The sequence below is a fragment of the Eschrichtius robustus genome, chromosome 3, assembly GCF_028021215.1.
Source record: "Eschrichtius robustus isolate mEscRob2 chromosome 3, mEscRob2.pri, whole genome shotgun sequence".
Taxonomy (NCBI): Eukaryota; Metazoa; Chordata; class Mammalia; order Artiodactyla; family Eschrichtiidae; genus Eschrichtius; species Eschrichtius robustus.
The window spans coordinates 140,841,676-140,985,854 of NC_090826.1; the positions used below are offsets into that span (position 1 = coordinate 140,841,676).

The 144,179-nt window shown below is 43.3% G+C and overlaps 1 protein-coding gene and 1 non-coding gene across 2 annotated transcripts; both read right to left on the bottom strand.

The window, feature by feature from the left end:
- Window positions 1–29,310: 29,310 nt before the first annotated feature.
- On the bottom strand, window positions 29,311–30,981 carry ZNF648 (zinc finger protein 648). Its single transcript, XM_068538406.1, has one exon. It carries the CDS (start codon window positions 30,979–30,981, stop codon window positions 29,311–29,313), a length of 1,671 nt encoding a protein of 556 aa, XP_068394507.1.
- A 38,581-nt stretch (window positions 30,982–69,562) lies between these two features.
- On the bottom strand, window positions 69,563–69,682 carry LOC137763249 (U5 spliceosomal RNA). The gene has a single exon (XR_011073792.1). It is a non-coding gene; the product is annotated as a U5 spliceosomal RNA (small nuclear RNA).
- Window positions 69,683–144,179: the final 74,497 nt, after the last annotated feature.

Genomic DNA, 144,179 nt, shown 5'->3' on the forward strand with positions numbered 1-144,179 from the left:
GCTGCCTCCCTGGAATACTCTCTCTCTACTTTGTGAGTCTGACAGAAAATTTCTACTTTTTCTTCAAAACTCATCTTAAGAGAAAAGTAAGTCCTTTGAAAATACTGAAGAGGAGGTCATATGAGAACAGGCTCAACTATATAGTTCTGGTGCATAGTTCTGCATAAAAGCATTGGTTGAAGTTATCAGAGTGGAAGAATTCTCAGGACAGCATGAAATGAGAGACAAGCAGTGGGTCACATTAGAAGGCAGAAGAAGGGGGAAAAAAGGAGCGTGATGAATGCAATCTTCCAGAAACCAAAGGAGGGGAGAGTTTTAAGCAGAATGGTATGAAAAAAACTGTCAAATGCAGCAGAGAAATGGAGTTGGATGATGACCTCAGAGCATGCATTGGTTTTGATATTGAAGTAGCTTTTGTAATCTAAGACCAGTTTCAGTGGAAGGTGGGGGCAACGTCTGACTTCAGTGGTTTGGTTGAACAAGAAATGGAGTTGACAAATATGAATTACATCTTCCTCTCCAAGGCTGGGAATAAAGAGGTGGGAAGATGGCCATTGGGTAGTGACTTGAGGGGTAGATAGGAGGATAAAGGAAGGACGTTTTTGAGAGAGAATATTAGTGAGCAGAGAGGATGCAGCAGGAGAGGAGGGAATGATGAAAGATACAGATCTGAGACAGAGGAAGATCCCTGAAGAGACTAAAAGGGATGTGATCAAGGGCTCAGATGGAGAACTAGGTTTTATATAGGAGAAGGGACACCACAATCTCTAAGAATGTAGGAAAAGAGAAAAGGCTGTATGTGATTGTCAGTCTCCAAAATATTGCACAAGGCCTTGTTAAAGTTTGCCAAATGATCAAAAGATTAAAGGATGCTTGAGAGGATTTCTACATACTTCACAATATTACTTCTGGCCAATTTTGAAAGTGAGAGGCAAGGATTTAGTGGTATATATATGAATATGGAAAATGACAACTCAAAGTATCTCCTTGGGAAGGAAATGGGGAAAGGTAATGTTAGTTTGGAAATAATGCCACAAAGAGAGTGAGGGAAAGAGGGGAGAATGTGATGAAGGTAAAGCATGGTCTTTGGAGCCCGACAGACCTGGGGGAAATATTGGCTCTACCATATACTAGCTTTGACCTTAAATAAGTTTCTTAACTTTCTCTGAACTTGAGTTTCTTCTACAAAAAATAGGGGGAATAATTCTTGCCTCATAGGATTGGAATGAGAATCGGAGATAGTATATTTTGAAAGGTGCAAAGCATGTACAATTTTTTTCTCACTTTCCACTCCCTCATTTCCAGGAAATATCACTTGGATATATTTATTGACTATATTTAAGAGATCTTCCTTAATATGTGTGCTGGAGAAGTTTTTAAAAGAAATATGCCATGTATAGATAGATTAAGATGGTTTACTTAAAAAAGAAAACAGTAAAAAATGGATAGCATGAGGCCAGAATAGGGTGAAAGACAAAACTTGTATAGCTTTATAGCTTGTGACTATAAAGGATAGTATAAGAAACATTACTTTTAAAGGTAATATTGGTAGAGAAGTCTTGAAAGAAGGAAAAAAGGAAGGAAGGAAGGAAGGAAGGAAGGAAAGAAAGAAAGAAAGAAAGAAAGAAAGAAAGAAAGAAAGAAAGAAGGAAAGAAAGAAAGAAAGAAGGAAAGAAAGGGGGCTTCCCTGGTGGCACAGTGGTTAAGAATCTGCCTGCCAATGGAGGGGCCATGGGTTCGAGCCCTGGTCCAGGAAGATACCACATGTCGCGGAGCAACTAAGCCTGTACGTCACAACTACTGAGCCTGCACTCTAGAGCCCAAGAGCCACAACTACTGAAGCCTGTGCACTTAGAGCCCGTGCTCTGCAACAAGAGAAGCCACCGCAATGAGAAGCCCCCGCACCGCAACAAAGAGTAGCCCCTGTTCACTGCAACTAGAGAAAGCCCTTGCGCAGCAATGAAGACCCAACGCAGCCAAAAATAAAGAAAGAAAGAAAGGAAGGAAGGAAGAAAGGAAGGAAGCAGTACTGCTCGTAGGGAATATTGTAGAGTGAGAATAGAAGAGAGGGACTCACTTTTCTAGTATGAGTCAGTATTTGATTTTACATCATTTTATCACAGTAAAGTAGAATAAAGACGGATTCAGCTCAGTGTAATCAGAAGAGCATGGATTTGGGAGTCAGACAGCCATGGGTTTGACTATTGACTTTGTCTCACACTAGCTGGGTGATCTTGGACAAGTGACAAATTCCTTGAGTCTCAGCGTCTTAGTTTCCTAGGCCTGCCATAACAAAGTAACAAAAACTAGGTGGCTTAAAACAGTATAAATTTATTGTTCCATAATTCTGGAGGCTATAACTCCAAAATCAAGGTGTCAGCAGGGTGATGCTCTCTCAAAGACTAGGGGAGGATCTGTTCCATGCCTTCTTCTAACTTCTGGTAGCCCCAGGTGTTTCTTGGCTTATAGATACATCACTCCAATCCTCTGTCTTCGTAAGGCATTCTCCCTGTGTTTCTGTGTCTTCACATGGCTGTCTTCTTTCAAGGACCAGAGTCATATTGGATTAGGAACCCACCCTACTCCAGTATAACCTCATCTTAAATAATTATAGCTGCAATGACCATTGAGTAATTATAGCTGCGATGACCCTATTTCCAGGAATAAGACCACATTCTGAGGTACTGAGGGTTAAGACTTCAATGTAACATTTTTGGGTGGACATAATTCAACCAATAAGACTCAAGATCTTCATTCCTTATATGAAAATAAAAGTATATTCCTTGTGGAGCCCTCCTACATTGTTGGTGGGAATGTAAATTGGTGCAGCCACTGTGGAAAACAGTATGGAGGTTTCTCAAAAAACTAAAAATATAATTATCATATGATCCAGCAATCCCACTCCTGGGTATATATCTGAAAGAAATAAACACTAATTCAAAAAGATACTTGCACCCCAATATTCATAGCAGCATTATTTACAACTGCCAAAGTATGGAAGCAACCTAAGTGTCCATCAACAGATGAACAGATAAAGAAGATATGGTATATATATATACAATAGAATACTACTCAGCCACAAAAAAGAGTGAAATTTTGCCATTTGTAGCAACATGAATGGACTTGGAGGGCATTATCTAAGTGAAATAAGTCACACAGAGAAAGACAAATACTGTCTGATAGCACTTACATGTAGAATCTAAAAAATGCAACAAACTAGTGAATAAAACAAAAAAGAAGCAGACTCACAGATATAAAGAACAAACTAATGGTTACCAGTGTGGAAAGGGAAGGGGGGAGGGGCAATATTAGGGTAGGAGGAAAAAAGGGTTATTATGGGATTATATGAAATCATGTGTGTGAAAATTTGAAAATTGTAAAGCACTGTAGAATTTAAAGAATCCTTCATTCAATAAAGACATAAATAAATAAAAGTCTAACTCAATGTGAAAAAAGTACATTCCTTGCAAAGTTGTTATGAGAATCCTGTGTGAACTTATGAAAAAATAACTAGCATAATATCTAACACATCGTAAATGAGAAAAGTTAAGAGGAATCAAAGCCAGTCATCAAAACTGTATTTTGGTTGTCACTATCTGATGCCCTCTGAGTTATTTGCCAAGAAATCTTGGTGGAGAGGTCTTACCAAGTTCTGTGACTCTTTAATATTGTATTCACTGGTGACCCTGATTCAACATGTACTGAGCACTTTCTGTATGTTTGGCATTATACCAGGTACAGAGGTACAGGAGAGGAGACCTGAGGCCACCTCTGTGATGTTCTGAGGTGGTTTGTACTCCAGGATCAACCCATCATCCCAGGTAGTACTCAAATCTAGAAGCCATGGTCTGGAAAAGGGGTCAGCACACTATGACCCAGGAGCCAAATCCGGGTTACTGACTGTGTTTGTAAACAAAGTTTTATTGAAAGATAGCCATGTCCATTTGTTTATGTATTGTCTATGGCGACTTTTGTGTTACCATGGCAGATTTGAGGGATTGTGACAGAGGTAGGCCCACAAAGCCTAAAATATTTACTATCTGGTTTTTCACAGAAATGTTACCTTTTGCATAGTCCAGACCTTGACTTATACTCTTCTTTTCTTTTTTTTTTCCACCGAAGGAGACTTATAGTCTTCTTAGTCTATAAGCCTACCTTGAAATTTAAATTTCTTTTCTTTCTTGAACTTAAATTTCTTTCTCTTCAGCTACTGCCCTGACTTCTCTGACAACTTTGATTTGTCTAGTTTTGAGGCTTAAAACCTTGGGGTTATTCATTCATCATAATGTATCAATATTGGTTCACCACTTGTAACAGATGTACCACACCAAAGCAAGAAGGTAATAACAGGGCATGCATTCCCCACAGTGCACTCCAGGCCTCGCTTTGTTTTTTTTTTTTTTTTTTTTTTTAAGACCCCCTCTTTTGTTTTTTGGCCACACAACTCATCATGTGAGATCTTAGATCCCTGACCAAGGATCGAACCTGTGCCCCCTGCAGTGGAAGTGCAGAGTGTTAACCACTGGACCACCAAGGAAGTCCCAAGGCCTCTCTGTCTTAAACCTGGTATTTTGCTTATTGCATTCCTTTCCTGGATCCTATTGAATAATTTGTGATTCCTTTTTAAATTTGAAAAGCTATAACACAGAAAAACTCATTCTTCAGCAAATATTTGTTGAATACCTATTATATACTAATTATATAAGTATTAATATAATAATACTAAAGGACTGGAACATAGTAGTTCAAAATATTTCTGATGAAATTTGAAAGTTACATTAGTTTGTAATAGATGGTATTTTTCCTCAAAATATTCATTGCCTCTTCCATAGGGCCCCTGCCTATGGGAGGATGACCTATCTTTGCTCGTGGCAGGCATGGTTGTGTGACTTGCTTTGGTCATTGGACTATGACTGGAACTGACAGTCCTACCTCTGAACAGAGCTTTAAGAGCCATTTTGTGGGCTTCCCTGGTGGCGCAGTGGTTGAGAATCTGCCTGCCAATGCAGGGGACATGGGTTCGAGCCCTGGTCTGGGAAGATCTCACATGCCGCGGAGCAACTGGGCCCGTGAGCCACAACTACTGAGCCTGCGCGTCTGGAGCCTGTGCTTCGCAACAAGAGAGGCCGCCATAGTGAGAGACCTGCGGCCTGCGCACCGCGATGAAGAGTGGCCCCCGCTCGCCGCAACTAGAGAAAGCCCTCGCACAGAAATGAAGGCCCAACACAGCCATAAAAATAAATAAATTAATTAATTAATTAGAAAAAAAGAAACACCTGCTTTTGACATTTAAAAAAAAAAGAGCCAGTTTGTGGTTCTTCACCACCAGCTCTTTTTCATTGAGACATGAACCTCTTACATTTTAGATAGGGGTTGCTTTTTTTAGATAGGAGCTGCTTTTATCTGGAATGGAAAAGACATGGAACTGAGTCAAACTTGACCCCAGTATGGACACGAGAAATAAACCTCTGTTGTGAGCCACTAGGATTCTGAGATCTTTATTGCCACGTAGCCCAGATTCTGAGATCTTTATTGCCATGTAGCACAGACTGATGGAAAAATCACTGATTGTATTTTCTTCACATTTTTTTAAGCTCAAATAACATTTAAGAGTTATTTTTCTAACTTTAATATTATGGGTGATAATTTACAACTTAGAGATAATCAAAATAAGGCCTAGAAATAATGTCACTTGTGCATTAAATGGAAGTATCCAAAATTCTAGTTGGCAACTCAGAGTACTGTGCACATGGTGCCTAGTTATGTAAATCCTATTTGACTTAAACTGATGTGTACTATCTAACATTTTACACTACTTGCTTTATTCATGTATCTGTGTATCCATCCAATGATCCATCTTATTTTCTGAAGTATTTTAAGTAAGTTTCAGGGATCAGTACACTTCACCCCTAAACACTTCAGCATGTACATCATTAACTAGATTTCAATATTTGCTTATGATTTTTTCCTTTTGAGGTAAAATTTATATATAATGTACAAATCTTGCGTATATCATTCAATAGGTTTTGTTAAACAGATACTCCTATGCAACGCAAATCTCTGTCAAGATACTGAACATGACGATCACCCCACAAAATTTTCCCTGTTTATTTTAGCTCATATATTTGCTGTGTGTATGTGCTTCTGAATGTTGCATATATTTTTATTCTGAGCTTTATATATTTAAGGAGAGATTTAAATATATTCATCGAATTCACACTAATATGTCATGTCTCTAGACCTCACGAATGATACACTTTAACAGGAATTTGTTTCTCAAAAAGAACTTTTAGCATCTGATAATCTATATATATTTTTTTTCCAGGCCATTATTTTTCTTTCTCTGCCTTTGCTTTTTGAATAATAATTTTGTTTCTGTGATAACCGTCCAACAGGAATGTCCCTACCACATTAAGCAATATAATCATTTCCACATAATTGAAGCTTTGGCAATCTCATGTTCTACAAGAGACATTAGAGGGGCTGGGATGTGTTTTTCTGATACTAATCACAACACAATTATATTGGCTTAGACTGGCTAGGGCTGAGGCTGGTTAGTAAAAGTAGGATAACTGCAAATAAGAGAGAAAAAAAAGGTTTATCCTATATGTTTGTGGCTGTACACATGTGACAGACTGGAGGAATAAATAGTAACAGCATCAGTAGAGAAACTGGGCCAGCATGGAAAAGGCAAGGGCAGGTATAGGGATAAACATGGGCTGGTTTTTATACCACTTAGAATGTGGCCTTAATTTTCTTCTACTGCTTCCCTGCTCCCATGCCTTTTTGGCCTCTAAGATAACAGGTACCCATATCACACACACAAAAAATAAACATTGTAGAATAGCAGTCTGTTTATATATTATTATACAATATGGATGTAAAATGCCCATACCTAAAATCTATAGATATGAGGGATTGATTCATATTGTATTCACACAGGGAGAGGTAGCTATTACTGGAAATTAGAACAGGGAAAGATGGTTTCTATTTATTAAATTCACTCTTAAGTACCATTCCAGTTATCTTTCTCAAGACATTTGTCTTTCAGAATTTAGGCACCAAGATTTAAAGGATTGAAATCAGATTTTTCAGAAATTACAAATTAATGGAAACTAATATGCATCCTTTTTTTCCAGGGAGTCTTCAATGGAACCAAGTTTGGGAAGAACAGAATTGCTGGACAGTGTATAAATCCTGCTTATCATAAGGTGAAGGAATTCATGACTGAATTGAGGTATCTCACCACATTTTAGTCTTAATAATCTTTTCATAATGATCTTTCTTACCTGTAATTTAAAAGGCCAGAAATAGAAGAATGAGCAAAGAGACGACAGACAACATGAACAATCTATAAAATCACCTAATATCCTTATCTCTATATGTCCTCTGAAGGTTCCTTTTATCCCAGCTCACTGTTTCCTCCTCTCCAGGTACCTTCCTGGCTTCCTGTTGAGATATTCCCTGGACTCCCTGAATGTGAAACTTAGCTCAGATACAAATTAGTAGGGAGGTTATTACAATCTTGAAGGCAGGGTCAAAAATCCCTTTAAAGAAGTAATTCTATTATTAAATCATTCTCCCCAGCCCCTACTTATCGCAAACCCCATCACTGAAAATTAAATGTATCCCCTGCATTTATTGAAATACAGAAATGTATTTATTTTGTAATTAGAAATAGACTTAGTGGAGACATGATTGTTCTCTTTAGATATCTGAAGAGCTGTCATTTCTAGGATGAACCTCTTTTTATATCTCCCTGAGGCACAATTAAGCCTTATAAGTAGACTTAACTATAGGCCAATTGAGGGCTACTCTAGGGAAAGCATTTCTAATAACTAGAGCAGTCAGATGGTAGGATGGAATACCTAATGAATATGAGAGATTTCTATCATTTGAACCACTAGAACTCTCAAGGAAGAGCTTAGGTGACCAACTGTATGAGTTTCCTGCATACAGTGGCCCTTTATAAAAATTTTGACTTGAAAATACTTAAACCCAAGGACTTTAAATCAGACTTTCATCGATCCAGGCAAAATTGTCTACATATTTATCATATCAGATTGGATGTCATAGTCAAGGGTTTGCAACTGATACATATATTTCTTACTGACAGTAAGCTTGCTCTGGGGACTTCCCTGGTGGTGCAGTGGTTAAGAATCTGCCTGCCAATGGAGGGGACAGGGGTTGGAGCCCTGGTCTGGGAAGATTCCACATGCCGCGGAGCAACTAAGCCCGTGTGCCACAACTACTGAGCCTGTGCTCTAGAGCCCACAAGCCACAACTACTGAGCCCGTGTGCTGCAACTACTGAAGCCTGCATGCCTAGAGCCTGTGCTCCGCAATGAGAAGCCACTGCAATGAGAAGCCTGCGCACTGCAATGAAGAGTAGCCCCAGCTCCCCGCAACTAGAGAAAGCCCACACGCAGCAACGAAGACCCAATGCAGCCAAAAATAAATAAATACAATAATAATTTTTTTAAAAATAAGCTTGCTCTGGGTTTATGAGATCCAGTAAAGATGGAGTCACATCAAACTTTGTCTCATATTATTCACCAGTTGACCATCTGTCAAACGTATATTGTAGGCACTGGTCTGAACATGTGAGATAAGAGCCTCAAAATACTCAAAATATCAGAGCAGGGTATACTTTTGGGAATTAGACAGCATACTGCTAATAAGACAACCTGTGTATGTGATTGCAAAATTCTACAGATAGTCTTAAAGAAGTTATCACTTGGTCCATATTCATATCCTACACTTATTGCAGCTTCATATTTTCTCTTTAGCAAGGTTTGTAGGAGGACATTGTTATTCTTGCTGACATTATCTTAGAACAGGTAAGGCTATACATTGTCATACCCCTCTTTTTTCCAATAAGAAATAACCTCAAAAATGGCATGGCCCAAGATCTATGGTAAGAAAATTAAGCTTCTTTAAAATTTGACTTCCAGCAAAGTTTAATATATGTGTACTATATGTGTAACTCATGCTGCTTTGAAGTTGAATTTGTGGTTATTCCACTGAGTCTATATTAAAATAATTCCCTGGTTGTATTCATTATGCTCATTGGATTTGGTGATTTATTATTAAACTTCTTAGAGTTAATTATGTTTATTGCTCCAGTCCTCTCTGAAGGAAACTGGGGAATTGTCTTTCTCATCCTTAATTAGGAAATCATAAAATGCAATTCTGAGAACATGGGAACTGTTTTCCTTCACTCAGTAAGACTGACCCACCAAGTTTATTAAATAAAAATGTCTCACGATACCAGATAAAATGTTTTATCTTTACTATTAACATGTAAAAGGATATTCTGTTAAATAGCAAATCAGCTTTTCTCAACTCCTGGTTCCTCATTTTACATTTTTAAGGGCAGAAAGGTTATTGTTGTTGTTTTTTTTCCCTCTGCTAAAAACATACTTTTCTTTTTAAATGACAAAATTGTATTGTAAGGTTATAAATGTCCTATTAGTGTGCTAGGACTTCTATAAGAAAATACCACAAATTGGGTGGCTTAAACAACAGAAATTTATTGTCTCACAGTTCTGGAGGCTGGAAGCCTGAGATCAAGGTGAGCGCAGGGTTGGTCTTTCTGAGGGTTGTGAAGGGAAATCTGTTACAGGCCTCTCTCCTTAGCTTGTAGATGGCCATCTTCTCCCTATATATGTCTGACTCTGTGTCCAATTTCCCCCTTTTTATAGGGACATCAGTCTAAGAACTTCATTTGAACTGTAAGTCTTTACAGAGTAAAGCCAAGTCAAGTCACATTCTGAGGTACTGGGGGTTAGGACTCCAACATTATTTCTTTTGGGGGGGACACAATACAACCCAGAACAAATGTCATCATGGAAAATATCCTACAATGTGAGTTACTTGTCCAGCAACATTTTTGATTTATTAAAAGGAGCTGGAAATATCTTTGCAACCAATTTTTCTTCTTTATATCCCTACATTTTAAGCAGAGAAGATAACATGGTCTCAAAATATATAAAGTAAAAATGGTCAAAACCAGAGAGAAATAGACAAGTCCATAATCGCAATGGGAGCTTTTTATACACACCTCTTTTAGCAATTTATAGAACAAGCAGTCAAAAACTTAAGGATATACTACCAGGAAAGAATAATCAAGAAAATTGACTTAATGGACAAATATAGAACATTCTACCCAAGACTTCAGAATATACTTTCTTTTCAAGCACACATAAAACATCTACAGAAATTGGCCATAAACTGGCCCATGAAGAAAGTCTCATCAACGTTCAAGTGAAAGAAATCATATAGACTAGATAAAATATATTATTGACCCTAATGCAGGTAAGCTAGAAATGAATAATGAAAGGTAACCAGAAAATTCTCATATATTTGGAAATTTAGCACATATTCTAATAACCCATGGTCAAAGAAGAAATGACAACAAATTAGGAAATATTTTGAATTGAACAATATGAAAATGTACAATTCAATTTTGTACAATTTAGCTAAAGAAATCCTTAGAAGGAAATTTATAGCCTTAAAGCCATATAGTAGAAACAAAGAAAGACTGAAAATTAATGAGCAAGAATTCTACCCTTCTAGAGAGGTTATAAAAGGACTAAAAAATAAGTACAAGAAAAGTAGAAGATGAGTGAAGTCAGACAGAGAAAGACAAATATATGATATCACTTATATGTGGAATCTCAAAAAAAAGGGCACAAATGAACATATCTACAAAAAAGAGTTACAGATGTAGAAAATAAACTTGTGGTTACCAGGGGGTAAGGGGGGAGGGATAAACTGGAAGATTGGGATTGACATATACACATTACTATATATAAAATAGACAACTAATGGGGACCTATGGTATAGCACAGGGAACACTACTTGATACTCTGTAATGGCCTGTGTGGGAGAAGAATCTGGAAAAGAGTGGATATATGTATATGTATCACAGATTCACTTTGCTGTACACCTGAAACTAACATAACATTGTAAATCAACTATACGCCAATAAAAAAAAAAAAAAGCGATTTGTCAATGGGCCGGGGTGGGGGGAAGAAAAGTAGAAGCTATGAAATAGTAAAGGTAAGAGAGAAATTAATCAGATAGAAAACACATATATAGTAGAGAATCAACAAAACAAAACAAAAAATTTAGGACTAATAAAATTAACAGGCCTCTGGTGAGACTTTTCAAAAAAAAGACAAAATAAATGTCCAATATAAGGAATGAAAAAAGAGACCACACTACAGATCCTGCACACATTAAACATATGGTAAGAGGAAAACCTAAGAAACTCCTTCAGACAGAAATTCTTAATGTCTTATTCTCTCCACTCACTAGCTCAGAGGAACTGCCCAAATTACTGCTTAAAATAGGTGGATTATTGGATAGACATTTATCCTATAGATTTCTTGGCAGCAATAATATGTGAGCCATCTCCTAATAATTAGTGCAAATGAGGGCCACAGGAAGTTCCTACAATTAAATTTTGGGGGTAATCCTCAAGTCTCCTTTAAATCAATAGTGTCTGTTCTTTTTTCTCACTAAAATGTAATTAATTCTCCCAATGCATAGTAAAAGAGACCAATTTTTAGTTTCACTCTCCTTCTCTCTCATGGAGGTGGAGACAGTACAGGTGCAAACAAAAATGCCATTAAGAAGCCAAATGTTAGAAAAATCTAAATTAATTTGTCCCTGAATAATTAAAGTTCTTTTATTATACAAGCATAACTTGAAATATTGAACTAAGGGAGTCATTAGCAAGAGGCTGGTAATTTTATATAGAAGTGGTAATGAACTTTAACATATGTAACTCAGCAATATGCAACTTTTGTATTCTTAAATTACTTTTTAACCTTTGAGAGAATTTCCAGTTTTATCCTTGCATAAATCAAGATAACAGCCAATGACTTAGCACTACAGAATATTTGGGTTCAACATGGCATCACTGGTGGCTCTACATGTTCCTTACTAGACTGACATTTCCATAAAATTAGGAATACATTTATGAAAATAAGAGGCATTAGTTTTCTGTTGATAAGTATTTTTTCAGAAGCTCTGATTTAAAGTTGCTTTGGTGTGTCCAGAAGCTGAGATATACGCAGAGTTGTAGGAACAGGTTTGGCTGGTCAGGTGCTTTCTGTACGGGGCTTGTAATTCATCAGGGAAATGAAAAACTTTGGGTTTTGCTTTTTGGACAAAGCAAAAGGTACAAAAGAGTTCAAAGAATAATAGAGCAAACACCCACATATCTGCTACCCAGAACTAACCAAAATTAACATTTAGTAATATTTTCTTCAGATCTCTTAATCTCTGTTTGGAGGGGAAGGGGCAAAGAAATAAAACTTTGCAAATTAAGTTAAGCTCCGTATAATCTCTTTTCTGGTACTTGTCTCCTCCATCCCTCCCAGAGGCAAGCACCAGGATCTTGTTGTCTAGGCAGTGCTTTTGTTTTTAGGACAGATTTAAATATCCATAAATAATAGTACTGTGTCTTTATTGTTTTCCAACCTCCATTTTTCACTCAACATTTTCTAAACCTACCTGTGTAGATACTTATAGCTCTGTTTCATTCAATTTAACTGCTATTTAGTACCCCATCATATGAATAAAAGACAGTTGATCTTTTCTCTTACTGATGGACATTCAGGAGGTTTGCAGATTTTTGCCACTACAAATCAATTTGCGGTTAACATACATATCTATACATATATCCTCGTGCATATTTGAATTTCTTAAGAGCAGTGGTCTCCTACTTTCTTCATCAGGCTGCTCTATCAAGAAAATATTTAACTGCCTATCCCCAACATTTCTATATTTATCTATAAATTATATAAATGCTCTATCATACTAATATACAATATCCACTGTAAAATGTAAATTTTTTTCTTAAAAGATAAAATAAATAAATACAAAGTTCTATTATTTTCTTCCCACATCCCATTTGAACTGCTGGGATACAGGATATGAACACGTTCACCTTTACTTATATTACTATCATTATTATTATATTATTATTATGTATCTACAATATAATACAATATAATACATTATTATTATGTTACTCTCCAAAGAACTGTACTAACTTGCACCCTTTCTAGCAGAGTATGAAAATTTCCATGTTCCTACAACCTTAATAATACTTGATATGAACAGATGCTTTAAACATTTTATTTTGAAAAAATTTTCAAACCAGCAGAAAAGTTGCTAGAATGTTACAATGACCTCCTGTATAAGCTTCATCTAGATTCACCAATTATTAATACTTTGCTACTTTTACTTTCTTTCTCTACCTCTCTCTCTTCTTTCCTCCCTCCCCTCCTTCCCTTCATATGCATTTATGTTTTATTTCCATAATTTTTTCCTGAGCCATTTAAAAATAAGTTGCAGAAAGTATGACCTGTTAGCCCCAAGTACTCCCACATGTAGCTCCCGAGAACAAAGACATTCTCTTATGTAACCATGGTACAATGATCAAATTCAGGAAACTTAACATTGCTAAAGAACTATAACATTTCACCAATTCTCCCACTTAAGTCCTTTTTAGCAGTTTTTTTTCTGACCCAGCACACATGTTGCCTTTGTCATTTCTCTTTAGTCTCCTTTAATCCTCCCCAAATTATTTTGGCTGTTTGTGGGCCTTTAACTCTTCCGTATAAGTTTTCAAATCAGTTTTTCAAGGTCCTTAAAACATTCATATTGAGGTTTTTATTGGAAGTGCAATGACTTTATGGAGTGTTACAGATAACTTAATCTTTATGATATTGAGTCCTTCCACCCATAAGCATGAATCTGATCTATCTTGTATTAAATCAGGTCCTATGTTATACTCTTAAATAATATTTTATAATTGTCTCCATGAGTCCTGCTCATATTTTACTGGATTTTATTCCTAGAGATCACTGCTAATGTGAATGTTATTTGTTTTTGTTACATTTTAAAATTGATTATTGCTGGTGTATAGAAATCTATTGGTTTTTACAGGCTCATCTTGTGTTTAGTTCCAATGGCTTGTCTGTCCTTTTTTTTTTTTTTTTTTTTTACTTTTTTTAGACAGATATATCATCTATAGACAAAGACAGTTTTGTCTTTCTTTCAAACTTTCATACTTTTTTCTTAACTTATAGCATCACATGGGTCCTCAAATAGTGTTGAGTAGTAATAGTTATAATGAGAGGCATCCTTGTCTTGTTCCTGACCTTACAGAGTTTCACCATTATGATGTTGGTTGTAGCTTCTTATTAGGTAACTGTAGCAGCCATTTTTGGTACCCAGCAAAGTTCACTATAGTTCAGCTGTACCTATAGTGCACTTTGTTGACTCATGCTAACAATATCTTACCTCAAGCATATGCCATATATCTCTGGGGTTCTGTTTTCATTTTTTCGTTTTTAGTTTTCCCCAATGGGCTTCTCTGCAATAGTAGGGCTTTTCAAAAACCATAGGAGTCCACTCAGTCCTTGTCTGGGGATACTACATAGAAGTGCTGGGCTAGAGGTCACCCCTGAATCAATGGTGAATGGGAGCTCAAGGATGGATGTCCTGGCCTCTAGTCGTTCCTTCCTCTGATGGACAATTTTTTCTATGCTTCTAAGGGTCTCAGTGGTATTGAGATGTTGTGGCTTATAACAGTGATATTGATAACACATTTATATTGGCTTACCCTCCTTGCTTGTTTCATTCTCTCTGTGACCTCACTGCTGCCGCCTGGAATCACCTCCCAAATAAAGAACTCAATACTATGTTACCTGTCTGAAGCTCTGTTTTCAAGGAACTCTAAAAAAGTGTCTATTTTGTAGTTTTTTCATGAATTTCTAGTGAATTTTATTGAATATGTTTTCTATCACACCTGTTGAGATGATCCTATGTTTCTTTTTCTTTAATTAATGTGGTCAATAACTTTAATAAAATTTCTTGATGTGGAAACACTTTTTCATTTTGGGGGATAAAAACCCTTCTAGTCAAACTGTGTTAGTTTTGTTTCATTGTTGGTTTCTTGGCTTTTGGATTTTCTTTTTTCCTGCTGGATTTGATTTCCTAATATTTATTTAGGATTTTTGAATTTGTATTTATAAGTGAGATTTGGCCATACTTTTCTTTCTTTATATTATTCTAATCCAGTCTTGATATAAATTTGCCTTTTCTCTTTCATTTTCTAGGATGACTTGCATTAGAAAAGGATTATGTATTCTTTGAAGATTTAGTGTAAAGTCACATTAGCCTAAAGTCTTTTTTTTTAGGTTGAAGGAAAGAGAGTAAGACTTCAAATAACAGATTAAATTTTAGTGGTTATTATTTTATTTTTTATCTTCTTGAGGCCATTTTGATGATTTATAGTCTTCTAGAAATTTTTCCATTTCATTTAAGTTTTTAAATATATGGGCATCAGTTTAATTTTTCAAAATATTTATTCTAGTCTAGTTTTTAAATTTCCTACTGAAAGGTAATTTTGATTTTTTTCATTTCTAATGTTTTCGTGCTCTCCTTCCTTTTCCCTTTGTCCATCTTGCTAGTGCTTTCTCTTTTCATTTAGTTTTTTCAAAGAAGCAGCTTCTCATGGTGATTTTTTTTTCTGTTTTCTAGATTATTAATTTTCCCCTATCTTGATCATATTCTGGGTTAGTGGCTTTATCTGCTTCTACCTACTATTCCAGGTATACAGCTTTACATCAGCCATCTCACAGGCTGTGGTCACATATTCTTCCAGCCCAGCTGCATTTTTATTTCATTTATGCTTTGAGAATTATACTCCCAGCCACTTTTGCCAATTCTCTGACCCAGAATCCAACAACTATACACCTTTAGCCCTAATCATTGCATTTTGTTTCTATTCAGATATGGTCCATGAGGATTTGTATCTTGCTTTGGAATATAGCTATATTTTAATTGTTTTCTTTTATTATATTTTATCTATCATGCACTGCCATGTATTTTGGGAGTGTTAGCTAAAGTATAAACTCACGGTACCATCTTGACTAAAAAAACAGGCAACTATAGTTCTAATTCTTTTTAGAATTTAAAACTGTTTAACTGTTTAGAAAAACAAATAACTTGGTAGTTCCTAGAGTAAATTTTAACTAATTCTATGAACAAAACTGATCTCTTTTTTCCCCTTGGAATGTTTAAAAAACTAAAATGAAGCTATATCTATTTAGAGTATCTACTTAGGAAGTATGTAAGAATGAAGGACCAGAACCTCAATAAAAATCCAAAAACAAATGCTTAGCCCATTGCCCCAAGGATGGGTATAGAGGTAGCATGGCAGTCAGAACATGTCCAGGTCACAGAGAAATCATCTTCAGATGAAACCAGCCTGAGCCTGGGGAAGATACATCAGAAATTCAGCCTCCAGGAACTCTCCTACACTGTTGATGGGAATGTAACTTAGTGCAGCCACTATGGAGGTTTCTTAATAAACTAAAAATAGGGACTTCCCTGGCAGTCCCGTGGTTAAGACTTTGTGATTCCACTGCAGGGGGGCATGGGTTCGATCCCTGATCAGGGAACTAAAATCCCACGTGCCACACAGCGTGGCCAAAATAAAATAAACAAATAAATAAAATATATTAAAAAAACTAAAAATAGAGTTACTATATGATTTGGCAATCCCACTCTTGGCATACATCTGGAGAAAACTCCAATTCAAAAAGATACACGCACCCCGATGTTCACTGCAGCACTATTTACAGTAGTCAAGACATGGAAGCAACCTAAATGCCCACTGGCAGATGAATGGATAAAGAAGATGTGGTATATATACACAATAGAATACTACTCAGCCACAAAAAAGAATGAAATAATGCCATTTGCAGCAACATAGATGGACGTAGAGATTATCATACGAAGTGAAGTGAGACAGAGAAAGACAAATATCATATGATATCACTCATATGTGGAATCTAAAAAAATGAACTTATTTGCAAAACAGAAGCAGACTCACAGACATAGAAAACAAACTTATGGTTACCAAAGAGGAAAGCGGGGAGGGATAAATTAGGAGCTTGGGATTAACAGAAACACACTACTATGTAATAAAATAGATAAACAACAAGGTCCTACTATATAGCACAGGGAAATATATTCAACATCTTATAATAACCTATAATGGAAAAAATTTGAAAAATTACATAGATAGATAGTATATCTGAATCACTTTGCTGTACACCTGAAACCAACACAACATTGTAAACCAACTATACTTCAATTAAAAAAAGAAAAATCCAGCCTCCATCCGGAATTTCAAGAAGAGTACTTGCTACCCTCCAGAGCTGGCTATATCTTGGGTGGGGCTCTCTCAGGTAAGCAAGAGCTCCTAGTATAACTTTAGTGAGAAGATGAGGACACCTATGAAACTTACTACCACTCACGGAGTGAAACCACCACAGGACTCTGTCACTTCTAGTACCCATCTTGACATAGAGTGTGAGGAGGAAGACCTGGAAACATATTCCTCTGAGCACTCAGAAGAGCTTCAGGGAGAGCCTATTGGGGATGACGGACATATCCTTATTGCCTTACTTGATGATGAAGACCTAGAGCCATTCTCTGGAGAAGATTGCTCCGATCAACCTAAGAACTGTGAGACAGCTTTTCAGGAGCTTACAGGACTTCAGCAGTATAAGCAGAACCATTTAGCGGAATGTTTCCACTGCTGCCCCATTTGTAGTAGGGAGTTCTTCCAGGCTGCCAACCTACACGTGCACAAATTGTTTCACTCTAGGGATGGGACACAGAAGTGCCCTGAACGTCATAAAGGTTTCATCTACACAGCAGATGTGTGGAGGCACCTGTGTAACAGGTACTGGATGGAGCACTCAAAAATGGTTGTAGAAATGGTACCCTGAGAGTCCCTGGTCCTCTGCGCACCTGAACCGTCACAGTTCAGATGGTGGAAACAAAGAAAAGAAAGGCTCCAAACCATACACCTATCTGTCCTGTTTGTTGTAAGGGGTTCTGCAAACCAAATCTTCTATGGAAACATAAGGTGATCTATTGGCAGGACAAGACATACAAGTGCCAAGAATGTGGCATGGCCTTTGTACCGCTGGTCAGGTTAAAAAGACACCGACAAACACACTACGGAGGGCGCCCCTTCTACTGTGTTGAATGTGGAGGGACCTCCCCTGGCTGAAACCCCTGCAAGGCCATCAGCGGATTCATACAGGAGAGAAGCCACACTCCTGTGCTTCCTGCAATCATGCTTTCACTGAGTCAGGTGCTCTGAGAAGGCACGATGGACTCTAAGAGCAGAGGAATCCTAGTGGCTGGGACTGTTAAGTTTATTATCACCTTTTGGTTTCGTCTCCATTAAGATTTCATGTTGCCAGCTTTCTAATATAGTCATTAACTTAGTCCAGGTTTTTTCCCCAGACCCTGCTTCCTCATGGATGGCTTAAAATAAATCTAAGAATGTGGGGGGTTCTTTCCCCTTAGAAATGCCATAGTCATTTCTAGCAGGAGTAAAGAAGTAGGTATTTATAAGTACAGATAACAGTTTTTAATGACAGAACTAAATGAAGTTTTTGGTTGGCAGACTCCTTATCAAGAAGCCTCTGGCTCTTTTCATAATTTGGTGCTCTGCTTGGTCCTTTAAGGACTAGTCCTTACTGGAGTTTTCCATAGTTGTAACCCCTCTGCAGGTTTGCATGCAGTTCAGGATGCAAAGGTAGACTCTTTCCTAGAGTACACTAGTAATTTGGTTCGCCTTGTCACTGTTGCAATTTTTTCAAAAAAGTATTTGTTTTTCTTAAAAGCTATGACAATACTTTAGTGAGATGAACTTGTACTTTTTTCAAACTACATATACCATTTTATAATTACAAGAATAATTGTTACCTTTATAAGAGAGAACATGACTAATTTAACATGTTAATTTAACATGTCTAATTATAAATTAATTTACTAATTTATACTCGTAATAAATTCATTTCAGCATTTGAAGAAATATGTTTATCCCTCTGGAGTATGAATTGCCTTAGTCATCTTCTGTGTGATTTTCCTTTTTTAAAATCCCCTAAAAGATAGTCTTTGATGAGGATTACTTTGTAAGTCTGTTGTAGCCCTTTCCTATTGTAACTGACTTAAGTTCCTGGGTTTTGGTGCTGGACACATATTTGGAAGAGGAATCTAACAGAGATTCTTAACTCCAGTCCAGTTGATGGGCTTTATAAGGTCTGTGACTCTCTGAAATCATAACACATCAGTAATGTGGGTTTTTTGGATAGAATCCATAGCTTTCATTGAATTCTCCAAAAGCCTGTGATTCAAGGAAAGGTTCAGAACTGCTTTAAAAGATTTTGGGAGTGACTTCCAGACTCATCACTCTAGTTTCATCTTTAGTTCTTTACCGCTTCTCTTCAGGACTGCTGTATCATGACAAAAGCATAATCTTTAATATGCCTCTAATAAATGCTTTCTTTTACATCTGTGATAATATTGGCAGTAATCTCTTTTGCATGGTATAAGGGTGTTTTAAGATCTTTTGAAATATGATGGAAGGAGAAGAATTTGGAAAATTGCATGCTAAGATTGAACACTTTGTTTTCTTTTATATTTGCCCGGATAATAAGTGGCGATGGTAGAAAACAAGTTATAATAAGGAGTAATGGTGCTGGAAAGACTTGAAAGCTTAAGTAGATCGTTTCATTGAGATGGAAATGGGAATTATGAATGGCTCTTAGAAGACAGAAACAGCTATAGATCGAGAATTGAAGCCATTCTAAAATTAGTAATGTTATTAGTATAAAAAGAAAATATAAAAATTTTCATTTCTGATATCTAAGTATTTTATTTAAATCTACCATAACTTCTGAAATTAATAGAGCTAATTAAAGTTATGACTGTTAGTGACTTTAAAGATTAGAAATCAAACTTCATACAAAAATGAAAAAGAGGATCTGGTAGAATGAAAAGAACTCTGGACTGCCATTAAAAGCTGTGTAATTTGCAGCTTTCTCCCTTGCAAAATAAGTGATCTCTAAGGCCCGCTGTAGTTCCAAAATTTCTTTAAGTGACAGGAAAATTATACTTTCACTGACCTTTCAGCTACCTTAAGTGAAAAAAGTGTTTATCACTTAATATTCATAGTTGTAAGAAGACCCCTGATACTATTTGTTGCGCATTAGGGTAGTAAGCTGAATAATGGCCATCTAAAGATATCACATGGATAGATGTTACCTTCTCAGGAAAAAGGGTCTTTGCAGATGTGATTAAGGATTTTGAGATGCGGAGATTTCCTGGATTATCCAGGTGGGCCCTAAATGCCATCATAGTGTCCTTATAAAGAGAAGCAGACAAAGATTTGACAGAAAAGGAGGAGACATTGTGACTATGGAGACAGAGATTGGAAGGTTGCAGCCACAAGCCAAGGAAGCCAGCAGCTGCCAGAAGCCAGAAAAGAGAAGGAATGGATTCTCCCCTAAAGCCTTAAGAGGGAACTCAGCCCTAAAGACACTTTGATTTTAGCTCTAATTTCAGACTTCTGGCTTCCAGAATACTGAGAAAGTAAATTCTGTTGTTTTAAGCCACTGAGGTTGTGGTACTTTGTTACAGCAGCCACAGGACTAATACAAGCGGTTTAAACACACACCCACACAGATATCCAGGCATCATGATTGTGGACATCATTATATTGGGGAAAACAAGACGCACACTAACTACGCTTCTGCGTTGTCTGTTTCGAGTTATAGATGTTCCAGGCTGACATAAATAATTACATATCAATTTCCAGATGGATGTCTTATGATTCGAGGAGCACCAGGAGGGTGCCTCTCCCAAATATCTCCTTCCATTGATGCCTACAATCCCTTTTTTTTTTTCTTTTTCATTTTATTTCTTTTTCATTTTTAAAAATTTTTTGATTTTTTATACAACTTTTAAAGGTTACTTTCCATTTACAGGTATTACAAAATATTGGCTATATTCCCAGTGTTGTACAATACATCCTTGAGCCTATCTTACGCACAACAGTTTGTACCTCCTCCTAAAATCCCTTTTTTAAGACATACCTCCACAGTCTCCAAATGGAAAAGCTTTAGGTATCTATATATTTCATGTCACTTTCCTCCCGGAAGCATGAGCTGAGGATGACCCAACAGGAGCTTCAGTTGCCTCACAAATGTGTCCACATCACCATCTTCTTAAAGTCCCCATTAACCCCCTCATTCCTTGGAGACAGGGGTTGGAAAGTGAGAGTGGAAAAGAGAAATGGGAAAATGCTAGCTGTGGTATTTACAGAAGGCCTCGGGCAGGGAAGTGGGAACAAAAAGAAATTAGGAATAAGAGCCAGTGGTTAGAGTGGAAAGAGCACTGACTCTGCCCAGGGAGAAACCTGGGGCCAAGACTTGGTTCCCACGCCCTCCCCCACTCCAAGGCTGAGCCAGCACAGCCCCACAGATCTGACTTGGTATTCTGGTTCTGTGCTTACGAGCTCTGTGACCTTGGACGTGTTGCTTAATCTTTGCACTCCTTTGTTTCCTTACCTGTAAAATGGAGATAATAATACTTCCTTCACAGGATTGTGTTCTACGCTCTAGAGAACTAGAGATTTCCCCCCTTTCTGGGAAGACCATGCATTGATTCACTTATCTCCATGGAGCAGGAATTGCAGTATTCAAAAAAAAAGGGCAAGCAAAAGGGTTTGAATTCTCAGCATTCTCTATGCTGAGAACGTGCTAGTGTCCAGATATTATGCACAATGCTTCTGCCCCCTTCCCAGAGGGTCTGTCTTGCTGGGCCCTAGAGTTAGGACAGCTAACTTGGCAATGGGGCCTATGACAGAGATGTACACCAGCTGAGCTTCTGCCAACCTTAACAGTGACCTGAGGGGGGGAGGGATGACAGGAAGTGGAGATGCTTTCCAACCCCTCTGTCAATTTCCTTAGGGCAGAAATCAGTGCTCATGGTGACATCGAGTGACTGCTCTCTAATTCATTAGGGGCAAGTTGTTCTCTATGGTTTGTGACCTATTCCTGCATCACAAATTGCCAACCAAAACTTATCATCTTAAAACAACAAGTAGTGATTATTTTACACAGTTTCCAAGAGCCAGGAATTTGGGAGCCACTTTGCTGGACGCTTGTGGCTGTGGGTCTCTCATGAGGTTTCAGTCAAGCAGTGGGCAGGTCTGCAGTCATCTGAACTCTCGACTGGGGCTAGAGGATCCCCTACTAGCTCATAGATGTGGCAGTTAGCAGCAGATTTCAGTTCCTCGCCACACGGGTTCTTCTGCAAGGCTACTCACAGCATGGTAGCTGGTTCCGCCCAGAGTGAGCGATAAGAGGGAGAGAGAGAGAGGGAGACAGACAGAGGAGAGCTGTAGAAGCCAGAGTGCCTTTTATGATCTAGCCTTAGAAGTTGTGCACCAACATTTCTGCTTTATTCTATTCATTAGAACCGAGTCACTAAGTCTAGCCCACACAAAAGAGGAAATACACGGGTTCTTCTGCAAGGCTACTCACAGCATGGTAGCTGGTTTCCCCCAGAGTGAGCGATGAGAGGGAGAGAGAGAGAGGGAGACAGACAGAGGAGAGCTGTAGAAGCCAGAGTGCCTTTTATGATCTAGCCTTAGAAGTTGTGCACCAACATTTCCGCTTTATTCTATTCATTAGAACCGAGTCACTAAGTCTAGCCCACACAAAAGAGGAAATATTAGGCTCTACTTCTTGAAGGGAGGAGTGTTAAAGAATTGTGGGCATATTTTTATTAAAACTTTTTAAAATTCTTTTTTAAAATTTCAGTTTATGGAAGTATAATTGACATATAAAATTGTAAGATACTTAAAGTCTACAATGTGGTGATTTAATATATGCATACATTGTGAAAGGATTCCCCTCATCTAATTAATTAACATATCCGTCACCTTGCATATTTATCTTATTTTTTTCTTTTGGTGAAAACATTTAAGTTCTACTCTCTTAGCATATTCCAATTATACAATACAGTGTTATCAACTATAGTCGCCATGTTTTACATAAATCCTCAGATCGTATTCATCTTATAGCTGAAAGTTTGTACCCTTTGACCAACATCTCCCCTATTCTCCCACCCCCAAGTCCCTTGTCATCACCATTCTACTCTGTTTCTATGAGCTCAACTTTTTTAGTTTCCACATATAAGGATATCATACAGTGTTTGGCTCTCTCTGTCTGACTTATCTCACTTAGCATAATGTTCTCAACATGTCCACCCATGTTGTTACAAATAGTAGGATTTCCTTGTCATTGTTGAAATAATATTCCACTGCATACACATACCACATATTCTTTACCCATTTACCTGTTGATGGAAACTTATGTGGATATATTTTTTAAATCACCACAAGGATGGAAAATAAAAATGTAAGCAAGCATGATTTCTAAACCAAAAGGCAGGGGATTTGCTGCACGTTCTCCTTGTTGCAGGTATGCAACCTACTTCTTGGAAGGGGTACACAGACTCTAGTGATTTAGTGACCCTTGCTTAACAATAATAGACAAAGCTAAGATCTATTAATCTCACCTGCTTTCCTGGAAAGGAAAATTGTTGCAGACCCCACATGGGAATATTTCTCAAGGGTCTCCCATAACAGACCGTTGTAAGGATTAATTGGGATAATGAATGTAGTGTCTGACCCCTAAAAATTGTTCATTAAATAGTAGCTGTTATTATCCTGTCATCAAGCCTAATTGACTCCACCTTTGAAATCTCAGGCATCTTCTCATTTAATGTATTATCCCCACTTGTCCTTGATTTCATCTGAACTATCAGACAGAATCCTTGCTTCCCTCCTGTTTTTCTTTAAATCTTAATCATAGGTTATGTCTTATAGACACTCCATTCACTCATTGAGCCAATCTACTAAGAGCCTGACATTCCTGAGATGAGTCAGTGAAACTCTGAGCCAATTTGACTGAGGAGAAAACATGGAAAAGGAAGATTTTAAAATATTATCCAGCCATAGTGGAAAAATTTTAATTATACTGGCATGGTTTTATACAGAATGGAAAGAGGGCAGTTGATATAAAAAATGAGCTTCCCTCTCAACTTGAAAAAGATGCCTTTTTCTCTTTTGATAAAACATTGAGTCATTCTATCTCTGGCAATATTTTCATGGGTAATTGAGTCTGTAGTTCATAGTCTAGTTCTGAGCCTAGCAATGACGTCTGCTTGAGTATTTTAGCAATTAAATTGATGCTTTACACAAAATTTCCTTCCAAGTAAGATTTTTTAAGGCCTACTTGGAACTCCTGGGTGATCTATTGTGTTCATATTGGGGGTACTATAGCTGTTCAGTGTGTGTGCATTTGGTTTATAAAACGTTGTGTAAATGCTGAGTGCCAAGATTCATTGCTGCTGTATTTTTCTGTGTCCAGCATAGGCACAGAATGTTTCTTTCCTCAGTGAGATGAAGTAATGGTAGGTCTTCAGGGAACCATCATTCCTTTAGATTCAATTCCTTCCCTCTGACCAGGTTACTGACAGCTTTTCAAAGGAATTAATGATTAACAGCTGCCAACCCAGGGTCTCCCAGACCCATTCTTTTTTTTTTTTTTTTTTTAACATCTTTATTGGAGTATAATTGCTTTACAATGGTGTGTTAGTTTCTGCTTTATAACAAAGTGAATCAGCTATACATATACATATATCCCCATATCTACTCCCTCTTGCTTCTCCCTCCCACCCTCCCTATCCCACCCCTCTAGGTGGTCACAAAGCACCGAGCTGATCTCCCTGTGCTATGCGGCTGCTTCCCACTAGCTATGTATTTTACATTTGGTAGTATTTATTTATTTATTTATTTTTAAACATCTTTATTGGAGTATAATTGCTTTACAATGGTGTGTTAGTTTCTGCTTCATAACAAAGTGAATCAGTTATACATATACATATGTTCCCATATCCCTTCCCTCTTGCATCTCCCTCCCTCCCACCCTCCTTATCCCACCCCTCTAGGTGGTCACAAAGCACCGAGCTGATCTCCCTGTGCTATGTGGCTGCTTCCCACTAGCTATCGGTTTTACATTTGGTAGAGTATATATGTCCATGCCACTCTCTCACCCTGTCACATCTTACCCCTCCCCCTCCCCATATCCTCAAGTCCATTCTCTAGTAGGTCCCAGACCCATTCTTAAGTAATTCACAGGTCTCCTTCCTAGAGTCACACCATGGTTTCTGCTGTGTTGTGTTTCAACCTTTATCTTCCCTTGAATTTATGATCATCCACTTTGAAAATGCATGTTATCAAGAATTTCAGGGTATTCCTCTGTACCAAACAGAAGCAGTTAGCTCTGTGGTTAAGAACACAGTCTCTGGAGTCAGGATATCAAATCATTATTATGCTACTTTCTAGCTACAGTATCTTGGGCAATATAACTTTTTTGTCTCTTGATTTCTGCATCTTAAAAATAGAATGTCTCTTGTACCACAATGTTCATTGCAGCACTATTTACAATAGCCAGGACATGGAAGCAACCTAAATGTCCATCGACAGATGAATGGATAAAGAAGATGTGGCACATATATACAATGGAATATTACTCAGCCATAAAAAGAAAGGAAACTGAGTTATTTGTAGTGAGGTGGATGGACCTAGAGTGTGTCATACAAAGTGAAGTAAGTCAGAAAGAGAAAAACAAACACCGTATGCTAACACATATATATGGAATCTAAAAACAAATGGTTCTAATGAACCTAGGGGCAGGACAGGAATAAAGATGCAGACATAGAGAATGGACCTGAGGTCACGGTGGGGGAGAAGAGTAAGCTGGGACGAAGTGAGAGAGTAGCATTGACATATACACACTACCAAATGTAAAATAGATAGCTAGTGGGAAGCAGCTGCATAGCACAGGGGAATCAGCTCGGTGCTTTGTGACCATCTAGAGGGGTGGGATAGGGAGGATGGGAGGCAGACACAAGAGGGAGGGGATATGGGGATATATGTATACATACAGCTGATTCACTTTGTTATAAGGCAGAAACTAACACACCACTGTAAAGCAATTATACTCCAATAAAGATGTTAAAAAAAACAAATACATAGAAAAAAAATAGAATGTCTCTTGATTTCTTCATCTTAAAAATAGAATAGAAAGGCTTACTTTAAAAATGAAACAGTTAATGCATGAGAAACACTTAAAACAGTTCCTGGCACTGTAAGTTCCAACTCTTATCATTATTAGCCAAAGGATGTGGATCATGGTGACTGTAGACTCTGGTGAATACAGTAGGAGAATTTTTATTAAGTGAAAACTTACAAATGAACGTTTTTACTGGGTATATCCAAATTAACTCTGGCAAACTAAACCGTGAAAACAGCACTAGTCCAGAGAGAAACGTTAAATTTCTTCTATCACAAAGAGGGCCCTGCTCTGATTTTAAATTACATACTAGGGAAATAAGATTTGAGGTACAGTGGGTGTATAGAAAACCAGAAAAGTAGCTCAGCATCACTTGGGGGCAACAATCTGAGCCAGAATAACCAGTATTCTAGCATTGATTCTTCTTCAAATAGAGGATTCAACTGCCTCTAATTTGGAAGGACAGACTATTGGGCAGAATGTGTGCCAAGCCAGCCTGCAGCTGGTTGATTTCTCTGCTGGCCACTCCATGTGTTGCTGCCTTCTACGTGCACCATGGAATGGCCCTGTGACTATGGCAACACGATTGCTTTCCCCCGCAATACCTACTCAGCATGACCCTTGCAGCTGATGTAGTGAGAAAAGACTGTTTGGGACAATTTTCCTTTAAAAAAATGTGACTTCTTTATGTAATAAGCACTGAAGGATTAATGAAGTTCTCTTCAGCATATTATATAATATTCAGTACATTATACACCCTTATATTCCAGAAACACAGTATACAGCTCCAAATGTACCCAGCACAAGCTAATCTAGTTGGCCTATTAACTCACTCTCTCCCCAAAAGTATAACCACCTGGAAGCCATACCTAGATGCTGCATCTCATCTGCAGAAATGAACTTATGGGACACTTTAAAACCTGCTTGCTAGTTTGAGTCTACCATATCCAACTCAGGAGATGTCCCAGTAGTTTGTGCCTATATTAAGTCTAGTTCTATTGTGATCTCATCCATATTGCCCACTTCTTATTCCTCTATTATTTGTTTATTAAATAATAAAATTTAAGCATCACCAGTATATTAATTATACTAGTGGTCCCAACTTAGCTGTGCACCAGAACACATGGGAAGCTTTAAAAATTAGATTGCAAGGGGGCCTCCCCAGTGGCACAGTGGTTAAGAATCCTCCTGCCAATGCAGGGGACACGGGTTCGAGCCCTGGTCCGCGAAGAGCCCACATGCCGCAGAGCAACTAAGCCCGTGCGCCACAACTACTGAGCCTGCGCTCCAGAGCCTGCGAGCCACAACTCCTAAAGCCCAGGCTCCTGGAGCCTGTGCTCTACAACAAGAGAAGCCACTGCAATGAGAAGCGCACGCGCCGCAACGAAGAGTAGTACCCGCTCACCACAACTAGAGAAAGCCCGCACGCAGCAACAAAGACCCAACACAGCCAAAAATAAATAAATAAAATAAATAATAATAAAATTAAAAAAAATTAGATTGCAATATGCACTACAGACCTGTATCAATATTCAAGGCTAGGATTCAGCAAGTTTGTATGGTTAACAAACATCCCAGGTGATTTCTATACAGCCATTCTATGAACTGGTTTGGGGAACAACCACCTTAAGAAATTATAGGCCAAACCAAAAACTTTAATTAGGAAAACTCTACTAACAATCATCTTAAGAAAAACGGAACACAAAGAAAAGGAAGAGTAACTTCAGTTTTCAAATATTTCATTGACTACCCAGAACAAAATATACTATCCTTTGCTCTCTTCATAGTCATAAGGTTATGGCTGATTCTTATGACTTTTCTACCAATCTAATGCTTTTGAATTCAAAGTTCTTCTCCTGGGAGACTGATGCTCACTTTTATTACCCCGTTATTATCATTCCTATTTTGCCAATTCAGATGCAGAAGCTGAATTCAAGGTCATGTCACTGGTGAATATGGAGATGGACTAGGAACCCAACCACTGGGTCTCCAGCCAGCCGGACCCAGAACTGGCTAACTCTGTCGTTTGGACATGCAGATGTATCTAAGTGAGTCAACACACAAAACCTCCAGGCATGCAGTCAGAGTTCTAAGGTTACCTTTGTCAAACAAGGCATGACATGTATAGCAGTTCTCTCTGGCCTCCATGTGTCAAGCATAAGAACACTATTTAGCAGTCACTCCCTGGGTCCAAATCAGCTGAAGTTCAAGTGAAATTCAGATTTGGCAGGCTTTGGTGGCGATTTTAGGAATATAGTAAAGATATCCTCAAAAGGAGAGTACAATACCTTTTTGTGGAGTATCTTCTTTAACTTTGGTAAGATTAGAAGTGCTGTTTACCTCTGTGCATCAATGGAACTCTGTGAAGTCATGGATTCCTCCCGGTTGAGGTCCAGAGCTAAGAACTACCGACTTTTAAACTATACAAAATCAATGTATGTAGCAGTACATCTCTAAGAATGGCTGTTAGTAATGCAAATTTCAGTTAACCTTGTTAGAGAATAACTGTGAGTCATGTAGGTTTTCAAACCTGTTTTTAATGATGGTGAAACAAGCTGATTGCACTTGGGCAAGGGGCACTTTATTTTATTTACTTCACATTGGAGCTCTTGATCCTGGCAAGTTTAAATGAACCTAAAAGGCTTCCTGAGCCATGGTCAAGCCCATAGGGAGAAATTTTGTATATGTCTCTGTAAATGGGCAGATTCCTCTGTAAATATAGCATGTGATTGAAGCTCCCAGGGCGGAAACAGGAGAAGAGGCAGCCAGAGAGGAGGCACCTGTGAATTTTTGCGGGTGAGACTCAGATTAGTTCCAGCTACTAAGCTCCACTGTGAAGAGAAGTGGGCTTCTTTTTCAGATGCTAAGGCTGTTCTGGATTTCTAGGATAACTGGGTCCCAAACATAGGACATAAACGCCCCTCTCTTTAAGATAAAGGCCTTCTCTAATTCAAAGGCATGACTCATAAAGACAGTCCCCAGGGTAAAGTCATTTCCTTAGGAAAGTGAAATGCTGAGCCATCTGGATGGGTTTGAGTTACCCCCAGGTATAATTTGCTGCTTTGGAAGATTCCTCCATAGAGAGCACATCTGGGGATTCCTTTATTCACATAAAAACAGAAAAGTACCTTTCTCTAGATAGGACCAGCCCGGACGCCTTCTCGGTGTTTGCATATGGCTTTGAGGGCAGAACGGGCTAGTGCTTTTCCTCACTGCATCCGAGGTCGGCCGGCCGTGTCTTCACCTTCCCTGAGAGTCAGCTGATGGAGCCCTCACTCATCCGAGGAGGAGGGGATGGGCTCCTTCTTGCAGCTGCGGTGCTTGGCTCGGTGTCGTTGGAGGTGGTTGGACCGGGTGAAGGCCTGGCCGCAGTCCTCACACTGGTAGGGCCTCTCCCCGTTGTGCACCCGAATGTGCTGGGCCAGCTCCGAGGCAATGCGGAAAGCCCTGCCGCACTCGGCGCAGAGGAAGCCCTTCTTCCCGGAGTGGATCTGTTGGTGCCGCTTCAGGGTGGAGGAGCGCGCAAAGGCCTGGCCACACTGCGCGCAAGGAAAGGGCCTCTCGCCCGTGTGGATGCGCTGGTGGCGCGCGAGGCGCGAGGGCTGCGCGAAGGCCACGCCGCAGTCGGCGCACTTGAAGGGCCTCTGGCCCGTGTGCAGCGTCTGGTGCTCGATCAGGTTGGAGGATTTGGTGAAGCACTTGCCGCAGGTGGGGCAGGGGAAGGGCCGCTCGCCCGAGTGCACGCGTTGGTGCTCCATCATCCGACTGGCCACGGCAAACTCCCGGTCGCAGGTGGGGCAGCGGAAGGGCTTCTCGCCCAGGTGCGTGCGCTGGTGGCGCAGCAGCGACAGTGGCTTGTTGAAGGTCAGGCCGCACTCGGCACACGGGAAGGGCTTGTCGTTGCTGTGCATGTTGCGCTGGTGTTTGCGCAGGTCGGAGGAGCGCACGAAGGCCTTGCCGCAGTCCGGGCACGGGTAGGGTTTCTCGCCCGTGTGCGTGCGGATGTGCTTGCGGTGGTCCGAGGACCAGGTGTAGGCTTTGTCGCAGAAGGGGCACCGGTAGGGCCGTTCGCCCGAGTGCACGCGTTGGTGCTGCTGGAGAGTGCCCCGGTGGGAGTACACCTTCCCGCACAGCTCGCACGCGTAAGGCTTGGCGCCCGGCGGCTTCTGGAAGGCCCGCCCGCCCCGCCGGCGCTTGTGGGGACACGCCTCCCTCTGCCCGCCCTCCCCGGCGCCCGCCGGGTTCTGGTCCTTAAAGCCCTTCCGCACTTTGGCCAGCGCCTCCGCTGCCAGGTTGGCCGGGGTGGCCGACCCCTGGGCTGGTATATGTGTCTCCTGCGTGGAGGGGTCCCAACTGCCCGCCGCCTTGGGGACACACGCTGGAGAGGAGCTGTCTGGGGACTCGTCTACCCCTTTCTGTGCACAGAAACACCTTCCAGAACCAGGGAAGTTGGATGGGACACCTAGAGCAGCGTCCAGATTTGCCCTCCAGTCTCCATCATTGCCAGCAGGTAATGGGTCCCTAGGAGGTTGCATCTGACCGAACCCCTTGTGTGAGAGGCTCCTGGGGAGGGCACTGGGAGTTGTGCTTGCTCTGGGGGAGTCCTGAGTCAGGGTGATCTTTGACTCATCTCTTTCCCAGTTGGCCTTCTTCCTAGGCATTGCCATGGGTTTCTTCCCCAGGACTCCTGCACTAAAGGAGTCAGAGAATTTCTCTTCCTTTTTGCGGAACGGATGCTGCCGTGGCAAGTCAGTTTTGTCCTGAGTCCCTTGGGAGCTGAGCCTTGAATGGGCCTGCTGACCAGTGTCACCAGTGCCCCCTTTGTCTCCTGCCTGTCCATGGTCCTCATCCTCCCTCTCCAAGTTCATGCTCAGCATCCGGGGGTCATAGCTGCAGAGAGGAGACGCCTCACCCTGTCCATCCTGGGGGTCCACCTGTGCCATATGTGCAGGCCCTTCTATCCCTGCTTCTCCGACACAGACCTTTACTTGGCTCAGGATACCTGCAAAAAAGAAAATCACAAAGAATGGACTTAATCACCTTCACGGCCACGGGGACTGAGTTCTCACTACAGATCTGTGTCCAGCTGGTAGCCGTGCCAGCCACATTGCTGCCCCTCACAGGCGAAGGAGGAGCTGGGCCCTGCTGAGAACTCCACAGTCACCCTTAATCCTTTAGAGGTCCCACTTGCCCGAAGCCGCAGGAGACAATGCTGTCAGGATGGCAAGCGTGGGGCATTTGTTGAGTGCCAGCTGTGCCCTGCCCTGCCCAGGGGCTCAAACACCAACTGCTAGCCAGGTGGGTTCTCTGCGAGCCTGGGGAAGAGAGAGGGCAGGAAGCAAGGTCTGGTCCTCCTCGGACCTCTTAAACTGCCGTCCTGGTCGGGAAGCTGAAAACCAGGCCGGCTCTTGCCATTTCTGGCAGGAGTGCAAGCCTGCCATCTCTTGATGGTGGCAGCTGGGACTGCCTCCCAGACACTGGACTGTGTGGGCCACTCCTTCCAAAGACAAGGACCAGCTCCTGGGAGAATGGGCGTGAGTCAGGAAGACACCAGCATGTTCCCAAGAAGAAACCCAGCTGCCTCTCACTGCTTAAGGGGAGCTTCTCAGGCCTTTGCAGTGAAGAATCCCCTGCTGCTGGGCAGGGTAAACACATGCACCCAGGGAGAAAGGGATGCCCACCAACAGCTTGAACTATCTCTGAAGTATTGCTTCATCTTAAGTGTTCATGAGAATGTAGATTCTATGTCATGTCTGTTTTAACATGAAAATAGTGTTTTAAGTTACCTTCAGTTTAAATGTTTAAATTTTCCCCAGGTGTGCTGTATTTATGCCATGGCCTCATGTATTCCTGGCACACCCCCATATGCTCCCACGGGTGTACATACCCCAACTTGAAAAGTATGGACTTAGGGTTTTGACAGCAAGGCATGAGACAAGGGAGGCTTTGAGTTGCATTTTCTGATTGATTTTATTTTAGCTCAAAGGTACAAAGAAAGCCTGCTGGGGTTGGTCAATAAGGATTGTTTGTGTGAGTTTTACAGGAGTTGCTGGAGTGAGAGACAGGCTACTGAGGGTCTCTGTGGAGGCCGGGGGGTGGGGAGTGGGACAGGATGGGGTGTAGGTGGGGGGAGGAGCAATTTCTGACCCGAGGGCTGAGTTTGCTTTGTTCTGGAGGGAACCTTCTGAGAATCCCAGAGAGCAGTATCACTAGCAGTTCCATTTTCTGGACAAATGTTATGAGCCAGGCAATGCGCTGAGCATTTCACAAGCATGACTTCCTTTAATCCTCCCAGCAACCTTTAAGATAGATGCTATTACTATTATAGTATCCTTTCCATTTTACAGACCAGAAAACTGAGGTTTCAAGAGATTACTCACCTGCCCAAGGTCACACAGCTCATAGACAGCAGCCGTGGGGTTTCTGACTTCAAGGAGCTGCCCCAGCTCCCCGATGTGGCCTCCACACTGCGGCCCTGCCCCGGGGCTGGGCCCTGCCCAAGAGCAGCTGCAGCATCGGGGGCGGGGGAGAGCCGCTGCTTTCGGAGGCATCAAAGCCCCTTGTGTTTTCTGGGCCAAGACACCTTGGCTACGGGGCCTCACAGCTGGGCTCCTCCCTGCCCCTATTGACCCAAACTGCCCTGCACAGGAGGGAGAGGCCAGGCCATTGCCTGAGGTGGTTAGGCGTATGAGTCAGTGAGTGTTTACTTTCCGAAAGCCGCTGCGCTCCTCCGCCCACCGTCCACCGCCTCTCAGAGGGATACAGGAGCCGTCTCGGTGCTTGGTGTGGCTCCAGCGTGCTCCTCTTCAGGGCAGGAGGCGCTCCACCATCCCTCAGCAAGACGGATTCATTCATTCGACAGATGTTGACCAAACAGTCAAAACATATGCCTGTGTGTCGACAGACATCTCTGAGTCTGGTTCTCTCCATGTGCAGGACGGAGATACTGCCCCTACTGTAGTGTGTGGGACGCTCCTGCACACGTGGCTGGCGCTCAGTGACTGGGGCATTGTTACCCGTGCTGCTAGCTCCTCTGCACCGCAGCGGGACTCCTGGGAGGTGTCTAGGTGGATGATCTTCGCAGTTTGGTGGTCAGGGTTCACACAGTAAGGTCATGTCCTGTTACATTAGCCCCTGTCTCACCAAACTGCCCTTCCCCCAGCTCCCGCCTGATCACAGTAAGCCCAGTTACTCTGTGTGTGGGGTGGAGGGAGGGGAGGAGCAGCGATGGGGAGGAATCCTCACTCTCTCCTTGGATACAGAAGCCGTAGATAAATGGAGGACACAGTGCAGTAACGACTGGAGTTCAGCATCTCGTGTCCCTTTGTACCCGAAGCCCAGGGATCACTCCCTCCCTCTGACCCGTCTGTTCTATCCCCATAACACGTCAGAATTTAGCTGGCGTACCTCTTGGCAGGAAACCAAGTTTGACGTATTTTCAGCATAGTGGTTCTTAGAGAGCGGCTCTGTGTGTGTGTGTGTGTGTGTGTGTGTGTGTGTGTGTGTGGAGAGGGGACACAGTGCTAACCAGCTTCCTATGGCTTACTGAGGCCAAGGTGCCTGCTCAGGGACTGTGGTCTGCCAGCAGGATGGCAAGGGGACGCTGGATTTGATTGAAGCAGGTTCCAAGGCTTCTTTCTTTCTCTGGGACAACACGCCATGCATGCTCACAGAGAGCTGTTCACAGACCACTTATCTCACCCACTCCCCACCCCGCCTTCTACACCACATGTGTCTCATCCCTTTCCTCTGGGCCACAGGGGAGCCTCCTCAGGGTGGCACACAGCCCTCTGCTAGCTCACAGCTGACGGGGATTGCCTTTCCAGATGGGAAATCCCTCTGCCTGCAGCCACATCCCCAGTGAATATGTCCCGCTGTCTTCCTCCCGTAGCTGCCAAAGGTGCTCTCTTGACCACCAAGAAGACCGAGAGGAAGGCAAGGGCTCAGGCTGGGGTTTTCTGGCCAAGTCGACACAGATATTCCCGGTCTGGAAGAGGAACGCTGACACCCTGGTGCGGGCAGAGCACAGCCCTTTCCTGGACCTTCCTCCGTGCTTGCCAGCCAGGGGCAGCCCCAGCTCACCCGCCTCACCTGTGGACGTGGAAGCTTTGCAGAAGCCTGGCCACAGGGCTTGTTCCAGCTCCCAGCCCCTGCCCCTCTTTCCTTCCATAGACGGCACCCCGTCCACCCCAGGGAAGCCACCTCCCGCCTTCTCCCCTGCCCACCACCTTCAGGCCTTGCTCTTCACTTCTGGCTCCAACACAGATAGTCACTTACCTGGGAAATGCAGACAGCCACGTGGGCGCCCCCCGCCGGCTTCTCTGTCATATGTAGCTTCTCAGCTACTGGAACTAGAGCTGGGTACAAGTCAGCAGAGATGGTGTCTCTGTCCCTCACGCTTTTGTGTCCAGTCCAGCAGCTGTGGAGAGAGCTTCAGGAGGTGGGGCCAATATAATACACTCAACCTTCCTTCCTGCTTCCCAGAGGGCAGCCTGGGAAGTCTACTGGGGCTGCCCTGTCTCACTGCCTGAACTATCCTTCAGCTCCCTCTGCGCCCGCCTCCCCTCCTGCCAAGGCCAGCCTCCCTCGCTCCCTTCCTCCCTCTCTCCCTTCCTCCCGCCCTCAGGAAGGTTACTCAGTCCTCCTGCAGGTGGCCCTCTCCCTCCTGCTCACTTTCATCCCTTCTTCCAGCAGAGCAGGCACTCAGTCCTTCCATCCTGCCCCAATATGTCCATAAGCCTCTGGTCACATTGTGAGCTTCCTGGGGAAGCATGCTTTCCCTTCCTGGGAAGCAGGGCAGGGTATTAGGCCTGTACCCCTACCTCCCCATGCTAGTACCCACCTTTTGCAGCACTGTGGTTTGAGCAGGGGTGTTCCCAGAATGTTTTTCAGTCATCATCGGCTCAAAGATGCCCATGACTATTTAGCTGGGGGTGGAGTACAGGGAGATAATTTTCTCTCCTGACTCATATACAAACCAAGCCTCTCTCTCCATCTTTCAGCATTGCTTCCCATGCAGGTTCATTTTGAAGAGAAAATTTTTAAAGAATTTTTATTGGAGCATAGTTGATTTACAACGTTGTGTTGGTTTCTGCTGCACAGCAAAGTGAATCATATACATATACATATATCCACTCTTTTTTTAGATTCTTTTCCCATATAGGCCATTACAGAGTATTGAGTAGAGTTCCCTGTGCTAGACAGTAGGTCCTTATTAGTTAGTTATCTTATTTATAGTAGTGTGTATATGTCAATCCCAATCTCCCAATTTTATCCCTACCCCCCTCAACCCCTGGTAACCATAAGTTTGTTTTCTGCATCTGTGACTCTACTTCTGTTTTCTTTCAGCATTGCTTCCCATGCAGGTTCATTTTGAAGAGAAAATTGGCCCAGGATCAAGTCTCGGTATGTCTAGAATTAGCATCCACTCGAGTATAAGGTGCTTTTATTAGGGTGAATGCTCAGGACATTAAAATAGGGGATGGGAGTATGGTACCTGTGATGTCCCTTGGTGGCCAAAAATATACTGGTTGACAGTAGGGTTCTGGGACTGGGTTTAAATCTTAACTCACGACTTGTGTGACCTTGGACAAGTTATTTAACCTCTCTGTGCCTTAGCTTCTTATCTATGAAATGGGAATCATGGCAGTATCCCCATCATGGGGGTCTTGGGAAGGTTAAATAAGATCATGCACGTAAAGAGCTTAGCATAGTGTCTGGAACATAGTAAGTGCCCAGAAAAGTTAGCTGCCCTCCTTGTTATTATGGATGTTCTTGTTTCTAGGGAAGATATGGCTCATGGGGCTCCTTTCATATCGCCACAGCCTTGTTAGGGCTGCAACTCTGACAGCAATAGTGACACCTGACACATTTTTCTGAACAGTAAACTTCAGAATGTGATTGAGAGAAGTAGGTCTCTCTGCCCCTTGGCGTTTTGTAGGGGTGGCTTCAGAGGTAGGAGTCAGGCAGCAGACAGATGCCTCTAGGTCTTTGAGTCTGCAAGTCTAGAACAGGGTTCAAAACCTGATGTCCCTGAAATAAAGTGCAGAATGCTACAGATATGTGGATATGCACGGTCTAGGCAAGAGGATCCTTAGCTATTACGCATTTCTCAAAGGGGTTGTGATCCAAAAAAGGATGAGAACCATTGGTGTTGTGCAGGGGGAGCGATAGGATAGGGAGAGTTGGTACTTAAAATATCTCCCATAGCAACGTATCAGATGGTGTTTGCCACCAACCCACACCCCAACACTGCTGTTCAAAATTTCCCAAGTGGCCGTGTCATACGGGATGACCTTCAGATACCTTTGGCAAGAAAGTGACTAAATTCCTCTAAGGGGCCAGAGGAGGTGAAAGCTGCAGCTGGGGTGGAAGTGTATGGGTCCCTCCCCTCTCCCAGCCTCGCAGCACCGGTGCACATGCGCTGAGCTCTTCCTTGTGCCAACACTACGCTGACACCACATGCGGTGTCTCCCTTAATCCTCACTGCGTTCCAGTGGAGTGGCTGCTGTCAACGTTACTCCTGTCCACAGACTGAGGATGCAGAGACGCAGACGGCTTAGTGCCTTTTCGAGGCTCACAGCACATGGTCACTACCGAGTGGAGCTGTGGTTCCAAGGTATCAGGGTCTGCACTTTAACCACCGAGCACAAACTGCCCAAACACTGTCACCTCAGAGCCTGTGTGTTTGGCCTGGCTCTGCCCTCCTGTCCTCCTGGAAACCCTCAGTCCTTCCACCCGAGGCTGTGTGACGTGTGTGTGTGTGTGTGTGTGTGTGGTCCCTGCAGTCCCTCCCCCAGAAGACCTTCTTTTCCCTCAGCACAGCTGCCCAAAGAGACGATGGGTCCCATAAATGCCAACTTATTATTGTCCAGCCAACACAGCTGGTCTCTCGTCGTGCTTTATCTCTAGAAACCCTAAGGATCAACTGTATAACAAAAGCCCACACACCATGGAACTTCCGTGTTAACTTGCCCACTTTGTCTTCCCCTTGGTTTTCAAGACACCCTGCCATGACCACCTCGCTGGTGTGGGCCAGGCGACCTCACCGAGTGAGAAATGGGATAAGGAGCAGTCTGGGTACTCACGACAGCAAGACGTAACAGGAGCCCCTTATCCCGAGTCACCTACCCTGAGAGATCCCCTGAACCCTCTCTGACATCCCATTTTGAAGTGTCATGCACCTTTTCTGTGTATGGAACTTCTGTGCCCTAAGGAGCCGCAAGCAGGGGGCTGAACAGGCCTCAGAACTGAATCCTGGGTCTTGCTCAGGCCCCTGGTCAACCTGCTCAGACCCAAGGGGACAGGGACCTTTTTCACTTCGACAGCACAAGCACATTCACTATTTAATCTCCCCAGCAGTCACTCTGGGGACCACCGGGCATGAGAGTTGAAGGGAAGGCCACATCTTTTTCCTTCTTTTAAGAGCTCTTGGAATCTATATCATTCGGCCCAATCCCTTCGGTATGGAAACAAGGGAGGCATTGTTTTTGTTTGTTATTATTTGCAAGTCTACCTTCAAAATCTGGCATTTTCCTTGAGCTGTTCTGACTGGCAATGGTGAAAACTGGGGTCCCCTTGCCTGTCTGGGAAGGGGAGAAAAGAGAGATTGAGAGAGGCTTGCAGGGCACTGGGGAGAGAGAAGGGCACCTGGCCCCTGCCAGGCATGGTGCCAGAGCAGCGGTGCCTATGAACCGCACAAACTGGACCGGCAGGGCTGAGTGATACGGGTGGAGAACAGGCCAGACTGGCCCTCCGTCCTGGAGGACGCGTGGACACCTCGCTGAGTTCATGAACCGTGGCTAAGCCTGGACATTGGGTCCGATTATGATTCTGAGAGGACCTGAGAAACTTCCCGGTTCCTTTGCTGAGGCTCCAGGATCCCCTCCCCTGCAGGTTTTCCCCATGCTCTGCCGCCAGCTGTCATCACAGTGATCCAGTTGAGCTGCTTTCAAACAGTGGGAGCCATTGCTGAGAAACCAGTCATCCAGTCTGCTTTCTTGCCCCAGGCCTGTGTCATCCTTGAGGAAGATTAATGGAGCCACTTAAGTGGCCCATATGTGGGAGAGACTTTCAATATTTGTTGTTTTCCTCTTAGGCATCAAAATTTGTTGAGTAAGTACGAGTAATGCGTGCGGCGAGCAGAATTGTGGGTGGAACAGGAACTTGGTACATGATCTCGGGTTAGACAGACCTGGCTTTGAATCCCAGGTGTGTTTGACGACCTTGACCAATTTCCTTAACTTCTCTGAGCCTTAGGCTCTCTGTCTGTAGAATGGGAATAAGAATTCATTACAACCTTCATTACAGGGTTGTTGTGAAAATACCCTGAAACAATATTTGTAAAATTTTAGCCCAGTGTCAGCCATGTAGTGGTTTTTCAATAAATTATTATTTTTATCCTAGAGCTGGTGGGAGCTTGCTGATGTCTTTACCCCATCCCTGTCCTTCCAGAATGCTTGTCCTTAATTACTCTGCCACCTGAAGGGCACCATCTTTCTGGCTCCTACTCTGGTCTCCTTGCCCCAAAGCATTCCCACTCAGAGGCCAGCCAAGCAGACTTTTTCAAGGCCAATGATGTTCTCAGAGCAGTGATGTCAGGGCTTTTCATTGTGTGTTGCACTTGACACACATGGCAGTCAATGCCATGGCTGGGAGGTTCGTGCTCTAGACAGGATGACAGAACGTGGCAGTGACTCCAAATGTCAGTACTTCCTAGAACTTTCTGCAGGATGGCACCAGGTAGAAGTGAGGCAGGAGATAGATGGGCCCCAGGCTGAACAGTTTCTCCCCTGTGGACAGAAACTCCATAATAGCAGAAACTCCATAAAAGCAGGATGATGGAGGAGGCTGGGCCCTGCCCAGATAAGAGATAAAAGACCACATATTCCTCATTCTCGAAGTCAAGGAGACCTCCCTGACTACACGTGCACAGAAAGGCTCCTTGGAGGTCAAAAATGGAGGGGGCGCCACCTCATAGTAAGTGATGTCAACTACCCACAGTCCTCTTTGCTAGAATCCATCTTGGCTAAGAGATGCGCACGCACACAGGGGAGGATCCTGAGAAAGACCAAATACGGACTCAGAACCAGGCAAAACAAGATGACTGGTCAAAGGAAACCCAGAAGAAATGCCCCATAAAAGTGATTCAAACTACCACGAGGGCGCAACTCTCTCTCTGAGCCCGCCCGTGTGTCTATCCACACGTACTGTACTCTTTTTCCTCCTAATAAACACTTTACTTACTTCACTATGTTCCGTGTCTATGTGGAAATTCATTTCTACATAGCTGACAGGCCAGGGCCTTGTTACTGGCCACTGGTCCCTGGTGGTCTGGTATCTAGGATTCAGTGCTCTCACGGCTGCTGCCCGACCTCAATCTCTGGCTGGGAGCCGAAATCCTGCTTCAAGACAGTGCCGGCTGAGGCCACCTGAGATCAGAAGACCTTCGCTTGACTGATAGCACCACCTGGCCCGGGGGAAGCCTGCACAGTGTACGGACCGAGAATGCAGGCTCTGGAGTCAGGCTACTTGGGTTAGTTAATCCTGTTTCTACCACTTGCTGCATGACTGTGGGCAAGTTACTTAAGCTTCCTGTGCCTCAGTTTCTTGATCTGTACATTATGGTTAATAATAGTGTCTACCTTGCAGAGTTCTTATGGGGTTTAAGGGAGATGATGCTGTACTTGGTATCATTCTTGCTCTGCATAAAAAAAAAAAATAGGGATCTGTTTAAATATGATGATGGTAGGACCACACTCCCAGAGATTCTTGAGGTCACGGCAGACCCTAGAATCTGCATTTTGACAAGCCCCTGCATGACTCTGAGGCATGCTGCAGGGAGCATGAAGGAGGAGAAATTGGCTCTGCCTGGGCTTCGGAGAAGTCTTTCCAAAAGAGATGCTTTTTGACATGGGCCCTGAAAGATGAACTTGAGTTTACCAAGCACAGACGGGGAGGGACAGGGCCACACTACCATCAGGGATTTCACATCACATTCGTCGGCCTTGCTCTGCCCTTCTCTGTGCAGGGACGGGCCTCTCAGCTCTCTGGCTCCCCCTCTGGCTCACTTGAACATTGCCACCGGGATTCTGAATTCTGCCTGCAGCAACCGAGCTGCTGCCACGGGGCCCTCCTGGGCCACACCACCTACAGCGCTGGCCAGGGGTAAAAGGGGCCTTTTCTTTCCAAGGCCCCCACTGAACACACACGCATTTCCTCGCAGGTGTCTAGCTCAACTGCCTGAACACAGAGGTAATTCACAGGAGATGAGAGGCGTTTGAGGTTTCCAGGAAAACACACCTCCCTTTCCCTTTGTCAGCTGCTGCACTGAACATAACTGGAGAGGACCTGTCTTCAGAAAGGTCTGGCGGAGGGTGTGAAGCCAAGATTCTTGAAAGAAATTTCGTTTAGGGCTCCTGGGATGCGATATTACTCGGTACGTGCGGATTCTCGGGGCCAGGGTGAGCTGAGGACTGGCCCTGCCCCCTAGCCCAGCAGTGCGCATGTCTGTGCTTTGGAAAGACTGTGAAATCCTTGGACAAGTCTAGTTGGAGGGTGTGGGTGGAGGATGGATGTAAAAACACAAACGAAATTGAAAGTGGTTATGAACACATACAGGAATGCTTTGCAGTTTTATGCCGTACATTTGAAAACAACAATGAGATAAGTTATGTCCTCGTACATAAAATGAATAAAAATAAAATTTAAATTAAAATCTTGCATTCAGAATAAAAAGTATCCACAATCTACTAGTGGCTGGGCCTCACCGGGTGAAAGTGCCTTAGCTGAATCCAGTCCTCAGCCTCACAGAAACAGACACGTGATTTTGACGGGGTGATGGGGCTGCTGAGGTGACGACTCCAGGCAGGGCTGCTCTGGAAATGAGAACTCTCAGTGTCCCGGTTCAGCTTTTCAGCCAGGTTTCTTCATCGGGGAGGAACCAGAGAGGGGGAAGAGAATGAGAGATGGCAGACGCTCTCTGCACAGAGATTTGAAGTCATTCTTTACCAGGACAAATGGGGTAGGTGAGTATTCCAGGCAGAAGAACAGTAAATGCCAAGGCCATGAGTTCAGATTCTGCCCAGCTTGTTTGAGGGGCAACAAAGGAACCAGTGTAGCTAAGGGAAGGGACAGCAGGAAAGGAGGTCAGAGAAGCAGCGAGGGGCCGGCTGTGTAAGGCCTTATAGATTATGTAAGGAATTGGTTTTATTTGGAGTAAAATGGGAACTCTTCAGAGGGCTTTGGGTAGATAGGAGGTATCAATTCATTAATTTGACAAATATTTAGTAACCACCATGTTCCAATTACTGTTATAGACTTTAGGGTTTTATCAGCGAACAAAGCAGACACGAATTCCAGCCACAAGAACCTTGTAACGCTGAAGGTCTATGTAATAAAAGAAGAAAGGTCTCAAGTAATGACCTCAATTTCCCCTTTAAGAAACTAAAAAAAGAAGATCAAAGTAAAACCAAAGTTGGTAGAATACAGGAAATGATAAAGATCAGAACAGAAATAAATAAAATGGAAAAGAAATATAATACCGGGAAAAAACCCAGTGAAACCTAAAGCTGGTTCTTTGAGGAGATCAATAAAATTGATAATCCTCTAGTCAGACTGATCAGGTAAAAAAAAAAAAGAGAGAAAACACCAATTAGTAATATCAGGAATGGGAGATATGACATCTCTACAGATGCTACAGATATTACAAGGATAAAAAGGGGATATTATGGACAATGTTATCCCAATAGATTTGACAAGTTAGAACAGAAAAATCCCTTGAAAGAAACACACTACTAAAGCTTACTCAAGAACAAATAGGTAATGATGGTAACCCTGTATCTATTAAAGTAATTGAATTTGTAATTAAAAACAAGCACACAAAAACTCCAGGTCCTGAGGCCAGGTCTTTCTACCTCCTCCTCACTTGGTCCCCAGATGCAGGAAGCTGATGGCAGCAGCAATGGCAGACTCAGGAAGATCAGTTAGGAGGCTTTTCAGTCATCTGGATGAGAGATGATGGTGGTTTGGACCAGAATGGCCACAAATGGTGAGAAATGGTCAACTTCTGGGTATATTTTGAAGTTAGAGCTAACATGATTTGGTTACAGACTGGATGTGGAAGTGAAAGACACAGAAGAGTCAGGGACAACCCTAGGATTTTGGGTCCAAGCAACTGGAAGGATGGAGTTGCCCTTAACTGAGTTAAGGAAGACTGTGAGAAATAGAGTTTCAGGGAGAAGATCAAGGAGTTTAGGCTTGGACAATATTTCCAAGTGGAAACATTGAAGAGAAAATTGAATATTGGTGGTGGATTGGGTATAGGCATCTGGATTTCAAGATGGAGGACTTGGTAGAATGTAAAATTTAAGAGTTATCAATGCATGAGTTGCATTTAAAGCCACGTCATTTTAATGAGTCACCAAGGGAGTGTACAAAGGGAAGAGAAGAGGAGCCTTAGACAGATTCAATGTTAATAAGTGTGGGAGATGAGAGGGAAATGAAGATATCTTCGGCAAAAGAGATGAAAAGAAGAGAACAAAAAGATTTGAAGGGAAATCAGAAGGATGTGATATTCTGGAGATCAAGGCAAGAAATGATGCCAGGAGAAGGAAGTAATCCATTATATCAAATGGTGCTGAGAGCTCATGTTAAAATGACCACTAAGAAATGACCATTTGACTTAGACACATGGGCATCAAAAGCTGATTGGAGTAGATTTAGGAGAGGAGAGGAATTGTCAGTGAGTATAGATAGCTCCTTCAAGGAGTTTTCATGTAAGAGAGAGCTGGGACACGGGAAGAGAATGTCTGTATGCTGAAGGAAATGACCCAGTAGAGAAAGGGAAGCAGAAGGCAGGAGCAGGAGGAATTGCTGGGGAGATGTCCTTGCGAAAGTGAGAGACGATGGGATCCAGGACACAAGCAGATGTTGGCCTCCACACAGTTCATCCACAGGAACAGGAGAAAAGCTAAAGGACATGGACACAGATGCAGGTGTGTGGGGAGATGTGCAGAGGGAACACTCGAGGAAGTGTTCTTTCTAGGGCTGCTGCTTCTCCCTGCAATAGGCAGCAGGTCATTGGCTGAGATGGAGGGTGGGGGAGGAGGTGTGGGAGGCCTGAAGAGAGAGAGGTAGGAGATATTCAACTAGGAGAGTAGGAGAGTGAATGGGTCCATGATTGCCAGGCAGCATTTAAGGCCCACTTGAGGTTAGCAGTCATAAACTAATGTTAGATCGGTCGGGAAGGTTGTGTACTTTCCTCCAGCCATGCTCAGCTGTGTGGGCACCAGAGTGGAGTAGGCTCAGAACTGGAGTTAACCAGGGTTAGAGTTTTGCCAAACCAATACAGTGAAGCAAAGGAAGGGTGCTGAAGATGAAGAAGTATGGAAAAAAAGAAGATATGATTAAAGTGATAAACCATGGAATTTAAGCCTAGTAAATTAGGGAGAGAGAACATGAGGGGCGCAGAACAAGTTAAAAGGCAGAAGATCCAGCAGTCCCACTATGATGAAGGATTGTTGGTGATGGCATTTCAGGAATAGTGAGCTAGGAAGTCGGGAGGCACCGGTCAGAGAGGAACATGCACCGAAACTGAGAATATGGAGGGGGTGCAGTTTTTATCAGTGCCAGGCATGTGACTTAGGCCATTTGGAGTTTCTGTGATAGGGTGGAGGATGAGACCATTGGAGGAGAGGAGGTCAGGGAACTGAGAAGCCAGATACATGGGGTGTAGACCCAAGAATGATGACATGATGGTGTTGGCGAGAGTGACAGTGAGCCACATGCTAAGATCCACATAAAGAATGAAGGAAAGTGATCTGGGGTTTGTGGGAGACTGTAACAAGGAGGGGCGGTGGGTGCTGCAGGCTGATGATTTGATCTTAAAAGCCCAGAAGTTCTTAAAAGAATGGCCTGACACAGCAGGAAGGAATGAAGAAGACACCTGCCCCACCAAATGGTAGGAGGGTTGTAGAAGAGAAAGATAAGTCACCCCTTGAACAGGCTGCAGGGAATTGCTCCAGAAGAGAGCCTGTGCTCAATGAGAGCAAAAAGGGAAAGAGAAGACAGTGAAGATACAGGATAATGTTTCTATTGGTGACATCCCACCACGCTTAGAACCTCTCAGACCAAGTCTCATGCTACCTGCTCACTCCCTTCCTGCACTCCAGCCACAGTGTCTTTAGCATGTTTCTTAGACATGCCAAGTTCTTTGCAACCCCAGGGCCTTTGCATATGCTTGAAATCACACCACTGCCCCCACCCCAATCCTTTAGATCTTGAGTATTAGATCTTGAGATCTTTAGATGTTGAGTATTATTTCCTCTCAGAAATCTTGCTGAACATCCTCCTTAAAACAGGGTGCTGTGCTGGTGCCACAGAAGTGATCTACACACACATTTTCTGCTGTCAAGTAGTCCAGTCTTGTGAAGCAGATGAGGAAGTGAGCAGGTGATTTGGAGTTTGCTAAGAGCCATGATGGGGCAAACCCAGAGAGAGCACACAAGAGAAAGCCTTAACTCAGCCACGGTAGTGGTGGGGGGATTCAGAAAATGACTAAACAGAGGCCTAAAGGATGAACAGGAGTTAGTTGAGAGAGGGTGGGAGACTATTGAGAGAACATAGGGAGCTGGGAGCCCTTCTGATGGCTGAGTTAGAGGAGGTGAGAGGGGCTGATGCTGTAGAGATGAGGATGTGGGGCCTGTGGGACATGCTAAGGAGGTTGGGCTCCACTGAAGGATGATTATTTTGTCTTTAGAAGGTATATACTTCTTTTGCTGAACAATTATGAGCAGAAACAGAACATGATCAAACTGGGCCCCCATTGTGTTTGGCCCCAGAACAAGTGCAGAGCTGGCACTCAGGAGCCAGATGACCCCAGCCTTCTGGGGGCACAAAACAATGCCTAGAGCTGTCTGGAGAAAAACATTTGGCTGGAATCCTGCAATCACCAGAGCTACAGAATGTCCTGGACTATTGGCCTCCCACCCACCACCCAGACTATTTTATTAACTAGCTTTACAATAGTTACACCTTCTCCATTTGATTCCAGTGCCACATCTTGACCTGCCTTGTACCTATTATCAGTAGGATCTGCTACAGGCCCTGGTGCGCAGGAACACTGAGTTCCTTTGTTTTCTCATTGTGGTTTGAATGCGTATCTCTCTACTTCTGGATCTATGTCAAGGTCCTCAAGTCCTTCACAGGACCAAGGGGTCTGGTTCTTGGGCATTTGTCTCCATGGGTTACCATGGAGACAACTGGGGCTCTTACAGCAGGGGGCTCATAGGTCTGCAGGCTCAGGGATGCTTCTCTGCCATTCTCGGGACCTGGAAGTTCTTTGCAGGCTGGAAGGGCACCACATCCTGGCACTGCAGCCACTTCCCTCTGGGGCCTTGATACGTCCCTGGGGCACTGCAAGGCCAGGTTGGGAGTGGTGGTTTGGAGCCCTCACCCCACCGGGCCAGGAGAACTCTGCAGAGGGGAGAAATCCCCTCTGTCTTTTGCTTCCCCTGGATACACGGCTTCTTCCCTCAAACCCAGGCATCCCTCTTGTACTTTCACAATAGTCCTGAAGGCCCTTAAAACCCAGAATCTGATTTTAACAACTGAAAAACTTGTTTCCCTTTCTCGTAATCTTTAAATCTGCCCAGAAATTGAGGGGAAATGTTTGCATTCCATCCTTTAGGGGCAGCCAAGAAGTGGATTAAGAATAAAACAATTCAGTTTCTATATTCAAATATCCTATCTTGCTAGTCCTGTTGCCTGGAATCTCCTTTCCCATTTTTCACCTGCCAGCCTCCCACTTACCCTCAGCTCAGACATCGCCTCGGATAGAAATTATCCGTATTCATGAGTCGCCCTTATTTCTCAATCCCTCTGCATTACTTTCCTCCGTGTGGCCAGCCCACACCTGGCTCATATCAAGTGTGTGCTAAACTGAACCGAATTCAGGGCAAGATGGTGGAGCCTCAGGATCTGCCTGTTGACTGGTGGTTGCCCAGGGAAGATGGGCTTAGATGAGAGGCACCAGAAGAGGTACAAGACTGGGGGACACCTACAGTTCTCAGAATAGGACAGTCAAAGGCAGAACAGGAAATGGAGGGCAGGGCCACGCCCCCTGGCTTCCCACCTCTATTTGCATCAGCTCTCCGAGAACGGGAGACGTTTCTAGCATCGACCAGCAGGTGGTAGCCTTGCTCCTTAGATGAGGGACTCCTTTCCCCAGGATAAGCTAGGATGGCTTCTTGCTGTGGGTGATGGTCCCCAGGAGGCCTTCTCAAGGCCAGTCTCAGAGTGATTTGGGGCACAGACAAGGCCAGGATGCCAGGTGCTCTACACGCAGTTGGATCTGTAACTCTTTGTGGATCCAATTTTTTCTAATTCCAAGACTTCTTAGATCTAGAGGTCTTGCATACTTGTTTAAAAAAAAAAAAAAATGATGCACAGGTCTCACCCAGAACCACTGAATCAGAATCTCCTGGATGGTCCCTGGGAAGCTGCAGGTGATTTTGATGTAAGCAGGCCAAATTCTTATTTGCCCGATTTGATTCCATAGGCCAGCCTTTCAGACACAAAGTTGACTTTATCGATTAAGAAAGCCTAGCACAGCTCAGCCTACAGCCCGCCGCTCTGCCAGAGGCACGAACTTCATTGGCAAAGGCTGAGCAGGTGTCTCCAGGAGATGGCTTTTGGGTGCCAGGCACAGCCTCGTGCTCCCACGGCATCCTCCTCTCTCCTTGTTCTTACACCAGCCCTGGCTCGGGCTGCAGCCAGAACACAGCCCACGCCCACCGCCAGCTGAGCTTTAACCCCAACCGCAGGGCTTGCTGATGAGTCCGCAGAAGCAAACGGTTTAGTAAGCAGCTCCATCACCTCTCAGGCAGGCACTATTTCCAGCAGCACCCCATGAAACTGAGGCCCGTGGAGGGCATCCTGGTGTTGATCGGGGGCCCAGGTTGGCAGGGCTGCCCATGCATGGAAGATCTGGGCTGGGTGGTTGACTGTGGGTCTTCACAGCAGGGGGCTACATTATCGCTGCTCTCTCTTCCTGCAGCCTCCCCCAGTCACTGCCCCCAGGTGGCCCTGGGCACAAAGCTGCCAACGTGGGGAAAGCCTGGAGGTGGGGAGCCCAGGTGCTGAGCAGCCAACCTGAAGGAGCTGGCCTGGTGGGGGTCCGCCCTGATGGCTCCCCACATAGCCATCCTCCACTTCTGGTCTCCATGCCGTGTCTACTCTCTCCCTCTGCCTCTTCCTGGACTGGCCCCTGCCATCCAAATCCTATGTGTTTCAGAAAGTCACTTTCAGATGCCACTTGTGAGGCCCCTGCACTGTCTCCCCTGCGGTCGGTGCGGCATCTTCCTCCTCCACCTGCTGTAGCACATTCTCTGACGCTCCCTCATGGCGCCATGTGAGAGCGTCACTTCTGTATGTGCATCTTCCCGACTGCATCGGAAACAGGAGGTGGTGGTACCGTGTGACGTCTGCCCCCGGCCCCTAGTGCAGGGTCTGGGAAGGACCTGACAAGAGGAGGTGCACAGGAAGAGATAAAGAAATCCAGAAAAGAGGTGTGGTTGTTAACTCTTGCAAATGCGTAAGGATGCTGGAGAAGATGGTGGCAATCTGGAGTCGACAAGGAAGGTTTCATCGTGGAGGTGGGAATGGATCTGGGCCCTGAAGGAGGGGTTAGGTGATTAGGTGAAAAGGTCATCAGCATGTTATCAGATCTTTCTTCTTAAGTCAATGCTGAAATGTTCAGGGTGGGAGGAAAGTGGCCCATGGTGGGCCAACAATCAACAGGCCATCTTGTTGATTTTCCCGGTCAATCCCCAATACAACTTTCTGGAGTGTGTGGAACTACCCAGGAGTGAGGAGTGCATGGAGAGCCGCGCCCTGGCTTCCTCCCTGGACCCAGCTCACACTTAGAAAGGAACATCAAACACAAAACCAGAGAGAGGGCTGGAGGCAGATATGCTGTCAGGGTGGACACAGCACCCCCAAACCCAGTCCTTGGGCTTATGGTGTGGCCATGCTTGACACCAACCCAGCAAAGCCACATCCTAAAATCAAAGAGGGAACAGCTTGAGAGGTGGAATGCACGTCTTTGGGGACTTCTGTGCTCTCAGGAACCTCCCCCACCTTCTTCCCTGACCCGGAGGTATGCGTTGTGAGACTTTGCGTGCTTCCCCTCTTCAGTGAAAAGTTTGGGGTCTTTGCTTGATGAGGGTCAGGGTGTTTGGAGGGGACAGCAGGCAGGATGGAGGAAGGGGGCCCACAGGATGGGTAAAACCTTGTTCTCCAGCTTTTTGGCTCCTCCTAGAATGTATCACCCATGCTCACCATCCTCCCTTCTGAGTTTGTCTAAGACAAAGAAAGGTTCCACCAGGGAGTCCCCCTGATGGCCATCCCACGGACTCCTGAGAGTGGGTGTGGATGCTGTGGTCCAGGTGGGGAGCTGCAGGCCCATGACATGGTCAGCACCCCCCCCTCCCCCTCCATGGCTCGCCCAGCCTCACCCCTGTTGTCTGGGACAGCACCCAAGGACAGAGCGTGCCTTGCGTTCCCCTAGGAGAACGCGCTCTTTCTCTACTATCTGATGGAGCTCTGGCCAAAAAGTGTACATCTCCCTGCCTTCCTTTCTTCCTCCTTGAGGGCCTCACTGTATCCTTTATCAGGCCACATTGCTGAGCTCAGAAAAACAGACAAGTTATGTCCATGCGGGAGCAGGCTTCTCCCTTGTGGCATCCTGTAGATCTGGCCATCTGTGGCCGCCCCAGCTTTGAGCCCCAGGCTGGCCCTGGGCCACACCCCTCCTCCTCTGCTTCAGGCTGGCCTGCTGCCTCGCATGAGTCACTCAGGTAAAAAGGAGGGCAACCACAAGAGGAAAACAATCACCATTGTTGCCCTAGGGGGAGGTCCCCCGCCCAGGGCAGAGTAAAGCTGGAGCATTACTTGCTGTCCACAGAAGTCAGGGCTGTCCCTGGGGCAGCAGGAAGAGGCTGCACGGAGATGCTGGGACAGGGAAGCCAGCCTGGGGCATCCTGACTTGCCATTTCTGATGTCAGCATCTTCCTATGCCCTTTCATGGGGTCAGAACCAGGAAGGGCAGAGGTAATGAGATCAAAATGAAGCTGGGTGAATTTTATGGAAGATGAGTGTTGAGCCCATTTTGCTGACCAGCGCTTATCGGTAAACAAGCTGCAGCTCTTCCCTCCTGGCTCATCCCAAACACACTCTCCCTTCTCTGCATCCATAGCTCTGATTTGGTTCTTCATTTTAAGACATGTGATTTCTCTATGGGTCTGTCCTCCCCACTGGGAAGCCCTGGGTTCCCTGTCTCTGACAGCGAGTGCAATGCTTGCCCCTCGTGGGCACTCAGTGGACATCTTTCGAGGTAATGAATGAACACTTAGGTTCCATATAGCCCCAGTGGCTCTGAGGACAGAGCAGCTGCTGAACTTGGGGTGCTGATTTGGGTGCTCCTCTGAAAGCGAGGGGAGGGATGCTGCGGCAGGAGGTTGCATCCTCTGAGTCGCTAACCTTGTAAGAACAGGGCCACCCTCAGGTGCGTAAACCAGCCTGGTTCTGTCTGCACATCTGTGCTGCCTCCTTCCCTTGACCATTCCTCCTGGGCAGCACATCCGGGTCTCATTTAGTTTTGAACTCTGGCACAGAGCCTGGTCATCCCAGGTACCTAGAAAATGCCCATTAGATGAAGCGTGTTCTCCCCTGCATCTGTGCCCGGGCGCCATAGACGCCCATCGTGGCTGTAAGGCGGCTGTTTGAGCAGCGTATTGACCCACCCCTTCCCTGCACATCCTGGGACAGGAGCCCCAGTGATGGGTCCTCTTCCTCCTCCCTCCCCCAACATCTGCCCCAGAGCCTGCTGTGGCTCCCTGGGCCCCTGCAGGCCTGGCAAACCCCTAGCATAAAGAGACAGTATTTGTAAGATGCTCTGATGGGTAGAGGAAAGAGAACACGTTCTATTTGATAGAGGCTTGAGAAATTCTCAGAAGAAAAATGAGCTGGCTTCTCATATTTGACCCAAACTGCCCAGAATGTTGTATCCTCCCCTCCTCTCCCTCACTTTCCTTCACAAAGCCGCAGAGGACGGAGTATCAAGCCCATCACGCTAATCAAGGCCTTTTGGTCATTGAAGGACCTGGAGCACATGCCAGAAAAATACATCTCCTCCCCTCCTGCCAGGAGCCCAGATCCTCTCAGAGAAGCCTGCTGGCTCTGCAGATGCTGGATTCTGAACTTGCTTCTTACACTTGGTATCCTGAAACCCGCTGAAGAAGCAGGGACCACATCTGACTCAGGAATGGACTCGTGTAAGTAAAAGGAAATCTCCCAGGCCAGCCATAGCAGACGCTCATGGTTTCCTGCTCTAACTAGTCCTGAGTATTTGCTTAAATGAGCTCTGGGTGACATGCCTGAAACCTCAGACAACTGTCACACACACTCACACCTGCTCTAAGCCCTGTGCTCTCGGCTACACACACAGCACCTGTGGTGCAGACACACCTAATGAATGGGCCTTGTAGGCTCGGGGAGCAGAACATGGGCCTGCTGAGCATGAATCGTATCAAGAGAGTGGGGGGGCTTCCCTGGTGGCGCAGTGGTTGAGAATCTGCCTGCTAATGCAGGGAACACGGGTTCGAGCCCTGGTCTGGGAAGATCTCACATGCCGCGGAGCAACTAGGCCCGTGAGCCACAGCTACTGAGCCTGCGCGTCTGGAGCCTGTGCTCCGCAACAAGAGAGGCCGCGATAGTGAGAGGCCCGCGCACCGCGATGAAGAGTGGCCCCCGCTTGCCGCAACTGGAGAAAGCCCTCGCACAGAAACGAAGACCCAACACAGCCAAAACTAAATAAATAAATAAATAAATAAATAAATAAATAAATAAATAAATAAATAAAATTAAAAAAAAAAAAAAGAGTGGGGACCCTGAGAACTGTAACAGCCCACGAGACAGATGGTGGCCTGAGTAGGGACAAAATCACCCATAGGGTCAGATCCCAAATGACGTGGGAACATGGAATGCATGAAAACCCCAAGTGGAGGCCGAAAGCCCAGCTGGATCCCCATCTTGTCTGTCTAGGCAAGAAGCCCAATGTCCAGTCCATTATCCCAGTAGCAAGCAGCAGAAGTAACAATAATTACCAAAACCAAAACCAAACCAAACCAGGGACTTCCCTGGCGGTCCAGTGGCTAAGACTTTGTGCTACCATTGCAGGGGGCACGGGTTTGATCCCTGGTTGGAGAACTAAGATCCTGTATGCGGCACGGTGCAACCAGAAAAAAAGAAAAAAGAAAAAAAAAAGCTTGGGGCTTCCCTGGTGGCGCAGTGGTTAAGAATCTGCCTGCCAATGCAGGGGACATGGGTTCGAACCATGGTCTGGGAAGATCCCACATGCCTTGGAGCAACTAAGCCCGCGAGCCACAACTACTGAGCCTGTGCTCTAGAGCCTGCGAGCCACAACTACTGAACCCCGCGTGCCTAGAGCCCGTGCTCCGCAACAAGAGAAGCCACCACAATGAGAAGCCTGTGCACCGCAACGAAGAGTAGCCCCGGTTCGCAGCAACTAGAGAAAGCCTGCGCCCAGCAACGAAGACCCAACGCAGCCAAAAATAAATAAATAAATAAATAATTTTTTAAAAAAGCTTCATTCCTGACAGACGGTCCAAGAGAGAAAGGAAAGGAAGCAGAAGGCATGTTGAATGCTAAAAAAGGCTTTCTATCATTTGAACATAAGCAAAACCAAACCAAACCTTGTCAGTTTCCATGTTGGTTTGACGGGGGAGTGCTCAGAGTTAGTGGGCGGAAGAGCAGCTTTCCGGGCAGTCGAGTAGGCAAGAGCCTGCTCTGCCCGGGGCGATGTATCCCCCTGGCCATCTGCTATGCCCCTGTGCTCCAGTCTGCTCAGGGATAATAAGGTTTTTGTTCTCGAGGACTGGAACATGTAGTAGCCCAAATGCGATGACTTCTGTGGACATCAGCCCTCCAAGTGACATTAGTGCAGTAGAGTGTTCCCTGCTCAAAGCCCCCTGCCTGTCCCACAGTATCCCATCTCCCTGGAATTCAATCCTGGATTCACACTCAGCTAACTCATTTAAGTGCCACTAAATGATGGGAATGGTAATAGGCCTTTTCATGTTAGACCTCATAACAACCATACAAGGGGCATATTTTCCTTTTATAAATCCAGAAATTGAAACTGATTGCTTCCACCACTTGCCTAAGATCACAAAGCTAAGTGGTCTTCCGATTCCTAACTCAGTGTTTTGCTACAACACAAAAGCTGCCGCCTTCTTGTTTGAACCTGGAATGGTGTCATTTGCCCTCTCTAAGTCCCTCAGCAGGGAGACAAGGCAGGAAGAGGCGGGGCAAGGTATAGTCAGAGCCTTGGCATGGACCCTTTCCTCCATGTGCCCTCCTCCTCCTCCCGTGGAAACTGACTGCCGTGTTCCCTGGAGGTCTCCCATGGTGGTCAAGAACATGAACTCAGGAGCCGGACTGCCTGGGTTTAAATCCCATGCACTGCCACGACTACCCGTGTGACATCAGAAAAGATATGTCCCCTCTCTGGACCTCAGTCCCCTCATCTACAAAGTGGGATTATAGTAGCACCACCTCATAGTGTTTGTTTTAAGATGAACTGAGTTGATTTGTGTAAAGTATGTAGAACAGTGGTTAGCACTTAGTAAATGTTCCGTGTCTATTATTGTTGTTAATAACAGTTACTTTCGATACTTCATATTACTTCCAAACAGGGCAAATTGGTTGCCTTATTCCCCTTTTATGTAGAAAACAAAATACAAACAACTGAAGCTAAACAACCAATAGGTGCTCTAAACTCAGGGTCCCAGGCTGCACCTCTTGCTGAGCTGAGCTCTCTGAAGCTCCGCCTGGGAGCCTTCTTATGCCCAAGAGGTACCAGAGCACCTGGACTGGACCTTCTAGGAATTCATGTGTTTCTCTGGCTAAGGAGTGAAGCCTGGTTTCACGTTCTCCCTACCGCCAGCTCTGGGCTCACTCACCTGCCTGTCCTGGGGATGCGCCGGCTGTTGCTGCAGCATAAAGCCTGCACAAAGAGCACATTAAGCCCCTTAGGGGTCGGGGCCGCCAGCAGCTTCTTGCTGCCTTGCACGGAGGATGGATAAGTGCCTGCTTCTTGGCCTTGGCCTGGCCCTGAGGGCCCAGTGCAAAGTTCCTTACACGGCCTGGAGCTTATTCCAGGCTTCCTAACAGGAAGAACCAAATGCTGGCGCCTCTCTGAGTCCTCACGTTCTTCTTATTCTCCTCTTTCTTTTAATGGGATCCAGGTGGGCCCTTACTCAAACCAGCTGCTTAGAGAGCTGCCTCCACCTTTCATTTCTTTTGACAGTTTTCTTTCCCAGAAGGTAGGATGGGGAACATGACGAGGGAAACTGTGACGTGGACCTCACTGAGATGGAGAAGAATTGCTTGTGAAACGGCAGCAATGGGGTTATGGGGGGAATGTACCCATTTCCCCGTGAAGCTTGTGAAGGCTGAGGAGAGAAACCCATGCTACAGGCTCAATGCACTTTTCCAGACTGTAGGGAGAAGATTTCAATAGACTCATGGAGAAACACAGATATGATTTGTTTTAGTTAAGATGATCCTAGCTATTGTAATATACAAATTCTCAAATCTCAGTGACTTAACATGATACAAGTTTATTTTGTACTCCCACAAAATCTGATGGGGAAAGGGCTCACTCAGGCACCCAGGCTGGCAGAGACACTGCCCATTTAACATGTGGCTTCTGAAGTGAGCTGGATTGGAGATATCCAGCTGCAGATGGGGAAGAGGGCCGTGGAGAGCCAGGGAGGAGGCCTTTTTGGATCAGCCCTGCAAGCGGTATTTATCATGTCTGCCTTCATGACATTGGCCGGAACTCAACCACTGGGCTCCCTGTCTGAAGCGGGGCTGAGAAATGTAGTCCATGCTGGAGAGCCCCTCCCAGCACCAACTCCACACTGTGGACCAAGAACATGACTCTGGTGGGATCAGAATGGGAATTCTAGAATGAGAGTCTACCATTGAGATCTCAGCTACCCCTGAGATGGAAGGAGAGAGGGAGGGATCTAAAAGGGCCATCTTAATAAACATGGGGCAGTAAATAAAAAGGCAGAATTGCCTACCCAGGAAACTCTCAGATGAGCTCAGTGTTAAGAAAGAACATGTATAAAAGTGGCTGTTGACCAATAACAACATAAACTATAAAAGACTGGTATGGCGATGTAAGAGTCATGTCAGGAATGCAAGCTATCTGAAAAATGTTAACACAGATTTTTAAAGCTTTTTAAAGCATTGTTTGAGCAGACAAACACAGGAGACTTAGCTCTGTCCCTAGTGGTGGGTGATCCGGGTGTTACTGAGGGTCAGAAAAACATTCCTACCCATCTATTTTGCTTCCAACTTCTTTGTCAAAGTGAATGATTTCAAAACCAAAAAGAGCAGAAGACACTGACATCCTCAAAGAATGAAGAGTGTGCAAGAGTGAAACTTACTCCTCAAGTTAACTGACATATCCTGGCCTGAGTATATTACATTCCAAAATTCTGAAAAACGTTCAAGAAGGGATTGCTGTAGCTTCAGAAGAATAGTTAAGAGCACACACCCTGGAACTAGACTGCCTGGGTTTGAATTTTGGCTCTGTCACTTGCTAGCTGTATGACCTTGGGGAAGTTACCTAATCAATCTGTCTTAGTTTTTCCACCTGTTAAATGGGTAAAACAATAATACCTACTTCATAGGATTGTTGAAGGATGAAAGGATAAGATTCTACTTATTCTTAGCACTCAGCCTGGCACCTATTCAGTGCTCAAAAACTGTTAGCTGCTGCTGCTATTACTACAGTATATGGCTGATCTGATATGAAACATCGGCTAGGAAACACCGTGGCAATCAGAGAAAAGTTTAGGAGACAAAGATAAACAAATACATTCCAATTTTGAAAAAAGAAGAAACGAATTTTCTCAATGCTATCAGTGCCAGGCAAAATTTCTGACTGTACTGTTATTCAATAATTATTATTACATACCTACTATGTGTTGGGCCCTGGAAATATAGCAGTGAACAAAATAAACAGAAATCCATGCCCTCTTCAGTGTAGTAGGTCTAGTAGGAGAGACATATAATTTTTAAAAATAAGTAAATATACAACATGTTGGTTGCTGATATGTGGTGTGGAGAGAAACAAAGTGGGGCAAGAAGATACAGGGTGTTAGAGGGAGAGGGTTTCAATATTAAAGAGGAGAGTCAGGCAAGGTCTTGGACACAAGAAGACCTTTTAGTAAAACCTGAAGATGTGTCACCCTCTGGAGATGGAACGGCAAGTGCAGAGGGCCCAGGAGGGTGTCCTGTGTGGCTGCAGTGGAGGGACTTGTGGGGAGAATGGTAGAGGATGGGGACAGAGAGATAACAGGAGGCCAGAGCGGGCAGGGCTTTGCAGCCCCTTGTGAGGACCACGGATGGTCCTTAGAGAGAGGACAGTCATTGACCTGGGGAGTGATATGCTCTGATTTACATTTTAAAAGTTCACCCTATGGTGTAACAGACTGAATGGAGGCTTCGGTGGAAGCAGGGAGGCCTGTTATGAGGTTCTTGTAATAAACTGTGCAGTGATGATGGCTTGAATCAGACTGGTAGCCAAAGGAGGTGCTGAGATGTGGTCTAAGAAGTAGTCAAATTCTAGACAGAAACAACTGGATTTTGTTAATAGACTGAATGAGGATGAGAGAAAAAGTGAGGTTAATGTCAAGGATCTGGACCTGATCAGCTGGAATGATGGAGGGGCATTAACTGAAATGGGATGACTACAGGAGGACCTGGCTTAGGGGACGGGAGGAGACGAGGAGCTTCTTCTTGGATAGGTTACAGTTGAGATGCTTACTTGACATCCCAGAAGAGACATGTGGCAGCTAGTTGGATTCCTGAGTCTGGAGATGCGGGAGGAGGCCTAGGTTGGAGAGGTACATCCATTCTCATGGATGTACCTCTCCCTGGTGGCACAGTGGTTAAGAATCCGCCTGTCAATGCAGGGGAGATGGGTTTAAACCCTGGTCCAGGAAGATCCCACATGCTGCAGAGCAACTAAGCCTGTGCGCCACAACAACTGAGCCTGTGCTCTAGAGCCCACAAACCACAACTACTGAGCCCGCATGCCACAACTACTGAAGCCCGCACGCCTACAGCCTGTGCTCTGCAGCAAGAGAAGCCACCGCAATGAGAAGCTCATACACCACCACAAAGAGTAGACCCCGCTCACCGCAACCAGAGAAAAACCCACGCGTAGCAACGAAGGCCCAACGCAGCCAAAAATAAATAAATAAAATAAATAAATTTATTTTTTAAAAAACCCCAAAAAACAAGAGACTAAAACCTAGAAAAGAGAGGAAGTGCTAAGGACTGAGCTGGAGCACATCTCAGTGTTGAATGTTGAGAAGAGGAGGGGGCAGCAGCACAGGGAGACCCAAAAGGAGCAGCCAGGGAGGTTGGAGCACAACCAGGAGAGGGTAGTATCTTGAAGGCCAGTGAAGACAAGGTTTTCAGGAGGGAGGGATTGACCGTGTCAACAACTGCCAAGCAGTCAAGTAAGATGAGGACTGAAAAATCACCATTGGAACAGCTGGCTAAAAGGATTGTCAGTGGACCCTTGGAAGGAAAGTGGTGATAAACAGAACTCAAGATCGGTCCACCGAGAACAGGTTTTGCCAGATGACGCACATTCTTTTATTTAGAAAGTGTCTCTGGACAGCGCAATAGTTTGCCCAGATTTCAACATGGTGTTTGAAAAAAAGACTCTTCTGGTATTTTTGAACATGATGGCAAAACATGGGCTTGTGAAACAGCTTTATTACTTGAATCTATAAATGGCATGTTCTACCCTCTCTCTCCTTGGCCTGTTCAAAAATTCTATCACAGACTCCAACGAAAACATCATTGAAATGACAGTCCAGTGTGCAGATGTTGCAAAGCTAGGAAAGATAGAAATATATTGGGCTTCCCTGGTGGCGCAGTGGTGGAGAATCTGCCTGCCAATGCAGGGGACACGGGTTCGAGCCCTGGTCTGGGAAGATCCCACATGCCACGGAGCAACTGGGCCCGTGAGCCACAATTACTGAGCCTGCGCGTCTGGAGCCTGTGCTCCACAACAAGAGAGGCCGCGATGGAGAGAGGCCCGCGCACCGCGATGAAGAGTGGTCCCCACTTGCCGCAACTAGAGAAAGCCCTCGCACAGAAACGAAGACTCAACACAGTCATAAATAAATAAATAAATAAATAAAAGAACGTGAATTTCTTTAAAAAAAAAAAAAAAAGATAGAAATATATTGACAGAACACATAGGATCCCAAATAATTCTGTTGCACTAGATGAGTGGGCAGAGTTAACAAAGTAACGTATAACAAGAATGAATGGGGATAACCTCAACCACCAGAGGGCAGACAACAGAAGCAAGAAAAACTACAATCCTGCAGCCTGTGGACCAAAAACCACAGTTACAGAAAGATAGACAAGATGAAAAGGCAGAGGGCTATGTACCAGATGAAGGAACAAGAAAAAACCCCAGAAAAACAACTAAATGAAGAGGAGATAGGCAACCTTCCAGAAAAAGAATTCAGAATAATGATAGTGAAGATGATCCAGGACCTCGGAATAAGAATGGAGGCAAAGATTGAGAAGATGCAAGAAATGATTAACAAAGACCTAGAAGAATTAAAGAACAAACAAACAGAGATGACCAATACAATAACTGAAATGAAAACTACACTAGAAGGAATCAATAGCAGAATAACTGAGGCAGAAGAACGGATAAGTGACCTGGAAGACAGAATGGTGGAATTCACTGCTGCGGAACAGACTAAAGAAAAAAGAATGAAAAGAAATGAAGACAGCCTAAGAGACCTCTGGGACAACATTAAACGCAACAACATTCGCATTATAGGGGTCCCAGAAGGAGAAGAGAGAGAGAAAGGACCCGAGAAAATATTTGAAGAGATTAGAGTCGAAAACTTCCCTAACATGGGAAAGGAAATAGCCACCCAAGTCCAGGAAGCGCAGAGAGTCCCATACAGAATAAACCCAAGGAGAAACACGCCGAGACACATAGTAATCAAAGTGGCAAAAATTAAAGACAAAGAAAAATTATTGAAAGCAGCAAGGGAAAAACGACAAATAACATACAAGGGAACTCCCATAAGGTTAACAGCTGATTTCTCAGCAGAAACTCTGCAAGCCAGAAGGGAGTGGCATGATATACTTAAAGTGATGAAAGGGAAGAACCTACAACCAAGATTACTCTACCCGGCAAGGATCTCATTTAGATTTGATGGAGAAATCAAAAGCTTTACAGACAAGCAAAAGCTAAGAGAATTCAGCACCACCAAACCAGCTCTACAACAAATGCTAAAGGAACTTCTCTAAGTGGGAAACACAAGAGAAGAAAAGGACTTACAAAAACAAACCCAAAACAATTAATAAAATGGTCATAGGAACATACATATCGATAATTACCTTAAACGTGAATGGATTAAATGCCCCAACCAAAAGACATAGACTGGCTGAATGGATACAAAAACAAGACCCATATATATGCTGTCTACAAGAGACCCACTTTAGACCTAGGGACACATACAGACTGAAAGTGAGGGGATGGAAAAAGATATTCCATGCAAATGGAAATCAAAAGAAAGCTGGAGTAGCTATACTCATATCGGATAAAATAGACTTTAAAATAAAGAATGTTACAAGAGACAAGGAAGGACACTACATAATGATCCAGGGATCAATCCAAGAAGAAGATATAACAATTATAAATATATATGCACCCAACATAGGAGCACCGCAATACATAAGGCAACTGCTAACAGCTATAAAAGAGGAAATCGACAGTAACACAGTAATAGTGGGGGACTTTAACACCTCACTTACACCAATGGACAGATCATCCTAAATGAAAATAAATAAGGAAACAGAAGCTTTAAATGACACAATAGACCAGATAGATTTAATTAATATATATAGGACATTCCATCCAAAAACAGCAGATTACACGTTCTTCTCAAGTGCGCACGGAACATTCTCCAGGATAGATCACATCTTGGGTCACAAATCAAGCCTCGGTAAATTTAAGAAAATTGAAATCATATCAAGCATCTTTTCTGACCACAACGCTATGAGATTAGAAATGAATTACAGGGAAAAAAACGTAAAAAAGACAAACACATGGAGGCTAAACAATACGTTACTAAATAACCAAGAGATCACTGAAGAAATCAAAAAATACCTAGAGACAAATGACAATGAAAACACGATGACCCAAAACCTATGGGATGCAGCAAAAGCGGTTCTAAGAGGGAAGTTTATAGCTATACAAGCCTACCTAAAGAAACAAGAAAAATCTCAAGTAAACAATCTAACCTTACACCTAAAGAAACTAGAGAAAGAAGAACAAACAAAACCCAAAGTTAGCAGAAGGAAAGAAATCATAAAGATCAGAGCAGAAATAAATGAAATAGAAACAAAGAAAACAATAGCAAAGATCAATAAAACTAAAAGTTGGTTCTTTGAGAAGATAAACAAAATTGATAAGCCATTAGCCAGACTCATCAAGAAAAAGAGGGAGAGGACTCAAATCAATACAATCAGAAACGAAAAAGGAGAAGTTACAACAGACACCGCAGAAATACAAAGCATCCTAAGAGACTACTACAAGCAACTTTATGCCAATAAAATGGACAACCTGGAAGAAATGGACAAATTCTTAGAAAGGTATAACCTTCCAAGACTGAATCAGGAAGAAATAGAAAATATGAACAGACCAATCACAAGTAATGAAATTGAAACTGTGATTAAAAATCTTCCAACAGACAAAAGTCCAGGACCAGATGGCTTCACAGGTGAATTCTATCAAACATTTAGAGAAGAGCTAACACCCATCCTTCTCAAACTCTTCCAAAAAATTGCAGAGGAAGGAACACTCCCAAACTCATTCTATGAGGCCACCATCACCCTGATACCAAAACCAGACAAAGACACTACAAAAAAAGAAAATTACAGACCAATATCACTGATGAATATAGATGCAAAAATCCTCAACAAAATACTAGCAAACAGAATCCAACAACACATTAAAAGGATCATACACCACGATCACGTGGGATTTATCCCAGGGATGCAAGGATTCCTCAATATACGCAAATCAATCAATATGATACACCATATTAACAAATTGAAGAATAAAAACCATATGATCATCTCAATAGATGCAGGAAAAGCTTTTGACAAAATTCAACACCCATTTCTGATAAAAACTCTCCAGAAAGTGGGCATAGAGGGAACCTACCTCAACATAATAAAGGCCATATATGACAAACCCACAGCAAACATCATTCTCAATGGTGAAAAACTGAAAGCATTTCCTCTAAGATCAGGAACGAGACAAGGATGTCCACTCTCACCACTATTATTCAACATAGTTCTGGAAGTCCTAGCCACGGCAATCAGAGAAGAAAAAGAAATAAAAGGAATACAAATTGGAAAAGAAGAAGTAAAACTGTCACTGTTTGCGGATGACATGATACTATACATAGAGAATCCTAAAACTGCCACCAGAAAACTGCTAGAGCTAATCAATGAATATGGTAAAGTTGCAGGATACAAAATTAATGCACAGAAATCTCTTGTATTCCTATACACTAATGATGAAAAATCTGAAAGAGAAATTATGGAAACACTCCCATTTACCATTGCAACAAAAAGAATAAAATACTTAGGAATAAACCTACCTAGGGAGACAAAAGACCTGTATGCAGAAAACTATAAGACACTGATGAAAGAAATTAAAGATGATACCAACAGATGGAGAGATATACCATGTACTTGGATTGGAAGAATCAACATTGTGAAAATGAGTATACTACCCAAAGCAATCTACAGATTCAATGCAATCCCTATCAAATTACCAATGGCATTTTTTACGGAGCTAGAACAAATCATCTTAAAATTTGTATGGAGACACAAAAGACCCCGAATAGCCAAAGCAGTCCTGAGGCAAAAAAATGGAGCTGGAGGAATCAGACTCCCTGACTTCAGACTATACTACAAAGCTACAGCAATCAAGACAATATGGTACTGGCACAAAAACAGAAACATAGATCAATGGAACAAGATAGAAAGCCCAGAGATTAACCCACACACCTATGGTCAACTAATCTATGACAAAGGAGGCAAAGATATACAATGGAGAAAAGACAGTCTCTTCAATAAGTGGTGCTGGGAAAACTGGACAGCTACATGTAAAAGAATGAAATTAGAATACTCCCTAACACCATACACAAAAATAAACTCAAAATGGATTAGAGACCTAAATATAAGACTGGACACTATAAAACTCTTAGAGGAAAACATAGGAAGAACACTCTTTGACATAAATCACAGCAAGATCTTTTTTGATCCACCTCCTAGAGTAATGGAAATAAAAACAAAAATAAACAAGTGGGACCTAATGAAACTTCAAAGCTTTTGCACAGCAAAGGAAACCATAAACAAGACGAAAAGACAACCCTCAGAATGGGAGAAAATATTTGCAAATGAATCAACGGACAAAGGATTAATCTCCAAAATATATAAACAGCTCATTCAGCTCAATATCAAAGAAACAAACACCCCAATCCAAAAATGGGCAGAAGACCTAAATAGACATTTCTCCAAAGAAGACATACAGACGGCCACGAAGCACATGAAAAGATGCTCAACATCACTAATTATTAGAGAAATGCAAATCAAAACTACAATGAGGTATCACCTCACTCCTGTTAGAATGGGCATCATCAGAAAATCTACAAACAACAAATGCTGGAGAGGGTGTGGAGAAAAGGGAACCCTCTTGCACTGTTGGTGGGAATGTAAATTGATACAGCCACTATGGAGAACAATATGGAGGTTCCTTAAAAAACTAAAAATAGAATTAGCATATGACCCAGCAATCCCACTACTGGGCATATACCCAGAGAAAACCGTAATTCAAAAAGACACATGCACCCGAATGTTCATTGCAGCACTATTTACAATAGCCAGGTCATGGAAGCAACCTAAATGCCCATCAGCAGACGAATGGATAAAGAAGTTGTGGTACATATATACAATGGAATATTACTCAGTCATAAAAAGGAACGAAATTGAGTCATTTGTTGAGATGTGGATGGATCTAGAGACTGTCATACAGAGTGAAGTAAGTCAGAAAGAGAAAAACAAATATCGTATATTAATGCATGTATGTGGAACCTAGAAAAATGGTACAGATGAGCCAGTTTGCAGGGCAGAAGTTGAGACACAGATGTAGAGAATGGACATATGGACACCAAGGGGGGAAAACTGCAGTGAGGTGGGGATGGTGGTGTGCTGAATTGGGCGATTGGGATTGACATGTATACACTGATGTGTATAAAATTGATGCCTAATAAGAACCTGCAGTATAAAAAAACAAACAAAACAACTAATACTAAACTTTCATTGGGTTATTTGTATGGAAATATGTTAATATAAATGTTTCAGACATTACATGAAATTTCTAAAAATCTTAAAAAAAAAAAAAAAAAGAATGAATGGGAATTCCTGCATTTTGGTAGCAAGGACTGAATACCTCAATATCAGATAAGGAACCAGTGTTAGGCCATAGTAAATGAGAAAGCAACCCCAGAATTTAATGTTGTTAATAAGCTCCACATGAAGCAACATAGCGATATGTTACCAAAACCTACTGTCATCCTAGAAGGGTGGTATCTACAATAATTAGTTATCTTATGGCATCTCTGCTGGTCAACCCACACCTACAGTATTTTGTTCCATTCTGGCATCATGCTTAAAGAGGGAAATTGACATAGCAGGGTGCATAGAGACGAGAAAAGCAGGACCCACGAAAACCACTACAGCTTCCCTGCCAGTTCTCCACACCGCTCCCAGGGTGGTTTCCCTTGAACACACATAGGATCACACCACTCATTTATCTAACATCTTCAGAGCTCTTTCTCCCATTACCTACAGAATAAAACCTAAGACTTTCCACACTCTAACCCTATCTCTGCAGCTGCATTCCCTCTATTCTTTCAGTGGGCTTGATGCTCTCGCCGCCTGTCCCCCTAAGCTTACCAAGCTGGTTCTCACTTCCTGCTTTCTCTCATTTCATGCCCTCCTGCAGGCTCCTAAAACACCTATTTTTTTTCCCTGTGTTCTTGCCTTAACTCACTATGTCATTGTTGCCTTTTTTCCTACCGATATCCCAAACTAGACTGTAAGCTACCTCAGGGCAATGTTTCTTTCTTCACTCTTATTTTCTTACTTAGAGCAGATCTTGCCACAAAGCAGGTATTCAGTAAATATGAGGTAAATGAATGAAAGGGGAAATAAATGAATCAGTGCTGGTTCCTCTGACTAGAATGCCCTCCTTTTCCATTTGTCCATCTGGGAAACCTCATTCATTGTCCAAAGCAGCCAGCTCAGGCAACAGGCATCCTGAGAATCCTTCCTGCTGCTTCAGGCGCTCACTTCCTGTAGCACTTGCCACGTGGCACCACAGAGCACTCAGGGCATGTACTTATGTGCCTACCCGGTCACTCTATCTTGTTCCTCTTCATATGCTCAGGACAGTGGCTGGCCACATACCTGTGTCTTATGTCATATCTTAGGAGGAATGACTATAGCAACTGAGATTGTAGAGCACAGAGAAAGGAGAAATAGGATTTTTTAAATTAGGAGGTTTAAAAAAATAGATGGCCGTTTGGCCTTGGTGTTGCAGTGGTAACTCACATCTGTGAGGGGTGAAGTGGATAGCTCTCCAGTCTCTTCCAACTCTGGGACTTTGTGACTCTTGAGCTCTGGAATTCAACAGAGTTGTCCTATCACTGAATTGATAGTCTTGCTTCAGGCTAAGTGGCCCCAGGAAAGGGCTTGGAAGAAGTATGGCCCCCTTTGCAGCAGGTAGATTGTGGTATGAGAATAAGTGAGACGGTCACCCTCTGGGGCAGCAGAGAGGTCAAGGGAGAAGTTTCTAATCTCTCCCTGGCTTTATGGGAAGACAGCTTCCCCAGTCCCACAGGGGTTGGGGCTGATGGAGCAGCTTGTTACAGCCTGCTCCAGCAGACTCACTCCAAAGCCAGTCTGATTCAGGGAGCTCTGGCCACTGCACCGCAGACCTCTGTCTCCCTGCATTTGGGGTGTGGAGACACAACCTTGTGCCAATGCCCCAATTCATTCGGGCTCAGGGCAGGTCTGAATTCTCACAGAGATCTAGCGGGAGATCATCAGTGTGGGAAGAGAAAGGTCATGGCAAGACTGAATGTCCCTGTGACCCTCAGCTGCAGGGCCACTTTGGCCCTGGGATATGGGTGGAGGGAGGAGTGGGAGGTCAGAGGGGATATAGCCACAGAACCTCTCTGCCAGCATTCTTTAGTCACGAGATGAGATTTCCAGGAAATCTGTGGGTCAGCATAGCAAGAGCCTGGCCTCAGCTTTCAGGCCATTAATAAAGGTTCAGAGGACATGGTACCTTGTCCTCAAAGGCTTGGCTTCCTGGAAAGGACACGCAGAAGACTGTTCCCTCTGTATTGAGCCTGCTTGGGTCTGCCAGGTGTCTACAGGTCTGCACTCTGAGTGTGGGATAAGAACCAGGCTGGCCGACAGGGAGCATTTCTAGGTTTGTTTCCTAAGAATAGAAGTGATAAGATAACAGCACTCAGGTTTTCTGTTCCATTCATCTTATCAAAGGGACAATGTTTGTAAGTGCGGCTCTCACGTTTACAACCACCTGAGATGACATTTGATGGTTTCAGTGTCCCTCTGAAATGTTCCCCCTGCTTGACTCTCCCTACCTGTTCTCCTGCCACCCCATCCCTAAACACCACACCACCTCCCTTCAATCCCATCACCAGAATCTCAGAAAACAATTCAACTCACAATAAACTAGTAAAACTCTTAAGCTGAGTTCCCTTCTTTGTCTTTGCAGTGAATTGGGGGGTCCTAGTGGCCCCTAAAACTTGCATCAGTAACTTGCTTCTGCCCTGTCACACTCAGCAGCAGGTCCTGGCTCACTCGGACAAGGACTGGCATGACCCCACTGTGGACCCTGGGCTGGAACTGGTCTGTGTGAAGGCGGAGAACGGTGCCCTCCTCTCTCAATTCTGGGAGGCTGCTATTCTAGGGAGAAATACAGATCTGGTAGACTATTTTGAAAAGCAGTTAAAAACAATTTGTAACTGTAAGCACCTACCCAGAGAGTTGCTTGGATCTTTACAAAAACAACATCTGGGACTTCCCTGGTGGTCCAGTGGTTAAGAATCTGCCTTTCAATGCAGGGGACACAGGTTCAATCCCTGGTCAGGGAACTAAGATCCCACATGCCAGGGGCAACTGAGCCCGTGTGCCACAACTACTGAGCCCACATGCCACATCGAAAGATCCTGCGTGCCGCAACTAAGACCCAACACAGCCAAATTAATTAATTAATTAATTAAAAAATAAATAAATAAATAAAACATCATTAAAAAAAAAATCTGTTGATTGTAGCTCCGTGCCTGTCACACAGGATCCATTCAGTCAACATTTGGCAGATGTCCTTTGAATCTGTTCTATCGACAATAATTTAATGAACAACAAGCATTAGTTCTGGATACTGAGGGAGAAATAAAGATCAATGTCAAGTCCCAGTCCTCCGCTGTCCTACAATCCTGTGGTGGAAGAAAGACAAGTATGTGAAGAGTAAAATCCCACTGCAAGGCAATCTATGACTAGGGCACATCTATGCATCGTGGTCCTGCTGGCTATAAGAGCTGAGGGATGTTTTGCTTGGCTCAGCTCTCCAAGTTGGCTGGGTCCTACCCAGTGTGCCCCGGGACCATCTACAGCAACTATGCAGGGCCATGACTTCATCCTGTGGAAGGAGATGACCACATCCTCCTCTCTCTGGATGTTAAGGTCCAATTCTTCCAGCTCTAATTTGGCTGGAAACATTGTACAAACATCAGAGATGATGTCATAGGGGAGCATTACAGAGGATATGTTGGTGTTACATTATTTAATTTTGTCAGTGAACATGATAAAGGTAATGGATTGGAATTGTTATAATGAGTGTTTTTGATGCTTTGCCACGAGGAAATTGTTAAGGAAGGAAGCTTGCCAAGGGTCATGAAGAGGAATCCAAAGCAAAATCAAGACTAGAAAGTTCTCCCCTTTCAGATCTTTCTGCTGCCTCTGTACCAGTTCATTCTGGAAATCATAGCATGACCAGACCAGCAGGCAAGCCTCGTCCCTGAGTGAATCTCTTACCTGCTCCAGACAGATGGGACATCATACCTTCAGCTTCCCACTCATGAGCAGACTGGCAGTGTGTGCCCTTCTTAGCTGACCTCTGCATGGTCGGTCTACCACCTGTTGATTGTGTTTTCTCTACCCTCTAGTTCTGGGCTCCCTGGAAGAAGATACTCATACAAGTATCTGTGGTGTTACTCTGATAGTTTCTGCTGTTTTGCAAGATGGCACTGTTCTGGCCTTTAGTTAATTTCTCTGGTTCTTGACACAATTTATACATTTATGTAGATGACCAATCTCCCCAACCATATCCCTGGGTTCCCCTTTTCCCTGGCCCATCTTCACCATGTTCAGGTGGGGTCTTTGTGCTTGCAAGTCACCTATGACAGCCTCCTACGCCACCCTCTTCTTCACACCTTGCCCTCCTGCCAGACTTCTGCAGACCTGAAATGGAGGAATTGGTGGTTATTCTGGCCTGCAAATTCTCCAGCTGTTTTTCCTCTCTTTTTAAAGGCTGGTCACCCTGCGATGCCCATGTGTTTATAGGTGTGTAGCCCACTTGGGACCTGGTTTTGAGCCACATCACTCTCCTGTCCTTATAACTCCATGGGGTGAGGGGTACAGTCTCTCTGGTTGTGCTCTCCTGTACCCAGCACAGCACAGGGATGCTCTAGGTCCTCAATAACTATTTGCTGAGTTAATTAATCAATAACCTAGTCTTCAGAGATTCTCACTTCTACCAGCAGAATGCCTCTTGCCTAATTCCACAGGTCCAAGAAAGTGAAGTCCAGATGTCCTTTCCTGACCCTCTCCCCCTGTCCACCACCTCCTTCCCAGTTCCATAAGGAATTTTAGTCTGATCCCCCTTGCAGAACAAATCTATGCTAAAGGCAGAATTTTCTTTGAGGTCACAAGAAAGAATTTCAACATCAGCTGAAAATAAGCCTCCCAGGTCCTTTGTGATTTCAGTATTTGGCCCTTTGAACTTGTTGCTCGCCTTCAGGCCTGGAAATCTCACTCTTTCATCTCTTTCCAAGACTGGTATTTTTCAGGTGAGTTGGTTGGGGGTAGAGGGCAGATATGGGAGGGTGGGATGTGGCTTGAAGGAAGGTAAGGGATATTTTATTTATAAATGGTCTTTGGCACCACTTTGATTTTCAGATGTGTTTGATTTCTCATCTGATAGACCTTCAGTGTTGTTCCCAAGTGTCATTAGCCTTTTCCCCAGTTACAAACATGTCAGATGGCTGTGCCTAACAAGCTGAGGCATGAGATCGGGTGGAGGCAGACACACAGTCCAGCGGGTGCAGGCCGAGGGAGGGCTGCCAGAGCAGGAGCAGGTGAACAGAGGAGCAGCTAGCCGTTCCCGGCAGCCCACAGCCCGCTGCGCCCACCCCCCAGCCCTGTCCCCCCAAAGCATCGCAATCTCCTTGTAGACAAGGCTTCCACTACAGGCCTCTTGCTTCTCTGATGCACAAAGAATGTCTGGCTTGATAACCATTTATTCAGTGATTATAGGATTAACTGCAACCTGCAGCAAAGGTAAGCCTTTAAACAAAGGTTTTGCTTTGGTTTTTTGGAAGGGAAAAGAAAATATAGAACAAACAAACCTATTATCCATTAATGGGCACTTTCAACTTAGGACTCCAGCAATTTATTTATCAGCGAGGATGTCCTCATGCAAGGAGGTAATCAAGTCCAGGCTGCAGTGCCCACATCCCTCCTTTTCTTCACAGGCTCAACCTTTGATTGCAGTTGCCATGGCAAGAAAATTGTTGCAAGAGAATGAGAGAATGACGGCGCCTGTACTTGGGAAGTGAGATGTTTATGAACATTCACATTTTCCTCTTTTTCTCTTTTCTCTGCTAGAAAATAAGAAGGAACGGGGGACGGGAAGCAATCTCATGTTCTCTATTATGTGCCAGGCATGAGGCTAGGTGCTTAACATATATATTGTATGAAATATGTATGTACGTGTGTGTATAAAGCCCTTTTTATCGTGAACTACAACTCACCTACCAAAGAGCACACAAAACAATGATGTTCAGCTAATTGTATGTGCAAAGCTGTTTGTAGAAATGTGTTCTTCCTTGAAAGAGGATTTACATTTGCTTCTGCCAGGCAGTTGGGATGGTTCTAATCCGAAACACCTGGGAACGTTTGTCTAATTCTAATTCTTCCTTACTTCTTCAGCATCTCAACTCGAAGTAAGCGGATTCACCTTTTCACCCCTGGACTGCAATCCATTCCCTTAGTTCAGCCTCTTAGCTTCTCTCCAACCCCTCAGGATTTACCAAATACTCTCAAGCTAAAGCAGTCCTATCTACCAGTTTACTGCTCTGGGCCTCTATACTGGCCTGGTAATTCTTCACGGTCTTGTTAGCGCTCACCTTTTTTTTTGTTTGTTTTTAAGCTTTTCTGATTATCATCAATAGGAAAATTGGTCTGAAATATCTAGTTTGCCATTTTCAAACTTGGGTAGGCTAACGAACTCACTAAGGTCATACATCTTGAATAGCTTAGATAAGGCTGGCTACAGAACTTGTTTCTTTTGTTTTGCACTAAACTATCCTTTACTCTAACTGAAAAAGAAAGAAAAAAAAAAGAAAAACACCAGAACATTTCAAATTGAACCAGAGTTTTACATTGCCAGCTACAGAAGTCAAAATAATCTCTTAATATTTAACTATGAATTTCTTAAGTATGTTCTCTAAATCTTGTTCATCTTTGTATTCTCAGCCCCTAGCAGAGGAATTTCAGATGGTATTTGTTGAGTAAAACAAGGAATAGGTAAAGGGGTGAAATATACAATTGCTAATGAAGGTACTTTCTACATGGACCACTAGACTCCTCAACCTAAGGAACCCCCATCCAGTATATCACAGAATATCCTCTCTGTCCAAGTTTCCTTTTCAAGATAAAGTTTTTAAATAGTATGAGTGGAAAAGACCTGTAAGTTCAACCTTTTTTCTTAAATATTTATTTATTCGGTTAAACCGGGTCTTGGTTGCAACACGCGGGCTCCTTAGTTACGACAGGAGAGTTCCTTATTTGTGACATGTGAACTCCCAGTTGTTGGATACACGTGGGACCATACTCCTACCAAGGAATCAAACATCGAGAACACCGAGTCTCACAAACTGGGCTAGCAGGAAAATTCGTCGTTAGATCTATTTTTATCACAGGAATATCAGCCTTGTTTATTCCCACAAGCCTTCAAAGAATTGAGGCAACTGTCATGCTCTTTCCTCCCCATGTGAATCTTTAGTAAAAGATAAAAGATTCATTCGATTATGAGGAGAAGCACTAGTATAGATTCCTCTCCCCTTTTTAATTGCTTCTCCTTCACTTTGTTTACTGCCCCAATTGGTGCCACTGCTTTTCCCACTTGCCTATACTAGTATCCTACTGGTCATCCCTTATTTCATCCTACCCCAAATCACCAACTTTGATGAGTTTTTAACCTAAATATTTCTCATATTTGTTCTTCTCCTGGATGTCTCCACTCTTACTGCTTTAATGTGGGCTCTTTTCAATGCCCACCTGGAGTGCAGCACTGGCTTCCTAATTGGTCTCACCTCCATTCTCTCTGGACCATCCTCCACAGAGTGATCAAACACAGCACTGCCTTCTTTAAAGCTCTCAGTGCTTTCCTATCACCTGAAGACAATGTCAGCTCCTTTCCAGTTTGTAAAACTCTTCATAACCTGGCCCCTGCCTACCTCTCAAGCCTCATGTTCCCTTTTTTGAAGTTCATGTTCTAAAATTACCAAATATACTATGCTTCCAAACATTTCTGTTATTCCTTCTGCATGAATTTCTCTTCCTTCCCTCACTTCTTCACCTGCTTAATTTGTGCTCCTTTTTTAAGAATCAGCTTCCCCAGGCTAGTCCAAGTGATCTTTCAGTGTGCTCCCAAGGTAGACCTCAATCATAAAACACAATCCATTATATTGAAAAGGTTTTATATTTATCAATTTCACTAATCTGTAATAAGCTTGAAGGTATTCTAGCTTAGTGGTGGCACTTAATAGACCTTTAATAACCTCTAGGTGTTTGTTCTTCAGTTTGAAGAATTTAATTGAATAATAATATTTAAGATTAATCAGAATTAGAATGCATATTGTCCAAGTATCTTAGTCATTTCAATAGGTGGTTTGTTATGTTGTTTCTTGAGTTTTATTTTTCTCTTATTTTTATCACTATTAATAAGCATTAATATTATATTATTGCTACCTTAAAGGTATATTATATTTGCTACCTTATTAATCTTTATTTTATTATCTGAAGAGTTGATTTTTTTACATAACTGGATGGGCGTATTGAGAGTGAGATCTCATTTTCTCTTTTGAGAGCCCTCACATATTTTGCTGTTTTTTTCATTCTCCTTCTTCATGGAAAGAGACTTGTGTTTTTTTTTACTGTGCCCCACAGCATGGAGCTTTATTTATTAATATGTTACCTTTATTCATACGTTACCTTCCTTCTAGTAGGATTGGGTCCTACACTGTTTTATGTCTTCATTCATTCCACGTGCTAACGAATTCCTTATATTTGTGTCCTGGAAGCCCCTGATTCCTCAGAGTAAAACCCTTCCTTCAGCAGAAATGAGAAATACCCTTGCTGGTTATTCTAGTTGCAACAGCAATATTTACTCTTGTTCTCCTCACCTTGCCATCAATCCTGGGATCACTGTCAACCTTCTTGCCTTTGATGTAAAAACCCCAGCTTGCCTTGGCTTTCTGACTGACAGTAATGGTGGTGCCTGCTTCAATGCCTATCACAGTGGTTTGAAGAGGCAAGAAGGATATGAAGGGAATGGATGCTTTTTACAACTGACTTGGCCTGTACTTGGTTTTATTGCTTTATTCCCTTACAATTTATAACGCTTGAAAGGCAGTACAAAAGTTTATTAGCCCAGTGTCTGTCAGTTCAGAAACTAGTAACCTTCAGACTGATGTTCCCTCCATTGACTTACTCCGTGTGGCAGATTAAACTTTCCAAAAATGGCCACAGCTATATTTCTCATCCTACATGCTATTCCAGGACCTGTCAGTCCCTCATCAAGGAGTGAAGTCTATCTCCTCTCCCTTCAAACCTGGGTGGATCCTGTGACATCCTGGATGAGTATAACATAATAGAAGTGACACTGAATAACTTCTGAGCTTAGGTTATAGAAGGCAGTCTACACTTTGGGAACTTTGATTCGACCTGTGAGAAATCCACTTACCCTGAAAGGCCATGTGGAGATATCACATGGAGACAGAGAGAGATGCCCAAAGAACCCCAGCTCTTTCAGCCTCCAGTTTTGTGTCTTCCCACCTAAGTAACAGAGATGTGAGTAAGTGAGCCTTCAGAGGATTCCAGCTCCCATCCTGTGAGGGTGGATCAAAAGTTTCCCTCCATATCTTTCCCAAACTGCAGACTTATGAGCAAAATAAATGTTGTTGTTCTAAGTCACTAGGTTTTAGAGTTGTTTGTCATGCAGGAATATATGGGCAGAACACGCCTCATCATCAGAGTTCAGACAGAGACTCTCATTTGATGCCTTTTCTGTAAAGGTGGAAATTTGAGATTCTAGATGTGCCCTTAGATGGCAGAATGGGATGATAAGTCAGAGGGCTTTAAACTCTTTGTGTTGAGGCTTCTGTGTGAAAATAACACTGGAGATACTTTTTCAGGGCCCTTTGGAGGCTGGGAGAAAGAAAGAGGAATTAAAGTGGACCAGAAGGAAGAGAAGCATGTGACAGACAGGCTATTCCCAGTACCTCCACATCAGAGGACGAGAGACTACCATTTCTTTCTCTGTGTCATGTATTACCATCCCAATTCCCCAACAGTGTTCACTGTCCTAGAGAAGAACACAAGAGCCTTACTTTTCCTAGTGCATGATTCTTCCTACAGAGAAAGAAGACTTGTCTCTTTCTTTTCATTTGCCACTTATATTTTTAGGGCATCTGACCTCAGGGATCAGGAGAAAGGTGGGTGACTGTCCATGGTGCTGGCTGAGGATTACCATGACTTTTGAATGCCTCTTGCTCCTGACATGCTTTGTTCCTTCACAGGAACTCACACCTATAGGCTCTGCGACTTACAATGACAAAGGCATCGTAGATCCTAAGATGATCAAGGATTGGTCACTAGGTTTCATATATTTAGTTTTAGGATGTGGTATAAAGACCAATCTAAAAAGGAAGACCACCATTTGTTCATGTCTTTACCTTAGTACCATACAGATGCCTCTGTGTAGGGGTGGGGGGTGGGAGGTGTAGTATATGTACTCAACAGAACAAGGACTAAACAAGTTCTCCTAGAAGGGTTGAGGTATTTTACTCATTGACAATGTAACATTCCTTATACTGGAATCTCAAGTAGGCTAATCAGAATTTTCTTCTGCATGTTTCATTGAATATCTTTGTTCACTGTTACTGGATGTGGACATGGGCATCCCATGTGTCACTGTCCTGGAAAGGGCAGACTGGGAACACTTGAGTCCCAGAATCTGGGACATGTGGTTGGAGGATCAGTTGGTCTACCTTTCTCTTTCCCCCTCCTATCTTCCTGTCCCCCCACGTCCTCTCTCTCCAGTCCTTTCTTTGCTGTGCAAGACCACATCCTAGGGTGGAAGTAGAGGTAGAAATGGAATGGTAATGACAAGTTCCTGTGGGGGCAGGAGGATAGGCTCCACCCACCCCACTGTGCTTCACAGTCACCCATGTGGCAACTGTGGTGAGGTGGTGAGGGAGAGCACTGTATCTGAAGCCAGACCTGTGTTCAGATTCAGCCTCTGAGGTTTGATTGCTGTGCAACCTCAAACCAGTCATTGAGTCCCTTTTTATTTTCTCATCTGTAAAAAGATAACTCAGCCTGCAGAGAGTTGTTGTAAGGACTAAGTGAGATATATTAGAAAGAATTTTGTAACCTATGAAACACTCTACTAATGAATTACTATGTCTGCTAATGAAGACATAAGAAGGGATGAAGGGGTGAATCTACGGGGCTATTGAAGGCAACAACAATGAGTGGACAGATGGGAAGAAAGGAGAGACATCCTCACAGGCAGAGTATATCTGGACCAGAGTTCCTGCCAGCTGGGTCTAACCCAGTAGAGGGAAAGTAGAGGCTCACCTGGAGGTGTGCATGTGCCCAAACTGAGGCAGCAGGTAAGAGGGGAGAGCAATTGAATAAAAGCATTCATGTGCCCCACACTGGCTAAATGCCGGGACTGTGCTGAAGCCTTACATGCTCATTTACTTCTCAGGACAACTCTGTATAACAGGTGCTATTATCCTTACTTACAGAGAATAGGTTCTGATAGGTACAAGAAATTTCTAAAAACCTCACATCAAGTAAATGGCAGAAGATGGTTTCAAATCTAGATTTTTCAGACTCCAAAGCCCCAGCCAGGAAGATGGAGAAAAGGTTTTATTTTGTTTTAATGAATTTTTATAACAAGGAGGAGAGTCAAAAAAAACCTACTGTGAGGCAGTTCCTAAAGCTGAGGTTTCAAAGAACCAGGGTGAGTGAAAGAAAGTAGGTGGTGGGACAAGACAGAAGGTCCAGATGAGCCACAGAGACAGAGGCATATACCATCCTCCCTGTGGAATGGCTCGTGGGTGAGCTGGATGCATTTAAAGTGCTGTGGACAGAGCAACATCCTGCAGCCTATTCTAAGTGAGGACCAGAAAGTCTTCATCTTGGGTCTACCTGTGCTCTTGTTCTTCTCTTTTCATTGCAGTTAATAGTATTAGTGAATGGCACAGACCAGCATTTACCACAGTACGTTCCAGTGCACATTAGTTCTGTAAGATGTTAATGGATAGGACTTGGAAAAAAGCGTCAAGTAAATTCACTTCAATTTAATTTAAGACATTTTTTGAAGACCCACAACAGGGCCATGAACTACAAATTCAACCATGAAAAATACAGGTAAAGTTCTTGTCCTCATGGAGCTTGTAGCCTAACAGTCAAGTAAGTTTCAACATGTTATATCAAAGTGATGTAGGTTTCTTTACTGCAAACATTTCAGGTTTTATGATGCATGCATTTCAACTTTATAAGAGGAAGGTAGAGTATGCAGGGTATACTCTATGCAAAAAAGGGTACAGAGTATGCAAAATATCTGGCCATGCAATCCTATTTTATTTGCCATAAAGTCTCTTCTCATGGCCCCAGAGCTGGTGTTCTGCAGCAAAAGCCTGAGGGAAATGCTGGGGGAAGATAGAGAAAGGAGGACATACACCACCTCCACCTTGCTACATGTCACCACCATATTGGTAATGTGACCAAAAGAGATGATGGATAACATTTAAGCCCAGGACATGGCATTCAGGTGATGTAAATGTGGGGGACAGTGGTCCCCATTTGTGGACATTAAATGACAGCTACCTCTCGACACTGAACTCTGATGGAGAGTCAAGGCCACCTAGAAATTGCCAGAGGAAAGTCTTAGGGGGTGGATGGTTCTCTAAGCAGGACGGAGAGGCTCACTTGGCCAATGGAGTAGCAAGAGAAGGAGGCATAGAAAGTGGTGAGTGAGGAGGGGGTAGGTCCTTTCCTCCTAGGCCATGAGAGAGAGGGGGTAGGGTTTCTTGTCAGAGTCTTACAGGAGGACCTAGGTGGCAGCTGTGCTGGCGTGGGCCTGAGGGTACAGCATGTTCCGTCTTGTGTATAATATAGACAGAAGCACTCACTTGAGTCAGCCATGGGCCAGCAATCAAAGTTTATCACTCAGGCAAACAAGCCCAGGAAAAGAGCTGACAGATGGCTAGCCTTTTTTTTTTTTTTTTTCTTCTCCAGGAAGACATTTTGATCTTGGTTACCCTCTGGGTTTTTCCTCTCTCTCTCTGATCCTCTCGCTCTCACGAGATGTGCCCTGCACAGGCGTTACATAACAGCTGGCCTGCAGGGAACACCTATACAAGAGGGCATGACAGTCAGACAATGGGCGGGCAGAGCTGCCCTGAGAAAATGGAGTCATTCATGAGGCCTGTGAGAGGCGGCTCTGTTCCCAGCTTGGCTCGCTGGTAAATGAAGTGCGCTGGGGACAAAGAGGGAAACTTTACACTCTTGCAATTTTCCCACAGTGGCAGGCTCACAGAAAAACAAGGCACTAGTTGGCTTAGAGGAGAAAAGGCAACCATATCCATAGACTTTGCTTTCTCTCCCAGGTCGTTGTCTTGTGCCAAAACCACAGAATAATCTCCCAGCGAGGGAACAGCAAGGCTGACTTGCTGTGGGCCTAAAAGGCAGAAGCCAGAGGGTATGTATGGGTCTGCCTTCTGCTTCTGTCTGTTTCATCATCGCTCGATGGGTTTTCGTTTCTGAATCACTCATATTTTACCTCTGTGTCAGCTCACTTTGCAGGGAAGGAATGTTGTCAGTGAAGATGATTACTCTGAAACAGAAATAACAACATCTTCTCTAAGTGCAAAATGGGCTGCATCTTCTTCCACAGAGCCAGCCAACTCACCTGTTCTCAGGCACTCTTCAGTTCGAGGACAGGATGACCATTGCTCCAGGCCTGTGTCCGGAGTCACATCCAGAAACTATTTAGCAGCTGGGCCCAGGGGCTCTTTGCATAGGAATTTTGTACTATAGGTATATTGCTGCTTTGACTTATAAACCACAAAGTGCCAAAAATTTAACCTAAAAGTTATGTGTGTCTTCTAGTGTTTCATATAAGACTAAATTTCATGCCAAGAAGATACCAAAATTATAACAAATAATCTTACATATTAAAGAAAATTCCCAAACCCCACTAAAAACCTACTTATCTTGGTACAAAGCTCTTGTCCAAGTTAACTATTTAAAGAGATTTTTGGAATCTATTGTAGAATGCTTGGACACATGGCACTATCCCTACCACTAGGAATTCCACTGTAATCCCCAGGTGCAGAGTGGATCCCGCTGTGGGGTAAGTAAGTATAATATAATCGTATAAGATAGGAAGGTCCCTCTTTATCTACACTGGAAGGTTTGCTCCTTACGCAGTACCAGAGGACTCCACAGGATAAAGAAGGGGAGAAGAGAGTTAGGAGGTGTAAAACACTTCCAAAATGATATGAAGGCACTAGTGCAGTCCAGTCTGGGATACAAGTATAGTAAAATAGACCTGGGTTTGTAAGCTCAGCCCCATATGAGGAGGCTCTGTCCTTCTGGGCACTAAGCCTATGATGTGATTAGGTGCCAGCTGAAGAAGATGGTGGTTAAATGCTCTGGAATCAGATAGATGGATCTGTATCCTAATTTTAAAACTTGGTAACTATGAGACCTTCAGGAAATTACTTTGCTTTTGTTTCCTCAACTGTACAATCAGAATGGCCACAATTTATAGGAAGGTGGGAAGGGGTAGACCAGACATCTGTCCCGGGAGAACTGGAGGAAGTGAAATGTAAGGCACCCCCCATCTCAGGCCATTCACAGCACTGAGTAGCCTCACGAAGCAGGTGGCAATTTTTTGAGAAGAATCCTCATTAACTTGGGAAAACTTCACACAGACTAGTATCGTGTCATGCACTGGGGCCTGGAAACCACTGCACAGATTATCTGCTGTGGTTGAATCCCACACTGACTTTAATGATATTCTTTAAAGAGTAACCTTTCAAGTTTTCTCATTTATGCTTCAGGTGTAAAAATGCAGCTTTCACCAAATCCATGGGCCTCCCCTAACTGCTTCCACTTTAGAATTTGAGAGAAGAATCAAAAGCCTGTGGGCTTGCAGATGATCAGAGAATAGGCAGTCGCCAACATGTTTGGAGCCCCTATCATGTCCCAGGTACCATGCAAGACTTGAGTTACTTATGGTACTTACAACAGAGTGGGAGAGAGAGGTGAGGAAGTGGGTTAAATGTTACAAGAATGAAGGCTGGGAGCCTCTGGGAGTATGCCCTAACCAGAAGAGCAGTGGCTGGGGAAGATTTTCCAGAGGAGGTGTTACCTGAGCTGAGTCTTGAAGAATATGTCAGCCAGGTGAAAGTATGGGGTGTACCCAGGCAGAAGGAGCCAAGCGTGCAAGGCCATGGAAGGCAAGAGGGCATGCATGTTTGATACACTGCAGTAGTTCCACATGGCTGGAGAATTAGAATGTGGTGAGAAGAGACATGGTAAATAGGAGCTGGAGATGTAGACAGGGCCCAGATCTCCATAATATTCCCAATTAGCCCTGAGACATCATTTCTCCCCAAGGAATACCTTCAATAGGGATATTTACTGCTCTAAGCATTTACTGATAATTTAATTCTTCAAATGGAATGGTAAAGCAGAGAAAGACACTGGGTAATGCTTCATATGTTTTCACATCAGCTGTCCCTTTAATGACCTTTTTCTTTCCAATTTGAAAAGAAATCTTCAGGCAATTTAGTTTATGCTTCCATAACTATTTATCTTCTCTCTACTGACCTTTGAAACTGATCTTTGTTGAAAAAGCTATTTTTGACCAAATTGATCTAGATTACTCATTGACTAGTCTATTGACCACAGTTGCCTTTCAAAAGGGCCTCACCTTTTAAGCTTAATGATAGCTACCATTATTGAGCTATTATTATATGCCTGGCACTGTGCTAAGTGTTTTGAAATATTGTTATTCAATCCTCACAGCAAATCAGTGAGAAAGATACTACTATTATTTCTTTTTTAATTTATACATATTTTATATCTCATTCTTTTTTTTGAGGTGTAGTTGACTTACAAGATTATATAAGTTTCAGGTGTACAACATAGTGATTCACAATTTTTAAAGATTACACTCCATTTATAGTTATTATAAAATATTGTTCCCTGTGCTGTATAATATACCCTTGTTGCTTATTTATTTTATACATAGTAGTTTGTACCTCTTCATCCTCTCCCCCTACCTTTCCCCTCCCCCTCCCCTCTCCCCACTGGTAAGCACTAGTTTGTTCTCTATATCTGTGATACTATTATTATTTCCACTTTACAGATGAGAAAAATGAGGCTTGATAAAGTAATAGCTTATAAATGGCAGAACTGGGATTCAATCTGTTTGATTCCAAAATCTCTACTCCTCACCACTTCACTCCACCACTATTTTAAAATACTTTTGAGGAGAACAACTTAAAACAAGATGTATGAGAGTTGCTTCCTGGTGGATAGTCAAGTTCTTAGACCAGAAAACATCTTTTCCTTTGCAGATAGAAGGCAGCTGTTGGGCTGCATCTTGCAGGCCTACAAGCCCAGCTTCAAGACCGAAGAAAGAGCCCAGAGTCAGCAGCAGAGACATCAACGGTTTAATGGATGAGGGAGCTTACATGTCTGAAGCAAGGTCCTGGAGCGACAACAGGCAGAACATGGTGACAGTCTTCGCTCCTGGAAGGGGGGCGGGGAGGGAAGATTACCAGTTACAGGGGAATTGACGTTAGGTACCCTCATTAGTTACCAGGGAAACCAGTAGAGGGGCACACCCCTCACCACCCCTTTGATAAGAACAATCACTAGCTGGGGTCTGGGACAAGTACATAGGAAAGTCAGTCATGTGTATAGGGTATAGGTGAAGCAGGCACTGGTCGGGCAGGGGATGTGCTGTCTTACAGAGAGCAAGAGAACAGCCATCTTGAGTGGCCTGACCATATAGCAGCAAAGCAGCAAACAATCAGTGAATGTTCTAAGAGGTGATGGGGGAGATAGGAGGTCAGAAAAGAACTTCTCTCTGTGATGTGAAAACTTGAGTTAAGATACCTCTGAAGAATTTTAATGCCAATTTTCTGTAAAACTCTCATTCTTTGAAGTATGGACTTTAGATAATAATAACGTATTGGGACTTCCCTGGTGGCACAGTGGTTAAGAATCCGCCTGCCAATGCAGGGGATACGGGTTTGAGCCCTGGTCCAGGAAGATCCCACATGCCGCAGAGCAACTAAGCCCGTACCCCACAACTACTGAGCCTGTGCTCTAGAGCCCATGAGCCACATCTACTGAGCCTGTGTGCCACAACTACTGAAGCCCACGTGCCTAGAGCCCATGCTCTGCAACAAGAGAAGTCACCGCAAGGAGAAAACTCACGCACCGCAATGAAGAGTAGCCCCCACTTGCTGCAACTAGAGAAAGCCTACATGCAGCAACAAAGACCCAACGTGGCCAAAAATAAATAAATAAATTTATTTTAAAAAACAATAATGTATCAATATCAGTTCCTTAATTGTAATAAATGTACCATGCTCATGTAAGATGTTATTCATAGGGGAAACTAGGTGAGGGGTGCATGGGAACTCTGTACTATCTTTGCAATTTTTCAAGTCTAAAACTATTGTAAAAAATAAAGTTTGTTTTAAAAAACCTCATTCTCCAAAGCCACATACATATTCCAGAAGAGCTTTTATTCTTAGAAACATCCAGAAACAATTGATTTGCTAAGATCATGGCCCAGATTAGAATGCGCAGTAATTATTAATGATTAAAGTTTAGTGCAGAAGTTCCAAAAGTGTACACTGGAGTGTTTACGTATCTCTAAATCTATATGTGTATGGAGATATATATATATGTATGTATGTATATATATCAGTGATTCCTGTTGCTCTTTATTTTGTAGACAAAGCATGATTGACAAAAAGTATGTCACTTTTTTACCTCGTTATCTATATCTTTGAACTGCATGTTACTGACCCAGGTCCCTTTATCCATCTGTTAAGAGCTGTTGAATTAGTCAAACTGCCTGGGGTTGAAGAGGAGGCTTCCAAAGAGCTGATCTAGTAAATTCAAACTGGCAGGCTGGCCAGTTCTCAGACACATGAAAGTGTTCTCTGGTGCTAAACACCCCATTCTAGTTGTGTCCATTTGGGGGGCATGGTTGATACAGCCTTGATGCATTCACTGGGTTGCTCTTCCCTGTCATCTACCTTGCCCCATCCAGGTTAAGGAGAGCATGTTTTATGAAGAAACCAATTCCCTTAGTCAAGATTATTCAACTCCTTATTACTCTCATCCCCTTTCTCCAGGTGGAGATCTGAAGGGTCTGAGGAGGGAGGCTTCCTGTTGGGGGTTGTATAGCCAGTCTGGAAGCCAGCAGTTGGACAGAGGGAGAAAGATGCTCAAAAAGGCTTGCTTCCCAGGGCCCCATCCCAACCACACCACTTCTCTCTCTTTTTTTTAGATAACAATGTAAGGAGGTTGGTCAACATGAGTTTAATTATTATCCAGAAAACCATTAAGGTCTGGATGAGCTCACTCACAGAGGCCACTGGATTTCGGAAGCAGGGATTTTTATTTCCTCTGGACTGGGAGAGTTGAGTCATATAAAAGAACCCAAGCTTTACTGAATTCAGACCCACATTTTGTTTCCAGCCAAAGGTCATCTTGAAGCAGAGTGGGAAGCAAAGCTTCCCTATAAGAGGGTTAGACTCTGAGGTTGGTTCCCCTATTTACATTCAGACAATGGGAGGGCAGTTGATTGTTTTCACAGTGTGCAAAATAGTTTCACTTAGTAAAAATAGTTCTCAGTATATTTAGTTTGCTCTCTCTCTCTGCCATAATGCTTATGTGGTACCCCCATAAATCTCTTCTCTTATTAGGATTCAGGGGCCTATTGACTAGCCCTTCTATAGATTGGGATCTAAAAAAGGCAATTCCTTCTTTGGTGTGAGCTTTTTCAAAATGCCTGTGCAAGGAATAAGAATTTGCTGGCCATCTTCCTGGGAGGAGACACCTGTATCAACTATAAGATCTGGCTTCTAGGTCACCAAGAGTTAGAAAGAGTTGAATGACCACCCTGGCCCCTTGGCTTGTGAGGAGCTCCCTCCAGGGTTAATAGGAAAAGAGATGAGGGCCAGGAGGTGGACACGGTCAGCCATTCTCCAAAGCCAGAATTGGACCTTGGAAGCCTTATGTTTTCTAAAGTGATGTAGGAAAATTAAGGGGAACCAGTAGATGAGGGACTTAGCAAGGCTGAAGCTACAGCACAAGGTCACATAGACTCTGAATGAACAAGCTGTGTCTCCAACACAGGTTTTATCTGACTCCAAAGTTCAGGCCCTTCTACTTGAGATTTAAATCTCTCATGTGGAGTATGGTCAGTTAAGTCTGCAAAGGGGAAAGGAATGGAATCCCAGTGTTGAATATTTATGAATATATAAACTCCTGAACATTGTCAACAGTAAATAGATGGGAGCTCACTTCAGATATAATTATAACCATGCCAAAAAGTCATAATTAACACTGAAAACCTTTAGTGCACTTGCTATCGGAGCTATTGAGTATTCCTAACCCTGTGGTGCAGGAGAAAAAAAATAAAAGCCTGAGAATTCAGCTCATTTACTCAAGTCATTGACACATCAAAGGAAAAGCTCTTCTAAGTCCATTTAGGTGGTTTAGGGCTGGAGAACATGCCCAGAATCCCTAAATAGAAATAAGTATTGGTCATCAGAGCAGTGTGGTCTGGCCGAGAGGCCACCTCGGGCTCCAGAAGTTACTTGTTCAACTCTGGTATCTAAACATCCAAAATGACTTATTCACTTCAGAGGGTGAAAAACACTCATTTCCCCAGGATTGTCAGATGGAGTTTTCCAGTATAAAACGTCTCAGTCGCTGGGAATCCGGCCAAAGTAAACTCCTAGTCCTGACCCACCCATACCTCTGAACTGGCTGGGAAGGGAGAGAGGGAAATCCCAAAACAAATGTAAAAGCAGCTTGTCAGTTTGTGCTGTGGCCCTCCCCTCCCCGGGGGGAAGGTTCACTCCAGGTGAGACAGGATCTGGGGAAAGCCGTGGGTGATGAGCAGGTCATGGACAGGCTGTCAATGGCATCTCTGTTTGGTTCCAGCCCTGAGTGGGGCCGTGGCTTACATAACAGTTTGGCAGGGGTACGCAGCCAGGTGGAAGCACGCGGGTTTCCAGCAGCATATAATCATCTTTGATTTCTCTGTTTGTTCAGTAGTTTTTCATGTGGTGGGAGAGGCAGCGGTGCAGAATGAGGAGCAGGATTCTGACACGCTGCAATCTTCTGTTTCCTTCTACAGAACAAAGAGCCCCAAACGGATCCCTGTGGCCAGAGAATCAGCAACTGCCACACAAGTTCCCTCTGGGGCAGGAGCTGCACTGGAGTCCAGTCCTGACCCAAGAAGCCCAGAGACTGACCTAAAACATGTGTACATGAGCCTGATGGGCTGCTGGGAGGTTGGGGTCCCTGGCAGTTCCTGACACTGTTTGCCCTCTTGGCTGCGAGGACTATCGTGTCCCCCTCTGATCATGCAGGTTGCTGTGTCCCATGCCATGTTCACCCAGAAAGGCAGGTATTCAGCCCTTGTGTCTTGCTAACCAATGTCTCTCTCTCCAGGCCACCTCCATGTAGGTACCAGGCTGATCATGCTGGAACCGTGAGCATGTGGGAGCGACCAATTTACACAGTAATGTTCACTTGATAAAAGCACAAATTTCCAGCTTCTTTTGATCCTAATTTACCTGGAGTTGAGTAGCAACTATCCCCCTGAGAATGAGAACACGCTCTCTACTGGCTGTAGTCCCCACCAGTCCCTATTGTCCCTCACCTGGAGGTCTCTCCATTTACAGACATTTTTAGGTGGAGTTCCCTGTCCTATCTTAATTGTAATCATTTGCTATCATAATCATCTGCTTACCTCTCTGATCTGCCCGATAGACTGTGAACTCCTTGGGCAGAGGCTCAAATTGATCATTGATTTATTGAACAACTATCTATGGAGTCCTCACCTTGGGCAGAATGAAAAGTACTAGTCATTTTGTCAGGAATATAGTATTCATCATGGACTTCTAGTGCCTAGCGCTGAGCACCTGCTCTCTATATGTATTTAGATTAAATGAATAAATGACTACTTCTTCCTTGTGAGACATGTTGATCTTGGCAGTAGGGTTCTGTTACCAAATAGTCCCATGCTGTCAACCTTGTAAGCAGGTTTCCTGATAGGGTGCACCTTGTTATGCAAGTAATTTGCATGAACTTGTGTAATGTTGTTTTGCTCAGGTATTTCCCTATATTCAGATATTTCTAATCCCCAGCTTGCATCTCTAGCCTCATTTTTGGCTACCCCCTACCCTATCCAGCCATGCAGCATTGCTTATATGATGTCTCTGTATCCACTTCACTCCTGGGACATCCATGCCCTTGCTCACACTGTCTCCTCAATCCGGAATGTCCGCAGTCTTGCCCTTTACTTCACCTCCTTACCACTCCTCCTGGCCAGCTCCCAGGCCACTCATAAGACCCAGCTCACATGTCACCTCTTCCAGGAGCCTCCCCTGATCTCTCCAGGCTGGGTTAGAGATTTCTACTTTCTGTTCTTGATTTTTGTGCAGATCTTTTATGAGTCTGTCTCTACCACCATGCTGACAGCCCCTGAGGTCAGGGACTATGTCTTTTCACTTCTGGATTCTCAGGGCCAAGCACATAATAGGAACTTTCTATATGTAGAGAGAAGACAATTCAGTCGTGCTGGTAGATGAGACCCTAGCCCGGCCCAGACCCGTTATTAGCACCACATCGGTGCACACACACCCTCAACCCCGACACTCCCTGCAGAGGCCACATTATCTGCCAAGGAACCAACTGCATTCTTGCTTTGTACAGAGACTAGCTCTCTGTTGACATATCATGTTCTTTCCCCATTATAATTACTACCCAGGCTCTGTGTGTTTTCTCAAGCTTTCAGTGTTTGAGTACATGAGATTCTTTTGCTCTACATAAGAAAGCAATGCCATCTGTCCACTAGATGGAAATTCCAGAAAGCTTCAGAAAAGCAACCAGGTTTTTGCTATAGAACAGCCCCAAAATACCTCAGTGGAATTCGGGGTGGGAGGCAGATAAAATCATGACAGGAAAAACTGAGGGCTCTTAGTTATGTGTGATTCCTGCCCCCTTTCTTCCATCTTAGAGTTTAGAACTTTTCTCTCAAATCCATTTCAATGGGATCTATGCCCCAAGGAAAATGAACATCCTCCTTAAACCTCAGTCTAGCAGCCCCAAGGGTGAGGGTTGCCTCTAGGAATTCATGGCTCAACCCCACAGAGCACTTGTGCCTACCATATACACACCAGCTGATAGGTGCTTTGGGGTCATGGAGATCCCAAAGACATTCACAAGGCTTACCTTGAGGGCCAGATGGAGAGGAGACACACGTACAAACCACAGCAGCAAGAGGCAAATTGGAACAAGTGGTGTAATAAAAGTCAAGTCAGTTGCTGTGGAAGAGTAGGAGAGGCAGTTAATCCTATAATGTCACCCCTGCTTAAGACCATTCAGTGGTTGGTTCCCCATTGATTTGCAGGTAAAGTCCAGATGCCTTAATATGACATTCAAGGCCTTCTGTGATCCAGGTCTGGGCTGTTCCCCAGCCCCCTTTGTCTCCTTGGTGCCTCCCCTGACCCACACTCATGCCCAGTGCTCCAGCCATGGGGATCCACTAGTTCCCAAATGAAGCATGCTCTCCTTCATCTCTCTTCATACCTGCAGTTTTCTTTGCCTAGAATGTCTTCTTCTTCTTCCACAAACTATTACATTCAGTTGAGGCTTCCAGTCCTAGAACGACCTCTCAGACCGAGTTATGTGTTTCCTCTTTGCAGCCCCTTAGTACCCTGTGCACGCCTCACTATCCCCCATCACAGCTGTCTATCAGTCTTCTCCACTAGACTGCAAGCTTCCTGAAGGCAAGGATTGATTTCCACCTCTGTAGCCTCAGAAGACAATAAAATACCAGGAAACTAGTAGATGTGCAATAAATATCTGTTAAACACTAAACTTGCTGAATACATATTGTGACAATCAGGGAAGTAAGTCCTTATGCAACAAAACCTTGAAAAATGAATTTTACGATGATTGAGAAAGGGAAAGGATATTTCAAATTGAAAGAACAACTTATCTGGATACATTTTAAAGGACTCAATCAATATTTATTGCTAGCTTGGCAGAATCTTATCAAGTTATCCTTACCTTATAATCCAGCATTTTCATTCCTGAGTATTTACCCAAGAGAAATAAAAACATACATCCACAAGAAGACATAAAAGAATGCTTTTGGAAGCTTTAGTCATAGCAGCCCCAAACTGGAAATAACCAAATATCTATCAACTAGAGAATGGATAAACACATTGTGGAATATTTATGCATGGAATACTACACAGCCATAAACAAGAACAAATTACTAATATATGCAAACATGGATAAATCTCTAAAACATGTTGAGTTTAAAACTCTGACACATATAAAAGAGCTCATACTAAATGACTGCACTTATATGAAGTTCAAGAATGGGTTGTTCACTGTAAGGAAACTTTTAACTCGATTTTTAAAAATCGTTTATTAAGTACCAACTATGTCCCTGGCACTCTAGGGTACTGTTCTGGTAGCATTCCAGGTATACTAGGGGGATGCATTAGAGAACAGAACAGAAATTGCAGCCCTTGGGGTGCTTCCATCCTTGTAAGTCAGCTTGACATGTTCAATGTGAAAGGGCAAGCTGATATTTATCCTCATTGATGTTGTTGAGCTCCTTCAAGGACTTAATGCCAGGACTGGTGAGTGCTCAAAACGCTTAACCAAGTGATTGGGATTGCACTGGAATTTGGTTAGTAGCACATTGAAACATTCCAATGATATTTGCCTTGCCTAGTGATAAGCAGAAGCTTGGCAGAGGGGATGGAGCACAGGCTTACTTTATCTCAGAATACAGGCATCAGGGACTGTGGGGAAAGAGTGCTCTGCAAGGAGGTCCCCTCCTTGGGGCAGGCCCTGTGCTGGGAATGAATGCAGACGCCATATCCAAGAAGGCCACTGAGCGGAGGAGGGCCCCTGTTCAGGCCTGCAGATAGAAGAGACAGAGGGGCTGATTGCATCCCTTGGTTCTTCTCACCAGCAGCCAAAACCAGGCATCTGAAACAGAGGCATTTAGCAAGGCATTTTATGGAGGAAAGAGGCTGTAGTAGAAAACCAAAATTGCTCCAAAGTAGCCAAACCAGCTAATGTGGAAGTGGCCATTTTTTCATAAATTTATACATTTAAATTGGGATGAGAAATTGAGAATATGATGAGCTGGGTTTTGGTTTTTTTTTTTTCTTTTGTCAGATGCTTAGTATAAGAAATTTGGGGATATTTTTAAAAAGCCTTGTGACCAGACTTCCCTGGTGGCGCAGTGGTTAAGAATCTGCCTGCCAATGCAGGGGACACGGGTTCGAGCCCTGGTGCAGGAAGATCTCACATGTCGCAGAGCAACTAAGTGCGTGCACCACAACTACTGAGCCTGCGCAACACAACTATTGAAGCCCACGCATCTAGAGCCCGTGCTCTGCAATAAGAAAAGCCACCGCAATGAGAAGCCTGTGCACCTGCAACAAAGGGTAGGCCCCGCTCGCCGCAACTAGAGAAAACCCGTGAGCAGCAACGAAGACCCAGCGTAGCCAAATAAATAAATAAATAACAACAAACAAAATAACAACAAAAAACCTTGTGACCATCCATAATTTACATTACTTGTAGTAAATTACCATTGCCAAACATGCTAAAGGAAGCTTTTGTTACTTGGGCTATGACGTGTGCCACTTAAGGAAGTTATTATGCTCATAATTTTGACACTGATGAGTGGTGCAGAAACCAACGGTGTTAATCTAGTCTCAGGCAACAAAGGGAATATGCTTCTGCTGACTTGTATGTGGGACAGCCCACACCAGTCTTCCAGGAACAGCACTCAAATCTTCTCTACCATGTCCTCATCAGCACTCCTCCCTCTGTTTATTAATAATGCACGGGGGCCAGCCACGATGAACGATGATAGGATGGAGGACATGGGTCACGGAACCCAGGACAAATCACATGTAATTCGTCACCTCTCTACAGGTTTTATTCTCTAGTGAAGGTCAACACAGAAGGGAAAAATAAATGCAAAAAGGGCCCCTTGGGGAGTTCAGGGTGCAGATTGTGTGTGGTGCGAGCTGGTGGTCTTCTCACACCAGTCCTAGAAGAGCAATTTCCTTCTTGCAATACCACATTGGTTCCTCCCTCACCCCTAGGAGCTTGGGATTAACATATACCCACTACTATGTATAAAATAGATAACAAACAAGGACCTACTGTATAGCAGAGGAAGCTATACTCGATATCCTGTAATAACATATAAGGGAAGAGAATGTAAAAAAAGAATATATACATATATGTATAACTGAATCACTGTACTGTACACCTGAAACTAATGCAACACTGTAAATCAACTACATTTTGATTAAAATTTAAAAAAAAGAATTGTGTAAAAAAAATACCTGAAGAGATACTACTTTGTGGATCACATTGCCCTTTATTATTAAAGTTGAATTTCTAGCAATCTGACTCTTTTCAGTCACCGTCTTAAGTTATTTTGAGGATGATGGTTTGCAAGCCTTTAACAGTTTTATAACTTCCCTGCTACTGAAAATGAATGTGATAGAAGTAAACATTTTAGGAAAACACTGCTTCAGAATTTGAGAAACCTCTCGAGTGATTAATTAGTTCCAAAGATGTTTACTGTAGCTTAAAAATAACCAAACAATATGGGATGGATTAATTAACTAATACGATACAAAGAGATACAAATCAGTCATTGAAATAATGTCATAGGTAAGTATTTATTGGAATATTAAATGGAAAAAAATATAGGCTGTTTGTACAATGTAATCCAGTGGGTGTGTGTGTGTGTGTGTGTGTGTACACGCGTGCACCGGTGTGCACATGTGCATGTGCTTACATAGCATGTGTGTAGGTCTGGAAGGAAAATAAAGTAAGTTACCAAACACTGGTTATCTTGAATGGGTAAGATCATAAAGTTTTAAAATTGTACAGTTTTTGCCTATCTGTATCTTCTAAATATTCTACAAAGAATATTTATTAAGCTTTATAATATGAAACAAGTTACTTTAAAAGGAAAGTAACCAAATATATCTAAAAATGTTAATAAACTTAAAAAAACTAAACTAGCAACTCATGATTCTCCCTATGAAAAATATTAATGGGGACAGTCTTGATTTCATGTATTTTTGGGGTTTTTTTGTATCTATGTTTAGCTAAGTGCATTGATTAAATGCACTTTGACTTTTACACCTTTATAAGACTTTCTGTATAAGTTAACTCACAATATAAAGCAAGACTTTGCCAGATTTGGAGTCTTGGGTTTGAAATCAGAAAATAAGGTCACTGTCAGGGAAAACAAAGGCAGGCAAGTCCTTTAAGCTGCTCAGATATGGACAAATCTGAGGGCTCCACAGTAAGTCTTTCTTTATAGAGAAGTGTTATATGGGGGCATTTTATGTAGCCACTGTGTTTTATAACCCAGGATTCAAGCCGAAGATTGCAAAAATGCTTTCACCTGAGGCATCCCCGATGGAAAATCCGGTTTTCAATTCTTCACTCCAGGTGAGGTAGTCCCTTTGGGTTGAGGATTATATAATCATATTTCGTACTCCTTACTCATACCTTAAAGGAATGGATGGAAAGACTAAGAGTCTAAGAGAGGATAGATTGATCTTTTTCTTTAAGGTCTTTCCCTCAAGTACCTCTTGGCAAGATGCTCTTAGCTCACCATTAGAGCCTTCAGAAAAACTATGTGGGAAAGGAACGTAGGCTTGTATGACTTATTTTCTCATCTAAAAAGGTGCTGGATATTCCTCCCAATCCTTCAATCTTACAAATTATAAGGGGGAAGGGAGAATAACACAAGAAGAAATGAGCTTCTGTTTTGCCACCGACTAGTCATGTAACTTTGGGGAAATCACCTCTCACTAGTAAAATGAGTCAATCTCTGTCTTCTAAACACCTCTGTTCCCTAAGCAGAACTCTAGAAGGCTGCTATCACTCTACAACACCATTCTGGTCTGATGGATAAGTGCACTCCAGATACATAATCTGTGATGCTTGAGATGTTCTCGTGCTGGTAAGATGCCCACATGTTTGAGGTTTCACTGAAGGGCTTTCTCTATTTTCTTTCCTCTAATGGACACAAATGTTCTGGTCTCTGACAACAGGTATCCTCAAACAGCATTGTGAAGAAGACAGTAAAAAGGGCAGTAAACCCAAGGACAGGAAAGAAAAAGGTCAGCAGTCGTAGAAGTAAGAGCAAATGATCAACAAGAGGAACGTGAAACCCAGATGCCAGCTGGAAAGCAGAACACGAAGCCAAGTACAGGAAGTCAACTTTGTAAATTGAAGGGCACAATATATCTTTCTTGACGATATTAATATTAGGCTGCTCCTTGAGATGAGAGCCTTAGCTCAGGACTCTTATTGAAAGTCTAACAATTAGTGGATCTTCGGGAAGCCCATGTCATGAAACTTGTCTTCAAACTGAGAGTGATTCACGGTCCCAAATCTGATGCCCCTTCCTGATCCCCACCTCATGGGTTAGATTGAGATCTTTCTAGAAAGTGGATTCCTGGAAAAAGTACTGGAGTTGGTCAGAAGGTCTGGGTTTGAGTCTAAATTCTGCGGATCATAGGCAGATCATTTACACGCAGAGACTCAACTTCCTCATTTGCAAAATGGACAGATTAACACCACCCTGCGTACCTCCCTGAGTGGCTCTGACGATGGGCTGAGAATTCACTGAGTGAAGGTGAGGGTTGTGCCACTGGAACCAGGGCTGGCATCTCCCCATGCATCATCTGTAATGCTGAGCTCAGGGTGGCATTCGTAGAGATTAAGTGAGAAGCAGAGTGATTACAACAAAGGCGGTGCTGCTCTCTACATTGGTCATTAAGAGATCTGGTTGCAAAACACAGATCTTGTTTTAGTACCTGTTTCTTTAAGTTTCAAGGAACAGCTTCCTTTCCCTGCATTAACCCTGACACCCACCAGGCCTGAACCTCATACCCAGCATACAAAGCCCTCAGAGGAACTTCTGACAGCCACTGCCAGTGTCATTACTGCTATCCTTTTTCTGCTCCTATCATGAGTATAGCAACCAAAGGGACTTGTGCTTGATGAGAAGTTTTCCCAGCACCCAAAGCTTGGGAGTACGTGCACCATGAAGGGTTGTTTGGGGTCTTGAGTGCTTATTAGTTTAGTAATTGGAACAGTTGTGGTTCTTCCTGCCAAGTGTCCAAAGATGTGACATTAAAGTCTTTCCATTTGGCACTGGTGGCTCAGGAGGTGAGACCTGCTGTCACATGGGGCTGGAACGGAGGAGCTGGAGGTCACCCTGACCCCTGCTCCAGAGCCATCACTTCCCTGTCCTTGATCAGCAGACTTGCATTTCCATGTGAATGAGCCCGGGGAAAAGAATGTTTCTGAGTTTTATGGGTCTCTCATTCTCTTCTTTTCTTTAAAAATGGGCCAGAAACTCTAGTCCTTTCAGCTTTCTTCCTCTCCCTGGAGTCCCACTGGTGCATATTACTGCTAATGGGGCTTCGGGCCTTGCCAACTCAAAATGAAGAACCGGTCCTCCGCACCGCATCTGTGGCTTAATGAGGAGCCCTGAATGCTGATGAGAATCAAACATGCATTGAAAATATCCCGTTCTCAGCCTGCTGTCCCTCCCCTATCCTCGCCACCTCCAGGTCCTGAGCCCACTGCCAGCAGAAGGTGACCTGCCAAACTGATACCCCGGGTAGCTTGGGGAAGGGCACACACAGGGGACTCAGAAGCACACTCTGAACTTGTTTTCTCTTTGCTCAGCGGCTGCCAAAGCAGGGGCTGGAGCACGGGGGCAAGTGGAAATGGGAAGAGGGTTCACATGACTGGGTAGAATGAAAAGCCTGTGGGGTTGGGAGCAGGAAGTCAGACATGGGGTGAGGGCCTGAAAACCCATCATTAGGAGCTTCATGCTACCTCAAGAGCAGGTATTGGGAACTTTTACGAGCTTCTTTAGTAGAAAAAGAGCAGAGGAGGGTGAGTGGCAGAGAAAACATGGGTCCCCAAGTCAGGAGCCATGGTCCCAGGCCTGGAGCTGGGGTGGGTTCCCTGCAGGAGCTTGCTTGAGTCCTCTACGGGCCTCACTTCCTCCTTCATGTGGGAATCCACGCTTTACCTGCTGCCCAAGCCCACAGGTGAGGACTTTAGGTGACACTGCCTGTGGAAGGATTTTGTCAACTTGGGCCCATCAAATGTGTTAAATAATGAAAGGTCTTTTTAGGCAAATGAATGAATTAGAAATCTAGAGATGGTAAAGCTAGCTAAACAGCTAGGAAGTGGGCTAGGTAGGCATGAGAGCGGGGGACCCCCAAACCTGGAGGGATTCCCCTAACAAAATCAACACTCAGTATTAAAAATGCAGGCTGTTCAGGACAAACTGAATGGAGCAAACTTGACAGTAGCTAAAGCGATATCCATGCTGTTAAAGGGCATGTTGACAAAGGCTCGTCACAGCGTGAAGACTGGCAAAGAGTGGAGCACGGCAGCGCTTATGCAGACTGTCCAGGGGAAATGGTGATGAGACAACCCTATGTGGAGATGGGCCATCACGGCTTCATTCCCTTTAGACCCCACAGTAGTTCCCTACCTTGGTTTCATGTTCACCGAACCCCCTTCTGATCATGTCCTGACTTGCATGGAAATTTCTCACCAGGGACAAATGTGCAGATCAGAGAACTTTACAATTTTCTCTAAGGCCGGTACATTTTTTTTCCTGTAATTATTTTATCTATCAGTCTCCTATGACTGATTCATATAAATCACTTCCCTCTGGGTCCAATTTGGGGCCCTGACACAATTGAGTTTTTAGACTTATAAGGCTGAGGGAAGACTAGATCTCAGATCCCCAAGGACCTGCCAATTTGGACAATTTCTGGGCACCTAATTGGCATCTCCTGGACTCTACCACTCCCCTCTAAGTGACAACAGCTTTGAAAGCCAACAAAGCCAACTGGACCAAGGTTATGGCTGGACGAATGGAAAGGGAGAGAGAGGTTTCAGAAAGGCTTTGTTGATAACATGCATTTGAGTGGAGGTGAAGAAGTGAAAGAAATCAGGCATCAACAAAGTCTCCAAGTTTTAGGAGCAGCAAACTGGGATGGGGGTAAGGAGCTGGCACATTACTGAGAATAATGTGAGGGTGTAAGGTTGGTATAATGTTGGTGAATACCATGCATATGTTCCTTTTCCTCCTTCCTATACTCATGGAGTTGTCACTAATCAGTGTTGGCTTTTTTCCTTTTGAGAAAGGTTAAAACCTTAGAATCCTTCTCAACCCAGGAACATTCTAGGAACCAGTCTAATAGATCAGAGCTAGTATATGAGATGAAATAATAATACGTCATCTCGAAGCTAATGAGTAAAGTAGGTACTCACCAGATAGTCATTGGTTAATTATTGATAATAACTTGGGTGAAGTAGTTTAGACAAATTCTGGACTCCAGGAAAAAAAAAAAAAAGGCAGTTGACCTTCTCTGATATCTAATTTCCAATAAAGACCACAGTAAAATATGGAACATTCTCATATTCCCAAGGTGTGCTGTGTCTGACCATATTTCCTGTCTCACCAGTGAAAGAGGAGAGAAATTTTTGATGTAAGCAGAAGCTAGTGATAAGTTGAAATATACACAAACACTTGCCCATTTGAGACTCAGCTGTCTTCCTAAGTTTAGAAACTCAGGAAGCTGTTATATGACTCTCTGATAAAGACAATTTCTCCTTCTGCCTCCAAACACACATCTATACTTTGTCCACCCCATCGAAACAGAGGAGCTCTGAGTGTCTGCCACAGACCCCTGCTGAGGAAAGTGACCCCAGGCTTACCTTTCTGCCTGAATGGCTATGGTTTATGTCATTTGTGATGAGAGAGAGCAACCTTGTTCTAGCTGACGACAATAGGAATGGAGCCCCAGTCAAAGGCCATCAAGTATGGGATGACGATGATGCAAAACAGTCTTCTACATGGTGCCTTGGGGAGAAACTATCCAGTGGTGGTCCTCCACATTGGAGAGTGACAATGATTGACAACGGTGCTCTTGGGGAGTATGAGAGGTGCTCACAGACAAGACGGGTCACACAGGAGCCATTATAGTAACATGAGTCATGTCAAACTGCTTTATTGGGCTTCCGTGGTGGCGCAGTGGTTAAGAATCTGCCTACCAATGCAGGGGACACGGGTTCGAACCCTGGTCCGGGAAGATCCCACATGCTGCGGAGCAACTAAGCCCGTGGGCCACAACTACTGAGCCTGCACTCTAGAGACCGTGAGTTGCAACTACTGAGGCCTTGCACCACAGCTGCTGAGCCTAGGGCCCATGCTCTGCAACAAGATAAGCCACCGCAATGAGAAGCCCGTGCACTGCAACGAGGAGTAGCCCCCGCTCGCCACAACTAAGGGCAAGCCTGTGCGCAGCAATGAAGACCCAAGGCAGCCATAAATAAATAAATTAATTAATTAATTTTAAAAACTGCTTTATTGCTACCCTGGATTCAATCTAGATCTACTGTGCATCCCACTGTGAAAGCCCTGGACCAATATGCAGGACCCACAATGGCTATGGAACTGCTGAGCCCTTGGCCTACCTCCTTACTTCCCAGGAAATTCCAACAGTAAAACTTCATCGCTTAAGATAATTTAGGTAAGACTCTTTCTTGTAATCTGAAAGAGCCTGAATAATACGTCATCTGTTGTGAAAATCAGAGCCTTGAAAGATTTCAAAGGTGTTTTGAGATGACATTTGAAAACCATAAAATATTCTGCTAATTCTACCCTACAAAATGCATCCAATATTTTAAACCTCATCTGAAGCAATTAAATATTTGGAAAATGAAGTAAATCATGAGAAACCTATAAATATTAATATATAGACATTTACGTGATACAACTTTCAAAAGCAAAGCTATTTGGTGTTTCATCACTTTGAGGAATGAACAAAAGCTACTTAGGCCAATATGAGCAGGTGGCATGTGTTCAGTATTTCCTTTCAAATGTCCACCATACTTGTAGCTTCCTTTCCATTTGTACTGGTACACCCTGGTTCTTGATGTTTCATACTCATATCTTACAATATAGATGTAATGGCAAGTTTTCCTGATTCTGGTCTGTGTGTCCTCCAACTTGTCCTGCATGCCAGGACAAACCAATCACCTTTTAGAACTACATTCATGTCATTTCTTTGCTCAAAATCTCTGTGGCTCCCCATTTCCTATGGTGGTTCATTTATAATCATCTTTTTGGGTTACTAGGAACTATATCATCCAGCCTCTTTCCCTGCCATCCCATCTCCTCTTCCGTCCCAGTCCAGCCGACTCTTCATGAAGATGCCCTTCTTTGTCTCTGCCCTCACTCTTGGTGTTCCCTTCCCTTGGCAATGGAGTCCCCCATTCATAAATCTATCCCAAGACTAACACATGTCCCATCTTCCACATGAAGTTTTCCCTGATCACTTCCGACCCTCACTGGGCTCCCCCTCCAGGAACTTCACAGAGCATATCCTTTTAGCTCACAAATCAACTCGCCTTAGAGAATCACTGCTTTTCCATATGGGCCAGTTTTAGCTCCTGGACTAGTTAGTAAACTCCATGATTTTGAGTATGAGGTAACTATATTCTTGTCGACATTGAATAAATACCCTGAATGCTGCATACCACCCCCAGAAGCAGCTTCAGGAAGCAAGATTGCATTAGGAATCTCGTTTTACCAAAAGAGAAAGTGGAAAACTCATTTTAATCTCCTGTAGTCAGTGTCTAGCCTGCAAAATGAAAACTAGTGAGGCCGTTCTTACCACCAGAGGGGCTGCTAATACTTCCACTATTAGCTATAAGTAGAATTTATAACAAAAGCACCCATGAAACATGGCGCCATAGGAAAACAAGAATTTCCAGAAGCCAGACATTGGGAATCAGACTGGGTACTAGAGAAAGCACTGAACCAGGTCGGGTGGCCTGGGCTCTCGTGGATTTGCCACTCGCTAGCTATATAGCTTTGGTTAAGTCTCTCAGCTTCTCTAAGCCTAGCTTACCCCATCTGGAAGTAAAGCATGTCACAGAGCTCTGAGGTTTGCTCTAGCACTAAAATCTTGGTGTTTGTTGCCATGCCTAGGTGTAATTTCACACTAAGTTGGAAGAAAACACAGGGTTATCTTAGAAGGTGATTTGGACTATGTGGTCAGAGTACCACCGACCTTTAGCTCGTGGTCTCCCATCTGGCCAGAGAAGTGGCTTCCCCAGTAACCCACCAGGAGGCCTGACTTCAGCCCCACCCTTGGCCTTGGTATAATGTGTCCCAACCACTGCCTAGTTCCTGTAAAACTTGCCAATTGGCTTAAAAGATTGTCTTAATGTATGTGCTTTCTTTTCACTTGGTTAACCTTGAAGTTGAACCCAATTTTGTTTTGCTACTTCCATTCTTAGCTGACTGTTGAACAGTTTAAGACTCTTGGAGCCTTTTGTATAGCTGAACCTGGATTGTTCTGTCCTAGGAGCTGTCCCCTGCCACCGCCCCCGTGTGCTCCTTCTAGTTTGGGCCACAATCTCTCTTCCTTCCTCTGGTGACATTGCAGAACACTTCTGGGAACTACAATGCAATAGCACAGGTCCTGTTCCATGGAGTTTAAATCCCACAAGGAGATTATTGGAGAACAGAGTAGCTGAATGACTAGACTTTAATTCAGAGGAGATGTGAAATTCGGCACTTTTCTTCTTCTGGTTAGCAGCTCCCAAAGCCATTTTAACCGCAGTAACATGAATGACTTGCCTACTTTTCAAGCTTATGAAGTCTTTCTTGAAAGCCATCACCGGGCCAGCTTCATGTGTGGACCTGCAGGCTCTCGGTGGATCGACCTGATAATGCCTTAGGGAACACTGGACATGAGGATGCATCTTAATTTCAGGCATATCAGGTCCACTGTTAACATGGATTTGGTGCCCTAAAGATTAAAAAGCCAAGCCTGGGGTGAGAGTGTGTGCTTTTGAAAAGGGCTGCTGTGGGCACTTGCAGCAGTGAACGTGGGCTTGGGGGAAAGGCTGGAAGAGCATTTAGGCCTCAAGCAGTCACTATCAATGAATGAATGACCCTTGCTTGACTTCTGTGACATAAGACATCTTCTTTGAATAAGGGATTCTCTTTACTAAAATAAAACTAACCAAAATCAATAAATAAAAGGAGATTTCGCAGGCAATAAAAGTTGGTTGTCAGATAATGCTGGTTAATAGTAAAACATTACAGCCTCCCTCTGAAGTTGGAGTAGGCTCTGCTGAAAATCACAGCTGTGATTATCCAGTACAGTGAATTTGGGAAATTAGTGCTTCAGGACAGCTGGAGCTCAGGAGATGTATTAGAGAGAAGTAGGAAGTGGAAAATCAGGCAGGGGTAAATCTTTTTAAGCCATGCTGATATTTTGTTCTGTCCTGTAAACAATGAGAATCCAATTAGAAGATCAGAACAGACTTGTATATACCTATAATGAGGGTCTGTGCTACTAGATGATCCTGAGACACCACTTGTATTTAAGCAGGAAAAAAATAAATCTATACCAACATCAACTGAAAACCTTTTGACAGCATCCTAGGAATAAAGAAGTTCCAACAACCTCTACAAATGCCTTTAAAAGTTGTCTTACATCCCTATAAGCACTCATATAAGCCTGAACCTGGAAAGGCAGATATGCCAAGCACAAGCTGTCTCACCCCGTCCTTTGCCTGTGATATTTATGTTACTAACCGCTAATATTTATTGAGTACTCTGTGCCAGATACTTTGCTAAGCCCTTGGCATGAATTATCTCAACCAATCCTCATAATAAATCCTGTGAAGCAGGTGCTTTAATTTATCTGCATTTTACTGATGAGAAACAAGCCTGAAAGTGATTAGGTAACTTGCCCAAGGTCACCCTGCAAATAAGTGGTGGAGACAGAACTTGAACTTCTGTCTGACTACAATACCCATGTTGTTAACTACTATGCTGTCCTGCCCATGGCAGACATCACTAATCGATCATTGCATTCTTTCTCACTCAGCCCAGACTGGGCCTCCCAACTTCTTTTAGCATAGTGCTCTAGAAAGCCATTACTGATAGATCAGAGTTGATACATGATAGGACTAATTGCTGCCCTTGGCCTATAGCCCAGTAATATCATCTCAGATGCAGCCTCAGATTCTGATTTGGCACTGTAAGCCTGAACAACATCAAAAGCTGACCTGCCACCATAAATTGTATTCTGACACCTTTACTTGGAGTTTTTACATTAGATGGTCCCCCTAGACTGCTTTTCCAAGCTGACTCATACTGGTCAATTTGTTGGTATGGAAAAATGACAGAAGGTATTTGAGCCATCCAAAAGCTATCAATATGAGTTTGCTGCCCATAAAGAATGCCTTTTATGAGGAAATTGCAGAAGTGATTCCAGGAAGAGACTATGGCTTTATGTTGCATGTTCTATGTATCTGGATTGTTTGAATTAATGTAGAAACTAGAAGCACTGTTGAAGGCTCAGAGTTGATTAGGATTTTGGAAAAGATTAATGTATTTCTAGATATTTTCTATAACACATTAAATGTACCTCATCATTCCACACAAAGTGGCAAGAAATCAAGTGTCCGTGTTAATATCACAGGGCCCCTCCAGGCAGACAGCTCCACCTTAGTGCAACGGCTTCCCCTTTTCTTTCCAAACTCCACAAAAGTCACAATTTGTCACCAAGTATTTACATTGCACAACGGTGTGATGGTTTGAAATGGTTCAGGAATGAAGAATGGTAAGTCCGGGGACACAGGTTCGAGCCCTGGTCCGGGAAGATCCCACATGCTGCGGAGCAACTAAGCCCATGTGCCACAACTACTGAGCCTGTGCTCTAGAGCCCACAAGCCACAACTACTGAGTCCTCGTGCCACAACTACTGAAGCCCATGCGCCTAGAGCCCGTGCTCCACAACGAGAGAAGCCACCGCAATGAGAAGCCCGTGCACTGCAACGAAGAGTAGCCCCCGCTCGCCTCAACTAGAGAAAGCCCATGCACAGCAATAAAGACCCAACGCAGCCAAAGATAAATAAATAAAATAAATAAATAAATGGGAGAAAACCAAAACAAAACATAACATGGTAGAAACTCTTAGTGCCCAGCAAACTTATAAATGTTAAATAAAAATAAATTATTGGGGATGAACTTTGTAACTTCTAAAAATAGTAATAGTTACTGTAGTATAGAAGAGAAAGTAAGCTTCTCTTTAAAATCTTCTTAAGGCAAAGGAAACACAGAAAGAAAAAATAATGCAAACTTTCTTATCAAAAAAGCACTTCTTATCAGCAATAATTGTAGTTAAAAGAGCAATAATAAAATGTGGTATTGTATACTTGAAAAAAAATAATAATAATGGTAAGTCCAGGGCTGAGAGGAGGGGAGAGGTCTCATTGAATCAAGCAAGGGCCTGATCCCTTGTGACGAGAGGGAGAAACAGGAATGACCCACCCAGATTTGAGACTGGTCCTGGCAGGGCAGCTGGGTGCTCCAGGAGTGGTGTCGTGGGTTGCACAGCCATTTCTATCTCAGGGCTGGAGCAGGTGGGCAGGTGGAGGAGCCAGTCAAAGTCCAGGAGCCTGTGGTTACCAAGGAGGCAGAGGGTGATACTGGAAGATGTGCCAGCATAGACTAGGAACCCAACCAGGGCTGAGATGTGAGAGCCAGGCCTCATCCCGGGGAGAGATGATGATAGGAGTTAAGCAGGGTACCAGGCTATAGACACTCAAGGAAGGTCTCCCCAAAGGGAGAGATGACAAGGGAGACTCCAACAACAGTTAGCTCAGGTCAAAATCCCAAACATGTAGACTGGGACAATGTATGGGAATAGAGGGAAGCAGAGAGGTTTAAGCAGTTTAGGGATAACCTGGGCATTTGATCCTAGGATGCTAGATCCTAGGAAGGGCTGACAGTGTAACAAGGCTTTGGGACAACCTGGGAGCCCAGTGGCCATGGTCTCCCTCCCACGCCTGGCAGTCTGAATTCACGCCCAGCTCCCACAGGATGCTGGGCGGTGGCTCTGATGCATATCTCATCTCTTCTAGGATGGTCTCAGCACCCAGGGAGGCCTACAGGGGGAGTTAATTGTGTGGTAACAGGGAAGGGAATTGACATGTTATAAACCTGCCAGATGCTGGGTGCTAAATATCCTATCTCTTTTAATTCTCAGACTACTTCAGAAATGTTCAGACCTGCCAAAGATCACAACTAGTTGGTGATCCGGCCAAGATCTGAATTCATGTATGACTCCAAAGCCCTGGCTCTCTCTACCCCATCAAGCTGCTTCTGGGAGGACCTCGGCACATGCTGCTGGGAAAGACAGAGGTGAGAGACACTGAAGACCAGGCAAAGGGATCTGATTCTGTCATCATCTCAGGGGTTTTTAACCCTGGCTACACATCGAACTCTTCTGAGAAGGTTTAAAACACACACACACACACACACACACGTCAGGACCATCCCCAGAGATTCTGATTAAATTGCTCTGTGGTGGGGTCTGGGCATGGGTGTTTTTCTTTAAAAGCTCTCCTTGTGATTCTAAGGTGCAACCAGGGCTGAGAACCATTGATTTTCCTTGTTCCTGGCCCTTTAAGGCAGTTTAAGTCACTCAGGCCTGCTGGTCCAGGGAGGCAAACTGAAAACCCAGGGCTGAGGTCCTTCCTTGCCTGTTTCGCACTTTTCTTTTGTTCTTATTCCTCTTGGCTCTCAGGTCCTGTGCTGCCTGGGAGAGAAACACCCAGTTCCTGCTCAGGCTATAGAACCCAACCTTTGTTCTCTGCTCTAGACAAGGAGGAGCCACAGGAGCTGGACACAGGAGGGGTGCTGTGTCCTGGAGGCCAGTGGTGCTGGGGTTCCAGGAATCTCACAGAGGGATGCAGGACATGGAGAGGTGGAGGGTGGTGTTTCAAGGGGAAAACAGAGTTAAATCCAGGGAGAGCACTTCAGAGAGTCATCATCAAAGCAGAGGATCTAGGCAAGGAGAACCCAGGAAAGAGATGCAGGGAAAACAGCACAGAGCGGGGAGGGTTTAGAGCTGACGTTAGGAGATAGAGCCTGGAGAAATCCTCTGGGGTGGTGATACTACCTGCAGCTGCTGCTTACTTATCAGGAGCCTGTGACCCAGGGCCGGGCGAGGTCATCACATGGGCTGGCCTGGGCCTGTTTACCTGCCCAAGCTCAAGGAATTTGTGTGCTGTTATCCTTGGGCTGCCTCACCCTCGGACAAAAGATCTGGCTGAGAGGGCAGTGCAGGTGAATAAGGGAGCCTGAAGCAGAATTTCGGAAATGAACCAATCTGGAGATGTCTGGTCTCTCAATGTGTTGGGTCAGGGTTGACCTTGCTGAATTGCCAACGAGAGTTACCTAGATCAGCTCCACCCAGACCTAGCAAAGAACTTAGAAGAAAACTATAAACATACCCTTTGCTTATTTTATCATGAGAACTGGTCTTTTTTTTTTTTTTCTGGCTGCACTGCGCAGCTTGTGGGATCTTAGTTCCCCAACCAGGGATTGAACCCAGGCCCTCAGCAGTGAAAGCGCGGAGCCCTAACTACTGGATCTCCAGGGAATTCCTGAGAACTGGTATTTAGACGGCAGCTGTGAGCAGGCGAAGGCGGGCTCTACCATCTAAGGGCTTGGACTGGCAATGCCCTTCCCGGGGCCAGAATTCAAGTCGTTTCTCTGAGTTCATAGCTTCCTGCTGACTTTCGTCCTCTGTGGTTCAGCTGCCTTTCATTCCCAGCCATGTTTGAAGCCAAACAGACCGTTCCTTTCTGGGAGCAGCCAGGCCATGGAGAAACAGAGACCCTTAAGAGGTATCTCGGGGCTTCCCTGGTGGCGCAGTGGTTGTGAGTCTGCCTGCTAATGCAGGGGACATGGGTTCGAGCCCTGGTCTGGGAAGATCCCACATGCCACGGAGCAACTGGGCCCGTGAGCCACAACTACTGAGCCTGCGCGTCTGGAGCCTGTGCTCCTCAACAAGAGAGGCCGCGACAGTGAGAGGCCCGCGCACCACAATGAAGAGTGGCCCCCGCTTGCCGCAACTAGAGGAAGCCCTCGCACAGAAACGAAGACCCAACACAGCCAAAAAAATAAATAAATAATAATTAAAGGTGCTAATAATTAAAAAAAAAAAAAAAAAAAAGAGGTATCTAGTCCAGTCCTTCCCAAACCTGCTCATAATCAGAGCCTTAAAGGCACAGATTCCTGCACCTTGAGAGGGATTTACTGAATGAGGACCTCTGGGGCCTGTGTCCCCACTCTTCTGCCGAATTTCCCATCCAAACTGACATCCACTTCAATTAGCCTGGACAGAGGAGGATCGTCCTTCTGTATGTTGAATTCACAGCTTCCTTTCATCCCTAAAAATGTTTCATGTGATCTCTGATTCAGGTGCAAGCCCAGTACGTAGGAAGAATCACAGCTGCAACTAATATTTGGACAGCCAACAGTCATTTGCCTCTCTGCCTCCTAAATCATAGTTTTGCTAGCAACTCTACAGTAGAAAAGTGATTAAAAGCATTCTACTACCCAGCTGCTGTGTCTGTCTCTAAGACAGCATCTTACTAGATGGTAAAGAGTAAAGGGAAGTACACTGAATGTTGAATCAGAAGGTCCAGGTGTGGAGCCCACACTTTCTCTACCATTAGTAGATAATCCTGGGCCAATTCCAATACTCTTCTCAACTCCAAATTTATCACAGCCATCATGAAGCTAACATTTATGAGGCAATTCCTATGTGCCAGGCACAATGCAAAGGACTTGACTGACGTCATTGGCTTTAATGTTCCCAAGGTACCATTACATAGAAGAGAAAACCGTCTCAGATAGTCAGCCGCTTTTGCTGAGTACTTCATGGGGTTACTGGGAAACTATTGGGAGATAATGATGTGATGGTTGTCCTATGTATATGTTTCTCTCCTCAAACTGTAAGTTCCTATAGCCAAGATTCTATCTGATTTGTCTTCTGCTCCCTCACCCAGCATTGTACCCAGCACATCCGTAGACAGTTGAGTGAAAATGAATAAATGATTTAAGAAACAAATTAACATTTGAATGAAGCGCTATATAAATGAAAGCCTTATTGATCAACCTATTACATCAGTGTGACAAAGACCCCAGAGATACTTGTGCTCTACATCCACGGTGGGCTTTGTATCACCAGGGTGGCTAATCAGGGGCTCTGTTTACGTGAGATCTCGATTGGCCTACTTGAAGAAACAGTAACCAGACATCTGGAGGGTGTGTCCAGCCCTGTGGATCTGGGCCCGCACTACAAACTTCCACCTTGTCAACCTGGACCCCCGCCATGCATGCAGGCCACCGATAAGAGCCTCAACATCCTTGCCGTGGCTTCTTCACAATCTCCTCGCAGATCTCATCTGGCCTCCTCTCCCCGACATCCTTGGCCTGACCCTGCCTCTCTCGTTCCAACCTTGGCTGTCCTCCTGTTTTGCAGTGGGCACTCTGGACAAACTCCCTTCTCACTCAAGCTTGGCCTCCACGTCCGTTGCCCATAAGGCTGATTTTCCCACTGTGCTTGGTCAAGCTTCATGGATTGGAATCAGACACCAGACTGAGGCTCCTGGTCAAAACCAGGGCAAAGTCGCTCATCTGCATTCTCAGAGAGGGCTTCCAGGTGGGCCCGGAACCACCCTGGGACTGGACAGAGCTGCTGTCCCCAGTTTCAGTCCCCAGACGTAGATGCTGATTGAGTATCGGTGGGAGGGACAATTCGGGTGGGATACAGCGTTGTACCGCTCACAGAGAATGAAATCAAACACTCAGAAATATGTCCATGCCCCAAACCCTCGGAGGGAAAGGGAGAGAAGGATCCTCTAGAAAACTGGAAACTATTCAAATGAAAAAGCTGGTGCACTGGCAAAATTGTAAGAATGGGGGCAAGATCTCCCTGATTTGGGATCCCATGAAAATAATACTGAAGGTGCCTCAGTGAGATGAAGCAGCAGAGAACTGGCAAAGACTGTGAAGTAGTAAAACGAGTGATAAGAACGTGGAGATCAATGGCAGCGCGAAAGGACAGGTGGGCCTCACAAAGCTGAGCTAGGTGACATTAATTTAGCTGCTATAAACCAGCAATTCCTAGCCAAGTCAGCCATGGATTAGCCGTCAGGGCCACCAGGTGGCGCTAGAGTAGAGAATTTTGGCGGTGACTCAGCTGTTACGAGGATCCCGCAAGGGGAGCGGGGGTTTGAGAGGCTGAGGGTCCAGCAGCAGCGGGGGCGGCCGAGAGGGGAAGATGCGAAGACATACTTCGGTCCTCGCACTCTTGAATGTCCTTGCCTGAGCTGGCAGCTAGAGGGGCATGCTCTACTGGTTTCCTAGTGACAGAATTCCCAGCGGGCCTCTAGTTACAACTGCACGGATGTGATACTGCGCAAGTCTAGGGTGTCGGTCACCTGGGGAAAAAAAGCTATTTGCTTCCCGTTTTCCAACTCAGTGAGAATCCATCCTGTGATCCCAAGCTCGATGAAATATGTGAAAAGAGCCTAGCATAGTGCCCCGTACCCAGAAAATGCCCAATAAACGTTAGTTTTCCTCCTAAGTAATCCCTCGCGGCGGGCAGTCTGCTTCCAGTCTCACACCGGGGTTGCTCGGTGCCCCTCGGAACTGAAAGTGCCCCTGGCCCCATAAAGCCTGTAGCCCCTGTGGCCAGAGACCCTTTTGTCGCAGCGCCTTGGCTGTTCCAGATTTCTCACTGTGAGGCCTGGGCAGCTGCCAGGGGCCACCTTGGGAGCTGGAATCGCAGCTCACATGGAGAGCACTCCCCGCAGGCCTTCTGCCCGCTCCCCGCCCGCTCGCGGGCTCCAGCCTCCCCCCAACCCCCAGCCTCCAGCCCTCCTGCCCTGCACGCTCCGGGCCCCCTGGCCCCCCCTTCTCCAACAACGTGTTTCTAATCTGCCCAGGAACAGTCACCACGCTTGGTTTTCCTGCCGGGTCTAATCAGCTTCGCCTCTGGGCCTCGGCGTCCCGGGGTGTGTAACCCAGAGGCTTGCACGGAGGTGATCAGCTTGCAGGGAACAGTGCGTGTCCCTCCCTGACTCCGCTTGTTTTCTTCAGGGGCCAGGGCCAGCCAGCTGAGCTGTCTTTCTCTTGCTCCACTCCTCTCCCTCCCTCACACGTGGTCTGCCTTCAGTGGGTGCGTGAGAGGCGAGCGGAGCAATGCACGGGGCGCGTGCACAGCTCGCCGGGAGTGGGTGTGAGTTGCAGGCAGGTTCTCTAGGGGAAGCAAGATTGCTACCGCTTGGGGCATAGTGGAAGAGGAAGGCGGGACAGGAATATGTGCAGACCAGTTCTGGCCAGATCTCTTAACATGTTTTGTTCTTGCTTTGCTGCTGCTGTCGGTTTTTTGTTTGTTTTTTTTCTTTTTTTCCCCTTCCCTATGCTGAGCTGTCATTTCTTAGTCCAGCCAGGCCCCTCTGAACTTCTGGTTCCTCTAGGCAGTAAACACCCTAGTTTCCCAGGCCACCCTATTGCTCCCTCTTGTTGTTTTCTTCCAACATGCAATTTTGAAAAATGAGAAAAGTGGCAGCGTCAATGATAAGGGCGGGGTTTAAATCAAAGAACAATTAAATACAATGTTTATTGAATCTGACACCTTCTTCAATTGCATTCTCTCTTGTTCTTGGCAGCATTAGATCAATACCTAAAAAATGTTCACCCTTTTAGAGCAGTATTAAAATAAATATTTTCAATAAAAATATTAAACAGTTAATAATTAAAGCATGAGCATGTTTATCCCTAGAAGGGGTCAGAGTTCCTTTTGGTCACGTTAAATTTTCCACAGGAGTCGGTACCAAGGTGACTAGGAATGTGAGATCTGAGACTGCCCTCCCAAAGGATCATGAGGTCAGCTTGGGGTGAGTTTGCCTCTGGTATCCCAGCCTCAGTCCCATGTCATCTGCTTCTTGGACTCGTCCAGGCAAACGTCAGCTCGCTGACCAGAGATGGCTGTGGCTTACGTGGTGCTCAGCAATCCTCAGGTCTACCAGCCCGCTGTGACCATGCCAGGCACACTGGTGATACTTTGAATGCTTTATCACTTTGCTAGAAGCAGATTTTTTTTTTTTTACTGAAAACAGTTTGCTTCAGAAGAAAACTTCATAGTTTCATTTTAAGTGCAAAATCAAGATCACTTCTTAAATAAAAAGGAAGCAGAAAAATCAAGAACTGACAACATGAAATCATGAAAACAGAACAATGTTATCTCAAATACCTTGCAAGCAGCAATAAATCTCATCAATGTATGCAAGTAAGTTCCTCTATGAGAAAAAGGAAACAGTTTCTAATCTTCCTGTAAAAAAGGCATATCTGGCTCGATGTGCTAAGTTTTCGAGGAGGATGAAACGCTACGTCTGTTAGAGGCAGTTACACAGGCACAGCAGCTAGACTTCCTGGATCTAAGCCCCAGCTCCCCATTTAGGAGAGGAGTTGGGAGACCACTAAGGGCCAGTTTCTCCACATCCCTGTGCCTTAGTTCCTTGTTTGTCAAGGAAGGCTTATAATAGCACTGATTTCAGAGTTGTTTCTGACAGCTGCATGAGTTAAGACTTGCAAAACACTTAAACACTGCCCGGCCTGGCACTTAGTAAGCTCTCAATGAATGTGAGCTATCATAATAATCAGTAGTCATAGTATTAGCATTAGCAGAATTCATGGACTTAAAATTCCTACTTATTAGAGTATTGAGTCGGAAAGATTGAAAAAAAAATTAACTATTTTCCTCCGTGAGATTGGTTACTAAAAGTCAATTTCTAACCAAAATGATGAAAGTCACTTTTACCCAACAAAATTCTCCTTTAATAAGGAATCCAAAGCAATCTCGAAAATCTTAGTCTTAGAATGTATCGAGTTACCTTGTAATGTTTGGAAAGTGAAGGAAAATGGGTTCCTCATCTACTCCCAGCTGCATCCCCATCTAGAAAAATAGTTATAAAGGTATTTTATTTTATTTCATTTTCCAAGGATCCATATATAATATTCAAAACAATTTTCAGCTATTTCAGATGAGTTCATAACCATATGGTTCAGATAATGAAAATATTTTCTGATATTTAAAATGAATTGAATGCTTGGGTCAGCTTAGAAGAAACATCCCTGAGTTCTCAGTGTACTATCTGATGCCAGCTACGCCTTACAGAGGGTTAACTATGGGCTATGCAAGATTAAATTATTTAATTCTCATCATAACCCAATAGCACACGTATTCTGTCTCCATTTTACAGCTGAGAGAACTGAGGCTCAGAGAAGTCAAGTAACTTAGGAGCAAACCATTAATGATGGATTCAAGATTGGGATTCAAGTCTGTTCACCAGCATTCGGGGCCTGCTCTGCATCCCATGCTTCCCTGACTCAGTGGGAGCTACAATGTCAACCGAGGCTGCAGCTCTGCCTCAGGTGTTCCCATGAGCCTAGGTAGGCCTCAGATCAGGGCACCAGGGTGGGATGTTCTGCCCCCTCTAGATTCCTGCTGACCCAGTCCTACCTGGAAACCCAGATGATGAGCAAAGAAGCCGTGGTCACTTGGGCCTGGGTGTCTGTAGCAATATGTGCAGGGGTAACCAATGGCCTCAGAGCCTGCAGAGAAACCACAGTGCTTTCTCCTTTGCCCAGAACTGCTCCCTACCCCAGTCTCTTCCTTTCTTCCTTCTGTCCCCTCCTCTACTACTGGTAAAACCTACCCTTCTGCTATATCTACCACCTTTCCTACCTCCTTTTGTGTACCAGCAAAATCGTCTCTGTTGGTTCATAGACCATGTTTGGGAAAAACTGAATGAACACATAGTAGTTCTCTAAGACATGCATGAATAGATGAGAAATATAATTGGAAGCTTCTTTTATTGTAAGTACCTCCAGGGCAAGAATTTTGTCTGATTTATCTCACGAGAACCTAGAATAGTGCCTAACACATATGAGGTGCTCAAAGAATCTCAGTTGTTGAGTGTTTGGCACAAAGGAGCAGAAGGAAATCTCAAGAAGAAGAAATGAGTTTGGGTTTCATTTTTAGTGCCGATGTTCAAAAGTATTTAAAAGAAAAATGTTCCACCAAACCCCCAATATTTTATTGAACCTGTAGGACATCTCAGATCTGGGAAGATCTTCCTTCTTTCCTTCTCACTCCCTTCCTATTCCTACTTCATTCTGGAAGTTCTTCAGTTATTGGGAAAAGTTCTAAAGGCAGAGGACTGATGGTAGGGAGATGGGCAGAGGCAAGAGGCAGGAATGGAAGGAAAATAAGGGATGCAGCGAAGAAGTACAAGAGTGAGAAAATGCTTCCATTTCTTCCCACACACTGCCAGTTTGCCAAGAGGGACACTAAGACCTGCCGTCAGCCTTCCCCACCCTCGCTGGTGTCATGGCCTTGGTGGGGGGCTTCAGAGACCTGAGCTCTAAAGCTTGAGGAAGATTGAAAGCTGTGATTATTATTGTCACTATCCAATGTCACCCTTCTTTCTGACTGAATCTGGTTTCTTTCAAGTCTTGACTGTTTCTTAGTGCTGGTGTCTCTTTTCAAAATAAGACAGGGGAGGCTTGGAGGAAGCTTCTGGGGACTGGGTTTGGTTTGAGGGGAATACGGGAGGGGAAGGGAGCTGTCTTTGATGGGAGCCCCTGGGGAAGGAAGGACGTGTCTTTGGAGGTGCTCCCTAAGTGATGGAGGTCCTCATGGGGCAACTCATCCAGGGAGGGTGGATGCTGTTCTAAGAAATGGGCTCACAGTGGCCCCCAGAGAGTCCTGAGGGGCCCCAATCTCATGTTGCCATGGAGAGTCTCATTGCTCCATGACAACAGATTTCCTCAGCCATCATCTAACTTATGACAACAGAGCTCTAAGAAGGGGAAGGAAGAGCTGGCTCCGGCCCTACTGAGTCACTGCAGTTAATTTTTTTGCTCTCTGTCTACTACATTTCTTTAGAGAGTCTCAGGACTGTTCCTCCCAGCCCATCTCTGAGTAAATTTTGGGTTATGGAATTCAGCTTTGAACACAGTGTTTCCAGACAGGATCATGTGGCCTCCAGTTTTGGCCATCTCTCCTACCGACCCATTACCCTCTTTGTTTTCCTTGACCCCCGAGTGCTGTGTGCTTTGGTGCTTTTCCCCACAAGGAATTTCAACTTTGTCTTTGTGCCCAGGCCAGCCCTGGCTCCCCGCTACGTCAATCTCAGCTCAATATCACATTCACTCAGCCCATGTTTTTTTAGCCTGGCCCTGACACTTGCATAACTAATTTATTCAGCTCTCACATGAAAAATCTCAAAGTCTCAGCCCAGCCCTGGGCACAAGACAAGATTAATCTTCTGCGGATTTTTGAGCTTGACAGTTGAAGACTCGAGGTACCTAAAACCAAATTCATGTGTAATCCAGGGCTCTCAACACTATAAAGACATGTAGTGATAGCCCTCAGGTGTAGTGCTGAACATGTTACATGCAAAACACATACCTGTTAGGCCCCCTTTGAAGGCAAGCTCTGACGTATTTACTTACTCCTTTGAATCCCTAAATTCAAACCATAGGAAATGTCACCCCCAGTTGGGCCCATGGTCCATTCAACTCAGGTCATAACTGTAACAGCCAACATCTACTTTCAAGTACTGGCATTCTGTTAAGTACTTCTCAAGTGTTTTCTTATTTAATATGGCTGTTCTCAGAACAATCCACTGTCACCATTTTACAGATGAATCTGTAAAGAGAGAGACAAAGTAATTTGCTCAAAGAGATATATCTTGCATGCTACAAAAAAAGACTTGAACCCAGAGCTGTCTGAAGCCCAAACCCAAGCTTTTAACCAATTACACGCTGGGGATGAGGGTTTTTAGGGAAGAATCGTGTTCTTTGAAAGGAACTAACCACATAAGATTGGGGCTGGGCTCCCTGAAACACTGTTTAGTTCTCTCAACAACCAGGGCAATTTTATTATCTCAAAGTTAATTAAATTCCTCTTGAATCTTAATCTTCTGCTTGCACAATGTCTTGAGTAAAATGGTTTTAATCAGATTCTATGTGCTTCCTCTTATTTGAACTAATGCTCCTATCTCCAATCTTTAAAGATCAGTCCTTAATTCTAATACTCCAGGGTTTGTAAATTCCAATTTCCCCTCACAGAAACGTCTGCTTTTCTTTAGATTTATTATATTATGCTTTAAGGCCTCATCTTTCAAGGCCAAAAAGTCATGTTTTCAGTGTTTTTATAAGGCAGCTCTCATGCGTCCCTTCCTGACGCCGTGCTCCAGGCAAACCACCAGTTCTAGGCTGGTCCCTGTCTATGCCTTCAGTTTCCCACGACCCTTCAGACTGAAATGCCCTTCCTCTGTCCCCACCTGTTCCTCATTTCCCCGTAGCCAAAATCTATACTTGATGACTAGCTCAAAGATGAACCCCTCCTTGAAGCCTTTTTTAATGCCCCCAGATAGAAGTGATTTCACTCTCATGTGAAATAACCACAGGACTCTCTACCGTTCAATCCTTCTTATGGTACGTTTCACTTTCTCCATTGGATTTTAGTTACACGAAACTTTCATATTTCTCCTTTTAGATTATATCTACTTGAGGGCAGAGTCTGTATCTCCGTTCTAGAGACTTGTATTAAATTAGGTACTCACGTGTTGGTTCAATGCATGAATGGATATATAAATCAGTGGTTTTGCTTGATTTCTTTTCTGGAACATTTCTCTTTCTTTATCAGAATTAGATAGGCTTAACTGCTTGAAACATTCCATGTGATAGATTAGTGAGGGCTTATACAAGGCTAAGATAACATTTTATAGTTTGTATCGGACAATCTCCAACATTTTATTGGTCATTTAAAATTGCAGTAGCATATTGATAAGTGAAATAAGACAGAGAAAGACAAATACTGTATGATAACACTTACATGTGGTATCTTAAGAAATACAACAAACTAGTGAATCTAACAAGAAAGAAGCCAACTCACAGGTATAGAGAACAAACTAGTGGTTACTAGTGGTGCGGGGTTGGGGGTGGGAGATGGGGAGAAATATAGGGATGGGGGACCGGGGGATACGAACTACTGGGTGTAAGATAGGCTCAAGGATGTACTGGACAACACGGGGAATAGAGCCAATATTTTGTAGTAACTGTAAATAAAGTGTAGCCTTTAAAAAATTGTATAAAAATTTTAAAAATTAAATAAGTAAAATTGCAGTAGCACATTGAATTGAAGTATTCTTGGAAAGATTGAGACCTTTCCTACATCAGAATGGGGAGCTCTGTACTTGTCTTTTCAAAATGGAGTATGACTCTTTCCCTCCTAAATGCATTACTTTGCTTAACTTTAATCTGAAAATACCTTACTCACAAGATGAATATTGCAGTGGGCACTCTTTCAAATTATATGTCTTACACAGATATTATCATTTGTTTCTTGAGCCATTACTACCAGCAAAATCTCAAAATTATAGGCACCTTTGTGGCCAAAGGAATTGAGCATCCTAATTCATTTCTCCCCAAATGTAAAGTCTGCGCTGAGTTGGCCTAAATTTCTGGCCAATGCTGGAATGCAGAACTCTCAGCCATGGCAACAACTGTGATGAGCATTGGCTAAACCTTCATTCCCTGCACGCACACCGTGAATACTTTGATGAATAGTATTCAAAATATGTTGTTCACCCATGTGCAGCTGATGTACAGAATATTGAACGGCACAGTTTGCAAGAGACTTACAGTCCTAAGAGCTGCCTCTCGGATCAAAAACTGCTCCTTTTAGAGAGATCCAAGGGTATGCCAAGAAGAAAAAGAAATCATGATTACCTAAAATTACTGCTGCAACCATATTATGTTACCTCTGTGAATACCTTCTTCTGAGGTGATCATAGTGCTTGCAAAATAAGGGCTTTCAACCCATTTTCATTTCTAGTCTATTTTGCTACCACAGAAAGAAGTTTTCCCTGTGTCATATAGATCAGGATTCCAAAGCCACTCCAGGAGCAGCAGAACTTAAAGGTTAATGTGCCTTAGGGATTACCTAAGGGGCTACTTGGCAGAATACAGATTCACAGGCCCTACCTCAAACCCACTAATTCAGCATTCCTGGGGGTGAGGCTCATAATGCATTTTTTAACATACCCTGTCAGGATTTTCTGATCAGCGGTCCTGGGACCAGACTTTGAGAAAAAATTAGAAATAATAAAGGAGAAAGGTTATGGGGGAGTTATCCCAACATCCGGGGCCGACAGAATAGAAATGTTCTTACTTTCTGTGAGTTGTGGCGTCGACGCAGGGCCCTACCTGCACCCTGCTCAACACCTGAACTCCTTGTCTGGGTCAAAATGTATAATGGAAGTGCCACGGGCTGATAGCACAGAAAGACCAGGGTTCTTATCCAGCCAGCTGTGAGATTTTAGGGAAGTACTTTACCCCTCAGATCATCATTCATGAAATGAGAGGTGGGCCTGATAAGCTCCATGATGCTCTATTCGCCCATGAATTCATTCAGCAAAGGCCCCAGCACTGCCTCTAGAGCGTTTCCATCCAACAAAGACATAATACGAGCCACGTATACATGTGTCAATATCTAGTAGCCATATTTCAAAAAGTAAAATTAATAATTAATTTTATTTAACCCCATATATCTGAAATGCTATCATTTCAACATGTAATCAATATAAAATTATTGAGCTGTTTTATATTTTCTTTTTTTACTAAGTCTTGGAAATGGGTATATTTTATACTTCAACACATTTCAGTACAGACCAGGCATATCTTGAGTACTCAGTAGTCAGCCATGAAGGTGCAGTCATAAAGCAGGGACCTGCAAACTAGGCCCGTGGACCAAATCTTGTCTTCTGTCTTTTATTTTAAATTTATTAGATTGAAGTATAGTTGATTTACAGTGTTGTGTTAATTTCTACTGTACAGCAAAGTGATTCAGATATATACATGCACACACACATTCTTTTTCATATTCTTTTCCACTATGGTTTATCACAGGATATTGAATATAGTTCCCTGTGTTATACAGTAAGTCCTTGTTGTTTATCCATTCTCTATATAATAGTTTGCATCTGCTAACCCCAAACTCCCACTCCATCCCTCCCCCATTCCCCCTCCCCTTTGGCAACCACAAGTCTGTTCTCTATGTCTGTGAGTCTGTTTCTGTTTCATAGGTAGGTTCATTTGTGTCATATTTTAGATTCCACATATAAGTGATATCATACGGTATTTGTCTTTCTCTTTCTGACTTAACTGTATACATGATAATCTCTAGGCCCATCCATGTTGCTGCAAATCTGCCTGTTTTTGTATGGCCCATTAGCTAAGAATGGTTTTTATATATTTAATTATTGAAAAAAAAAATCAAAAGAAAAAAATTTCATGACACACGAAAACTATATGAAATTTAAGTTTCAGATCCACAAATAAAGGTTTGTTGGAACATAGTTCAGCCCATTCATTTAGATATTGTCTAAGGAGATTTTTGTAGAACAGCAGAGTTCAGTAGTTGTGAAAGAGACCACGTGACATGCAAAGCCAGAATATTTGCTATCTGGTTCATTGCAGGAAATGTTTACAGGCCCCAAAGAGGAAGCATAAGAGCTGGTCCTGGAGGGCTGACTGCCTCTGGCCCTGCACCATTTGCCTATAAGTAGGGCTTAGCTAAAGCTAGTCTGGGTTGACTTAGCAAGCTTCAATCCAAAGAGATGGGGGCTGGACAGTAGAGGTTCAGGGGGGCAGCCAACAAAATGGAGAACTGATGGAGATGCCAGAGCAGAAAGGAAAGTCAGGCAGGCATAGCACAGGGGCTTGGAACAAAGTGGGACATTCTAGGGGGCAGGATACTAGACAAGGGCCAGGGTTGGAAGTGGTATCCCATGAAAGAAGGGGCTCTGAAGATGGGCTTGGCCAACTTTAGAAGACTGACCCGTTTTCCAGTGGAAGAAATTGTTTGTTTTTTTCTATTTTTTTGGCCACGCCACGCGGCTTGTGGGATCTTAGTTTCCCGACCATGGATCGAACCCCTGTCCCCTGCAGGAGAAGCACGGTGTCTTATCCACTGGCCACCAGGGAAGTCCCTACTGTGAAAGGAATTGGATTTGGGCCTTAACTGAAATAAGGACATAAGACAGCAGCTATCTGCTCTTATTTGTTGCTTTCTCATCTTTAAAGGTCTACTCTTATCTGGTGGTGAGCTTATTTAACCTCTTTCTAAGTCCATTACTTGACCTGCATCCTCCCTGGACTGTCATCTCAGGATCTGGATTCGGATTTTGTTGGTTGGTTAGTTGGTTTTCCTCTTGCCCTGGCTGGGTATGTGGATGATTGATAGGCAGTCTCGCCCAGGGCCTTGAGTTTAGGGAAACTTTCCAGGACAGTAATTACCTGGGATTTAGCTCCATCAAAGTCATGTTTTGATCCATCAAGCCCTCGTCCTGGCCCAACCCTTTCAATTCCTGTAAGTCACCTTTGGGTAAAATAAAGATAACATTTATTAATTTTTCTCTTTTGAACAATTGGAAAAATATGACCAAGCCTTTGGGGGGAAAAAACCTTTCCCTGACCTCTTTGATCCATTTCCTTGTGAGTTATAAATTCCTGGTAGTATTTCTTTAATGCGGTAGCATTTTTTGCTGTATTATTCCATAACTGCTCTTAACCCTTTTGACCCAATCATTTCTGCTTTCATTCATTTTTAAAAAATTCTTTTCAAGGGCTTTCATTTCCATAAGCATAATTTAGTCTGAAAAATAGTCCTGTGTTGTGGGGAGGGTGCTATTTGTTACATTTGTGCAGATTCAGAAACTGAGGCCCAAAGATGTCAAGAGATTTGCTTGGCTTCACACAGCTAGTTAGTGGACGACTTGAGCTAAAGTCTTTTGACTGCTGGGCTCATGATCTTTCTGCAGCATTTTACTGGCTGCCTGTTATTCTTACCCTCTCTTTCTTTCTTTGTCTCAATAATCCTTCCTCTCAACTCATTCTACCTTCAGTCCCCATTTTCTCCACACCCCCCCCAAGTCCTCTTCCTCCCTCCCTGCCACAAGTACATCACGTGTTCTCTGAAGCCCCCGTCGACCTGGTACTAGCTGTGAGCTGAAAGCCCTGCCGAATGGCTGGATTTCCAACCCCCTTGAGCCCTCTCTCTATCACTCCCTGAAACACTATTAATAGCTCCACTGACATCCAGTGTTCCCAGAACTGCTTGGAATCCGAGGGTGGAGGGCCGGCAGTCCTGTGCCCAGAGACTGACAGACCCTCCCCACTGGGCCCTTCCTGCCCACAAGGGATGCAGGTGTGAGGTCTGTGGGCCAGGGTCCTCCGTAAGCTCCTCCTGGACTAGAGCCCTTGTTAGCACGTCCAGCCCAGACCAAAGATCCCTTGACCCTCGGGGCAACCCTGACCCCTGTGTCTAGTTTGTATCCTAAATCTTTATTTTTCTAGGACACGTTATGCCTTCATTTCAATTAAAATCAAGTTACCCACCTCTGGCCCCCTCAGCATCGCTCTTTGCTGGACCAATGGGCCCACGTCCTTTAGAGTCTCTCTTCTCCCCTTCATGCACTTGGTCTCATATTACGCTCTTTCCCCACAATCTTTTGAGCTACAACCCACTTGATTATGTGGGTAAGAAGGTAACTCTTGTCTGCTCTGGGAGAGAGCATCAAACCTGAGATGTCCAGAGCTGAGGTTTCCAGCCAGGTTTCTCTTCAGCCTTAGAGCACCCCCAGTGAGCTCATGAGACACTGGAAATTTTTCAAAGCATTCAAAGGTCAGTGTTAGTTACCTTGATTTATTTTTTTAACATAAAATGCTAGAGCTAGAAGATTCTTTAGAGATGATGTCATCCATCCTTCTCATTACAGATGATGAAACTGAGGCCCAAAGAGGTGTCTAAAATTCACCCCCAACACAGTGTGTTTTTTAAAAATAATATTTACTTATTTATTTATTTATTTTTTGTTTTGGCTGCACCAGGTCTTAGTTGCAGGATGGGAATCTTTAGATGCAGCATGCGGACTTCTTAGTTGTGGCACACAGACTCTTAGTTGCAGCATACATGTGGGATCTAGTTCCCTGACCAAGGATCAAACCTGGGCCCCCTGCATTGGGATCACAGAGTCTTACCCACTGGACCACCAAGGAAGTACCCCAACCCCATGTCTTAAGATTTGGGAATGAGCATCATAAAATCCTGTAATGATAGGAACATTTCAGCTGTAAGAATTGAGACTCCTTGGTTTAATTTATGTTTAAGACCTTACCAGATTGTTGCTTGCCTAGTTTACTGGAATATCACCAGACCAGGAAGGACCAGGAAACATGAGAACCAAACTGTACAAAAGTTTTCTTCTGAAACTTATCTCTGCCTCTTTTTGAAGTAAGTAGTAGCTCCACTCCAAGTTTTCTATACATCACTGAAATGTTACCTGGTCATTTATTTATTCATTCATTTATTCATTTAACCAACATTGATTAGGCAATCTCTATGTGTCAGATATTTTTCTAGAAATGGAAGTTATAATCCTTCCCTTTCAAAGCTTACCATCTGCTTGAAGGAAAGGACACACCAGCAGGCACTATAATGTAGCATGAGAGGTAAGCCCAGGGTGCAGGGGAACACTCAGGGCAGACACCCCACCAAGACCCGGGAGGTTAGCCTGTGGAGGGGTAGTCAGGAAGGATTTACACAAGGAGGCAATTGACTTCCAGGTGGAATTTGGAAGGATGGGTAGAAATGAGCTACTCTTTCATTTATTCAATAAATATTGCACCAGGCAGTATGATAAGGCAATAAGAAGTAAGCAAATATTACAAAGTGTGACATGCTAGGAAAAACAAGAAAGATGCTGATATAGAGAACAAAGAGAAGTCACATTAAAATGATCAAGAAAGACCTTGCTGAGGAGCTGATGTTAGATACGACCTGAAAGATAAGAAGGAATTAACCATGGGAAGACAAGTAAGAGCATGGGGAGGTGGGGGGAGAATGTGCAAAGGCCCTGAGGCAGAAAATTGCCAAGACTGTATAGTAACTGCAAAAAGGCCTTTGTTTCTGGTGCAAGGTGAATATGAAAAGGAGAGATGCATGATACATTGCTAGGGAGGAAAGCAGGGGCTGATACATTCAGGGCTTGGTAAGCCAAAGTATAATAAAAATGGGCAGCAAGGACTTTCCAAGCAGGAATAGCCCATGTAAAGGCCTACAAATGTAAAAAGCAGTTGGCAGTTGGAGGAACTGGTATGTGAGCATGGTAGCCTACAGCATGGTGGCATACACTCCATACACACAGCATGAGCTAGGCACCTAGAGGCCTCGGTCATTCCTAACCTGGCTCTAATAAACCTTTCAAATAGACTAAAACCATCGATCATCTCCCTGGATCATCTGGATGGCCGTCATTCAACCTTTCTAATGCACTGCTGGAGGCACAATTTCAGAGAGCAAACTAGAAACAGCAGCTCACCCAGTGTACCAAGCTGGATGAAAACAAACTCTGCAGTCCCTGTGAGATAAATAGAAATTCAGAACTGAGACTGGCAAGGACAGCTGGCCAGCAGGGGGACAGGCAAATGGCCAATGGTTTGTGTTTGGATGATGAGGAAGGAAAGAATAAAATGCAAAAGAAAACAAGGACTCTCTCTTCAAAGAGTTGGGAAACACCCTCTGCTTCCCTTCACTTCCCAGCTGGGGAGGGCAGCGGCAGCAGGACAAGAGGTCAGGAGGAAGCATTCAGTCCCAGACACCCTGCCTGCTCCCAGGAGACCTGCTGGGGTGGATGCCACTGGGCCGGATGCCGGAAACGGGACACACAGGATGCGGTGCCCAGGCCCCTGCTGATGCCAGGGCCTGCCCTAAAGAACTGGACGTCAGCAAACAGAAAACCATTGAGACCCTGCAGCAGGCGGGGTTCCCATGGCAAACAACTGGTTCCCCCAGCACCTCCCCATCCTTCTCTTCCTGGACTAAACTTTCCATTTGATCACTTTGGGTAAAGTACAGGTTGGATAAGAGGTGCTGGGAGAGGGATGGATTTGGAAGGGGGTGTCGAGTGTGGGAAGAAGAAATCTGGTTTTTCTATTAAGTTTGAGAATTAAAAGCCAGTGGATCTCTAGGCAGAGATATAATCAGGCTGCATTTTGTTTGTGTTTTTTTTGAGCCCAGCTTTGTTCCAGCTCTGGCACTTGCCTGAGGCTCTTTTATAGCCAAAGGCCACTGGTCACTGCTTCCTCTTGGCCCTTCCCTAGCCATCACTCTTGCCTGCTGGAAAGGACACTCTGCTGCCCGATATTGTTCCCAAGACCAAGCTGGCTGAAGTCCCTCTGCCCTTTTTCAGTGGCTGACAGATTAAGGGAAAGGGAAAGGGACCCTGAGAATGTTAAAGAAAGTCGACTCCTGGGCCCCGCCTCCAAGTTTAGAAGTCATTAAGCCTTCCGTGGAGTTCTAGAATCTGTTCTTTTCACAAGCACCCTAATCTATGCAGGTTTTGATGGATGCTGAACACATAGCAAAGAAACACTGTTCTAAGGGATCACCTAGATTGGAATATAGCCCAAACCATGGTATAAACAGACTTCCAAGCATATAGCCAGATTCAGGCTATAGTGTGTATACTCCCCAGGCCATTTGGAGCTGACAAGTATCCTTCAGCATCTTTCAGCTGACACTGTAACTTTTCAAAAGAAGGAGGTTCTAGGTCTTCACCTAGTGAAACGTGTGCTCCATTCCCTCTTCCAAAATGACTCCAGGATCTCTAAGAATAGCAGGATTCATGCAATGCTGGACTTAGATTTAAGTGGGTTCACTGGCTGTCATTTCTGATTCAAACAACCCAAATAAGACACAGGGGAAGTCACATGAAGTGAACCAGAAAATGAACAGAAATGAGCATGACCAAAACGCTGGGAGGAATTCCTCTCATGTTGGAAACAGAGGAAATGTTTGTGTTGACCTTGCTTTCTTCTCTGGTGCTGATTAGTTTTAAGTGGGGTTGTTTTTATTTTTGTGTGCAGTGAATATATTTTGCTCTGAGCCTCTTCTGGCCCTTGGTTTCTCTGCCATTTAAGGCAAAGAAATTAGGGAAATCCTTGAAGGAATATTTTGGTTCTTAAAGAAACTGATTGACAAGAAATAAATACTAAGGAAGAAATGGGAAGTGATTGAATCTCTGCTCTAGAGAAAAAGATGAGTGGTGACTTGTGGAGGAAATGTGCAGGCATTATATATTAAAAGTTAACATATAGAGATTTCCCTGAATGGACCATACACTGCTCAATGCCCACGTGTCAGAGAACTAAACCTTTACTTTTATATTACCCTGTATGAGTCCATAGGGGTTGGTGTTTTTTTGTTTGTTTGTTTTTTTAATTTTCTTTTTTTAAAAATTTATTTATTTATTTATTTATTTATTTATTTATTTATTTTTGGCTGTGTTGGGTCTTCATTTCTGTGCGAGGGCTTTCTCTAGTTGCAGCAGGCAGGGGCCACTCTTCATCGCGGTGCGCGGGCCTCTCACTATTGTGGCCTCTGTTGTTGCGGAGCACAGGCTCCAGACGCGCAGGCTCAGTAGTTGTGGCTCACGGGCCTAGTTGCTCTGCAGCACGTGGGATCTTCCCAGACCAGGGCTCGAACCCGTGTCCCCTGCATTAGCAGGCAGATTCTCAACCACTATGCCACCAGGGAAGCCCCGGGGTTGGTTTTTAAAAAGAGTAAGGATCATGCCACATTTCTTTGTATCCACTATAGTATTCAGCATGATGCTGGCCATCTAGTAGGTATTCAAAAAGTCAATATTAATTGGTGGACTTTAAGAAGTAATTCTGATGGAGTGATACCCATTCTGCGATGCATGTAGTGAAGTGTTTAGCAAGACTTATAAGCAAATGTTTTTTGGAAGCTAATTTCTAGCTGCATTCTCTACAGTGTTCTTGCTGTGAATGCAAGAGATGCTTATTCTGTGATGTGCCTAGTGCAGTATTAGTAGAACATGTAATAAAATGTTTCTTACAATCTAAAAATAAGAAGAAGTAATTTTGATGGTTCTGATGGCTGAACAGGTTATCTTCAGGCTACATCTACTGGATAATGCCCTGGGGATGAGGTGACAAAGGAAGAGACCTGCAGTGTTTCTTCTGAGTACTGCTGTGTGCTTGCAGTATTGGTAATAACTCTCCAGAGAGATTGGCCCAATATGATCCTTCAGAGGCATCTGCAAGACTGAGCTTGATCACAAGTTAGGCTTCTGAGTTGAAGAATTAAATGAGGGCAGTACAGAAGAGTGCTGAAGAGCAAAGGCTCTGGACCTCCACCACCTCAGCTGGAATCCCAGCACTACCATTCATTAACTGCATGACTTCATACAAACCACTTAACTGGTCCTCATCTGTAAAATGGGGACTATAATAGAATGTCATAGGGTTATTGTTGAGGATTAAACGAGAGAACTCAAAGCATTTAGAAAATAGCCTGACCCATAGTAAGAGTTCAATAATGTTAGCTATTATTAGCACTAATGGGTAGTGATCAGAACTGGATTGGCTCATAAACAAAGGCTTGGGACCATGGCCACAACTCAAACCCCATAGACACACTCAGGTAGGATTCTACTTCATCTATGTCTCCTACCCAAGCTGCTTTCTACACCCGAATTTGTCACTGAATCATTGAGTATAATGACATCAGATACCTAAACATGAGGATTCTTTGCCCTGTTTCTCTTCCAGTCTCATTTCTAACAATTCCATTCTGGACAAATGTCCTGCCCACATTCTTACTGAGCATCTAGATCATCTAGAACCTGGATAAATAAGGAAAAGAGGGGTGTGGCACATAGCAAAATGTCTGCTCTAGAAGTCACAGTTAAGTTATATTAATACAAATGGGGGTTTATGAATGACAGAAACAAAGGAATCAAAGCAGGCACATTCTCTTCTGTTTCCCACTAATAGATGCTAAAAAGTAGCCCAGAGAGAGAGGAGTCAGCTTGTTTCCAAGGGAAGCTGGGTCCTACTGCTGGGAGTAAGGACCAAAGGGAACTTCTCAACAGGTTATGAAGTTTGGCATTCTTAAAAAAAAAAAATGTTGTTCTCACTTTTGCATACCTCCAGAGTCAGGAAAAGAAAGCCAGAGAAGTCAGCCACCAGATAGTTTTGGCCTTAGGATTTTTGAACCACTGTCCCCAGGTCTTCTATGGACAATACTAGCTTCATAGCATTCTCCCCTCTGCTGCTGGTCCAAAATGAGCATTGCACAGTGAATGCCAGGGGAGAAGCATAAGTGTTTACATGTATATTAAAAATAACATCTGAATATATACATATAATGGAACATTATTAAGCCTTAAAAAGGAAGGGAATTCTGACATACACTACAAGATGGATGAACTTTGGAAAAGAGCTAAGTGAAATAAACCAGTCTCAAAAGAACAAATATAATTGCGTTTGTATGAAATACCTAGAGTAGTCAAATTCACAGAGACAGAAAGTAGAATGGTAGTTGCCAGGAGCTGGAGGGAGGGATGAATGAGAAGTTGTTGTTCAATGAGTATAGAGTTCCTGTTTGAGATGATGAAAAAGTTCTGGAGATGGATGGTTGCACAAAAATGCAAATATACTTACTGCCACTGAACTGTACATTTCAAAATGGTTAAGATGGTAAATTTTATGTTGTGTACATTTCACTGCAATAAGAAACCACATGAAGCATGAAGAAAAATAATGCCCAAGTAGCGGCTGAAGTTTCTGCTCCCTTCTTTGCATGAGCAGCTCTGCTCCAGCCCTGTTAGATGAAGGTTGCCGGTTTCCAACCTTGCAGGCAGATGTCACAGCAGATGCTTTGTCAGTGGATGTCATCATCGGAGGGATGCAGAATCGGCTCTGACCTTCCTATTTGCCTCACCAGTTCTGATGCCTGCTCCTCTTGAGGGTTCTGCTAAGATTGTGGAAGGAATAGAAGGAGGAAAAGCTGGCTGAAGCACGGGCGTTTTCGTGCATAGCATAGTGAGCTTCCTAAGGGAAAGGCAGGTTCTTGGAGTCACTGAGTTTATGCAGTGGGTAACTAAAAGCATTTCTCTCCAGTTCCCTAAATAAACGACAGACTCGTCACTTCCCAGCAGCGAGTTTTGAAGATAATGAAATCAAACCTCAATTTTACATTTCAGTAGCTTTCGAATTATTTTGATTGCCACCCCACAGTAAGAAATGCATTTTACATCAAGACACAATGTGCACATTCATATTGTTGAATTTATATAACTGAAACAACAGTTTCACCAAACAATACTTGCCCTTGTTACATGTAGGACACTGGAATGTTTAATCTTCTCCCCTCAGTTCTTTTCAACTCTATTGCATTTTTAAAGTGCTGGTGGTGCTGCATTAAATTTGTTCCGGACCTTCTAATGCATCTTGATCGGCAGTTTGGAAAATACTGCAGTATGTCTGCCTCTCTTGCCGTTGGGTCAGCACGAAATGGCTTGCTCCAGGGAGCTAACCACAAGTGAGACTCTCTGCTAGCAAGAGGAGTCTCCAGGTCAGTTTCTCTTCAGTCTCAGAGGGAAAGAGCCTGATGTGGCAACACAGGAACCGATTGCAAAACAAGTGTGTGTGAGCCACGGGCAAGGCTCAGCAGGAGAGGCTTGGATCATATGTCTGCCCTTCAGCAAAAACAGTGACGATGGGTGTCAGCAAAGTTCCCCCTTCTTGGACACCACTGCAAAGAATTATCAAATCAAATCTAATTTGGGTGATCAGGGAAAAGGCAAAAACGGGAAACTCTGGAGTCCTGCTAAGCCTTTCAGTAAGGAGTCCACAGACTATGTGGCAGTTTTTCAGAGGGAAATTAAAAGACAAGTAATGTTTGAGGACACATGTGGTGTCACCTGGGTTTTTCAGAGCCTCTAAGACCCAATTACTATCCCACTTCTGGCTCCATCTTTCTTGCTGTGCTGTCTAGGGACCTGGGAAAGAGATTATTGAAAACTTGTGCCTGTTTCCTCTGTTTTTTTTTTTTTTTTTTTGCTTCTCTTATAAGGTTGATGTAGGCTTTTACAATAATTTTTTTTAATCTTTTTTTTTTAACATCTTTATTGGAGTATAATTGCTTTATAATGGTGTGTTAGTTTCTGCTTTATAACAAGGTGAATCAGCTATATGTATACATATATCCCCATATCTCTTCCCTCTAGCATCTCCCTCCCACCCTCCCTATCCCACCCTTCTAGGTGGTCACAAAGCACCGAGCTGATCTCCCTGTGCTATGCGGCTGCTTCCCGCTAGCTATCTATTTTACATTTGGTAGTATATATAAGTCCATGCCACTCTCTCACTTTGTTCCAGCTTACCCTTCCCCCTCCCTGTGTCCTCAAGTCCATTCTCTACGTCTTTATTCCTGTCCTGCCCCTTGGTTCTTTATAACCTTTTTTTTTTTTTTTTTAAGACACCATATATATGTGTCAGCATACGGTATTTGTTTTTCTCTTTCTTTTTTCTCTGTTTTGAGGGACTTTTTCTGTGCATGTGAGAGAGTTCTGAAAGAAGCCCCACTACCTCTAGTGTCTCTTCCTCATCTTATAAAGGCACTAATCCTAGCAGATCAGGACCCACCCTGATGACCTCATTTAACCTTGATTATTGCATAAAGGTCCTATCTCCAAACACAGTCACACTGGGAGTTGAGACTTCAACATATAAATTTTAGGGGGAAACAATTCATTCCGCAACAGAAGTCAATAGAGGATATAAAATGATAAAATTAAGAAGTAACACATTATTTAGAAAAATGGTGGTAAATATAAGAAATAGCTAAGAGTTAGAAGAGATTGCCCCTTGGGCAAAAAAGAACAGGATACAGAGGACTGAGGCAGGGGATATATGAAGTTGCTGATAATTATTTTTATCTGCCTTTAAAATTCAATTCCTTCATGAAGTTTCATTTGACTGAAGTTTGATTGATTAAGGCTGGGAGGAAGAGGAATTGATGGGGTGCTTTGTCATTTATCGTTCGAGCTGGGGCATGTCTGAGAATGAAAGGGAGCACTATTAGTTACATGGGGACAATAGGTGCAAATGAAACAACCCTGGATAAACTGGGATTTATGATCAGCCTTCTTATGAGGTAACTAAGGTTTGGCTTTATGGGGAAGGATTATTTCAGTGCTACAGAGGCAGAAGGATGGCTATCCTTCCAGCATTTGTGGAGTGGTGGGTAAACAGGTCATCTCAAGCGAAATCCACTCAACTGAGTGGCAGCATTCAGGGAAGTAGTCCCTAACTCCTCTGCCAGGCATCTCAGGGCAGAATTCAGTGTTCCTCTATGCTTCCTAAATATCTTCTTTATACTTTTATTCAAGAACTTACCACACCCCATTGACTCCATGATTTTCTTATCTGTGTCCTGAGCTCCCCTTGCAGGACTCCCACCCCCAATACTGGACAAAATTTTGGAGCAAAAGGATTGTACCAGTGTCACCTGTTTTCCCAGAGTCTTTCATAGTAGGATAAACAGTAGGTGCTCAAACTATTTTTTCCTGAATAAATACTGATCGAAAATACAAAGGAGATGATAGGAGATTTCTTTTAAAAAGAAATATAGGATAGAGGAAAGAGAGCAAGCTAATACCTTTAAGAATGCTTTTAAATTTCAAAAGTAAATAAAATACATCTAGAAGGCTGACCATTCCTGGAATAAAATAACCTACTCAAGTTACTGATTTTTAAAATTATCCTCTGGGCGATTGCTCTAATCTTGTAGCTAGACAGTACTTAATTTGTTGGTGTCCACTAGACAGGTTTTCATCTGCTTATTTTATCTTTGATGGGGATGAGGGTGAAATATTATGGTGAATATCAATACTAAAAAATTTAGAAGTAAACAAATTATGAGAAATATAAGAAATAAAAGTTCTTAAGTGGTCTTGGAGTAGAACTATGGGTAGGAATACATAATTCGATAGGAAAAAGCAAAACAAAGCTGAAGCTATATGTCATTTTGACAGGTGCCAACAAGAATTGGATTAAAACATTTAGTAAACATTCCTCCCCAAAACTCTTAGTAAACTGGATATGGAAAACTAATTCAATAAATGACGCAACACTAATGTAGACCTTATAGTCGACACCATGTTCAATAGTGAAAAAATAAGGGTCTTCACATTAAAGGCCAGAAAGAATGTAAGGAGGTGGCCATCTTGATGCTATTTTAATAATGATGAGGAGATTCTAGTCAATGAAATAAAATAAGGGGAGGAGGGTTGAAGAAAGGAGGATGAAAATTATTATTTGCAAATGATATGATTGTCTACATCACAAACCAAAGAGAATGTACTGAAAAAGAAAATAATATAAGGGACTTCCCTGGTGGTGCAGTTGTTAAGTTTCTGCCTGCCAATGCAGGGGACATGGGTTCAAGCCCTGGTCCAGGAAGATCCCACATGCCGCAGAGCAACAAAGCCCGTGCGCCACAACTAGTGAGCCTGCACTCTAGAGCTCGTAAGCCACAACGACTGAGCCTGCGTGCCACAACTGCTGAAGCCCATGTGCCTAGAGCCCATGCTCTGCAACAAGAGAAGCCACCACAATGAGAAGCCCGTGCAGTGCAACAAAGAGTAGCCCCCGCTCGCCAGAAATAGAGAAAGCCTGCGCACAGCAACGAAGACCCAACACAGCCAAAAATAAATAAATAAATTCGTTTAAAAAAAAAAAGAAAGAAAATAATGTAAAAAGATATGGTCAGTTAGAAAATAAATATACAGGAGGAGGAGTCAAGATGGCAGTGTGGGAAGACCCGATTTAACGTCTCCCTACAACTAGGGCACCTGCTGGCTGCTAGTGGGCGACTCTGATGCCCAAGGAGATGGGAGGAACCCCAGAGTGAACCGGTAGGATGTAGGGGGACTGAGGCAGGAGGAGAAGTGGAAGCCAGACAGGATCGGCGCCCCTGGGGCCAGGGAGATCAGGAGAGGCAGGTGGGAGGAGCCATCCCAGACCAGAGGAGCAGGAGAGGAGAGGAGGGCACTTGCCACGCCCACTTGAGCCCAGAAAGCCTGCTAGGCTCCCAGGTGAGGTCCCCTGCCCTCTGAGACCAGGGGTGGGGGCACACCTGGACCCCTTCTGTTCCTTGAGACTAAGCCTCACCCCCCCACAGCCCCCAGGGCCTTTTACAGCCCTGTGGGTCCTGAGCCTTGGTCCCACCCAGTGCCTAAACCTCGCCCTTGCCTGCCCTCGAACCTAGGGGCAGGACAGGAATAAAGATGCACACATAGAGAATGGACTTGAGGACACGGAGAGGGGGAAGGGTAAGCTGGGATGAAGTGAGAGAGTGGCACTGGACATATATACACTACCAAATGTAAAATAGATAGCTAGTGGGAAGCAGCTGCATAGCACAGGGAGATCAACTTGGTGCTTTGTGACCACCTAGAGGGGTGGGATAGGGAGGGTGGGAGGAAGACGCAAGAGGGAGGAGATATGGGAATATATGTATATGTATAGCTGATTCACTTTGTTATACAGCAGAAACTAACACAGCATTGTAAAACAATTATACTCCAATAAAGATATTAAAAAAAAATAAAACTTTGGTCTAGAAAAAAATAAGAAACGAAATTAAGTTATTTGTAGTGAGGTGGATGGACCTAGAGTCTGTCATACAGAGTGAAATAAGTCAGAAAGAGAAAAACAGATACCGTATGCTAATGTATATATATGGAATCTAAAAAAAAAAATGGTACTGATGAACCTAGTTGCAGGGCAGGAATAAAAAGGTAGACATAGAGAATGGACTTGATGACATGGGGTGGGAGGGCAAAGCTGGGGCAAAGTGAGAGTAGCATCGACATATGTATACTACCGAATGTAAAATAGTTGGCTGGTGGGAAGCAGCAGCCTAGCACAGTCAGATCGGCTCGGTGCTTTGCGATGACCTGGAGGGGTGGGATAGTGGAGGATGGGAGGGAGCTTCAAGTGGGAGGGGATATGGGGACGTGTATGCATAAGGCTGATTCGCTTTGTTGTGCAACAGAAACTAACACAGTATTGTGAAGCAATTATACTACAATAAAGATCTATTTTTTTAAAAAAGTAAAAAAAAAAAGAAAAGCTTCCTGTTGCCATAGAGTACTGCTTTTGATTTTATTTTTGTATCCCCATCCAGATGAAGTTGTGTAGGTTCAGTCAATTCTATTAAGAATCGTCCCCTCATCGGAGCCTGGGTAGTAAAGACTATTAATTAAATGTTTTTCAAACCCTAACTTAGTTCATTCTGTGGATCTGTCTTCTTTTAAACACTATAAACTTCAGTGGAAGTTTCAGAAAGTGGACACCTTTTAATTGGCACTGTCCAGTAGAAATATAATGGGAGCAGCCTAAGTAATTTAAAATTTTCTAGTAATCATATTTAGAAAGGTAAAAACAAACAGGGGAATTTAATTTTAATAATTTTTATTAAACTCATTATATTAAAACATTGTCATTTCAACATGTGATTGACATAAAAATTATTAATGAGATATTTTACTTTTTTGGTACTAAATACGTAAAGTTCAGCATATATTTTTCAATTCCAGTGCATCTCAATCGGGACTCATCAGGTGTTCATTCAAAGGGTGTGGCTGGCAGTTACCTTATTATACTGTGAAGCTCTTGGTATCTTTTTTTTTTGTTGAAGTATAGTTGATTTACAATGTTGTGTTGGTTTCAGGTATACAGAAAAGTGATTCATATATATATTCAGATTCTTTTCCATTACAGGATATTGAATAAAATTCCCTGTGCTATACAGTAAAAAAAAAATATATATATATATATATATATATATATATATATATATTAATACCTTGTCCTAGCAGTAACAAATTCAAAAGTATAATGAAAGAGATGCCATTCACAGCAGAAATTTTAAAAATATACAGAGTACCTCAGAATCAACTTCTCAAAAATGTGTGACATGTTTAAAATTTTAAACTATATTTAAAAGCAAATGACAAATCAGGAAAGAAATTTCTAGTATATGGCAAACCAAATTTTTCTCTCTCACATGTAAATAACTCTTACAAATAAATAAGAAACAGGTGAAATTCCAATTAAAAATTGTCAAGGGGCAAATAATTTGCAAAAGAAGAAATAGTCAACAAGTCTATTAAAAATGTTTGGCCTCATTAGCAATCAAGGAAGTGCATATTAAAACAGTGAAATGGGGCTTCCCTGGTGGCACAGTGGTTAAGAATCTGCCTGCCAATGCAGGGGACACGGGTTCGAGCCCTGGTCTGGGAAGATCCCACATGCCGCGGAGCAACTAAGCCTGTGAGCCACAACTACTGAGCCTGTGCGTCTGGAGCCTGTGCTCCGCAACAGGAGAGGCCGCGACAGTGAGAGGCCCGCGCACCGCGATGAAGAGTGGCCCCCTCTTGCCGCAACTAGAGAAAGCCCTCGCACAGAAACGAAGACCCAACACAGCTAAAAATAAATAAATAAATTAAAAAAAAAAAAGGAAAAAACTCAACTATATGCTAAAAAAAAAAAACAAATAGTGAAATGTTATTTGTGGCTAGTCAAATTGTAATCTTTTCCTAAAAAACTGTCGGCATTGATAAGACATGAAGAAACTGGCACACTTATACATTTCTGGTAGAATGTAACTATTTGTGATTTTCGTAAGGATAATTTGATCATGTATATCAAAAGTCTTTAAAGCCAACCTTTGACCCAGTAATCACTTCCAGAAATACATTCTAAGGATTTAATCATAATCATAGATGTATACAAAACTTTGCTATAACCAAGTTTTGGTAAGAGGAAAACACTGGAAACAATGATGACTGATTAATTAAAACATGGTCCATCCCAAGTAAGGAGACCATGCAGTATTACACATGACATTACAGAAGAGAATTCAATAACATGGAAAAAGTTCTCAGGTATTACATTAAAAAAAAAGTTTACAAGATGTGTATATAATACAACCCTATTTTAGTAAACGAACATATCTTGGAGATCTTTCCATATCAGTATGTACAGAGAGATCCACCTCACTTTTTAGCAACTATAATATATTCCATTTTATGGAAGCACCATGAATATTTAACAAATTCCTATAGATGGACAATTAGATTGAATATAGTCATTTGCTACTATAAACAACAGTGCAACCATATATATATATATAGATATAGATATAGATATATATCTGTACTTATGCACAGTCTCAGGTAGAATTTCTGGTTAAAGGGTACTTGTATTTCTAAGGCTTTGTACAAGTTTTTCCTTCTGCCTGAAGTGTTTTTTTCCTTAGATCTTCACACGGCTTCTTCTTGTCATTCAGGTTTCAACTTAAATATTACTTGCTGTCATATCATTCTGTTTTCTCTTTATGATAGAACTCATCACTACCTGAGACTTTATTTATTGTCTCGTTTCCCACCAGAAGGTAAGCTCCTTGAGAGGGGTCAGTAAGTAATTGTTGGAAAAATGAGTGAGTGGTGAAAAAGTGTTATATGTACATACTAAAAACAAGGCAGCCAAATGTTCACTATGGTTATTTCTGTTCATATGTGAGTTTATTTTATCCTTTATGCTTATTTGAATTTTTCAAATTTCTTGCCACAGAAATTATGCTTTTGTGATCAGAAAAAGAACCTAAAAACATTTACATGTATTTTTAGGTCATGGCTGAACCCATACAATGGTTGGGAGAACATAGAGAAAAATATCAGGAACTATACTTAAGTCTGATTCTGGAGAAAAGGAATAATGAAGAATAATACAGATTGTTTATAGGATAGGACTAGTTTTTAATTATGCTTTGGAATTGAGATGGTCTTTGTGGTTATTTAGTGTTTTCTATAAATTGTACAAATAATGACAGGGGGACTAACTTTTAGAATTAATTATGGGTCAGGTGTATGTAGTAATTCATAGACAGTGTTTTGCTATTTAAATTGCAGAGATCATACCTCATTTTTTAAAATCCACCAAAACTATTGTTTTTTTAAAAGAAAAAAAGGCAGAAAGAAAGAAAGAAAGAAAGAAAGAAAGAAAGAAAGAAAGAAAGAAAGAAAGAAAGAAGAAAGAAAGGGAAAGAAGAGAGAAAGGAGAAAGGGAGGGAGGAAAGGAGGGGGGAAGGAAGGAGGAAGAGAGGAAGGAAGAAAGAAAAGCCAATGGGATATATTAACAAAACTGAAGTAAAAATATTTATGAAATATATATTTCACCCTTGCCTACTTAATTTCCACATGTAGCCACCTCAGAGCGACATTCTGTTGGAAACGCTAGTTGGTTGTTTTTTCACTTTGACTCAGACTCAATTTCTTGGATCCTATGAGGGCAGCTCCTCCCCTGAGGTGACATGCCCCAACCAGGGCACAGAGACTCATGAGTAACTGTTGCTTCCCATCAGAATGGGGCACCCAGCTTCCGCATAGAGTTCATAGACATACACCAGGCACAGAGGCCTCTGATACAATTCTGGATGCTTGAGGAGCAGGGATGGCAAGGAAACTGGATTCATAGGGATCACTTGGGAAGCCAGAATTTGAACTCTGTGCCTGATAAGCCCCCAGAGTCAGATTTAGGAGAGTCAATAGGAATTCCTGGGGAAATCCAAGTAGCACAAGTTTAACTGGGATAAACTGATAGTCTGGACAGGTTAAAGGAGACAATCAAAGTTGGTCAACAGCTGGACTAAAATAGGTCTTGCATTTATCTGCTGATTAATTACTGCACCTTGATTGATGTCATGGGGCCCCACTGCATTTAAGCTCCTGGAATATTTTAAGAGCTGGATATTCCCAACTATTTAAAAAAATCTATTGGGTATTGTTATGGACTGAATACTTGTTTCTCCTCCAAATTCATAAGTTGAAGCCCTAAGCCCCAATGTGACTATATTTGGAGATAGGACCTTTACAGAAGTAATTAAGGTTAAATGAAGCCATGAAAGTAAGGCCTTGACCTGGTAGAATTAGTGTCCTTAGAAGAAGAGGTAGAGAGACCATAGTACTCTCTCTCTGCATGCACACAATGAGCAAAGGTCACATGTGGACACAGTGAGAAGGCAGCTGTCTACAAGCCAGGAAAACAGCCTTCACTAGGAACCAACCATACCGGTACCCTGATCTTGAACTTCCAGTCTCCAAAACCGTGAGAAAATAAGTTTCTGTTGTTAAGTCACCCAGTCTGTGATATTTTATGATGGCAGCCCAAGCAAACTAAGACAAGTGGGGATAGAAAAATGTTCATTGGGAGTGTTGCAGTCCCCACAGCAAAGGTTAAAAAAAGAAAAAAGTACTTGTGCCTAATAAAGAAAAGGTAAGGACATCACATTCAGGGTCATCCTTCTCACACACAGGTCAGATTAGAAAGCTCCTCTGCTTAAAAAACCTCCCCAGATTCCCTGGGTCCTACAGGACAAAGTTGGAATTCTTTGCCTGGCTAACGTAGCCCTTCTCAGACTGACAGAGCCCACATCTGAGCCTCTTCTCTAGCCACTGTCACTGTTTCCTGGTTGGGGCATGTCACGGAGTAGGAGCTGGCCTCAGAGACCCAAGAAATGAGTCTAAGTAAAAAACAACCAGGCAGCATTTCAAAGGAAGGTTTACCTTAAGATGAGTTCTCCCCTGCCCCAGAATTTGGCCACAGCCAATCATAGAGGTCTACTCATGTGCTCTGGATTTTCAGTGTCTTCTTACTTTGCTCATGTTATTTTCTCTGAATTTCAAGAGATAAGGGCTGGTTACAGGTGGAATAAGATAAAAGCTGAGATATGGTTGCAAGAGAATGTGAAAATGAGACTCCCATTTTTCACAGTAAGGTACTAAATATCTATCCTGGACTTGCAAAGGAGGTGTCTGGAAATTTTTCTAGACCATTAGCTGATCACTTTATACAGGATGTTTAAAGAGGCTGAGAGAGGGGGTAGTTTTTTGAAGAGTCATCTGTGCCCTGCAAGTCTTAGGGAGGTAGGGAGAGAAAAGGAAGTACTTTCCCCTTGTCTTATACAAATCAAGTGAGAAGAACTTCCATGGAACAAACTGGAAAGCTCGGTATGTGCCTTCTGCAACTTTTAGGGCACAGAGGACTCTGTCACGTGCCTGAGGCATCTAAATGTGGAAAGCTGTGGTTGGGAGAATCCTGGTCTGTGGGCAGAGCCAGAAGTGGCTGTGTTTGACAGTTTACATTCCTAGGATTTGTCAGGGCCAAGGATTAAAGAGTGCTTTCTGGAACCACATGTGGGCCATAGGAGAGAGCCTGCTGTGTTTCTTAAACCCCACCTGGGACAGCCTCTTGGAGGGGAGAGGAAGTGGGGATCCTAAGTGACCAGCCAAAGGATGCATTTGTCCATTCAAGGGAATAACAGGAGAGAGATTCCTCCAAAGAATCTACAAAGTGCCCTGATAGAAAGTCAGATTGAAATACATACCTGCTGCGTCCAGAGAAAAATTGCAATCCATCATTGCCAGCCAAGTGAGATCTTTCCTGAGCCCTATCTCTTCACTTTCCTCACTCCAATCTTTGCGGGATCAGAGCCTGTAGCTTTCAAGTCTGGGAGTGGGGAATAGGGAGAGTGGAACTGTCAACAGAGTAAAGAGAAGGGCAGCCAACCACAGTCCGCTTTCTCAAACCCGGAGCTGCCCTGAGCTCAGGAAGGAGAGAAGATGTATCCTTAAATAAAAGTTGGACCAGACATTTTAATATTGGAAATGAAGTTGTTTGTGAAACTCAGAGTGACCAGAGGGTCTCTTACCATTTAAGAGCGGTCAGAAAAGCCATGGACCTATTCTAGATTCATCCAAGGGTATTAAAAAAAAAACCAGAAGAACCAACAACTAGCCCCAAAGGGTAGGATTGAAGGACAGCCGGGTGTCAGTGGGAGGGGAGATTAGTTGCATCCCTGCGTGATTAACACAGACCATCCCCAAAACAGTTTCAGTGGAGTAATGGGAGCAGAAACCAAACTACAATAGGTTAGACTGGGCTAGAAGGAGCTGAGGATGTAAATGCATGAACAGGAGAAGAGAGAGAAGGCAGCTGCTGGGGGATTATGTGGGATAGGCAGAGTTTTTTGTTGTTGTTGTCTTGTTTTTTTAAATGGGAGAAATTAGAGTATGTGTGAAAACTAGTGGAAAGAAGCCAGCAGCGAGGATGCTGACCAAGGTGTGGTCCCTGAGCAGACCGGAGGGGGCGGGACGGGGGCACAGCTTCAGTCTCAGACAGAAGGCGTGGGCACCTCTTCCATCAGAATAGGAAGGAGGGCTTCCCTGGTGGTGCAGCGGTTGAGAATCCGCCTGCCAATGCAGGGGGCACGGGTTCGAGCCCTGGTCTGGGAAGATCCCACATGCTGTGGAGCAACTGGGCCCGTGAGCCACAACTACTGAGCCTGCGCGTCTGGAGCCTGTGCTCCGCAACAAGAGAGGCCGCGATAGTGAGAGGCCTGCGCACCGCGATGAAGAGTGGCTCCCGCTTGTGGCAACTAGAGAAAGCCCTCGCGCAGAAACGAAGACCCAACACAGCCAAAAATAAATAAATTAATTAAAAAAAAAAAAGAATAGGAAGGAAAGGGAAAGGGTAGGCACAAGACAGGCAGGAAGCTGAAGGAAGTTTCATCTGACTACTTGTCCGTGTCTTCTGTTAAGTAGGAAGTGAAGGGAAAGCTGAGGGTTCAACCCTGTGAGGAGGATGGAGAAGGTTTGAAAGCACGATCTCCAGAGAAAGGAGAGACACTCCGCTTGTGGAACAAGGTTAGATGACCTGGCTCCACTGAGGGTATGGTTGAGGCTGGTAGACATGTTTAATTGAATATTCATCTGGACTCTCTGCTAGAACCTTGGGAAAGACCCAGCTGTGGCAACTATGGCTGCAAAGTCCCTGGAGCTTGGGAATGTCTGAGTGAAAATGGAACAATGTGGTGATCACTCTGATTCAAGGAAACTGCTGGTCTGAGATGATTTGAGAGCTTCTGTCCCACATGAATCCATGTCACTATCTCTATTGTTTGGGGATTTTTTTTTCAAATTTTTTAAATAAATGGATGGTGTCTTCCAAAGAAACTTACAACCTGAGCCTATAAAAAAGACATGAGAGACTTATCATCTGGTTACAGGCGATAAGACAGCATGACTGATGTTTCTGAAGTTTTCACATTGGGGATATGGCTCCCCTCAGTCTTGTCTTTCCAAAAGTCAATGACAAAGAATTTTAAGGAAATAGACAATGACGCACAGGCCCCTGCTCTCTAATCTACTGACAGACTAATCTACTGAAGCCAGATAAGGACTGAAATAGGGTGGAGATGAGGGCATGTGAAATGTGAAAAATAGAGAGGAATAAATATGCCATGCTATTTTCCAAACTCGCACTTTCAGATAAAGGTCTCATAGACACAAATTAACTTTCACAGAGAATATGAGTGTTTTTAAATGGCATTGTCCAGAAAAGATATGAGCGTCATCTATTTTATTCTCCGTGGTTTCCACATCACGTAGCACAGTGCCTGGTACACAGGTAGGTGCTTGATAAATAATTATGTAATGAATGTAATGAGCTCCGGGGTGGGGGCTGACCTGCCCATCTCAGGGCACCCGCCTCTCTTCTGCCCTATGTGTGTGCGCACACGCGCACACACATGCTCATGGAAAGCTGCTTTACTCCTCCAAATATCCGTGGGAATTTGCATGTTGGCAAAATTAACATTGTTGCTGGAGAGAATTTCTTAGCCTGATGGCTATGAAACCAGTGAGAGATAGATGTTGAGCTGAGGCAGGAAAGAATGGATTCTGTGCAAGGAGTGTGGATACAGTGAGGCAGGCAGGAGACCCCTGAACTTTGGGAATAATTTTGCTCCGTGGTTAGTCTCATTTGTCCATACCGATTTTGATGGTGAGCAGCTAATATGAACCTACTGGTGTGGTGACTGCTACCAGTAAGCTGCAAACAGGAATTCTCCCCGCACGAAAGTACAGCCCTTACTAGCTGGAAAAGCCTTGGCAAACAAATCTGATGACTCATCCTGAGCTTTCAGGATGTTTTGTCTTTGCCGGAATCCTTGGCATACAACTACTGAAGGATTTTTTGTTTTTAACTTTACTTCCTTTTGTTTTAAATGGAATCCAGGCCCAGCACTAACTGTCCTCTATGCTCCAATGCTTGAAAAATTTATCACCTTGCCTGTCTGTAAAGAGTACTTTTTTAAAATTAACTTGTTTGTTCATTTTTATATTTTAAACCAATGGTCAAAACTGAAATGATAAGCCCTCCTCTAATCTTCTGACAGAAGAAAAAGAAAGTAAATGAACATTAGTCATATACTAAGTCTCTGAATTACTCCTGAAGGCAATGCAAGATTGCATTGCACAAGCAATTTTAGTGCCCGAAGACCCCTGGGTAATGTCTGGGCTCTCCCGTGGATGGTGCACCCTGCTGCTTTTGAGGGCAACACATGGGAAGAGGTTTACAGGGTTTGCCACACAGGGTGATTTGTACAAGTCAACTTGGTTAACCTGGAATTATGTTTCCCAAAACTCCCTTCTCAGCTCCTTTTGTCACCCTCTCCCCAGTTTCCCAATGTCATCCAGCAAACCCCACAATTATCCCTCTGTTGAGAGGGGTCCTGATAGTGTCTTGCGCTGAGAAGGCTGAGCAGCAGTATGAATGTACATATAAACTAGGCAAATCTGGTTTAAAGGCTCAGCTCAACCACTGATGAGTGGGATAAACCATGTGTTTAAGACAAAGCCACCAAAGATACTAGCTCTCCCTCCGTAACTGCCTGTTCATGCTTCTACCTGCCTTCCATCTTTTAAAGATTCTTATGATTACGTTGGCCCACCTAAACCGTCCAGGATAACCTTCCCAGCTCAAGATCCTTAACTTAGTCATAGCTACAAAGTCCCTTTTGCCATGGAAGGTGACATATTCAGAGGTTTGGGGGATTAGGACACGGCCATCTTTGGGAGGCTATTATTATTCTACCTCTCGCAAGTCCCAGTGTTGGTGAGGATGTGGAACAGCTGGAACACTCATACACCTGCCAGTGGGATTGTAACATGGTGCAGCCATTTTGGAAAACATATGCACAAAGACTTGTACACAAATGCAACTTTATCATGATCACAACCTGGAAACGACCCAAATGTTCATCTACATGTGAATAGATAGATGAAAGAAGCTGTGCTATATCCGTATAATAGAATATTACTGTTAAAAAAAAGTGAACAAATGACAGTTATATACAACAACATGGATGAGCAAAAGTCACCACACACGGAAGAGTACATACCGTGTGACTCCATTCATATAAAATTCCAGAATTGGCAAAATAATGATAGAAAGCACATCAGTGATTGCCTGGGACCCAAGATGCAGGGAGGTTGGCCCTAAAAAAGGAATGAGGGAACTTTTTGGGTCAATGGAAATGCGTTCAACCCTGATTGTGGTAGTAATTACAGGAATGCATTCATTTGTTAAAACTCATTGAACTCCACCCAATAAATGAATGCATTTGCTGTATATAAATTATACCTCAATAAAGTTCATTAATTTTTTTCCTGGAAGGATATTACCTGCCTTCCTGAGGAGACTAAATTGCTTCCAGGAATTTCTTCCTGTGTAGCAGGAAGTGTGCCAGCTGCCATTGGGTTCCATTTCCTCTTACCTGGCCCTCAATGGAGATGAATAATAGCTCTTCAACACCCTTCAAGTTCTTTAAGGCACTTAGCCAAGAATGAGCCAAGTTCTGAAAACTATCCCTTCAGAGAGCTTCCCTAAACTGTAAATTATCCCTGCAAATATACCCATTTCCCTCATTGCTAAGAGCCCGAAGTGCTCACATTTGGAGAAATGACCAAGGCAAAAAGCTTGAACTACAGATCTAGAAGGAATCCTGATGAACTGTCTGACTCTAATTTGTTCTGCTTCCTCCAAGCTAGATCCCATTTCAGTCAGGCAATCAAAAAATGTCTGTGATATTCTGTGTGCTATGTTTTGAGCTAATTATAATAATAGCTCTCATTTATTCAGAGCGTACTATGTCCCTGGGCTGGGCTGAGTATCGTATGTGAATAATACACAAATTCATCTTCATAGCAATCTTATGAAATAGGTACTATTATCATCCCCATATTACAGATGAAAAATTGAAGGCAGGGTGCTTAAGTGACTTCCTTGTTGTCAGTGGAGAACCAGGATTAGAACCCAGAGCTATAGACTGCAGAGCATTTAACCATTGTCATATACTGCTGAACTTGGTTCTCATAGAGCTTTCAACATGTTGGAAGGATGGCTTAGAAGCCTGAAACTAACCATACAGGGAAGTGGGGCTCTAGCCTATTTGAAAAGTCTCTAGAAAGATTCTATCCTACCCTCTCTCCCTAACCTGTGCTTTTTTCCTTGCCCAAGCCCCTGGGGCCTTTGTGATTAAGCAAAATGATTCCAAAGCAATAAACTGTATGCCTCACCAAATTCCTGATTTATAGAGGAGACATGAATGAGTTGCCATAATTTTATAAAGAGTGTTTGGAGAAGGAAGCAAGAATATGGCATTCATGCATTCAATCATTCATTGGACATCATTTAAACATTATGGGGCAGTTACTCAGCCAAGTTGTTGTGTTGGTACCCAGGATACGTAAGACAAACATGGATCCTATTCTCAATGTCTAAATGTTCTAATGATTATTGTCTCCTATCACACTTTCCCGGTTGTTGGCCAAATTCCACCTCCCATTCATCAGAGCCCGACACAGCCAGCCCTGCCCCTGGGATGACCCTCTGAACGCTACTTCCCTGATGGGTGTAGGAAAGTAGGGATCCCTGTGGATCTGGCCAAACAATCAGTCAGGAAAGAATAGTCTCCCCTTCCCTTCTCCCCCACCCTTCTCAGTGAGTTGTAAAGAAATGGAGAAATAATGGACTGGGGTTAGCTCCAGGGCCCCTTAATAAACGGCTCCTACACACCCCTCTTGCATTTTAAACGGAAAGAAAATGGGTGGGGTAGATCTCTTGCACAATTTCAAAATGGAACTGAGTTTAATTCTGTACAATAGATTCTTAGTTACATCATAAATAATGGTATGGGAACACAGAAATTTGAGCCAGAGAGACAAACTGTTCCTGAAAGTGAAAAATCCTGATGTGCAAACAAACATTAACAAATGAGCAGTTCAATCCCCAGAGGCTGCGAGGCTAGATTTCCCTGAAGAGGAAGAAGTCTTGGAAAGAGAAGGATTGCCCAGAGGCTCAGGCTGATGTGAGCCATCTGCACAAAGTCTGGCACATAGTAGGTACACTCTATATGTGGTTTGCAGCCGTCCTAGTTGATGACATATGATAGTTACACGGGGTACACAGTACTCCAGCGTTCAGCATGGTGCCTGGCTTACAGTAAGCTTTCAGATTTTTATTTTTTTGGTAGATAAACAAGGTACATTGTGGGGACCCTTGCTCCATATAAATGGAGCAGCCCTATGTGATCATTTAAAAGGCACCACATGACCCTGCCTGGTAAACAAACAAACAAAGCAAAACTCTCTCACCAGCCACAGATGGTTCTGCTAAAATTTACAAATGCATTGAACATTTACTGCATTTAGAGCACTACGCTATGGTGAGGGCAACAGTGAGTATGGGATGGTACCTGCCTTCTAGAAGCTACATTTTAGTATGTGTATGTGTGTGTACTGGGGGAGAGAGGACAGATACAAATGCAATAACTATGATGAAAGAATGCAGGGAATCATAGAGGAAGAAAATTTATATTCCTTGGAGAATCTAGAAAGGCTTCTTGAAAGAAAAGGGATTGAGCTGAGCTTGAAGGAGGGGTTGGGGTACATATTCCAAGAAAAAGGACTCTCTGAACAAAAGTAGAAATTTAGGGGAGTAGAGAGCATATTTAGGAAAGGGCCAGAAAATGTTGTAAGAGACCAGTGATCTGTCTGAACTGTGAGGCTGTGGGTACCTCCGTGGCCCGGAAAGCAGAACAGGTTTAAGAACTTCACAAGCCCTAAGTATGGAAATTTTATTACAATGCTCTCCAGGTGCTATGTGAAATTTTAAAAATTACAAAATAAGGCTAAGGAAGCCCACCAAAGTTCTGACTGCCCATTTAGAATAGTTTAATCTTTAAAAAAAAAAAAAAACTCGTGTCAAATTCTTTAAAAAAAATTCCATTATTATAATAAATGCATAGCATCAGTCACTTGTAAATAAACAGCAATGTTCTTGAATAGTAAAAAAAAAAAAAAAAAAATTCCAGAATCTCTGATTTGGAGATTCTGGCATTAGACTAGGAGAAGCTCTGCTGCAGGAAACATGAACTCTGCAGACTCAGGGGATTAGCCCTCCTGCGTTTGGTTGAGGCAGCCCCCTTAGGCAACACTTCCAAATGGTGACTTCAGATTGAAGGTTCCTTGCAAACAGTGGCTCTGCCGTCCACTAGAGCCTCCTTGGAATACTCTACTGACCTTCTGCATTTGGCTGCCCAACCAGCAGAGAGAGAGATTATGGCGCATTGTTTAGTTAGGGTGCAAATCACATCCACCCCCGTTCCAAGAGCCAGAGCTAGTCTCACAGCCCCACCTATGCTCTCTCTGTAGAGAGACTGGAAAATGTAAAGAAGCACATGTGCATTCATTTTCTATGGCTGCTGTAAAAAATTACCACAAACCTAATGGCTTAAAACAACACAAATTTATTATCTTACAGTTCCATAGGTTAGAAATCTGATATGTGTCTCACTGGGCTAAGATCAAGTTGTCACCAGGCCTGCGTTCCTTCCAGAGGCTCTAAGGGAGAATCTGTTTCCTTGCCTTTTCTAGCTTCTAAATGCTGCCCACATTCCTTGGCTTGTGGCTGCCTTCTTCCATCTTGAAAGCCAACAACAGTGCATCTCTTCTAAATGTTGACACCTAACTTAATGAATATTATTTTAATTTTAATAGTCAAAGGTTTGTTTTTGTAGTTGTTGTATTATATCTTCATATTTTTACTTTTTTTTTCCCGCAATTCCAAAGTTAGACTACATGTGGTGCTTGGTTGAATTTTACTTAATGTAGTTCTCTAAATTTGCTTAAAATTTCACCAAAGTATTACCCTACATGTCAGCCTTGAAATGAAAAAGTTCCTAGTGAATAAGTTCAGGCAGACACACCTAGGAAAAGTGAATCAAAGTTTGTCAAAAGAGGAGTGAACACCCTTCACATTTTTTGGTAAAGCAACAACCAGGTGTCCTTTAGACCCGAGCAGGGTTTTATTTTGTTGTTGAGACACACACAATGAAATTAGAGGCAGCAAACATCCAGGTGGAATAACTTGGTGTAACTGACTAATCCATCACGAAGGACTCAGACTCCAAACATGGATCTGACAAAATCTCCTGGCTGATTTTCAAGAGGAACTAAGTGTTTAACAATCCTCAATACATAATTTAAGAAGAAAACAAAATATCTGCTTAATACAATAAGAAATGTAGACCAAACCCAGGTATGCTTTAATACGTCTCAATTTCAAGGTCAATATTAAGTCTGCAAAAGCAGTAAAGCTCCCCAAAATAGCAGCTTCTCACTACAATGCTCTGCATAGCTGCCCATGGCCAAAAGTAAATAAGAAGAACCTTTAAGTACTGAATGTGCTCTAGTTAGTAAATAAAATAAATTCTGTGTAGGTTTAATGTTTCTTTTTATCCCCCAAAGCTTTTTTTGAATCAATGAAGTGATTTAAGGAAATACAGCATTTGTAGCAATTCACTTGTGACACCTCTGTCAGAAATGATTGCAGTACACCATGAACAAGAAACATTTGTCCATGGACTTTGAGGTCCCTTCCATGTGGGATGTTTCATTATCCTATGAGCCCTCAATCAGTGGTGTGTTGGAGCCAGGTTGCACTGGCTCTTAAGAGTCATTGTATGTGTTTTTTCTCCAACTCTGTGTTCAGTAATATCTCATTGTTAATTTGAAATGGCCACAGTGAGAGTATTTATACCACAAAAAGTGGCAGATACTACAAATGAGGGCTTTATTTTTTGTTATTTATTTCTGAGAGCCATTTGTTAAGCATTTACCAGCACACAACTGGCTCACATTAATTCTAAAACTGTCTTCAGGATCTATCTGGGGAAATCATCATTCTAACATACTGTTGGATTCTATTATTTTAGTGAGACTTCAGGATCAAGAGCTATGATGTCCTATGGCTTTTAGTAGTTGATGGCAACAAAAAACCAATTAGATTTCGTGTTACTTAAGAGGAAGTGCTTTTGCACTATTCACAATAGCCAAGACATGGAAACAACCTAAATATCCATCGACAGATGAATGGATAAGAAGATGTGGTACATATATACAATGGAATACTACTCAGCCATAAAAAAAGAATGAAATAATGCCATTTGCAGCAACATGGATGCAACTAGAGATTATCATACTAAGTGAAGTAAGCCAGAAAGAGAAAGACAAATACCATATGATATCAGTTACATGTGGAATCTAAAATATGACACAAATGAACCTATCTACGAAACAGAACCAGACTCAGGGACATAGATAACAGACTTGTGGTTGCCAAGGGGGAGGTAGTTGGGGGAGGGACAGAGTGGGAGGTTGCGATTAGCAGCTGCAAACTATTATATATAGGATGGATAAACAACAAGGTCCTACTGTATAGCACAAGGAACTATATTCAATATCCTGTGATAAACCATAATGGAACAGAATATGAAAAAGAATGTATATATGTATAACTGAATTACTTTGCTGTACAGCAGAAATTAACACAACATTGTAAATCAACTGTACTTCGGTTAAAAAATTAGAAATAAAACAATTAAAAATTAAAAAGAGGAAGTGCTTTTATTGGTCATTGCCTGTTTTCTTTGCTAGAATATAAGGACAGGAATCTTCTTCCCTTTTGTTAATTGATGTATCCCAAGAAGCTAACAACACATGATAAGTGCTCCATAAATATTTGCTGAGTGAATGAATAAGATTTGTCTGAATCAAGGCCACTGTCTTCCTGGTAGGTGATTCCACCAGGCTTTCTCTGTCATTAGTATTGCAAATTCTCAGTGGGAAGAGAGTTAAACTCCTGTCAATAACTCCTTCTTCTGCATTCTCATAGCAATTTAGAAAATACTTATATGGGTGGCAATTCTGTACATTATAATCATCTCTTTTATTATATACATGTGTGACTCTTCCATTATAATAGTAGCTCCAAAAATCCAAGTCAGTGTTTCTGTTTTGCTTTAATGTTTATTTCCTGTTTAAAAGTAGTATTTCATTTATTTTTTATTATTTATTCTCATGAATGTGTCACATGGAAAGGATTTGTCTTTGGCTATGTCCCTTAGCCCAGTGCAAGCCCATTTGCAACAGGTGTGATGGCCAAATCCACATTCCAGGTCTTATTTTCCCTTGTGTCCTAGGCCCTGGCAAGAGTTCAGACTCAATACATGCTTATGAAAGGAACAGTGCTGACTTTGCCTTTGAAAACTCTGGAGAGATTTCAGCAAAGCTCAAAGGAAGAAAAGCTGAATTTCTTCCTAAAACTTTGCGTGGTCTCTGCTCCCCACACACATGTAGTAGCTTATAATCTTGGTCTTTGCACTAGTCACCTGTCGAAGCAAATCTTTCTTAAAAGGGCTTACGCAGGAGGCCAGCCCAAGACTTGACTTTGACAGAAGCTGTGTGTCTGAGAGAGGCTGACCATGTTCTTGGCCTTGGCTGTCCCGTCCTGTGACTCAGAAATAACCTGAACCCCTCTGATGTCACAAGCTTTGAGAAGTTCTGCTAAAGTGATTGACAAATCTTTTCCAGGACAGCCTGAGACACCCTGACACCGTTTAACTGGCACATTGACAATGATGATCAAATTAAATAGCTTTCCTTAAGTTTCACTGTCACCAAGGCAGAGGTAATCCTGAAAACACGGGCCTTGAGAAAAATATGCTTGGAACATACTTTGGCTTCTTAATAGGGCATTATATTTCTAGTTTGCTAAAAGGCTTCAGGCTGCTGGCATAAGCACAAGTGCCACTATATTGCAACCATTAAGAAATAAACAGAAAGCTACAACAAACAAGGCCAGCACATCCTGAACTGATTTTCTGTGGAAACTCCCTAGGGGCCCAAGGTTGCATAAAACTCAACAGGAGAGGACCGCCAACCCCATCTAAACCCTCTTTACCCAATATAGGATTCTGTAATGTTTGAGTTTGCCCGTTGTTGCTTGCAGAATTAATGTACCATCCAGATGCTTCATAGAAAGTAGTTTTCATTGGGGCAGCTCCTTCAGGGATAGTTGGAGGTCAGAGTGTTGCTCCAGAACCCTCTGTCCTGAGCGTTGGGGCCAACTGGCCAAAACACCAGGCAACATTTTTCCAGTCAATCAAGGTCAAAGCTTCAGGTGGAACATATATTTTTGTGTGTATTATGTATGTATGTTTATACTATGTATTATGGGATAGAGAATCCTTGTCCCAGAGGGCAAAGGGAAATTATGCTGCCTCCTAGTGGCGGAGAGGGTGGAAAATTGAGAGAAACAGCCATTTAGAATAGGCTGGAGTAATTGGAGAGGATCTCAGACTCCAAATAAACATACAAACTCTACCCCTCCCTGCCTTTGAAAAATCTGACTCTATGCAACGCAAGGTATCCCTTTCTAAAAATCTATGCAGCCTCACTTGGTAGCCCATTCGAATCCACTGACCAACATATTTTGTACTCCTTCCTATGTGCTTGAACATGTGTGTAGAATCATAGAGGAAATATTAGGCAGGACTTCTGCCCTCAGGAAATGTATGTATAATTCAGTAGGAGGGACCAGCTTGTACCTTAGAGCAATTAGAATAAGCAAGTTTTCATCTGTGTGGCTCAGTTTATAGGTCAACAGTCTAATTTTCCTTTGGGCCCTCTGTCTACTTTCAAAGATTTTCGTAATCTGGTTTCCCACTCATATTCTGCCTAACCACATTTCTTGCCACTTCTTTCTTATATTTTATGTTCCAGCCACTCTTGGAGCTGTCTTAAGTGTGGCTAGTCCCCTCAGGGAGCCAATCTGTAAGGCTTTCTAACACATCACTAGAAATCTAGCAAGGTGTAGAGGACAGAATTGTCAGAATAACTCAAGGAGCAGACATTTTGTGAGGTCCTGTGATAAACTGCTAAGGAGAGAGAGTGATATCCCCCAGGGACCTGTGTAAGTAACAGTAGAAGATTTCAAAATTTCTGCACAATTTTGTTGAACTGAGTCAGGGGCCAAGGAATAGACTTGCTTGGGACAATTGAGATGAGGAATTGCATGTTGCTATCAAAGAGCCCTCCTAGTTTCCTTTGAAAAAACTTAAAGGAAACCGGTTAAAAGTGAGCTGAAACCTAAATGTCCATTGACGGATGAATGGATAAAGAAGATATGGTACATATTGTACAATGGAATATTACTCAGCCATTAAAAAGAATGAAATAATGCCATTTGCAGCAACATGGATGGACCTGGAGATTATCATGCTAAGTGAAGTAAGTCAGAAAGAGAAAGACAAATATCATATGATATCACTTATACGCAGAATCTAAAAAAAAAATAATACAAATGAGCTTATTTACAAAACAGAAACAGACTCACAAACTTAGAGAATGAACTTATGGTTACCAGTGGGGAAGGGTTGAGGGGAGGGATAAATTGGGAGCTTGGGATTGACATGTACACACTGTTATATTTAAAATAGATAACCAAAAAGGACCTACTGTAAAAAATAAAAAATGGAAATAAAAATAAAATAAAAGTGAGCTAAGAGGGTCTGGTTATGGGTTACTGAACTACCTGTAGTTCTCTGGATTTCCCATGCCATCTCATGCCTCTGTGCTTTTGACAGATTTGCCTGGAACCACCCCGTTGATAGTCTATACCAAGTTAATCTCAAAACTCAACAAAACCTATTGCCTCCTCCAGAAAATCATCCCTGACTCCATACTGCACTCTGGCCTAGCCTGTTCTGTATTAGAT

Excerpts from the sequence above, each read along its gene's own strand:
- ZNF648 (XM_068538406.1), bottom strand. The coding sequence starts at position 30,981 with ATGGCACAGGTGGACCCCCAGGATGGACAGGGTGAGGCGTCTCCTCTC.